Consider the following 144,179-nt stretch of genomic DNA (forward strand, 5'->3'; position numbering starts at 1 on the left):
AAAAGAAAAGAGAAAACATACTGTGGGCGGAGGATGTGCGCGGGAATATGGCTCCTTGCCAAACCGCCACTCTGCGGAGAGCTTGCAGTTCGCAAGGTAATTCACCATGTGGGCCACCTCGTCATGCAGCATGTCCTTGGTGCACATCCGGCTCGGATCGAGCTGGCCGCTCATCTGACAGATCAGGTGAGGGCGGCTCTGAAGCGGAAGCACCCGGCGCACGACGAAGGCGGCCAGCAAGTCGGGCCCAGTCAGGCCCTCCGACTGGATCATCACCCGCAGTCGGGCGACGGCCGCGGCTCCAGCCGGTGTCAGCGATGCGGCCGGTAGGACCAGTGGCGCCGCCTCCTCGCCGGCGGGCCGGCTACGTAAGCCGGCAAATTGACGTAGTCGCCCTGCGGGGCGACGTTCTTCACGTAGAAGTAAGACTTCTGCCAGCGCTTCACCGAATGGATTAACGTAATGACGGGGAAGGGGTTGTCGGCCGCCGGCCTCCGCATCGCGATGAAGGCGCCGCTCTGGGCCGGCACGCCCTGCATGCGGGTGCCCAGCTTAGATTGGAAGAACTCCCCCTAGAGCTCGATGGTGGGGAGAACGCCAAGGAAGCCTTCGCACAAGGTGACGAAGGCGGACAGCAGCACCACCGTGTTCGGAGTGAGGTGGTGCGGCTGGAGTTGATAGAAGTCGAGGAAGGAGCGGAAGAAGGCGCTCGCCGGCAAGCCGATGCCGCGCAGGAAATGCGAGCGGAAGATTACCCGCTCGCCTTCCTCCGGCTCCGGCGTGATCTCCCTCGCAACCGCGAGACGGACCCACACCTGGTCCGCGCCGGGCAGCCGCCGCGTCTTGCGAAGGAACCCGATATGGTCCATGTGGACGTTGGAGCCGTCCCAGTCCCCGCCGTACTGCATGGTGGCGAGAAGCTAGCGAGGAAGAGTGCAGTGGCGGAGAAAGCACGGCCCTGTGGCTGCAAAGCGGCGGGGCGGAGTGAAGAATGGTGGGACAGCGCGGCGGCGAGGCGCTGCTGCAAGGGAAAGCAGGAGGAAGAAGATGGCGGAGAGGAGAGGAGCGTGCGAGCGTCTGCCGCTTCCCCCTCCTCCCCCTACTTATAGCCCCGTGCGGCGAAGCCGAGAAGGCGAGGCATGGGGAGGAATGTAGGATTAACTGCGCCCACTCCCTCCATGTCCCGCGATTATTGCACCCTAACGGCGTGCGAAAACCGCCGCCGGAAGACGTGTGGACGGCTTTGGGCCGCAAAGAATCCGCGCCTGGGCCTAGGTGTAGGAGTGGTGGGCCCTTGGCCTGCGGCAACGTCTTGTCGCGCGCGTGGGTTGGCAGGCTCTCTTCAGCCAGGGGACGTAATGTGGTTCGCAGGCGGCGAGCGGCCGGCCCACAGCCCGGCGCACGCGCCAACAGACTCCTGCCTTCCGACTTTAAAAATTTCGCCAAGCCGGCGCGTCCAACCGAAGCCGGCTCCTAGCTGCTGGCTCGTCAAGATAAGAAGCTGACCGAGCTTCTCGACTTCCACTTAGCCTCGAAGCCCAACCAGCTTCGGGGACTACTGTCGGAGTAAATGGCCACGGGTAGCCTAACCGACTCCCCCTGGCTCTTCGAAAAATTATCAGGCCATTCAAGCCTTCAAGCATACAAAGCATAGGGTTGCCTTCCCCCGACCGGCTATCCCCAGGGCCGACTCCCGGAAGGCAACCCGGCCTCAGAAACCTCCCCCAAGAAAGATGCAAGATAGCCGACTCCAGGGAGCCGGCCCCAAGAGGACCGACTCCCAGAAGCCGGCCATGAAGAAAGCCGACTCCCAGAAGCCGGCCAAGACTGCACCCGCTAAGACTGTACCCACATAACGGCGATAGGATGGGGCGTGGCCGCAGTACAGCCCACTACCTCCGAATCCCGGAACAAGCATGGCCACAGGGCGCCGTACGGGCCAGCCATCCCCCGTCCAGCGCGGCACTGTAGCCATGTTGGCCACGATGTCACCCACGACAGGCGCCAGTACAGCCCGTAAGCGGCGGGCCCCTTTTGCCAGAGAGACACCCAAAGGCGGCCTGGCCTCCACTAGTCGGCCAGGGGTGTGGCCGGCTCCCAATTGTCGGCTACCTCCCTCCCTCGAAGCACGCACCCCATTAAGGAGACAAGACGAGGTAAGGCTATAGTGAGAGCTCGCAAGGCGGCGACACTGTAGCCACGCTTACCTCGACAAAGCCCTCGTCATCAGAGGCCAGGCAACAGTAACCAGCCGCCGACAAAGCCCCCAAGCGGTGGGGCCGGCATACCGGCCAAGAAGCCGGCAGCCGGCGGGCCCCAGTGACCGGCGGAGAAGCCGGCGAGCATAGACACTGACAGCTGGGACCCGCGCCCAGCCAGGTTACCATTGTACCCCTGGGGGTAGGCCTATATAAACCCCCATGGACACCCATGCAAAGGGTTGATCTCAGAGAGTTACACACACCACCTAGAGAGAAAGGGAGAGCTAGCCTTGCCCTTCTTCTTCCTCTAGCCAGACAGCTCGAGGAACACCTGTAGCCACTTGTATTGATCTAGTGATCATGCGGAGACCCCGCAGAGCAGGACTAGGGGTGTTATCTCCACGGAGAGCCCCGAACCTGGGTAAGATTCGCCGGCGTGCATGTCTTCGCCTCATCCCGTTTCCAGGCACCGGCGACGTCTTACTGGCTCCCACAATGATAAGCCACCCGTTGGCATATGTCGCACCTACCACCCGACATTGACATAGAACAAATCAGCTCTTATTACAAGAATAATAATACAAGGGTCTGATGTTACAAAGAAGCACATCAGCAGGCGACACTATGCCTGCGATACTACACTTGCTCTATGCTAGCAGCGGAACAACTAGTAGCAGCGGAATACTTCTAGCAGCGGAACAACGACGAAGATGGTGAACTCCACTCTGCAGGGACTCTGGCTGGGACATGATCTAGCTCGCACGAACGGACACCTCGACAAACAATCAAGCAATCATGGCATCACCTGCAATCTGGCATGACACGCCAGGTCAGTACATTGAATGTACTTGCAAGCTCACAACAACCATAAACATCAAGGCAAGACAATAACATAGCATTAACAGGTTAATTAATTAACAACTACCATGATACGACAGCAACTACTAAGCCTGATATGAAACTACTACAATACTGATAAAGCAACATCTCATATCTCCATAACCATATCTCTCTTGGCTAACCGGCCAAGCAATATACCATCTCGATCACCTCATGATCAAAACCAAACGGTGATCTTTCCGGCGATCACTACCATGACCAACACTTGGTCTCAAACTGTGATCTTTCCGACGATCACAACCCTGACCAACACTTGGTCTCCAACATCATCATCAACATCCTGCCAATCTGCACTGCTCAAAATCTCAACATATACATCACCTATAAGTCATTCCGTCATGTGAGTATTGATCGAACGGTGTGACCTAGTACGAACCCATGCCCATGACAGAGGACGCTGCTATCGACAGATTTAAATACACACTCTACAGAGGTCGCGCACTTTACCCACACCACGGAACACATGGCCTCGCACTCCCATTCAGGTGGACCAACGGCGTTCTGACAAAACCGATCTACTGCCATGACACTCTCCCGGCCACTCCGACTCACTCCCCACTGGGCTAGTCCTGGGTGGCCCCGTGTCTACCAAAGACACAATGACCACCGTCGTGGCCAAAACATAAACTGTCCCACACGGGGATACACGCGCGCAAAATCCAACTACGGGCACACAAGGCTTATGTCCGCCTACCTGATCAGGGTAGCGTGCGCCCATAACCTTTCCTCGTTGGAGGCACCGGCGAGAGGCACAACAATAGCATCGCATTAGGGACTTCCCATAAAGGCAAATGTGGTTGCACTGGAGAAAGCCCGGTTCGGTGGCACCTGACCAACTTAATGACGGAAGTTATCCCCAAAAATATAACTATGAGGACTGATACTCCGATATAAACTATCAAACTATAATCCAAGTCATAGCAATATCCCACAAATAATCCAAGGCTTAATATCATCTTACCAAAATACTCCGAGGACAGCATAACACTACTATCATGATGAATCCAAGAACGATAAGACTACTACTCAAATATCAAGACTAACTATCCAACTATGATCCACATGCAAGCATCATCTCCAACATCACACTCCAAAACATAATATCATCAAGCATCATGATCGAAATAACACTAGCCACTAATAATCCAAAGGCAACATGATATCCAAAGTAACACTCCAAAATAATACCAGATATCATCATGAAATAATCATAATAGCCACTAAGAATCCAAAGGCACATGTCATCCACATAATCATCAAAACATAAGTCCTTGAACTCCAAGCAATATCATGGCAATATCAAGATCAAAACAATACTCCGAGAAATGCCATGAACAAATCATACATAGCTAAGTCAATATTTTAAACAAGTTCAAATAAATAAACCATGTCACTGCATTGCAATCATGCAAATGGAGGGTGTGTCTTGCCTGGGGTGGAAGAAATCACCGGGAGAAAGTGCGAGAAACTCACGGAAAGAATCGCCGGAAAACGTACTCTCTCGGAGGGGGCTGAATAAGGGCAGGGGCAAAATGGTCATTTTCAGAATGTCAAAACATGGTGAAAATGGTTCCATCAGAACGGGCTCGACAAAACGAAGACGTGGTTTTGGAATCACCTGATTTGGAGTTCTGAGTAAAAAGATATGAATGTTTTTCTACCAGGGACCTATCTGTAAAGAAATCATCACAAACCGGCCCTCGGCTGGAAAAACAGAAAGCGCACTTCGGTAAATACGTTTTCACTGGAGTGAAAATGCATTCTGTGCTGACGTAGAAGAAGAATACGCTTTGGACAAGCGAAGACGTAATCCAACGAATTACGCCTCCACTTATCCAGCGTGGCAAAGGCGGGGCCGATGGCTGGCTCACTGACGTGCGGGACCCGCACGGCCCACGGCCAAATGGCAGGGAGGGGACGCCATCTCCTTCTTCTCCTCGTGCCTGCCCAACGGAGCAAAGCAGGAGCTCATCGCCGGTGCTCGTCCGGTGGACTCCGAGCACCGTATGCCGTGCTCCGACCACCGGCACGCTCGGGGGAACGAGGCGCGCCCGCCGGTGCGTAGAACACCCGTGGAGGGGCTCCGGGTTGAGAGGGGACGGGGCCGTGGCGGACGGCATCTTCAGGTGGCGATGGAGCTCGTGGCCAGAGGCCATTGGAGGAGGAGGCGAATGCGTGGGGAGGCTCGCTGTCAGGACCCCGATTCTAAGTCACACTGATCTAGCCTGTAACACCTCATATCACTTTGCCGCCTCACGCACGGTATTCCCACGGGTGTCGCCTTACCATGGCCCGGGACCATTTGCGCCTTTTGGCTCACGTATATGATAATGTCGCTAGCATCCATATGACACAGAACCCGGGCCGACATGACTAGTCGTGAACCCAAAGTGGCACTAACTTACGGGGACAGGCATACGTGAATCAACATCGAGCATGTCGGTCAGCAGCGTGCGAATCCGGGCTGTAGCACTAGGCTAACAGGACTCCGGGAACCCAGGCTGTAGCAGGCTAGGCAGGACTCCGGATGTCACCGCGTGACATTTCCCCGAAGGGACAGACACAGGAACGAAGTGAATCACATGCCGGCCAGTCAAGTGTTCCGGAGCAGTAGTGCTGGGCTAGCAGGACTCCGGTGAACCGGGCTGTAGCGGACTACTATGGCTCATGGAAGCACAAGACTACATTTCCCCATAAGAGAGGCTACCAAGGATAAACAACTAGGTTGTCGGATCCCACACATACCAAGCATTTCAATCATACACACAATATGCTCGATATGTGTAAATACAACATGGCATCACAACATAACTCTACGACTCAAGTATTTATTCATTAGGCTCCGAGGAGCGAGATATTACAAACATAGGTCTCATGACCCAACATTCAGAGCATACAAGTCAAACACATGCGGAAGCTTAACATGTCTGAGTACAGACATCTACAAATGAAAAAGGCTGAGAAGCCTGACTATCTACCAGATCCTGCCGAGGGCACAAGATCGTAGCTGAGGTATCAAGCTAAACGTCGAAGTCCACACGGAACTACTAGCGAGACTGACGTCTCTCTGCAAAACATAAAATAAGCAAACGTGAGTACAAATGTACCCAACAAGACTTACATCAGAACTATCTACATATGCATCGGTATCAACAAAGGGGGTGGTGGAGTTTAACTGTAGCAAGCCAGCTTTGACTCGGTGGCTATCCTAACTACGACTGCAAGTAACTCTTTTGAGGTGGCGCACACGAGTCCACATATTCACCATATCAATACACCACTATGGATTCGCTCCAATCTCCCTACGAGAACGCCATCCATAGCACTCACGCTTATCTTGCGCATTTTAGAGTATCCACTTTCACTTGTCTATGAACTGTTATAGGCAACCCAGAAGTCCTTTACCGCGGACACGGCTATTCGAATAGATGATGTTAACCCTGCAGGGGTGTACTTCGTCACACATGCTCTCACCACTTACCGTTGTTTACACAGCATGTACTCGGCAACCTTCAAGCGGAAGCCCAGCGAGGGTGTCGGCCACAGCCTACCTAAACACTCAAGTCTCTAGTCCAGGTTTATCGCCTATTCAGGTTCCATCCGCAGGGAGTCCGGCCGAGATTTCCACATACGGCCCCGAACGATGTGTACAGGGTTCCCGAGACACCAAACAGGCGACTCGGTACACCGGGCCACGAGCCTACCGTATCACAGCCCACCCCTCGGGTCAGCGCTGCCCACGGCCTCCAGCATACTACAAACACCAGAAACTACTTGCAACTCCTGGACAGAGGACAAGGGTGATTAAGAAGCCGAGAGGGTCCATTGGTTTCGGGCCCAATGCGTGGTAGTAACTGTATCATGGATCACAAACACCAGTTCCTAAGGACGGCTTCAATGAGACAACCCACCATGTACTCCTACATGGCCTCTGACCGCTACCTTTACCAAATCGTGTTCCCAGGTGTCAGTGAGATAGGGGGGTTAACCAGGTGTCATTAGCGCTAAGCGCCGGGATTAGGCCGGCGGCTAATCGCCGGCGAGGCCAGAGGCGAAGCTGGTGCTCGGGATCGCGCTACGAGGCACGGTTCGAGCCATGGTTGGGCGCGTTGGAGAGCCCTTGCCGGTGCGCGTCGAATGGTGGTGGTGGCTGGGCCTGTGGTGACCGGAGTCGACGGCGGCGAGCTCTTTTGCGGCCGCCGGAGTTCGGGTGGGTGTGGGGTTAGCGCTGCGACTTGCAAACGAACTGGCTATCACGCTAGCGTTGCTCTACGGGACGTCGCGAGTGCAACGGACGCACGCGCAGGGCCATTTGGTCGCCGGAGCCACGGCGGCGACGAGCTCATGCGGCGGCGAGCTTCAGGCACGGTGGCTAGTCTAGCTAGAGCGCGAAATCGAGCACGGGAGAAGGGGGAAATGGTTCAGGGGCTCACAGTGATTCCGTAGGGTAGGTCAGTGGCCTCGGGGACGGCTTTGGACGAGCCGGATTGACGCCGGCGACCTCCAGCCAGAGGCAGCGGGGACGAGCTCGATGGCGACGCTTCCGGGCGTCGGGGCTTGCTTCCTTCATCGAGGGGACGTAGGAGACGATGGCGGTGCTGCTGGACAGCACGGGAAGGCGAGGGGAGCACGGTGGTCATGGCTACGGCGAGCGGCGGCGGCGAACGCGCTCGGTGGTGCTGCGGGAGAGAGCAGAGGAGGGGGAGGGGGTCCAGGGAGAGAGCAAGGGGGTCGAGAGGGAGTGCGTGGCGTCTCCGGGGACGTCCAGGGGGAAGCGGCAAGCAGGAGGTGGCCGGGGCGCGTGCCGGCGTGCGGCGAACACACGCCTCGCGTCCTTCTAGCGCGGGGTGGGAGACGACTGGCAGATGGGCCTGGTGGGCTGCTACAGTGCCAGGCCGGCCAGGTAAGCGCCAGGTATTCTCTCTCTCTTTTTTATGTTAATGTTTTTCTATTTTTTCTGTAACTTTGGGGCTTTATTAAAAATACCAAAACGTTTTCAAAAATCCTGAAAATTAATTGTGGGCTCTGTTTGGATTATTCCTAACAGCCCTCACTTAAGTTCAGAATTAATTGAGCACTTAAAATAATATACAGCATTTAAATGCCCAATTACAAATAGCATATGATTTAAATCAGAGCCCAAATATGTCATGGAAAAATGTGCATCACCTCTGGTTACTGTTTCCAGCATTTTCCAAGAATGATGAACATTTTTGAAAGCCATTTGGATTTACTGGAAATATTTTGGTTGAACCTAGTGAATTCCTTTAATGCTAGGGTTTAGGCAATCCCCATTTCAAGTTTCTTTCAAAGTTTAAACATGATGCACACATGAAGTTAGCCTAGTGCAATGTCAGAAGCTAGGGATGTGACAACTCACCCCCCACTAAACAAGAATCTCGTCCCGAGATTCAAGTCGTGAGGTAAGAAGACAGAGGGACACAAGCTAACACAATCTTCACGATCCAGGTTGCACTTCATAAGAACATTGATTCGATCATCATCTTCGTCTCAACGTCTTTCTTTGAGGACTACATCCAACATGACAACGAGTAGAAAGGGAGAATTTTAGAAGAATCGATCTTTCTGAGATTCGAGCAACTTAGGATCATCTTAATGATCACAAGATCAATTCACGGAGTGGGACATAGAAACATCTCTAGAGCTGAGAGGCAAAACATGCATCAGGAGGGACGGAAGAAACAATTTGACGAGGGTTTCAAAGTAGCAAGGAAAATTGCCATTTTTTCGATAACGGGGCACCTTGGGGAAGGTGACTCATAGAATTATTACCTTAAGTGGCAAAAAGAATTACTTTTGATATAGAGATCATTGAACTCTTTATACCAGCTTAAGGCAAATCACAGCAATCGTTTGGCGGAGTTCGAAGGAATGGCATACTCGGACTAGAATGGATGATGTGAACTACCTTGTTGAAGACAATGCAAGGGATGATTTGCTTGCGCGTGCTCTCAAGAACTTGAGCATTTCCATATTCATCAAGGTTTTACCAATATCCGTGTCGAGGATCCTGGCAACACATCATACTACCATGATGAACGGTGATGGAGGATGCAGGTGCAAAGGAGGACAACACTTTCTCAGGTTTTCCTTAGCAATGCCAAAGAAGCAATCTGGATGATCGACCGAGAGACATTTAGCACTCCACTTCTAATGTTCTCCTTGATGTGCTAGCGTAACCCATTTATTAAAATGGTTTGGTACGTAGAACATCAAGTAAAAGGTCGGACTTCGGGAGCACAAGAATCCATAAGGAATATCTACGGAAGTAGAATCTTACGAAATCCTTATGGAGAGGTGGCCAACTTCCTCAATCAAGATACTATAATAATAGATCTTCCGGCTGGGTGTGTTGGCCACGACATCCACCCTACCGGTTACCGAGAGACCAATATTATAGCTCTTGGGAAACGTTCCAACCATCACATCTGCCCGAGATTCAGATCTGGTTGGTGGCAGGATATTCCAGACTCATCGAGTCTAGGAGGAAAAATGAAGGTTTGCAACACAAATCGACGAGATGACGTTGCGAGATTCTCAGGGGATGAACTATGATAGCAAGCCCCAAAACATGAGCTGGTTCTGCTACAACATGTGAACACGATGTCCCAGACAAGCATGACCACATAGTAGTCTTAGAATAAAACACTACCGAGTTCTGATTAGGAACCATCATTGCGGAGAGCGAAGTCATGCGCATGTACCTTTGGGTCCTTAAGGAATAGCACTTAAGAACTTCTTTTCCTTGAACAAATCAATCAGTGGCTTGGTGTGCTAGGGATTCATATAGAATGAAGGTTGCAAGTCTCCAGACCAAAGAATACTTCGCACGTATGCATGACTGACTTGGGATGATTCCAGAGGAAGTGAAACAAACTTTCTCAAGTTCACGGCGGCAACTTGCATCATATGCACGTGAACTAGAGGAAGTCACTTCTTCCATCAAAACATAAACTTCATGAGCTAACACGAGGAAGATGCTTTCAAAAGTTTCCAACGCTAACTTAGATGTTCAACCAAATCATGGAGGAGATAAGGATGTTGTCGATGGGCTCAACAACAAACCATTAGGCTTCCATATAGATGGAATTCCACAATTAAGTGAACACGGTGATAGCATTGGTCAGACCAAAAGATGTAATGGTGTATGCTCGATGAATCAACCACGAGTAAGACAACATTACGAACATCGTTGGTTCTGATTTGATTTGATGATAGCCCATACTCAAATCAAAGTTTGGTTAAGATGATAGGTCCATTAATTGATCACGAGGACCAATCGATGAAGAAATCATCTTTCTACAACACACAACACAAGATATCCCTTTGGAAATGAACTAAGTTAGACAAGTTTTTATCTTCCAACTCTCCAAGTTGTTGTTTAGCTTGACCAACTAGCTCAGCGGTATCCAACACAGATTCTTGGAGAATGGGTGGTTTGGAGGAAAACCAACATGATCACGAACTCAACATAGCGGTCAGGTGACAACCTGGTAATACATCCGAGAAGATATTCGAAACATCACGAACCACCGATATGTTACTAAGCTCGAGAACGATCTTGCTTTTCAGAGCAAGATGATATGACCGAATAAGCAAGGACTGACACTATCCTAACTCATTGATCGAAAAGTGCACCGGGAATAAGGACTGGGTAGCACGATCAACCTTAGGGTGTGATTCAGTAACCAACACGCTAAGGATGAAATTATTGTCCTTTAACTACCAAGCAACGGAGTTGCTAGGAGTATTGATTTCACGCATCACGATTCACTTGTCGGTGTTCCGGTTACAGAACACGGGACCGAGAAATGAATGATGATGGCGAGGAGTATCACTGCGTCAAGAATTCACAAAAGGTGGTGCAATTCCTACGATATTCTCGACATAAAGGGGGTAATACTCGAAGGTAGAACAGAACAAAAACTGGTTTGGCATTTTGATCTGTGGAATACAACTACTTTGACCCAATCCCAGAGATGGACGAGGTACTGGAGTTTGTTTCTCCTAGTCATTCCGGATTAGAATGGCTTGACAGACCACAAGAATAATAGGCATCGATAACACAAATGCACAATTGCTCCTGACTATCAATTGATAGACGAGGGCCAGAAAATAACTAAAGAGGGACAACCCAAAGGAACATATGTTTTTCTGAGTTGTGGATGCATGGATTAGTATGTCGAACAAATTCAACATATTTCTTCCGGATAACCCATGCAGAGGAGGAAGGACTGGCAGAGTCACAATATGAATGGGGTACTCCTCAAGAGCGCCCTGGTTGTGATCTTTTGGTTAAAAGAACTTCTGCCATGATGGTTCATGGTATTGGAAGAATGAAATACCACGGACCTCGAGGACTAATGCAAAGGTTACTAATAACCTAAAGGAACGAGCAAACACTATCAACAGGAGGTGAGTGGAGTGAATCTTGGGCTCAAGAACCCAGAAATAGAATGCCTACTAACTAAATGGCATCACGGGATGCTTTCGAGAATAATGGCCAGAATCATCACACTGGGGATGCAAGCATTGCTAGATTACTAAGTGGTCCTCTAAGACACCTAGGGTCATAATAATAACTCCAACATATATGTCGAGGCAATAGAGTACCTCAACTCAGCAATTAGTGTGATTAACCTGGCCTAAAGGAACATCGAAACCAGAGGTAGATGATTTTGCAAATGCATCAGATAGTTTAGAAACCTGGGATGACTCGGTTAGCATAACGACTGTAAATGCTCAAAAATACTTGAGACATCCTGCAAAATAGTGGCATGACCACTCAACATCACAATATCAAGGTTCTGAGGCCAGCTATGAACATACGGAAGTAGTAGAAACTGAGCTGAGACTTGAAACTATCAATTCTATAAGTCTATGGATTAGTAACACGTCATCCTGATAGATAGATGAGAAGCCTAGTTCTTAATCCCCGTAGAAGAGAAGAGGGTGACTCAGATCAGAAGGGCATAAGGTAAAGGAGTAAAAAGAGCCTTAAGTTCCCTCCCACAATCAATTCCCTTATATAACTAAAGCATTTCTAGACACAACTTCGACCAGTTTGGCTTGGTAAACCTACAGGCAGTCAGGCTCTGATACCAACATTGTCAGGACCCCGATTCTAAGTCACACCGATCTAGCCTGTAACACCTCATATCACTTTGCCGCCTCACGCACGGTATTCCCACGGGTGTCGCCTTACCATGGCCCGGGACCGTTTGCGCCTTTTGGCTCACGTATATGATAATGTCGCTAGCATCCATATGACAGAGAACCTGGGCCGACATGACTAGTCATGAACCCAAAGTGGCACTAACTTACGGGGACAGGCATACGTGAATCAACATCAAGCATGTCCGTTAGCAGCGTGCGAATCCGGGCTGTAGCACTGGGCTAACAGGACTCCGGGAACCCGGGCTGTAGCAGGCTAGGCAGGACTCCGGATGTCACCGCGTGACATTTCCCCGAAGGGACAGACACAAGAACGAAGTGAATCATATGCCGGCCAGTCAAGTGTTCCGGAGCAGTAGTGCTGGGCTAGCAGGACTCCGGTGAACCGGGCTATAGCGGACTACTATGGCTCATGGAAGCACAAGACTACATTTCCCCATAAGAGAGGCTACCAAGGATAAACAACTAGGTTGTCGGATCCCACACATACCAAGCATTTCAATCATACACACAATATGCTCGATATGTGTAAATACAACATGGCATCACAACATAACTCTACGACTCAAGTATTTATTCATTAGGCTCCGAGGAGCGAGATATTACAAACATAGGTCTCATGACCCAACATTCAGAGCATACAAGTCAAACACATGCGGAAGCTTAACATTTCTGAGTACAGACATCTACAAATGAAAAAGGCTGAGAAGCCTGACTATCTACCAGATCCTGCCGAGGGCACAAGATCGTAGCTGAGGTATCAAGCTAAACGTCGAAGTCCACACGGAACTACTAGCGAGACTGACGTCTCTCTGCAAAACATAAAATAAGCAAACGTGAGTACAAATGTACCCAGCAAGACTTACATCAGAACTATCTACATATGCATCGGTATCAACAAAGGGGGTGGTGGAGTTCAACTGTAGCAAGCCAGCTTTGACTCGGTGGCTATCCTAACTACGACTGCAAGTAACTCTTTTGAGGTGGCGCACACGAGTCCACATATTCACCATATCAATACACCACTATGGATTCGCTCCCATCTCCCTACGAGAACGCCATCCATAGCACTCACGCTTATCTTGCGCATTTTAGAGTATCCGCTTTCACTTGTCTATGAACTGTTATAGGCAACCCAGAAGTCCTTTACCGTGGACACGGCTATTCGAATAGATGATGTTAACCCTGCAGGGGTGTACTTTGTCACACACGCTCTCACCACTTACCGCCGTTTACACAGCATGTACTCGGCAACCTTCAAGCGGAAGCCCAACGAGGGTGTCGGCCACAGCCTACCTAGACACTCAAGTCTCTAGTCCAGGTTTATCGCCTATTCAGGTTCCATCCGCAGGGAGTCCGGCCGAGGTTTCCACATACGGCCCCGAACGATGTGTACAGGGTTCCCGAGACACCAAACGGGCGACTCGGTACACCGGGCCACGAGCCTACCGTATCACAGCCCACCCCTCGGGTCAGCGCTGCCCACGGCCTCCAGCATACTACAAACACCAGAAACTACTTGCAACTCCTGGACAGAGGACAAGGGTGATTAAGAAGCCGAGAGGGTCCATTGGTTTCGGGCCCAATGCGTGGTAGTAACTGTATCATGGATCACAAACACAGAACTCAGTTCCTGAGGACGGCTTCAATGAGACAACCCACCATGTACTCCTACATGGCCTCTGACCGCTACCTTTACCAAATCGTGTTCACACACTTAGCTCACACACAGTAGGACATGTTCATCACCATTCCAACTCATCCCCGATGAATCAGACCTGACACAACTCTAAGCAATAGCAGGCATGACAAACAAGCATGAATGAGTAGGCACATCAGGGCTCAAACAACTCCTACTCATGCTAGTGGGTTTCATCTATTTACTGTGGCAATGACAGGTCATGCAGAGGATAAGGGGTTCAACTACCGCAGCAAGTAACAGATGAATCGTTGTTGTCCTAATGCAGTAAAAGAGAGCAGGAGCGAGAGAGTGGGTTTGTATCGGAATGGACAAGGGGGTTTTGCTTGCCTGGCACTTCCGAAGATCATATAGCTCTGCATCAGTGTCATCGAACTCATCGTCGGAACCACGTCTATCGAGAGGGGACAACCACCGGCAAACAAGGAAGAACACAATCAATGCAATGCAACAATTATGATGCATGCTAAGACATGGCAATATGAATGTGTTTTGGGCTAATGCAAGCTAGAACAGATTGAGATGAGTCCATTTGAACCAAAGATTCAAATGCAAACCCATTTTATAGAGTCATATAGGTGCATTATCTTGTTTCATCTAAACAGCAAGGTTAGGTTGCTCTAACATGCATGAAACTAGTACAGATGGATAGATTGGATTTTTCTGATAATTTTTCATATATAAATTATTTCATTCTGAGCTACGGTTGAATTTATATGATTTTTAGAAGTTTATACTATTTTCTGGAATTTCCTGAATTATTTTAAATCCAGAAAACCAATACTGCGTCAGCATGACATCATGCTGATGTCAGCAGGTCAACGGGCCACGGTCCAGGTCAAACCTGACGCATGGGTCCCATATGTCAGTGTGACAAGGCAGGAACAGAGGCTGACCAGTGGGTCCAGGTCAACGCTGACGTGGCCAGGTCAACCTGACCTGTGGGACCCGCGAGGTTAGTTTAAACTAGAGAAAAATAAACCCCGGGTTAACTAGGGCATGGGCCCCAGGTGTCTGTGCGATAGGGGGTTAACCAGGTGTCATTAGCGCTAAGCGCCGGGATTAGGCCGGCGGCTAATCGCCGGCGAGGCCAGAGGCGAAGCTGGTGCTCGGGATCGCGCTACGAGGCACGGTTCAAGCCATGGCTGGGCGCGTTGGAGAGCCCTTGCCGGTGCGCATCGAATGGTGGTGGTGGCTGGGCCTGTGGTGACCGGAGTCGACGGCGGCGAGCTCTTTTGCGGCCGTCGGAGTTCGGGTGGGTGCGGGGTTAGCGCTGCGGCTTGCAAACAAACTGGCTATCGCGCTAGCGTTGCTCTATGGGACGTCGCGAGTGCAACGGACGCACGCGCGGGGCCATTTGGTCGCCGGAGCCACGGCGGCGACGAGCTCATGCGGCGGCGAGCTTCGGGCACGATGGCTAGTCTAGCTAGAGCTCGAAATCGAGCACGGGAGTAGGGGGAAACGGTTCAGGGGCTCATAGTGATTCCGTAGGGTAGGTCAGTGGCCTCGGGGACGGCTTTGGACGAGGCGGATCGACGCCGGCGATCTCCGGCCAGAGGCGGCGGGGACGAGCTCGATGGCGACGCTTCCGGGCGTCGGCGCTTGCTTCCTTCGTCGAGGGGATGTAGGAGACGATGGCGGTGCTGCTGGACAGCACGGGAAGGTGAGGGGAGCACGGTGGTCATGGCTACGGCGAGCGGCGGCGGCGAACGCGCTCGGTGGTGCTGCGGGAGAGAGCAGAGGAGGGGGAGGGGGTCCAGGGAGAGAGCGAGGGGGTCGAGAGGGAGTGCGTGGCGTCTCCGGGGACGTCCAGGGGGAAGCGGCAAGCAGGAGGTGGCCGGGGCGCGTGCCGGCGTGCGGCGAACACACGCCTCGCGTCCTTCTGGCGCAGGGTGGGAGACGACTGGCAGATGGGCCTGGTGGGCTGCTACAGTGCCAGGCCAGCCAGGTAAGCGCCAGGTATTCTCTCTCTTTTTTTTATGTTAATGTTTTTCTATTTTTCTGTAACTTCGGGGCTTTATTAAAAATACCAAAACGTTTTCAAAAATCCTGAAAATTAATTGTGGGCTCTGTTTGGATTATTCCTAACAGCCCTCACTTAAGTTCAGAATTAATTGAGCACTTAAAATAATATACAGCATTTAAATGCCCAATTGCAAATAGCATATGATTTAAATCAGAGCCCAAATATGTCATGGAAAAATGTGCATCACCTCTGGTTACTGTTTCCAGCATTTTCCAAGAATGATGAACATTTTTGAAAGCCATTTGGATTTACTGGAAATATTTTGGTTGAACCTAGTGAATTCCTTTAATGCCAGGGTTTAGGCAATCCCCATTTCAAGTTTCTTTCAAAGTTTAAACATGATGCACACATGAAGTTAGCCTAGTGCAATGTCAGAAGCTAGGGATGTGACACTCGCCAGGGTCTGGTGGTTTGCCTGGGGGTGGAGAAAGAGGGAGAGGAGGCCGGGGCTGCTCGAATTTGAGCCGAGCACCGCGGCGGCTACGGCGGCCCTGGAGGGGCAGGGGAGCAGGTCGAGCTCATTTGAGAGGGTGGGCGGGGCTAGTAGAGGTGCAGGAGACGAGTGGTGGGGTCAAGAGGCCTAGGAGTGGGCTTATATAGCCGCGTGGCAAGGAGGCCGAGCTGTCGTCGCCGCGGACGCATGGCCGGCACCGCGAACGCGTGTGCACGCGCATGATCTCGGAAGCAGGCAACGAGGGAGGCACAGGGGAGAGCTCACGGGGAAGAGGAGGCCAAAGGAACGTAGGGAGGATGATGACGGCGATGAACCGAGCCAAATCGCCACTTTCGTCCGTGGGCACACGGCGGCTTGTGTCGGTGAGGAAGCGGACGGAGGGGGAGAGGGGTCCAGGGGAATGACGACGACGAGATGCAGCTACTGGACATGCTCACGAGCTCTAAGACGACGAGAGGGAGCGGTGCCAAAGCACAAACGGTGCTCTGGACATGACACAGCGCACAGAGCGTGTGCACGGGCACGCCATTGTCGTGGTCACCGCGTGCACTGGCATGTAGCGGGGGAGATGGGCTGGAAATTATTGTCTATGGGTAAGTTCTTCCAGGGTAGGTCTCAACTACGGTGGTAGTTTGGTGAAAACGGCTCTGGTTAAAAGGTAATCACCCTCTGAAGTTTACTGCAGTAAACTTGGGTGAGCACTGGTGATCAACAGGAAGGTGATTGGGAGAAATGGAGTTGTCTGGGAGGTTTAGGGTAAGAAGGACTTTCATCCTGGTAACTTTGAGGATATTTGAATCAAGATTTAATGTAGTTGCTTTGCAACTGACCAAAATGGTCCAGAAACTAGATTAGGATGATGCACTCACATGGTGATTCCACTTGAGCTCAAATTTGGCAAGGCTTGATGATTTGAACATATAGAGATGCTGTAAGAATTTCATACCAATTGGATTCACCAAAATGGTACTTCCTTCACAGCTATTCTCTCTGTCCATAAACTTGCAAGAATTTTGGAGAAATATTGACTAGGTGAAATGGTGCCAAATTTGGTGGAGAGAAGTTATATAGGTAGGAGGATGATCTGGTAATTTATCAGGATTTTTGAAGCAATATAAAATGCACTTGCTTCACAACCTGAAAATTTTGCCAGAATCTAAGATTTGCTCCTGTGCTCACATAGATGATTGGATGAGGCTGAAAATGGGTGGAGGGGGTTATATGAGCACATGAAGGAGTGTGCAAAAGTTTAACTCATTTGGATACTCCTAGCTAGTACTTCCTTCACAAAGCCTTCTGTCTGACAGAAACTTTGAAAATTCACTGAGGAAGATTGGCTAGGCAAATAAAGTTGAACTTGTGCATGAGGCAATGATTTGGACATAAAAGAATGCCCAAGGAGTTTGGGAGCAACTAGGAAAATATAAATGACACTTCCTTCACAAAGTGCCATTTAGGGCAGAATAGAAGAATAATTATTGGGGAATTATTTTTGAGCTAGGATAGGAAAGTTTGGGCATATTTGAGGAACATATGACCCAAAGGAATTTTAAGAATTATATGGGAATTTTTGGATGGACAGAAATATAGGTTGCTTCACAACCTAGGGCAGTTGAGGTTATTCCTTTAATGAAAAAGGAATTTTCCCCAAGAAAAGAATATTGGGATTTGGGCTAGGATGGGAATGGCATGACCTTGGGAAAGATTCGAGGATGACGAGCCACTTGGGAGAAGAATTGAAGATGATTTCCCAAGTGACAAGGCCACAGAACCACTCCAAAAAAGGAAAACAGAGCAAAAACCAAATAAATCAAAAGAAAAAGAAAAGGGCCAAAATCCAAGTTGTTACATACTTGGTTGAAAGGGCTGCCAACCAACTCCATTGGGTCATGGTCCGAGTTAAAAGCCCGGTTTATCCAGAATTTTAAAGATACGTGCAAGCAGCCTATGTCAATTGTGGATTTGGCCTCCTGTGTCCAAGAAGAGGGTGAGTCTACAACCCATTTGGTGCGCCGGGTCTCAGCAATCCTGCACTCGATGGATCGCATCAATGCCGATTCAGCAGTCTTAATGTTGGAGAACAATTATCGTTTCACGCCCCTGAAGTAGAAATTAGGGCGGCTCAAATGCCACTGCAATGATATGGGGACACTCATGGCGGCTCTGGTTAAATATGACGACTCTGATAGTACCAAGGATCCCGAGTCTGATGAGGAAAAGCCGGGTAAGGTAAAGAAGAGTAGCAGTGTGAAAGGGCAATAGGGTGGCAATGGTAAATGCAGAGTTGACGGGAATTTGGACTTCGTGGCTAACACTGGCGCGCGGAATTATAACCCAGCCCAGCGGCGCAAGGGAAGGCCGGCTCAGGCTGAAGGATCAAAAATCAACCTCGAAGCATTGTTGAATCAGCCGTGTCCGAAGCACGGATCACGTGAGAAGTCGTCCTCTCATCTATGGAAGGATTGCAACATCATGAAAGAATTCAAGAATTCCCATTTTTTCCGGGATAATCATGGGCCGGGCGGCGGCTCAGGTTCCGGCTCTCACGGTCCGGGTTATGGTGGTGGCGGTTCTAACTCCGGTTTTCAAGGCCAAGGTAATCAGGGTGGTTACAACCAACAGAGCAATCAGGGGAATCAGCAGCAGCAATCTGGCTATCAGAGTAACCTGAAGCAGTTGAATAGTGGGCAGTACCACATTTTCACCACAAGTTTATGCAAGCGAGATCAGAAGCTCCATAAGAGGGCAGTGAACGCCGTTGAGCCGGCGGTTCCCCGTTACTTGCGATGGTCTGAACAGCCCATTGTGTGGAGTCGTGAGGATCACCCGCCCCGGGTTGAAAATCTGGGTCACTTGGCGCTGGTGGTGGCGCCTCAAGTTGGAGGATACAAATTCACCAAGGTGCTGATGGATGGAGGCAGCAACATTAATATCCTTTACTATGAAACTTTCCGTCGCATGGGATTGACTGACAAAAATCTTAAGCCGTCGAATACTATTTTTCACGGTGTGGTGCCTGGCAAGTCGGCATATCCGGTTGGTAAAATATCTCTGGAGGTTGCTTTTGGAGATGATTATGATTCCAGATATGAGATGTTGATCTTTGAAGTGGTTAAAATCAAGAGCCCGTATCATGCTTTGTTTGGGCGGCCGGCTTATGCTAAGTTCATGGCAAGGCCTTGTTATGTTTATTTGCAGCTAAAGATGCCGGGTCACAAGGGCACTATAACAGTACATGGGAGTCGCAAGGTAGCCTTGGAGTGTGAAGAAGGCGATGCTGCTTATGCTGAGTCTGTTTGTGCGACAGAGGAGTTGAAGTTTTACAAGGATAATGTTGACCCGACGGATATGACATCTTTAAAGAAGCCAACCACAGAGCATGACCCTTTGTTGAAGTTTAAGTCGGCAGATGACACCAAGCTGGTTGACTTTGTTCCTGGCGACTCATCCAAGCAGTTCAGTATCAGAGCTAATCTGGATTCAAAATAGGAAAGCGCGCTCATCGAGTTCATCCATGAGAACCGGGACATCTTTGCATGGAAACCTTCTGACATGCCAGGTATACCGAGGGAACTCGTTGAGCACACTCTTAATATTGATCCAAAGTTTAAACCAGTCAAGCAATTCCTTCGCCGTTTCTATGAAGAGAGGCGTAAGGCTATTGGTGAGGAGGTCGCCCGGCTCTTGGCGGTAGGATTCATCGTTGAAGTTTTTCATCCTGAGTGATTGGCTAACCCGGTGTTAGTACTTAAGAAGAATGGCACTTGGCGTATGTGTGTGGATTACACAGATTTAAACAAGGCTTGTCCGGCTGATCCTTTTGCTCTCCCTCGTATTGATCAGATTACTGATGCTACGGCGGGTTGTGAGCGTTTGAGCTTTTTGGATGCTTATTCTGGTTATCATCAGATCAAGATGGCAGTTAAGGACCAGGAGAAGACAGCTTTCATCACTCCGTTTGGAGCCTTGTGCTATGTGTCTATGCCTTTTCGACTCGAGAGCGCCCAGGCGACTTACCAGCGATATGTGCAGAATTGTCTTCATGATCATATTGGGCGCAATGTTCATGCCTATGTGGATGATATTGTGGTGAAGTCCAAGAAGAAGGAGACCCTGATTGATGACTTGAAGGAAACCTTTGACAATCTCCGGGTTTATAAGATGATGCTTGATACGTCTCCAACGTATCTATAATTTTTGATTGTTCCATGCTATATTATATTCTGTTTTGGACATTATTGGGCTTTATTATACACTTTTATATAATTTTTGGGACTAACCTATTAACCGGAGGCCCAGCCCAGAATTGTTGTTTTTTGCCTATTTCAGAGTTCCGCAGAAAAAGAATATCAAACGGAGTCCAAACGGAATGAAACCTTCGGGAACGTGATTTCCGGAACGAACGTGATCCAGAGGACTTGGACCCTACGTCAAGACATCAACCAGGAGGGCACGAGGTAGGGGGGCGCGCCCTCCACCCTCGTGGGCCCCCTGATGCTCCACCGACGTACTCCTTCCTCCTATATATACCTACGTACCCCCAAACTACCAGATACGGAGCCAAAAACCTAATTCCACCGCCGCAACCTTCTGTACCCTTGAGATCCCATCTTGGGGCCTGTTCCGGAGCTCCGCCGGAGGGGGCATCGATCACGGAGGGCTTCTACATCAACACCATAGCCTCTCCGATGATGTGTGAGTAGTTTACCTCAGACCTTCGGGTCCATAGTTATTAGCTAGATGGCTTCTTCTCTCTTTTTGGATCTCAATACAATGTTCTCCCCCTCTCTCGTGGAGATCTATTCGATGTAATCTTCTTTTGCGGTGTGTTTGTTGAGACCGATGAATTGTGGGTTTATGATCAAGTTTATCTATGAACAATATTTGAATCTTCTCTGAATTCTTTTATGTATGATTGGTTGTCTTTGCAAGTCTCTTCGAATTATCAGTCTGGTTCGGCCTACTAGATTGATCTTTCTTGCAATGGGAGAAGTGCTTAGCTTTGGGTTCAATCTTGCGGTGTCCTTTCCCAGTGACAGTAGGGGCAGCAAGGCACGTATTGTATTGTTGCCATCGAGGATAACAAGATGGGGTTTATATCATATTGCATGAGTTTATCCCTCTACATCATGCCATCTTGCTTAAAGCGTTACTCTATTCTTACGAACTTAATACTCTAGATGCATGCTGGACAGCGGTCGATGTGTGGAGTAATAGTAGTAGATGCAGGCAGGAGTCGGTCTACTTGTTTCGGACGTGATGCCTATATACATGATCATACCTAGATATTCTCATAACTATCCTCAATTCTGTCAATTGCTCAACAGTAATTTGTTCACCCACCATAAATACTTATTCTCTTGAGAGAAGCCACTAGTGAAACCTATGGCCCCCGGGTCTATTTTCCATCATATTAATCTTCCAACACTTAGTTATTTTTATTGCCTTTTATTTTACTTTGCATCTTTATCATAAAAAATACCAAAAATATTATCTTATCATATCTATCAGATCTCACTCTCGTAAGTGACCGTGTAGGGATTGATAACCCCTTATCGCGTTGGTTGCGAGGATTTATTTGTTTGTGTAGGTGCGAGGGACTCGTGCGTGGCCTCCTACTGGATTGATACCTTGGTTCCCAAAAACTAAGGGAAATACTTATGCTACTTTGCTGCATCACCCTTTCCTCTTCAAGGGAAAACCAACGCAGTGCTCAAGAGGTAGCAAGAAGGATTTCTGGCGCCGTTGCCGGGGAGGTCTACGCAAAAGTCAACATACCAAGTACCCATCACAAACCCTTATCTCCCGCATTACATTATTTGCCATTTGCCTCTCTTTTTCCTCTCCCCCACTTCACCCTTACCGTTTTATTCGCCCTCTCTTTTCCGTTCGCCTCTTTTTCGTTTGCTTGTCGTTATGGCTAGTCCCCTATCTGTTCCTTTGTCCCTTGAGTTTGAAGTTCTTCACGTTAAACAAAGACAAGGAGAAAATTCAAAAGATGCTTCGTATAGGATGATGGAATCTTATCGTAATTGCACCTTAGAGGTGAGTTTTAGAATTTTGCTTCGCAGTTTTTACGTTGGACTAAAAATGTCCAATAGACAACTCTTGGATTGTGTTGCCAAAGGAAATTTTTATTGAAATTGATCCCAGTGTTGCGCATGAGATCATAGAGGGGGTAGTGGGAACACTGCCTCAACAAAAGGGGCCACAACATACCCAGGAAGAGACACAAGTTTTTGAAAAAATTTGCGAAGTAACTAAGATTTTACAAAAGTCTCTTGAACCTCTTAAGAGTGTTAGCGGAAATATTCACCGCATGAATATGTTGATTACCCTTTGCAACAAGCGGTTGGATTCTTTAGATCTAAAAATTTCCGAATATGAAGGGAAACGTAAAGAACCACCCAGATTCGAGCTTGATTCCGCTAAAAATTTGAAACCCAAAGATGGCAATACCTAGATCTATCCTTGCTTTTTATGTCTAGCTAGGGGCGTTAAACGATAGCGCTTGTTGGGAGGCAACCCAATTTTATTTTTAGTTTTTTTTGCTTTTTGCTTCTGTTTAGGAATACATCTTTGATGTAGCCTCTGGTTAGATGTCTTTTTATGTTTTAATTAGTGTTTGTGCCAAGTTAAACCTATAGGATCTTCTTGGATGATAGTTATTTGATCTTGCTGAGAATTCCAGAAACTTTCTGTTCACGAAAATAATTGTTAAAAATCACCAGAACGTGATAAAATATTGATTCCAGTTGCTTCTGATCAATAAACAAATTGTCTAGGTCTTCCCATTTTGGCTGAATTTTTGGAGTTCCAGAAGTTTGCGTTAGTTACAGATTACTACAGACTGTTCTGTTTTTGACAGATTCTGTTTTTCGTGTGTTGTTTGCTTATTTTGATGAATCTATGGCTAGCAAAATAGTTTATAAACCATAGAGAAGTTGGAATACAGTAGGTTTAACACCAAAATAAATAAAGAATGAGTTCATTACAGTACTTTGAAGTGGTGTTTTGTTTTGTTTTGCTAACGGAGCTCACGAGATTTTCTGTTAAGCTTTGTGTTGTGAAGTTTTCAAGTTTTGGGTGAAAGATTTGATGGATTATGGAACAAGGAGTGGCAAGAGCCTAAGGCTGGGGATGCCCAAGGCACCCCAATATAATCTAAGGACACCTAAAAGCCAACGTTTGGGGATGCCCCGGAAGGCATCCCCTCTTTCGTCTACTTCCATCGGTAACTTTACTTGGAGCTATATTTTTATTCACCACATGATATGTGTTTTGCTTGGAGTGTCTTGTATTATTTGAGTCTTTGATTTTTAGTTTACCACAATCATCCTTGCTGTACACACCTTTTGAGAGAGACACACATGATTCAGAAATTATTAGAATACTCTATGTGCTTCACTTATATCTTTTGAGTTATATAGTTTTTGCTCTAGTACTTCACTTATATCTTTTAGAGCACGGTGGTGGTTTTGTTTTATAGAAACTATTATTCTCTCATGTTTCACTTAGATTATTTTGAGAGTCTTAAATAGCATGGTAATTTACTTAAATAATCCTAATGTGCTAGGTATTCAATACGAGTAAAAACTTTCTTATGAGTGTGTTGAATACTAAGAGAAGTTTGATGCTTGATGATTGTTTTGAGACATGGAGGTAGTGATATCAAAGTTGTGCTAGTTGAGTAGTTCTGAATTTGAAAAATACTTGTGTTGAAGTTTGCAAGTCTCGTAGCATGCACGTATGGTAAACGTTATGTAACAAATTTGAAACATGAGGTGTTCTTTGATTGTCCTCCTTATGAGTGGCGGTCGGGGACGAGCGATGGTCTTTTCCTACCAATCTATCCCCCATAGGAGCATGCGCGTAGTGCTTGGTTTTTGATGACTTGTAGATTTTTGCAATAAGTATGTGAGTTCTTTATGACTAATGTTGTGTCCATGGATTATACGCACTCTCACCTTTCCATCATTGCTAGCCTCTTCGGTACCGTGCATTGCCCTTTCTCACATTGAGAGTTGGTGCAAACTTCGCCGGTGCATCCAAACCTCGTGATATGATACGCTCTTTCACACATAAACCTCCTTATATCTTCCTCAAAACAGCCACCATACCTACCTATTATGGCATTCCCATAGCCATTCGGAGATATATTGCCATGCAACTTTCCACCGTTCCGTTTATCATGACGCATTCATCATTGTCATATTGCTTTGCATGATCATGTGGTTGACATAGTATTTGTGGCAATGCTTAACCCGGCCAAGTGTTTTTTGGTGTACCAGCTGGTAAGCTTTTGGGTTTTCTGGTTTTGGAACGCGGTATTGAAGCTAACCCAAAGAAGATAAAGGCTATCACCTCTCTGGCTAAACCGGTGTGTATCAATGATTTCCAGCGTCTGGCGGGTCGTATTGCGGCCTTAAGCCGGTTCATAAGCCGATTGGGTGAGAAGGCTATTACTCTTTACCAGACGATGAAGAAGACAGATCACTTTGTTTGGAGTGATGCTGCTAATCAAGCGTTTGAGGACTTGAAGAAACAGTTGGCTGAGCCGCCCGTTCTTGCTACTCCCATTGACAAGGAGCCTTTTGCTGTTATATGTGGCTGCCAATAGCAGAGCTGTTAGTGTAGCCATTGTGGTGGAAAGGAAGGAAGCAAGCAAAGAATACCCGGTTCAACAGCCGGTTTACTACATCAGTCAGGTCCTTATTGAGTCCAAATAGAGGTATCCGCATTGGCAGAAGCTTGTATATGGGGTTTTTATGGCTAGCCGGAAGCTTAAGCAGTATTTTCTGGGCCATCCCATCACTGTGGTTAGTTCTGCCCCTTTAGGGGATATCATTCAAAACAGATAAGCCACTGGTCGGGTAGCCAAATGGGCTATTGAGCTTGGACCTAATGGTTTAAAGTATGTGCCCCGTACAACCATTAAGTCTCAAGCTCTTGTGGATTTTATCAATGATTGGACAGAGTTGCACATGCCTGAGGAGAAGCCGGATAACACATATTGGACTATTCACTTTGATGGGTCCAGGCAGTTGGAAGGCTCGGGGGCTGGAGTTGTATTGACTTCCCCGCGAGGTGATAAATTTTCTTATGTTCTCCGGTTGATGTTCCCTTGTACTAACAATGCAACTGAGTATGAGGCCTTGCTCCATGGTCTTCGGATGGCTAAGGAGATGAACTTAAGCCGGGTGAGGTGCTTCGGCGACTCAGATCTGGTAGCTCAGCAAGTTTCTGGCACTTGGGATTCTAAGGATCCACTCATGGCGGCTTACCGTCGAGAGGTTGATGCTATTGCGGGTCACTTCAAGGGTTATCAAGTTGAACATGTTGATCGTAGAAAAATGAGGCGGCTGATGCTTTAAGCCGGTTAGGGTCTCAGCGTAAGCCGGTGCCACCTAACACTTTCCTGGATATTCTACATAACCCTTCTGTCAAATTGCCTACAGAGGAGGATCTTGCTATTCCTGACCCGGAAGCACAACTGGTGGCGGCTCTTCATGCTATTCCTGATTGGACAGTTCCATATTTGGCTTATATTGCCCGGGGCGAGTTACCTGAGGATGAAACTTTGGCCAGGCAGATAATCCGGCGGTCTAAGTCAATGACTATTGTCAATGGAGAGTTGCATCATCGCAGTGTTACTGGGGCGTTTCAGCGTTGTGTTTCTCCTGAAGAAGGTTGTGAAATTCTGCGAGAGATTCATGAAGGAGATTGTGGTCATCATGCCGGCTCTAAATCTCTGGTAGCCAAGGCTTTCCGTCACGGGTTTTATTGGCTAACGGCTCACGCTGACGCTAAAGATCTAGTCAGTAAATGTGATGGGTGTCAGAAGTTTTCACGCCGGGCCCATGTGTCGGCTCAAGAATTGAGGATAATTCCAATTACTTGGCCGTTTGTAGTCTACGGGCTTGATATGGTTGGACCTTTCAAAAGGTCCAAAGATAAAAAGACACACCTCCTGGTGGCGGTTGACAAGTTCACAAAGTGGGTTGAGGCGGAGCCGGTCAGTAAATGTGACGCGGAAATGACGGTTCAATTAATCAAAAAGGTGATTTTTCGTTTTGGTTTTCCCCACAACATTATAACTAATAATGGCACTAATCTATGCAAGGGTGCTATGGAAGAATTTTGTCAACGTGAGCATATCCGGCTTGATGTATCATCAGTAGCTCACCCCCAGTCTAATGGTCAAGCTAAGAGAGCCAATCAAGAGATCCTGAGAGGCATCAAGCCCCGGCTTATGGTTCCTTTGCATAGGACACCGGGTTGTTGGGCGGAGGAGTTTACCCTCAGTATTATGGAGTATCAATACTACCCCAACAGATCTACGGGTTACACGCCTTTCTTCATGGTTTACGGAGCGGAGGCGGTGATACGTCTCCAACGTATCTATAATTTTTTATTGTTCCATGCTATTATATTATCTGTTTTGGATGTTTAATGGGCTTTATTATACACTTTTATATTATTTTTTGGACTAACCTACTAACCGAAGGCCCAGTGCAAATTGCTGTTTTTTTGCCTATATCAGTGTTTCGTAGAAAAGGAATATCAAACGGAATCCAAACGGAATGAAACCTTCGGGAGAGTTATTTTTGGAACAAACGTGATCCAGGGGACTTGGAGTGGACGTCAAGAAAGAAGCAAGGAGGCCACAAGGCAGGGAGGCGTGCCTGCCCCCTGGGCGCGCCCCCCACCCTCATGGGCCCCTCGCAGCTCCATCGACCTACTTCTTCCTCCTATATATACCCATATACCCCAAAAACATCCAGGAGCACCACGAAACCCTATTTCCACCACCGCAACCTTCTATACCCGTGAGATCCCATCTTGGGGCCTTTTCCGGCGCTCCGCCGGAGGGGGAATCGATCATGGAGGGCTTCTACATCAACACCATAGTCTCTCCGATGATGTGTGAGTAGTTTACCACAGACCTTCGGGTCCATAGTTATTAGCTAGATGGCTTCTTCTCTCTCTTTGGATCTCAATACAAAGTTCTCCTCGATCTTCTTGGAGATCTATTCGATGTAACTCTTTTTGCGGTGTGTTTGTCGAGATCCAATGAATTGTGGGTTTATGGTCAAGATTATCTATGAACAATATTTGAATCTCCACTGAATTCTTTTATGTATGATTTGTTATCTTTGCAAGTCTCTTCGAATTATCAGTTTGGTTTGGCCTACTAGATTGATCTTTCTTGCAATGGGAGAAGTGCTTAGCTTTGGGTTCAATCTTGCGGTGTCCTTTCCCAGTGACAACAGGGGCAGCAAGGCACGTATTGTATTGTTGCCATCGAGGATAAAAAGATGGGGTTTATATCATATTGGTTGAGTTTATCCCTCTACATCATGTCATCTTGCCTAATGCGTTACTCTGTTCTTATGAACTTAATACTCTAGATGCATGCTGGATAGTGGTCGATGTGTGGAGTAATAGTAGTAGATACAGAATCGTTTCGGTCTACTTGTCGCTGACGTGATGCCTATATACATGATCATGCCTAGATATTCTCACAATTATGCACTTTTTTTTCAATTGCTCGACAGTAATTTGTTCACTCACCGTAATACTTATGCTATCTTGAGAGAAGCCACTTGATACGTCTCCAACGTATCTATAATTTTTTATTGTTCCATGCTATTATATTATCTGTTTTGGATGTTTAATGGGCTTTATTATACACTTATTATTTTTGGGACTAACCTACTAACCGAAGGCCCAGTGCAAATTGCTGTTTTTTTGCCTATTTCAGTGTTTCGCAGAAAAGGAATATCAAACGGAATCCAAACGGAGTGAAACCTTCGGGAGAGTTATTTTTTGAACAAACGTGATACAGGGGACTTGAAGTGGACGTCAAGAAAGAGGCGATGAGGCCACGAGGCAGGGGAGCACGCCTGCCCCCTGGGCGCGCCCCCCACCCTCGTGGGCCCCATGCAGCTCCACCGACCTACTTCTTCCTATACATCATGTCATCTTGCCTAATGCGTTACTCTGTTCTTATGAACTTAATACTCTAGATGCATGCTGGATAGCGGTCAATGTGTGGAGTAATAGTAGTAGATGCAGAATCGTTTCGGTCTACTTGTTGCGGACGTGATGCCTATATACATGATCATGCCTAGATATTCTCATAATTTTGCACTTTTCTATCAATTGCTCGATAGTAATTTGTTCACCCACCATAATACTTATGCTATCTTGAGAGAAGCCACTAGTGAAACCTATGGCCCCTGGGTCTATTTTCCATCATATAAGTTTCCAATCTATTTTACTTTGCAATCTTTACTTTCAGTTTATATCATAAAAATACCAAAAATATTTATCTTATTATCTATATCAGATCTCACTTTTGCAAGTGGACGTGAAGGAATTGACAACCCCTTTATCGCGTTGGTTGCAAGGTTCTTATTTGTTTGTGTAGGTACGAGGTGACTTGCGTGTAGTCTCCTATTAGATTGATACATTGGTTCTCAAAAACTGAGGGAAATACTTACGCTACTTTGCTGCATCACCCTTTCCTCTTCAAGGGAAAACCAACGCATGCTCAAGAGGTAGAAATCGCCGCTCGGCTGCGGGGGCTCTCCACTCCTGTACAGTGACGGGTCCTCCGAGGGAGCCCACCCCCGTGCGGACGTCTCCCCCCGCCGGTGTAGCCGCCGGGATCGCCGCCGCCTTCTCACCCACACACTCTCTCTGGCAAGGAAGATCATGATGATGATCTTGACGCAATGTCGAAGAGGTAAACTTCTCAAATCCTCTTTTCCCCTCAAATGCCTGGTGATGTATTGCAAGTGTAGTGTTGGACTCATGTGATGCTCAAACATGTTGATGGTTTTGCCATTGTAGTGTGCAAAACAAGCCGAATGAGTTGTAAATTTTAATGTCTCAACTTGACACAATTAACACCATCGACCTCAAGGACATTGTTTTGTCTATGGCTGATGAAAGCCAAGGAGAGGGGGAGGTAGCCCAAAAGTGGAAGAGATCGATGCACAAACTATGACGAAGAAGCTAACAAGGGCTGTGAACTATAAGGAGCACGGGACATAACTTTGCGTGATGCTTGGATGAATCTCTCTTGATGAGTCAGTTGGAACCGATCAAACCATGGAAACATTTTGGAGTAGGATTGAGGAGTATTATACACTCAATGTTCTGGTTCCCTCCAACTGCACACAAGAATCTCTTTCTCACCTTTGGGGTGTCCATCACGTTGACCAAGTGAACATTGCACCATCAAGTGGAGTGCCAACAATCGAGTATGTGCCTATCACCCAAGAGCTAAGCAAGCAACAGAATAGAAGGGGTGGGAACAAACAAATTACTTCACACCACTTGTTACAAGGTGCTCCAAGTAAATGAGAAGCGGCCTAGAAGAAAGTGTGTGACAACACGGAGGAAGTCAAGATTGAGCATCTCTCTCGGCTGGATGGGAAAATTGATCTCAAAGGATAGGATAAGAATGATAGAGTTGACGCTTACAAAGAAGAGCTCATTGCAATGATCGAGACAAAGAAAGTGTTGGTTTCTGAATGCAAGGAAGAGAAGATGGCGGGGTGGATGGAGCTCAAAACGATGAAGGATGAGAGGTTGAGAGCAAAGACCATGGATGGAAGAAGGAAGTTGCAATCGAGGAACAACACCTTGCAATGGAGGTCATGGAGCAAATGACCAAGAGGAAGGATGACGAGTGCCAAATCATGTTCATGAATGCGAGTACGATGGATGAAACACATGGTGTATGCACTAGGCTTTTGACGAACTATGTTGCGGGCGGTGGTTTTTGGATGAACTACGTTTTATACTTGTCGTTGAATTGTTGGATGTAGTGCATTTAGATTGTCGTTAAAATGCTATATAAATGTTTGAAATGGTTGGGAAAGTGATGGAAGGAACATGCTATTTTTTAAAGTGAGTTTAGTTTGAGAAAGTGGTTTAAGGAGCAGAATGACTAGAGATGATCTTATTTAAGGAATGTAGAGTATATGCTCGCGAGTACATATTTTTTTAGAAAAGGAAGAGGACCCTCGGCCTGCATTTGGGTGATCCATGCAGCCACTTTATTAATTATTCACACAAGACCTTACAAAGTCATACAACAGTAAAATTAAAGCCACCGTCTAGGCAACATCTGTCGCTAATCCTATTCAATTGATGAAGGGATGCTGATGGTCTGGGCCTAATACCAAACAGACCTTGCAGCCAAACCTAACATATAAGACCTGAGGTCCCAACCAGGACGCCTGCCAGGTATGGGGTACCCACCAGTTCGGCGCACCCCTCAACCAGGACGCCTGCCGGGTATGAGGCAGCCACAACCACCTGCCACCAATCCATCCTCAGTGCTGTACTGCCGCATCTACCTTGCCCGGTCCAGCTGCCGTCAACGCCACCACGACGCCAGACAACGCCACCATCCTAGGCTCGTCCATCATCACACGCCCACCGGCGAGACCCCGCTGCTCCATGCCGCTGAGACCCGCCGTTGTTGACGTGCCAGATGCCACACCGCTCCTCCTTCGTGAACACCACCTGCTGCCACTGGCCCCATCCCCTCCGCCTGCAGTTCCTTTAACCGAGCACCCAAACGCCCCAGGCGGCGCCTCCAAGAAGGGTACGATATAGGAAGTGCCGTCGCTGCCCAATCTAAGGAGATTTTGGGTTTTCACCCAGGCATGGGGTCGGGGTGGAGGGCAGGGACCTCGACAGCGCCTGCAAGGAGGAGAACGGCAACCCTGGTCGTCGGCACCGTCAGGATGAACGAGCCATCCAGAGTTTTCTCCGGTCCGATGTCACCTCGACCAGCCCCCGCGAACGCACCGAGGCCGACGACCGCGATCATAAGCCACCAAGTGCAGCGGGAGAGAGCCTGCAACGCAGAGGAGATCCACCAGCAACTCACCGCCCACGCGGTCAAGACGCCGTCCATCCACCCCTCGCGAACGTGGCCAACCGAGGGCGCCGTTGCCATGCCTAACGGGGCCGCCGCCCCAGGTCCAGGTTCCTCCACGATGGCTGGAGTGGCGAGATCTGCCACGAGCGACGAGATTCGGCACCGCGCGGCCGACGCCATCCCAAGCCCGTCGTCGACCGATCCCGCCACCACCGGGAGCCTGCACGCTGCCGGGAATCCCATCTGGGCGCCCGTGCACGGTCGCGAGCCCGCCGCCTCCGGGATCCGCCACACCGTCGGGAGGGCCGCACCCCGCGGATCAGGAAGCCCGCGCCACCGCGGATCCGGGAGAGGGAGGAGAGACCCTCCGCCGCCGTCGTCGCACGCATGGGCTTTGCCCGGCGCCGACTATTGGCAGCGGTGGAGGGAGAGAAGGGCGCAGGAGGGTTACGCGGCGGCGACGGCGGCTGAGCCCTCCCGAGCGGCCCGCGGGGGAGGTGACGCGAGAGGGGCGAGAGATCTTTTTTTTGGGAGGCAGCCCCCGCGAGTACATAGGGACCTGTATGAATAGTAAATTCAAAACAAATGGTAAAAAGTTCAAAGATTTTTGATTTTTTTGGCAAGACTCTTGAATGTCTCGAGTGCTTCAAAAGTTTCATGATGGAATGACATTCGTGGGATATGGACCCAGATGAATAGTAAATTCAAAACAAATGGTAATGAATTAAAAAAATCTATTTTTTTATCATGAAACTTTGCAACCACTCCAAACATTTAACAATGTTTCCCACAAATAAATCAGTGTTTTTTGAATTTTTTATCATTTGTTTTGAATTTAGTGTTCAGGACTAATGCATCTGTGCTCGCGATGTTACTTAAGAGTCAATAGAACTCATGCTATGTTATAAAAAAGAAGAAGAATACAACTAGTAATATCGAAGAAATTACATACCAGGCCACTCGTGAGATCTACTTCATGGGTAAGTCAGCCCCTGCCAGACCAGCCGGTCAATTGTATGCATCGGTTCCGATCGAAACCATTCGGGATCCGGGGAAAAGGTATCAATCGAAGCACAGAGATAAACTGAACATAAACAAACACGCGAAGAACACAGACACCCGCACGCAGCCAAACCCGAGGGCGCAGAGCCACGCGCGACGAGATCCCCAACCCACCGAGCCAGAGCCGCCGCCGCCGACCAGATCCGCCGCCCCCCGTAGGCGGCCAACACGGCGGCCGCCAGGATGCTGCCCGACGGCGGCGGCGACGACGAGGAGCGCTGGCTCGCCGAGGGCATCGCCGGCGTCCAGCAGAACGCCTTCTACATGCACCGCGCCCTCGTAAGCCCCGCCCCCTCCCGCGGAACCCTAGCTCCCCCGGTCGCTAGCTTACCCCCGCCTCGATCGGCGATTTCGTGGGTGGATTGCAGGACTCGAACAACCTCAAGGACGCGCTCAAGTACTCGGCGCAGATGCTCTCGGAGCTGCGCACCTCCAGGCTCTCCCCGCACAAGTACTACGAGCTATGTGAGTGGGGTGTTCTCCGGGCGCCGTTGAATTCCGCGAGTGTGTGTGGGTTCGGCTGGGGTTTGACAGGATTTCACTTTGTTGGGCTGCTGCAGACATGAGGGCGTTCGACGAGATGCGGAAGCTGGAGATGTTCTTCAGGGAGGAGACCCGCCGGGGGAGCTGCTCCGTGGTTGATCTCTACGAGCTTGTTCAGCATGCTGGCAACGTATTGCCGAGACTGTAAGGCTCGTGGCCCCCTTTAAACTCTTACAGAGATTGATGCTAGTTCGATTTTACTTGCTCGGAAGAGATTGGGAGTGGCTATCATTCCAATCGGTGGGATATTCTCAGTAAATGACATGCCATGTCCACATTAACAACCACGAGAATCGTGTTGATTAGACTAGTTTGAATGAAGTGCAAATTCTATGGAGACATATATGAATAAAAGACTTATTGCTCTGCAGTTCCACACATTTGAACAGTAGACAGTGATATGTTATTCCATTCTGCCACCACCAGTTATTCCTCGTTGTATTGTAGATTAGTTCCCAATAGTGCAAAATGGACACAGTTTATTATTTGTTATTTTTCACTAAGACATTTCAGGCCATTCAACATGTGCTATATCATATTGTACTGTCATTCGTGAAGTACCATATTAGTTAGAAGTTACTGTACTGATTTGTATGGTTGTATCAACTCAACTGCACCTGCAACCATGGGAAAATTACAACCAGCATCGTATTCAGAGTTTGCTTGGTAGTGGGACCACTCAATACTTTTAGCTGTTTCTAGCAAGTTCAAACACAATCGAGGAAACTTTATTCTTAGCCACATCTCAGTTGCTTGCAAAGAGTGTGGAATGATATGTCAGGACTAGACTCTCCAATGATACTTCTGTCTAAACTTGTTTGTACATAAATCATGAACTAAGTCTAGGCATTATTTCATCTTTGTGGAACTTAAGTTGTAAATGAAGTCTAAAGGTCATTTAATCAAACTTACTTACTAAGCCTTTTGTCCCAAACAAGTTGGGGTAGGCTAGATATGAAACCCTTTCACGAGGACTTCCTAGGAGGTCACCCATCCTAGTACTACTCTCGCCCAAATGGGTTTCATACCCAAAGGACTGGCTAGTTTTTACGTTGGCTCACCAAGCCTATCACAACCCTTAGATATGAAACCCTTTCACGAGGACTTCCCAGGAGGTCACCCATCCTAGTAAATATTCTCGCTCAAATGGGTTTCATACCCATGGGACTGGCTAGTTTTTATGTTGGCTCGCCAAGCCTATCACAACCCTCCTCCTTCACCCGGGCTTGGGACCGGCTATGCCTAGAAGACATAGGCGGAGTTAAAGGTCATTTAATCAAAACTTCACATAATTGCGATCCACCTTTTAGCCAAACCTGCTGCTTCTTTCAGGTTTTAGACCCAATTAATTTGAGTTCTTGTCCACATAACTCATAATGCGTTTACTATCAGGAATATTGCAGCTGCTTATATTCTGGCATGGACTTGTCTTTGAACCTTGCATGATAGAACTTTGACTCGCATAAAGCAGTTTCTGAACCCCCCTACAAATTTTATGTAACTTTAAACTGTCGTCGTTTGAATTTACTGTCATGTTAAGTTTCAACTTAACTCAACACTTGCCTGTATGTTTGGCCCTGGCGCACAGCCATTAATTTATATGTTACTGCTTATCACTGTGTTTTTAGAACATGATAATTGTTTATTAGCTTGGAACATTGTATAAATAAGATGGTGCGTCCATGATCAAGTCCCGAGTTCAGCTTAGATCCCGACTGCCAGGCCCCATAATTATTCTGTTCTTTTATTATCTATTTTATTGTAACTGAACCGTGTAAAATTAATATATGTAAATACCAAGCTAGCTGTTTACCATGCCATCTGTACAACACTGTAATTTCTTTCAATTTAAAGAACTTATGAATAGTATTATCTGATCTTATGTTGTTCATGTGCTAGTTATCTGCTCTGCACAGTAGGATCTGTGTACATTAAATCGAAAGAGGCTCCCGCTAAAGATGTTCTGAAAGACCTTGTTGAAATGTGTCGAGGCATTCAACATCCTCTTCGTGGACTTTTCCTAAGAAGTTACCTCTCTCAGATAAGCCGAGACAAGCTACCTGATATTGGTTCAGAGTATGAAGGGTACTGTGCATCATTCTAAATTTTTAACTATTTTCAGTTTGTTTTGCTTTCATTAATATGCGTGTACCAATGGCAATTTCGAGCTCACAAATAAAACACTAACTTTAGGAAGAATTAGCTTATTCTCCAATTCTGTTACATAAGTATGTACTACAAATTTTCTTGTAAAAATGTACTACAAATTTCTTGTAAAATGTAGCATGTGCTATAATTAAAAAATAATCACGTTACATTGAGTCATTGACTTTGTATAACAGGATACTTAGTACTGAAACTGAAACAAGCTAATCTTTCATGTAAACATGATGTCTTGGTTAGCAACCTAGACAGTATTTTTACAAATTTACATGATGCGCTAGTAACACTAGTGTTACTAGTTCCCTTTTCTCTTCATTTTGTACAGCTCCGGCAATATTAATAATCACTTGGGTGCCGGGACTTGATATTCATTATTTGCTGGTACTTCGTCATCAACCCTGCTTTGTCATTAACTAATATAGGATTTAATCAATCTTAGTCGCATGCAATTGTATTACTATACGCTCCAGTGACCTCACTTGATTTTGGTTCATGTTGAAATGATCTGTAGTTAGTTTAGCTCACTATAGTTGGTTGCTGGGACATTGGAAGTGAGTTGTCCAGATAGTGTTTTGCCATTTTCTTTGTAATTATTTTTCTTCAACAATTTCCTTATATTCCATCTTTTGTTTTTTCAACTTTCATCACGCAGGGATGCTGATAGCATTAATGATGCAGTTGAATTTGTTCTTCAGAATTTCATAGAAATGAACAAACTCTGGGTCCGGATGCAGCATCAGGTTTGTTTGCTAGCTGTTTAACCTTAAGACACAACTTTATTTATTTACTTTACTTTATTATCATGCATTTACCATGTTAGTCTGCTCTACATTCATACCAAATCACATATGTTGCACAGAAAAAGATCATTTACCACATATACAGTCATCTGGAAACTTAGTTCTGGACATTTACAGAACTTAGTGATTATAAGACATTGACATGTTTAGATGATCCTGAGCTGAAACCTGAAAATGATGACCCTGGTCTGCAGGGGCCTGTTCGGGAGAAGGACAAGCGGGGGAAGGAAAGAAATGAACTGCGTGATCTGGTAAATTAATTACCATCTACAGATTCTCCTTGACTGTTATTTGGAGTCATTTTAATGACACGAGTTCTTTTGAACTTTCCAGGTAGGCAAAAACCTTCACGTTCTAAGCCAAATCGAAGGCGTTGACCTTGAAATGTACAAAGAGAATGTTCTTCCAAGGATATCAGAACAGGTTTGAAGTTAGATATATTGATATAAAATGACAATGTACATCCATGATGTCGTGGAACCTGAAGCTGAAATATATTGGCAGGTAGTTAATTGTAAGGACGATCTTGCACAGTTCTACCTGATGGACTGCATAATCCAAGTCTTTCCAGATGAATACCATCTACAGACATTGGAAACATTGTTGAGCGCATTTCCCCAGCTACAGGTTGGCAACCTCACCTTTTCTAGCTTGCTTCCCTGCTGTAGTTTCCCAGTTTATGCTGTTCCATGCAGATAATTGCATAACAGAGGTTAATTCTGTCAATCATTCAACTTGCAAGTGATCCTCATGCCTTTGATCCACTTGGTTGGTTTACCTGATGTTTATTATCTAGAAAACTAAATAGTGTTATTTTCTCCTGTGCTTCACCACTGAAAGAAAGGATTAACATATAGGTTCAGGCACACTTTTTTTGTCTTCACCTGATTGAAAATTATCATGTTAGCTAAGGGACTTTTGAGGGCAAAGCACACTATTATATAGTTATGGTTTGTTATTTTATCGTGGTGCCATAGTTAGATTATGAACCTACACTTTCGTAAATTCAGGGTATAACATGGTAAAGCTTGACAATGCAAGTACAATGAAGTACAGAGTTCTAGTACTACGAATCTCGATCGATCTTATTAACTGATATGCAGTTTCTGTTTTATTTTACTACAAAGCAAGTCATCACAAAATTCTCTTGCAGCCAAGTGTTGATATCAAAACGGTGCTATCTCAACTCATGGACAGATTGTCAAACTATGCTGCCACAAGTCCTGAAGTGAGCATCCCCTAGACCACTTTATCAGATGTAATCCGTATATGCTTTTACATTAATGAATTGTGCAGGTACTGCCGGAGTTTTTGCAAGTTGAAGCTTTTGCGAAGTTCAGCAATGCTATTGGAAAGGTATCACTTAAATTGCCGCTTATCACTAATTAGAAATATGCAATCACATAGGTCATACATGTCCACTGCGTCCTTATTTTCTAACCATGAATATGCATTTGATCTAAACTACAGTTTCCACGGTTACTATGTACGTAAGTGTGCCAATGTGCATGGAAATTACCATAGAAATACATGCACCTTTTATATTCCTTTACAATAAGATCGATGTGCGTTCATAGCAGTACCAATGTACAATGTACAATATATTAGACATATATTGTGCCAATGTACAATATATGCAGTTTCAGTTACATAGCTGGTTGCTGCTATTGTACAGGTAAAACTGAAACAACTGACACCTGGTTTGTTGACAGGTGATAGAAGCTCAAGTTGACATGCCGGTTGTTGGAGCAGTAACTTTATATGTATCACTCCTCACATTTACTCTCCGTGTGCATCCAGATCGGCTTGATTATGTTGACCAAGTGCTGGTAAGTCTTACTTTGACAAAGAGATATGCTATTACCCTTTTAGTTTGATAGTTGATGTAGATGTGCGTTCTAGCTCACGTTATGTCTAATATTGTACAGGGTGCATGCGTGAAGAAACTTTCTGGCAAGGAAAAACTTGAAGATAGCAGAGCAACAAAGCAAATTGTTGCACTTCTTAGTGCTCCCCTGGAGAAATATAGTAATATTGTTACTGCATTGGAGCTTTCAAATTATCCCCGGGTTATGGATTATCTGGATAATGCTACAACGAAAGTGATGGCTCTGGTAATAATTCAAAGCATAATGAAGAACACAACCTGCATATCTACTTCCGACAAGGTAATATTTCACATTACACTGTTTCTGTATCTATTACTGCTATTTAAATCACACCATGAGATTCTGTCGCTATTTCCTGCAGATCGAGGCTCTTTTTGATTTGATTAAGGGCCTTATAAAAGATATGGATGGGGCTCAAGATGACGAGGTAAGATCATACACTTGATTTTTCAACTCTCTTCAACTTGTTTTTATACTTTTTATGCTGCTGTTTGATCAGTCACGGAATATTCTAGTTCCTCATCAAGCTTACCCACACTGCTAACATGTTAAATTTTGTTGCATTAGCTTGATGAAGAGGATTTTAAGGAGGAGCAGAATTCTGTAGCACGCCTTATTCACATGTTGCACAATGATGATCACGACGAGATGTTGAAGGTACATTTGTTGATACACTGAATTTGCTGAGAGCTTGCGAACTTTTTTTTAGTCTTTGTTACATTTTCCTCCTCCTTTACTTCAGTTCTCGTTACAGCCTCCATTATATGTCTGTGTTATATGTCCATTTTACACTAGCGATGGGCAGGTGGAGTTCTGAGCTAGTGTTTTGCCCTCCTAATAAGGTTACATAATAAGCAACTGAACTTCAGTTTCTAGGAAATTGATGTCGTAAGTTATCACCTATAGACATTATTCTCATACCGACTTGCTTACTCTGAACCATCATTTTGTTAAATCTTATTTGTAGAGCCTACAATAGGTAATGAACCATGCCCTGGTAGTATATGATTATGAATGAAACTAGGGCCATTTATCTTTCTCCATGCTAGATTGACAAACCAAGCACCTGCTCTTGAGTTTTGGTTACTTGGCAGCATTTAATCTGGGTACTTATCTCGCCATTTTCCAATTTTGAAAATGCTGATAGGAAATACTTGTCAATCTTTCAGATCTTATGTACTGTTCAGAAGCATATACTTCAGGGAGGTCCCAAGCGTCTACCTTTCACTGTGCCGTCCTTAGTATTCTCCGCTCTCAAGGTATAGTGAACAGTATCCTGGAATAAGAAGCTTACATATTTCTTGATGTATTCGTACACAATGTTGTCAAAAAACATGAACTGTATGGTTGCACATGCTGCTTTGTAGTAGGCATGATAATACTGGGTAGGTGCTTTGCTTTGTTTTGGCTTACCAATTCTAACAGTTGAGTTACACTGGATGTTTTTTCTTGCCTGCAGTTGGTCAGACGATTACAAGGTCAAGATGGAGATGTCACTGGGGAGGAAGTTCCCGCAACTCCTAAGAAGATATTTCAGATCTTGCATCAGGTTTTTATTCTCATACATTTTAACTTGTCCAGAATTTTCCATTATTAACTCTACAATGTTCTCATCATTTTTCATTTTTCAGACCATTGAAGCACTCCAATGTATTCCTTGCCCAGAATTGTCTCTCAGACTATATCTACAATGCGCAGAGGTATTCTTGGCGCAACTGATTGATTCTTTTTACACTTCTTCCTATTGTGTGACAGCATTTCTTATTCAGGCTGCCAATGATTGTGATTTGGAACCGGTTGCTTATGAGTTCTTTACTCAAGCATTCATCTTATATGAAGAAGAAATAGCGGTATGAACCCCCACCTGACTCCCCGTTCCTCTATGCCTGATCTGGACCATATCATAAATGTCATGTGCCATGCTTTTATTAAGACATTGAAGTGCTTTTGTACTTCTGTTATTATATTTTTGCCTTAACGACTATGTGACACAAGCAGGATTCTAAGGCTCAAATTACTGCACTTCACCTAATAATTGGAACCCTTCAGCGGATGAATATATTTGGGGTGGAAAATAGAGACACCCTCACTCATAAGACAACAGGGGTAATAGTTCCTTGCTTCGTTGTTGCATCCTTGAAATCTCTTATGGCCCAAAGCTGTTGCTTCTAGTACACATTTTAAATGATATCATTTCGGTTTTGTGCAGTACTCAGCAAAACTTCTAAAGAAGCCTGATCAATGCCGGGCAGTCTATGCATGTTCGCACCTTTTCTGGACTGATGACCAAGATGGAATCATGGATGGTGAAAGGTGAACCTATCGAGATACTCATTTTAAATTTTGTTCACTTTGCAAAAAAGTGATAAGACATTGTTTCCTGAGACAATGAAAGAAAATTCTCTTATCACAAATTTGTGGTCGGTCCTAATTGCGTGATATCTCTTGGGCTACTATGTCTAGTCCTTTATAGGCAAGTTTAGGCAGTAACTTTGGGCCTGCTGTCGAATCATATCTGAAGTACCTCTTTTGCTTGACCAAAATTTTGTTACAGGGTCCTCCTTTGCTTAAAGCGTGCCTTGAGAATTGCAAATGCTGCTCAACAAATGGCCAATGTATCAAAGGGAAGCAGCGGATCTGTCATTCTATTCATTGAAATTTTGAACAAGTAAATGCTTTATACCTGATATCTTTTCTGGTGCTTATATGATTAATTGCTGCAATTGTAGTTCTCATACTTGTATTATCTTCAGGTATCTGTACTTCTTTGAGAAAGGAATTCCACAAATCACGAACACTGTCATCCAAGATTTGATCGAACTGATCAGGACAGAGAAGCAAAATGACAGCAGTGCATCTGATCCATCTGCCGAAGCTTTCTTTGCAAGCACTCTACGATACATCGAATTCCAGAAGCAGAAAGGTGGAAGCATAGGAGAAAAGTATGAACAGATAAAAGCTTCGTAACTCGAGACAAGTAGGGCATTGCGACAAGGGGTTTCCATTTTGTCTGAGAGAAAGCAAGCTCATTTTTTTGGTGATGTGTTGAGTAAAAACACAACCTGATGGTTTCAGCTGCCTCCGACCGGGAGATGTTTGCACAGTTGTGGTTTCTGAATCTCATGCTCAAATCGGTGCATGCCCACCCTTTAGCTATAATGTTTGGGTTACTTACTACAGTTGATCAGGTGGTAATAAGCTGTACTCTTTGGGAAGCTCAGGTCTGTACAGGATACTTGTGTACCGGAGTGCCATTGTTGTATATTCCTTTTTCTTCTAGTTATTTCGCAAAGCGTGTGAATTTTAGGTGGACACTCGGAGTACATATTTATATTTATCAGACTTGTGTTTTGATTAATTTATAGTGATGAAGGCATTGAATTTAGAACTACTCCCTGTGTTCCCAAATGTAAGTCTTTTTAGAGATTAGAGATTCTAACAAGGGACTACATACGAAGCAAAATGAGTTAATCTACATTCTAAAATATGTCTATATACATCCGTATGTTGTAGTCCATTTGAAATCTTTAAAAAGACTTATATTTAGGAACGGAGGGAGTATATATTTATCTGTTGTGCTTAAGACCATAGTTGTGTCGAGCTTTATGCTTTTGGTTGCAAGAAACGCTGACCAAAAGTTGCGTAGCATTTTCATTTTGATCTGACCAAAAGATCACATCCTGCTCTGCACACCAGATTATATTTGACCAAAATCAGGAGGACGAAGACAAACAAGCACCAACTCCCGAAAGATTATTATAGTGTAGTTATAATGTTATACATTTGTCTTCCAACATTGCTCACCTCCAATTCCGATTCCTCTCACAACGAGCACTACTACGTGTCAACTGATGTCTGTTCTGATGCATCCTATTTTTTTGCTCCTCCCTACACTCCCTCTCCACCTTTCACCACTTCCACCTGCATGCGCCACCCGTTGAGAAATGAGAAACTAACCAAGATCACACCACCACTCCTCCGTCCACACCCAGAGCCCCCAACCGAAGTCGCCAGAGCTCCGGCCCCTCGCCCATGGACGCGACTATCGGAGATGTGAGCGTGGCGTCGTCGGTGGAGCGGGTCTTCGAGAGCCAGCCGCCGCTGCCGGGGACATGGGGCCAGGTGACGCTGCGGTCGATGGCCATCTCGGTGGTCCTCGGCACCGTATTCAGCTTCGTCGGGCTGCGCATCATGATGAAGGCCGGCATCATACAGGCGCTCAATCTGCCCATCAACGTCCTCAGCTTCTTCTTCCTCAAGTGGCTCATCAACCTCCAGCGGGCCGCGGGGTTCACCACGCTGCCCTTCTCGCGCCAGGAGAACGTCCTGATCCTCACCACCGTCACCACCTGCCTCAACACAGCAATATGTGGTAAGGATCATACACACCTTGGTATTAGCCCTTTATCAAAAAATGTAAACAAAATGCATGCATATTACTCCGCCCCTTCAATGATAAGTGAAATGTGGAGTTAGCAATTTCGGTGCACATATATGAGTGAGCTCATCCATCAGATACATATATATCCGAGGAACAAAAACTTTAGTACTCTGTCCCAAGACACTTCAACCTAGTGATCATGATTGGCAATCACACTGACAAATTTATTTTGACTTTACCTCTGTTCTTCAGGTGGCTTTGCAAATTATGTAGTTGGAATGACTTCTGGTGTAGCCAAATCACTGGGAGAAAATCCAGATCCAAGAGATATTGTTGACAATATACCGACTGGACGATGGATGTTGTTCCTTTTCCTGATTGGTATGGTGGGAGTAACAGCTAGCGTGCCACTGAACCAGGTAATCCACCATTTACATATACTAGCTGAATTCACGTGCGGTGCATTGCCATGAAATAACGATAAACACAATGATTAAATTATTGTACTAAATCATAAATGTGTGCCATCGTCTCTACTACTGAAGGGGAGGCCGCGGTCGTGATGGTACGTCGTGGTTTGGTTTGGTTTCATACATTTGTTGGTTTCATGTTAGTTATGAAGAGTATCATTCTTTGGACTGGAGGATATGGAGAGTATCATTCTTTGAACGGGTAAATCATGTTAATTATGGAAAGTATCATCGAGCGTTAGACGGGGGTGGTCGTGTTAATTATGGAGAGTATCATTCTATGGATGGGAGGATCACATTAGTTATGGAGAGGATCATTCTTTGGACGGATCACATTAATTATGAAAAGTATGATCGAGCGGGAGGATCACATTAATTATGGAGAGTTTCACTCTTTGGGCGGGTGGATCACGTTACTTATGGAGAGTATCATTCTTTGGACGGGAGGATCACGTTAATTATGAAAAGTATCATCGAGCGTTGGACGGGAGGATCACGTTAATTATGAAAAGTATCATCGAGCGTTGGACGGGAAGATCACGTTACTTATGTAGAGGATCATTGTTTGGATGGATCACATTAATTATGAAAAGTATGATTGAGGGTTGGACGGGAGGAACACGTTAATTATGGAGAGTATCACTCTTTGGACGGGTGGATCAAGTTACTTATGTAGAGTATCATTCTTTGAACGGGAGGATCATGCTAATTATGAAAAGTATCATCGAGCGTTGGACGGGAGGATCACTAGAATATTTTTTGAGGGATATGATCACTAGAATATGTATGCCCTCGTTGCAACGCATGGGCAATTAGCAATTAGCTAGTACAGGTAAATTGATTCCCCCCCCCCCCCCCCCCCTACTTTTCTCCTCGACACTCATTGTGAATACTTAACCACCCTCTCCTTGCAAGAAGATAAACCAACGTTTTCCCCTCCAACACTACTTCCTCTCTAGCTTTCTTTTGGACACTTTTCTAAGCATCTTTTAAAAATATTTTGTATATGTACATATTAAAAAACTGCCAATATCGATCCAGTCTCCGATCTTGTTCTAAGGGTTATGTTCTGTAGACATCAAGATGTTTTGACTTGTGACCTATGGATGATTTCAACTGAGATCGTGTGTTGAAGCATATTCCTGAAGAGATAAGCTCTCTGGATTGGCATTGGATTCCACCATTCCCCTCATGAACTTGCGGACTTAGTATGTTGTCTGTTTGGTCGACAAGCAAATCATTGTTTACTGGCCTCGCCTTTAACTGTTCTCGTTGACGAGGATATGCATTTTCTTGATCAAACCCGCACACACGCACACACGCACACCTTGCCACATATTTGTGAACCACCTCCGGGATCAACATACTCGCTCTGACCCACCCCCAAAACAACTGAAGAAGTCTTGGTAATATCCTCAGTATCCTTTATGATGGGTATCTGCAGAGCGACATGCAATTCCCCCAACAACCTTAAATCCTGCCAAATATTACAGTACATGGGTAGCTTGTAAGTGTGCAAAAAATCATGTATTTTCTCTAGCCTGGGTACGACAGTGGAGACGAGGAATAAAATTTGCATTACTTTGGACATTTTCACAAAATCTCTATCCGATGCATATTTGGGGCTACCTACCCATGTTGGAGCGGAACCGTCAGATTGTTTTCAAACCTTTATGAGAGATTGCATTTGACAAATAGGTGATGGTTCAAAGGTTAAATTTTGGGAGAATCCATATGGAATCCCGATGGCCCTTCATGTTGTTTTGACACATGTCAATGATCTCATTAACCCGCAGTCCGAGCGGTGGGATGAAGTTGATCCATGATATTCTTTGGCCAATCGATGCACAAACTATTCTCCATATCATAGTTATGGACACTTTGAGAATTTAATGGCATGGAAGTTTACAAAGATGGGGACCTTTTCTGTACAGTTGGCATATTATGCTGAGTGGGAGCATCACCACAGGAAGAAGTTGTGAAGGAACATGGACACAGAGAACTATGTCATCAACCCGGTCTAGTCAAAGCTTTGGGACATAAAGTTACCAATAATAATAAAAAATAATAATGTGGAAAGCTATGTGTAACACGCTAACGTGTAGGTCAATTCTATTTAACCATCATGTCAAGGTGAGCGCTTAATGCTATTTTTGTCTCGCAGGGGCAGATGATATTAAGCTTGCCTTGCTCACTTTAGTTCATGAATAATCAGCATGGAAAGATTTAGGACTCCAAGATGTTATCATTGAAGCATGCATGGTGGATCGAGCCCTCCCACAGTCGTAACATGTCGGCTTACCTTCAGATTCATGCCTGGAGCGCCTCCTATGTCTGAATGAAATCGTTCCCCAATGATTGGTCATGCTGATCTTAACATCATGATCATGGTTGCTCCTTGGTACGTGTAGTGAGAAAGGCGATAATCTATCACTAGGGAACGCGTTCAAACCCCAAGTCATTCGGCAGGGCCATCATTATTTTGATTTCAACAATGAGAGAGCTTCAACTAGATCTTGTAGCGTCCGACATCATGGCTGGGAAAGACCGCTAAAATGTTATGTCAAACTTATGTGGATGCGTATTTTGACGAGGACATGAATCATGGAACTTCTAGAGCTATCCTTCTTGATGGCCGCGGATTTTTTATTGTCATAACAACCCAATTAATCGGTCAAGTATATGATGGTGGTACGACTGAAGCATATGCTATTCTTCATGGTCTTATCCTTGTGGATCATATGGACTGCAATAGGATCATTGTTAACTTTGATTGTATGGTAGAAATCTCTACACCGCAGTAGGATGCACAAGTATATAACGGGCTTTGGAGGTTGTTTTTCGTCCATGGAGCTGATGCGGTTTTGCATTTTGCCACTAGGCTAGCTAATACTCAAACTATCAGATGTGCTTTTAAAACCACCTCGAATGCCTTAAGGTCCTTGGTGATTCCCTAAATAGAACTACTTTTAATGTTTACATTGTAGGCGCTTCTGTCACTGAATCGCCCAGAATACCTTATCATTTGAAGTGGAACCACCCAGAATACATTATCATTTGAAGCAATTTTTAGTTCAGAACCACTCCCATTTCTTATTCATACATGGTATTTAATTATTTTTAGCTAACCCTACGATTGAAATTCAAAGAGAACATTCCCACATACACATTAGACACAATCATACACATTCTCATTCATTGCATACAAACCAAAGTTATAAAATCCAGAGATTTATATACTCCACACCATCTCGAGTAGTCTACCCATCTCACCTCTTCATGTTGCCTTTTCATCTTGAGTAGTATACACATCCCGCCTTTTCCTTTCACCTTTTGGCTCGATTAGTCTACACATCTCAACTCATCATGTTGACTTTTGGACTGATCACCACAAGATATCTTCTTCATGGGGGTCATAGATTTTTCAGTTCAAATTAATTTTCACTTAAACATATATGAGTACATATGTTGAGTAGAGCTAGTTCCGGTGCAACTAAAATCGATCTACATGTGGGAAATATGGTCAGCTTATTGAAAATCAAATATGGGGAAACTCAAGTAATAGTTAAACATAAACTGAAATTAACACACACTAGCTCAATCTAAACTCCAATCACCAGTGCAACCAGCGCTGCCGTAGCTGTTTATACTAACCCCATTATGATAAGTTTGTAATGCCAGTGTTGGAAATATGCCCTAGAGGCAATAATAAATGGTTATTATTATATTTCTTTGTTCATGATAATCGTCTATTGTTCATGCTATAATTGTATTGTCCGGAAATCGTAATACATGTGTGAATACATAGACCACAACGTGTCCCTAGTAAGCCTCTAGTTGACTAGCTCGTTGATCAACAGATAGTCATGGTTTCCTGACTATGGACATTGGATGTCATTGATAACGGGATCACATCATTAGGAGAATGATGTGATGGACAAGACCCAATCCTAAGCATAGCATAAAAGATCGTGTAGTTTCGTTTGCTAGAGCTTTTCCAATGTCAAGTATCTTTTCCTTAGACCATGAGATCGTGCAACTCCCGGATACCGTAGGAGTGCTTTGGGTGTGCCAAACGTCACAACGTAACTGGGTGACTATAAAGGTGCACTACGGGTATCTCCGAAAGTGTCTGTTGGGTTGGCACGGATCGAGACTGGGATTTGTCACTCCGTGTGACGGAGAGGTATCTCTGGGCCCACTCGGTAATGCATCATCATAATGAGCTCTATGTGACTAAGGCGTTAGTCACGAGATCATGCATTGCGGTACGAGTAAAGAGACTTGCCGGTAACGAGATTGAACAAGGTATTGGGATACCGACGATCGAATCTCGGGCAAGTAACATACCGATTGACAAAGGGAATTGCATACGGGATTGATTGAATCCTCGACACCGTGGTTCATCCGATGAGATCATCGTGGAACATGTGGGAGCCAACATGGGTATCCAGATCCCGCTGTTGGTTATTGACCGGAGAGGCGTCTCGGTCATGTCTGCATGTCTCCCGAACCCGTAGGGTCTACACACTTAAGGTTCGGTGACGCTAGGGTTGTAGAGATATGTGTATGCGGAAACCCGAAAGTTGTTCGGAGTCCCGGATGAAATCCCGGACGTCACGAGAGGTTCCGGAATGGTCCGGAGGTGAAGAATTATATATAGGAAGTCAAGTTTCGGCCACCGGGAAAGTTTCGGGGGTTACCGGTATTGTACCGGGACCACCGGAAGGGTCCCGGGGGTCCACCGGGTGGGGCCACCTATCCCGGAGGGCCCCGTGGGCTGAAGTGGGAAGGGAACCAGCCCCTAGTGGGCTGGGCGCCCCCCCATGGGCCTCCCCTCATGCGCCTAGGATTGCAAACCCTAGGGTGGGGGGGCTTCCCACTTGCCTTGGGGGGCAAGGCACCCCCCTTGGCCGCCGCCCCCACCCTAGATGGGTTTGGCCGGCTCCCCCCCTCCCAAGGGGGCCTATATAAATGGGGGGGGGGAGGGAGGGCAGCAATATGACAGCCTTGGGCGCCTCCCTCCTCCCCTGCTACACCTCTCCGTGTCGCAGAAGCTCGGCGAAGCCCTGCCGAGACCCGCTACATCCACCACCACGCCGTCGTGCTGCTGGATCTCCATCAACCTCTCCTTCCCCCTTGCTGGATCAAGAAGGAGGAGACGTCGCTGCACCGTACGTGTGTTGAACGCGGAGGTGCCGTCCGTTCGGCACTCGGTCATCGGTGATTTGGATCACGGCGAGTACGACTCCGTCATCCACGTTCATTGGAACGCTTCCGCTCGCGATCTACAAGGGTATGTAGATGCACTCCCTTCCCCTCGTTGCTAGTATACTCCATAGATGCATCTTGGTGAGCGTAGGAAAATTTTAAATTATGCTACGATTCCCAACAGTGGCATCATGAGCCAGGCCTATGCGTAGTTACTATGCACGAGTAGAACACAAAGCAGTTGTGGGCGTTGAGTTTGCCAATTCTTCTTGCCGCTACTAGTCTTTTCTTGTTTCGGCGGCATTGTAGGATGAAGCGGCCCGGACCGACCTTACACGTACGCTTATGTGAGACAGGTTCCACCGATTGACATGCACTAGTTGCATAAGGTGGCTAGCGGGTGTCTGTCTCTCCTACTTTAGTCGGAACGGATTCGATGAAAAGGGTCCTTATGAAGGGTAAATAGAAATTGGCAAATCACGTTGTGGTCATACGTAGGTAAGAAACGTTCTTGCTAGAAACCTACAAACCACGTAAAAACTTGCAACAACAATTAGAGGACGTCTAACTTGTTTTTGCAGCAAGTGCTATGTGATGTGATATGGCCAGAAGATGTGATGAATGATATATGTGATGTATGAGATTGATCATATTCTTGTAATAGGAATCACGACTTGCATGTCGATGAGTATGACAACCGGCAGGAGCCATAGGAGTTGTCTTTATTATTTTGTATGACCTGCGTGTCATTGAATAACGCCATGTAATTTACTTTACTTTGTTGCTAAACGCGTTAGCCATAGAAGTAGAAGTAATCGTTGGCGTGACGACTTCATGAAGACACAATGATGGAGATCATGATGATGGAGATCATGGTGTCATGCCGGTGACGAAGATGATCATGGTGCCCCGAAGATGGAGATCAAAGGAGCATAATGATATTGGCCATATCATGTCACTATTTGATTGCATGTGATGTTTATCATGTTTTTCATCTTATTTGCTTAGAACGACGGTAGTAAGTAAGATGATCCCTTATGATAATTTCAAGAAAGTGTTCACCCTAACTGTGCACCGTTGCGAAGGTTCGTTGTTTCGAAGCACCACGTGATGATCGGGTGTGATAGATTCTAACGTTCGAATACAACGGGTGTTGACGAGCCTAGCATGTACAGACATGGCCTCGGAACACACGCAATACACTTAGGTTGACTTGACGAGCCTAGCATGTACAGACATGGCCTCGGAACACGGAGGACCGAATGGTCGAGCATGAGTCGTATAGAAGATACGATCAACATGGAGATGTTCACCGATCTTGACTAGTCCGTCTCACGTGATGATCGGACACGGCCTAGTTAAACTCGGATCATGTTTTCACTTAGATGACTAGAGGGATGTCTATCTGAGTGGGAGTTCATTAAATAATTTGATTAGATGAACTTAATTATCATGAACTTAGTCTAAAATCTTTACACTATGTCTTGTAGATCAAATGGCCAACGTTGTCCTCAATTTCAACGCGTTCCTAGAGAAAACCAAGCTGAAAGATGATGGCAGCAACTATACGGACTGGGTCCGGAACCTGAGGATCATCCTCATAGTAGCCAAGAAAGATTATGTCTTAGAAGCACCACTAGGTGAAGCACCAATCCCACAGAACCAAGACGTTATGAACGCTTGGCAGCAGCGTGCTGATGATTACTCCCTCATTCAGTGCAGCATGCTTTACAGCTTAGAACCGGGTCTCCAAAAGCGTTTTGAGAAACATGGAGCATATGAGATGTTCGAGGAGCTGAAATTGGTTTTCCAAGCTCATGCCCGGGTCGAGAGATATGATGTCTCCGACAAGTTCTTCAGCTGTAAAATGGAGGAGAATAGTTCTGTTAGTGAGCACATACTCAGAATGTCTGGGTTGCACAACCGCTTGACTCAGCTGGGAGTTAATCTCCCGGATGACGCGGTCATTGACAGAATCCTTCAGTCGCTTCCACCAAGCTTCAAGAGCTTTGTGATGAACTACAATATGCAGGGGATGGAAAAGACCATTCCTGAGGTATATTCGATGCTGAAATCAGCGGAGGTGGAAATCAGAAAAGAACATCAAGTGTTGATGGTGAATAAAACCACTAAGTTCAAGAAGGGCAGGGGTAAGAAGAACTTCAAGAAGGACGGCAAGGGAGTTGCCGCGCCCGGTAAACCAGTTACTGGGAAGAAGTCAAAGAATGGACCCAAGCCTGAAACTGAGTGCTTTTATTGCAAGGGAAGTGGTCACTGGAAGCGGAACTGCCCCAAATACTTAGCGGACAAGAAGAAGGCCGGCAACACCAAAGGTATATGTGATATACATGTAATTGATGTGTACCTTACCAGTACTCGTAGTAGCTCCTGGGTATTTGATACCGATGCGGTTGCTCATATTTGTAACTCAAAATAGGAACTACGGAATAAACGGAGACTGGCGAAGGACGAGGTGACGATGCGCGTCGGGAATGGTTCCAAGGTCGATGTGATCGCCGTCGGCACGCTACCTCTGCATCTCCCTACGGGATTAGTTTTAAACCTCAATAATTGTTATTTAGTGCCAGCTTTGAGCATGAACATTGTATCTGGATCTCGTTTAATTCGAGATGGCTACTCATTTAAATCCGAGAATAATGGTTGTTCTATTTATTTGAGAGATATGTTTTATGGTCATGCCCCGCTGGTCAATGGTTTATTTTTGATGAATCTCGAACGTGATGTTACACATGTTCATAGTGTGAATACCAAAAGATGTAAAGTTGATAACGATAGTCCCACATACTTGTGGCACTGCCGCCTTGGTCACATTGGTGTCAAGCGCATGAAGAAGCTCCATGCAGATGGACTTTTGGAGTCTCTTGATTACGAATCATTTGACACGTGCGAACCATGCCTCATGGGTAAGATGACCAAGACTCCGTTCTCCGGAACAATGGAGCGAGCAACCAACTTATTGGAAATCATACATACCGATGTGTGTGGTCCAATGAGTGTTGAGGCTCGCGGAGGATATCGTTATGTTCTCACTCTCACTGATGATTTAAGTAGATATGGGTATGTCCACCTAATGAAACACAAGTCTGAAACCTTTGAAAAGTTCAAGGAATTTCAGAGTGAAGTTGAGAATCAACGTGACAGGAAAATAAAATTCTTACAATCAGATCGTGGTGGAGAATATTTAAGTCACGAATTTGGTACACACTTAAGGAAATGTGGAATAGTTTCACAACTCATGCCGCCTGGAACACCTTAGAGAAATGGTGTGTCCGAACGTCGTAATCGCACTCTATTGGATATGGTGCGATCTATGATGTCTCTTACCGATTTACCGCTCTCATTTTGGGGCTATGCTTTAGAGACTGCCGCATTCACTTTAAATAGGGCTCCGTCGAAATCCGTTGAGACGACACCGTATGAATTATGGTTTGGGAAGAAACCTAAGCTGTCGTTTCTAAAAGTTTGGGGATGCGATGCTTATGTCAAGAAACTTCAACCTGAAAAGCTCGAACCCAAGTCGGAAAAATGCGTCTTCATAGGATACCCTAAGGAAACTATTGGGTATACCTTCTACCTCAGATCCGAAGGCAAGATCTTCGTTGCCAAGAACGGGTCCTTTCTGGAGAAGGAGTTTCTCTCAAAAGAATTGAGTGGGAGGAAAGTGGAACTTGATGAGGTGATAGTCACCCCTTCCGAACCGGAAAGTAGCGCAGCGCGGGAAAATGTTCCTGTGGTGCCTACACTGACTGGGGAGGAAGTTAATGATGATGATCATGAAGCTTCAGATCAAGTTACTGAACTTCGTAGGTCCACAAGGACACGTTCCGCACCAGAGTGGTACGGCAACCCTGTCCTAGAAATCATGTTGGTCAACAACGGTGAACCTTCGAACTATGAAGAAGCGATGGCGGGCCCGGATTCCGACAAATGGCTAGAAGCCATGAAATCCGAAATAGGATCCATGTATGAAAACGAAGTATGGACTTTGACTGACTTGCCCGATGATCGGCGAGCCATAGAAAACAAATGGATCTTTAAGAAGAAGACGGACGCGGATGGTAATGTGACCATCTATAAGGCTCGACTTGTCGCTAAGGGTTATCGACAAGTTCAAGGGGTTGACTACGATGAGACTTTCTCACCCGTAGCGAAGCTGAAGTCCGTCCGAATCATGTTAGCAATTGCCGCATACTATGATTATGAGATATGGCAGATGGACGTCAAAACGGCATTCCTTAACGGCTTCCTTAAGGAAGAGCTGTATATGATGCAGCCGGAAGGTTTTGTCGATCCTAAGAATGCTAACAAAGTATGCAAGCTCCAGCGCTCAATCTATGGGCTGGTGCAAGCATCTCGGAGTTGGAACATTCGCTTTGATGAGATGATCAAAGCGTTTGGGTTTACACAGACTTATGGAGAAGCATGTGTTTACAAGAAAGTGAGTGGGAGCTCTGTAGCATTTCTCATATTATATGTGGATGACATACTATTGATGGGAAATGGTATAGGATTCTTGGAAAGTATAAAGGCCTATTTGAATAAGTGTTTTTCAATGAAGGACCTTGGAGAAGCTGCTTATATATTAGGCATCAAGATCTATAGAGATAGATCAAGACGCCTCATTGGTCTTTCACAGAGTACATACCTTGACAAGATATTGAAGAAGTTCAATATGGATCAGTCCAAGAAGGGGTTCTTGCCTGTATTGCAAGGTGTGCAGTTGAGCACGGCTCAATGCCCGACCACGGCAGAAGATATAGAAAAGATGAGTGTCATCCCCTATGCCTCGGCCATAGGGTCTATTATGTATGCCATGCTGTGTACCAGACCTGATGTAAACCTTGCCATAAGTTTGGTAGGAAGATACCAAAGTAATCCCGGCATGGAACACTGGACAGCGGTCAAGAATATCCTGAAGTACCTGAAGAGGACTAAGGATATGTTTCTCGTTTATGGAGGTGACGAAGAGCTCGTCGTAAAGGGTTACGTCGACGCTAGCTTCGACACAGATCTAGATGACTCGAAGTCACAAACCGGATACGTGTATATTTTGAATGGAGGAGCAGTAAGCTGGTGCAGTTGCAAGCAAAGCGTCGTGGCGGGATCTACATGTGAAGCGGAGTACATGGCAGCCTCGGAGGCAGCACAGGAAGCAGTCTGGATGAAGGAGTTCATTACTGACCTAGGGGTGATTCCCAATGCGTCGGGCCCAATGACTCTCTTCTGTGACAACACGGGAGCTATTGCCCTTGCGAAGGAGCCCAGGTTTCACAGGAAGACCAGGCATATCAAGCGTCGCTTCAACTCCATTCGTGAAAGTGTTCAAAATGGAGACATAGATATTTGTAAAGTACATACGGACCTGAATGTAGCAGATCCATTGACTAAACCTCTCCCTAGAGCAAAACATGATCAACACCAGGACGCAATGGGTGTTCGATTCATCACAATGTAACTAGATTATTGACTCTAGTGCAAGTGGGAGACTGTTGGAAATATTCCCTAGAGGCAATAATAAATGGTTATTATTATATTTCTTTGTTTATGATAATCGTCTATTGTTCATGCTATAATTGTATTGTCCGGAAATCGTAATACATGTGTGAATACATAGACCACAACGTGTCCCTAGTAAGCCTCTAGTTGACTAGCTCGTTGATCAACAGATAGTCATGGTTTCCTGACTATGGACATTGGATGTCATTGATAACGGGGTCACATCATTAGGAGAATGATGTGATGGACAAGACCCAATCCTAAGCATAGCATAAAAGATCGTGTAGTTTCGTTTGCTAGAGCTTTTCCAATGTCAAGTATCTTTTCCTTAGACCATGAGATCGTGCAACTCCCGGATACCGTAGGAGTGCTTTGGGTGTGCCAAACGTCACAACGTAACTGGGTGACTATAAAGGTGCACTACGGGTATCTCCGAAAGTGTCTGTTGGGTTGGCACGGATCGAGACTGGGATTTGTCACTCCGTGTGACGGAGAGGTATCTCTGGGCCCACTCGGTAATGCATCATCATAATGAGCTCTATGTGACTAAGGCGTTAGTCACGGGATCATGCATTGCGGTACGAGTAAAGAGACTTGCCGGTAACGAGATTGAACAAGGTATTGGGATACCGACGATCGAATCTCGGGCAAGTAACATACCGATTGACAAAGGGAATTGCATACGGGATTGATTGAATCCTCGACACCGTGGTTCATCCGATGAGATCATCGTGGAACATGTGGGAGCCAACATGGGTATCCAGATCCCGCTGTTGGTTATTGACCGGAGAGGCGTCTCGGTCATGTCTGCATGTCTCCCGAACCCGTAGGGTCTACACACTTAAGGTTCGGTGACGCTAGGGTTGTAGAGATATGTGTATGCGGAAACCCAAAAGTTGTTCGGAGTCCCGGATGAGATCCCGGACGTCACGAGAGGTTCCGGAATGGTCCGGAGGTGAAGAATTATATATAGGAAGTCAAGTTTCGGCCACCGGGAAAGTTTCGGGGGTTACCGGTATTGTATCGGGACCACCGGGAGGGTCCCGGGGGTCCACCGGGTGGGGCCACCTATCCCGGAGGGCCCCGTGGGCTGAAGTGGGAAGGGAACCAGCCCCTAGTGGGCTGGGCGCCCCCCCATGGGCCTCCCCCCATGCGCCTAGGGTTGCAAACCCTAGGGTGGGGGGCTTCCCACTTGCCTTGGGGGGCAAGGCACCCCCCTTGGCCGCCGCCCCCACCCTAGATGGGTTTGGCCGGCTCCCCCCCTCCCAAGGGGGCCTATATAAATGGGGGGGGGAGGGAGGGCAGCAATATGACAGCCTTGGGCGCCTCCCTCCTCCCCTGCTACACCTCTCCGTGTCGCAGAAGCTCGGCGAAGCCCTGCCGAGACCCGCTACATCCACCACCACGCCGTCGTGCTGCTGGATCTCCATCAACCTCTCCTTCCCCCTTGCTGGATCAAGAAGGAGGAGACGTCGCTGCACCGTACGTGTGTTGAACGCGGAGGTGCCGTCCGTTCGGCACTCGGTCATCGGTGATTTGGATCACGGCGAGTACGACTCCGTCATCCACGTTCATTGGAACGCTTCCGCTCGCGATCTACAAGGGTATGTAGATGCACTCCCTTCCCCTCGTTGCTAGTATACTCCATAGATGCATCTTGGTGAGCGTAGGAAAATTTTAAATTATGCTACGATTCCCAACAGCCAGTGGTGTCTTCTTTTTTGCTGTGCAACTAAAACATAAGACAACCTTGTGATATACATATCGATTTATATGATAAATTTCACATGTACTTGAAAAACTCATACCCAACTTGGTGGTCGTATCTTCAGGACAAACATCACTCCGAGTTTGTCCAGATCATGTTCACCATTTGTCAAGTAGAGATCTGGTACACACTAGAAACGTTGCCATCCCATCTTTGAATGCACTCCCAACTTCTCCAAGAAAAGAAACAAAGTATGGTGACTTTCCTGGCATCTCCAAGAAGCGGGAGGTGGCGACAAACCGTATAGACTATGTTGGTTTCATTGATGCTTGTTATGATAAAAGCTCTATCACGATACATAAAATCTGTAACCTCATTTTTTGGCGTGCCAGTAAAACAGGGTAAATATCTCTTTAAACACACATTTTATCAAGTTCTAATCAATGATGGGAAATAAATTAATTAATTTAGAGATGAGAGGGAAAAAGGCATGTGAAACTTTGATGAGGGAGATATAGAAGAATTTCTAGCTCCTCCATTAGTTCTGGTTGCCAAGCCGACATACAAAACCCTTACTCATCATAGTAACATAACAAGGGCAGGTCCAACTATCCACCTATATGTTCTATAAATTGTCTTGTAATTATTCCTTCAAAACAATTATCACGAGAAGAAAACTTTGTAAGTGTTGTATTTTCTCGACATACATTAAGTTACCTACTATCTCTAAGTTACGTTACTCATTTGTCACATACACCAATGCATAATTATAAACAAATTTTGGTGCCCAAAAAATCTCATACAACTTAATTAAACTAGATCATGAGCTTAATTAAGAAACCTAATCCTCGACATCATCAAAGGAGATGTCGACGATGTCCTTGACAATGTCGGATCTCGAGGCCCTCGACAACAGAATCATCGCTGGATGAATTCATTGCACTGGCTTCTGGCCATGCGTGCAACTCCCCCATCACTTTCTGTTGGGTAACGTAGTAATAATTCAAAATTTTCCTACGTGTCACCAAGATCAATCTAGGAGATGCTAGCAATGAGAGCGAGGGTGTGCATCTTCATACCCTTGAAGATGGCTAAGCGGAAGCGTTACAAGAACGCTATTGATGGAGTCGTACTCGCGGCGATTCAAATCGCGGAAGATCCGATCCAAGCGCCGAACGGACGGCGCCTCCGCGTTCAACACACGTACAACCCGGGGACGTCTCCTCCTTCTAGATCCAGCAAGGGGAGAGGAGAAGTTGAGGGAGAACTCCGGCAGCACGACGACGTGGTGGTGGAGCTCGTGGTTCTCCAGCAGAGCTTCGCTAAGCACTACGGAGGAGGAGGAGTTGGAAGGGAAAAGGGTTGCGCCAGGGGAAGGGTCGTTGCATCCCTCTCTCTCCCTCACTATATATAGGGGAAGGGGGGAGGAGGAGGCGCCCTAGGGTTTCCCTAGGGGAGGGCCTGAGGGAGTCCTAGACTAAGGGGTCCTCGGGCGTCCGGCCTGTTAGCCATGGGCCGGACTGATGGGCTGTGAAGATACGAAGACCGAAGACTGCACTCGTGTCCGGATGGGACTCTCCTTGGCGTGGAAGGCAAGCTTGGCGACCGAATATGTAGATTCCTTTCTTTGTAACCGACCTTGTGTAACCCTAGATCTCCCCCGTGTCTATATAAACCGGAGGACTTAGTCCGGAAAGGAGATACTCATTACCATAGTCACACAGGCTAGGCTTTTAGGGTTTAGCCATCTCGATCTCGTGGTAGATCAACTCTTGTAATACTCATATTCATCAATATCAATCAAGCAGGAAGTAGGGTATTACCTCCATAGAGAGGGCCCGAACCTGGGTAAACATCATGTCCCTTGTATCCTGTTACCATTGACCTTAGACGCACAGTTCGGGACCCCCTACCCGAGATCCGCTGGTTTTGACACCGACATTGGTGCTTTCATTGAGAGTTCCACTGTGTCATCCCCAAAAGGTTTCGATGGCCCCTTCAATCATCTACAATGACGCTGTCCAAGGAGAAACCTTTCTCCCCGGATAGATCTTCGTGTTCGGCGGCTTCACACCGCGGGCCAACTCGTTTGGCCATCTGGAACAGATCGATAGCTACGCCCCTGGCCATCAGGTCAGATTTGGAAGCTTGAACTACGTTGCGGACATCCGTGGAGACTTGATCTTCGCCGGATTCGAAACCGCAGCAGCCGCTCCCTGTCACACCGATGCACATGATCTAAATCTGTCGTCGGACCACACTCAGGAGATCTCTCCCGTAACTGCTCTGGCCTTAGATCCGGAGCAGATCGTGCCGTCTGAGGACGGGAAGCTCAACCCCACCATGGAGGCCACAGATTCCATGGCGTTGGAGCCAAACGTAGACCTAAAGCCACACGGCGCCTTTGTCACCGAAACTCCGGACTCATTTCTAGTCATGAATTCTGAGCCACGTGCATCCGCGAACGCCGAACTTGACCGCTTATCGATCTTTGAGTTTAGCGCCGCAGACATCTTCCAACATTCGCCCTTTGGCGATGTGCTAAACTCATTAAAGAATCTGTCCTTGGCGGGGGACTCACAACCGAACTATGTACGATTCGAACTAGAGGCTGAATTCGGCCCCTATAGCTGTTTCATAGACATACCTCGGCATAACCTGCCAGGGGCTCGGTATGGGAACAAATGAGTTGCCAACAAAGTCCGAACAACTTTATAGCGTACTTCGGCGTCGCGAGTTTGGCCTTATATGCATCAGCTCCGAATCATGTCTTGGGTTAATGGTTGGGTTGCCCGGCTCCTGTGCTTGCTACCTTACGTTCCGCTCTATCGGCTAAGGTAGTAAAGGGAGAACTACTGCAATTGTGCTTCCGGTTCATCTGGTCAAGCACCTCAGTAGAGAAAGCCGAAAACCGACTATCATGATGCTGCGAGAGCTGGTCAACCACTCGATGACTTATCGGAATCTGTCGCGATTCCCTCCGTATCACACGAAGGACCTTTTTTCTTTAGGTCATATGTAACGCACCATATTGGAATAAGCCGTACACATACCAGGGGCTATATCATAGTCCCCCCTATAAAACTCCTATGGCTAAGTGAAAGTGTTAACGCCCTATAGTCTGATTGCCTGGTTCGCCGCATTATCACCTCCTTCATGGACCAAGACGCTGGGTCAAGAGTGATCAAATGCTTTTCCGAACACCCCCGTACTTCCTGCGAGGGGGCTGAAGCCGACGACTGGAAAACTTTCAGATTATATAAAACGGCCGCACAGGAGGAACACAAGCTTTCGAGCAAAACATAAAAATAGAGTAACTATAAATTTGTCCTTTACAATTCCCATACACCTCACTCGAATATTATGTCTTTCAAGCATTGACCCTCTATCAAGCGGGCGGCCTCTAAGACGTCTTCAAAATAATGCTCCGGTGCGTGACGGTCCTTGCCCTTGGGTGGACTCTTCGCCACAACATCGATGGCCTTCATCTTCCCCCAGAATGTCTTGATACGGGCAAAGGCCATCCGTGCACCCTCAATGCACGCCGACCGCTTCACAGCGTCGATACGTGGCACCGCATCAACAAGCCGCTGCACCAAGCCGAAGTAGCTATTCGGAAAGGCTCAGCGCCGGATTATGACGTTCTTCATGGCAACGCCGGATATCCTATGAAGCTCGGCCCATTAGGACATCTATTCATTCAGCAACAGAGGGCGCTTTGATGCGCCAAATTGTGACCAGAAAAGCTTCTCCGTTGCATACCCCTCTCGCGCTTGGTAAAACTGCGCCGCATCGGAAGAACTCTTCGGCAAGTCTAAAAACTCGTCCGGAGAACTCCACACTTGGTTAAGCTGAGCATAGTTCGGATCGCCGAACTTAGCCTGTAGCAAAAAGGGCTTACTGGCCGCAATCTCCCCAGCTTGCCGGATCTCCTCACGGGCTGCTCTGGATTCAGACCGCGCTTCTCTCGCCTCTCGTAAGGCCTTGTCAAGTTCAACCGTTTTGGCTTCATTCTCCTTCTCAAGAAATTCACAGCGGCCAGTAGCATTTTTTAGTTCGAGCGCCATCGTTGATATCTTCTCCTCGTCTTGGCGCCGAGCAGCTTGTTCGGCCTTTAACTCAGCCGATGCCTTTTCGGCAGCCGCATTACTAAACCGGGCCTGCTCCTTGGCCCGGGCCAGCTCCGCCCGAAGAATCTCAACGGCGGCAGCACCATCTGCAGCCATACATATCCCAGTATATAACTTTCAACGTCATGCTTATATTACAAAAATGTATGTGTAAGGACTGCTTCGAATACATACCTTGAGACTCGTCAAGACGCATATTGATTAACGCAATGTCATCCCCTGCCACATCAAGCTTCCGCTGCAGCTCGGCAAAATCCGTAGTCCGGGAAGTAGCCAGGGGGGAAGCAGCCTGTGTTCCAGTTAATCAGATTAGTCCTTGAGTATTTCTTCTTGATCCTCCGTTCGCCTCCTATGGGAAGCCAACCCGAGTCTCAGGGGCTACTACCTATACACAGGTGCATCTTTGCAAATAAAATATAGTTGAAAACATTACATCACAAACCTCGAAGCCTCTTAGCAGGCTCATGAAGGCTTCATTCAATCCGCTCTTCGCGGACAGAATCTTCTCAACCATCGTACCCATCAAGGTACGCTGTTCCCCCGAGACAGATGCTTTTCGCAGCATATCCCTCAATATATCCGGCGCCGCCGGTTCTCCGGAAGCCGCTGTAGGAGCACGACCATCCTTTGAAGGAACCCATTCACCCGTCTCCAGAATCATCGTTGGCTGAAATCCGGATAGTCCGGGGCCTTCATTATTGGCCCCCGAATCCCGAACGATCGGAGGTCCACCTTCGGGTACTGCCTCTTTCATCCCCTGCACCGCTTGTTGATCAAGAAAAACCCTCTGAGATGATACTTCGGAGTCGTCCGCCTTATTGGGCGAGGAGGTCGAGGGAGGCGTCTCGCTTTCCATCATCTATGGGAGGAGATCTCCCGAAGAAGAGGATTGCCCAGAAAAACTCTGTGCCGAACTGTAAAAATACACAGGCACGTTACATGTCTCTTCGGTAACAGGGGAGGAGCGGGATGCTATCAAAGCACCCCGGATTCACTTATGATTTGGTTGAGGGCTTGTCCTCATGACGGATCTGTTCAACGGCGTCGCCTTCCAATCCCGAGCCGCTCGACGGTGGCATCTTGCCCCTCTTAGGAGACCGCCCCTCCCAACCTTCGGAGGCGGCCCTTTTCTTCCTGAATAGAGAAGGGATACTTGCTTCTCTTTCGCCTTTGTCTTCGGGCGAGGAAATGTCGATTTCTCCGGACTCAGTATCTAAGTTACCTCCGGAACGAAGGTCACCCCGGGTCTTCTCACTCTCCACCTTGCCCTCCCCTACCGGCGCCTGGTACGGTGCCGGTGCCAGCATCCTTGTTAACACGGGGTCCGCTGAGTCTTCGGGAAGAGGGGCCGGACACCTAATCCGTTCCTCGTTCTTTATCCAGCCCTGGAAAAAGATGGTTTGATCAGTGTCTTACCACAAGATATCTGATTATGAAGTGTTCGGCGGACGAGTACTTACCATGGTGTCTGGATGGTTACAGTCTAGGCCAATATCTTCGATGGTGTCCGGCCATTGTTTTCGTTTCCCGAAAAATAATTTCCACATTCCTTCGTGTGTAGTGCCGAAGAAGTGCTGAAGAGTCCGTGGCCCTTCTGGGTTAAACTCCCACAGGCAGAGAGGCCGTCGCTGGCACGGCAGGGTCCGGCGGACTAGCATTACCTGAATAACATTGACAATATCGATATCCTTCTCAATGAGGCTTCGGATGCGACTTTGCAGAGTCCGCACCTCGTCAACTGATCCCCAGTCCAACCCCTTATTAATCCACAATGCAAGCTGAATTGGGGGGCTGGATCGAAATGCAGGCGCAGCTACCCACTTGGAACTGTGGGGCTCGGTGATATAGAACCACTCCTGCTGCCATAAGTCGGAAGATTCTTTGAAAGATCCTTTTAGCCAAATAGCGCTGCTAAGCTTGCTCACTGAGGCACCACCACACTCCGCCTGCTCCCCCTCTATCATTTGCGTTTTCACATTGAAGGCCTTGAGCCACAACCGAAGTGTGGAGGAGTTCGGAGGAAGGCTTCGCACGTGACGATAAACGCCGAGATGAGAAGAACAGAGTTCGGGGCGAGATCATGAAAATCTAGTCCATAATAGAACATGAGCCCCCGGACGAAGGGATTGAGGGCGAACCCTAATCCTCGGAGGAAGTGGGAAACGAACATGACCCTCTCGCCGGATCTAGGGGTAGGGATAATCTGCCCCTCCGCGGGAAGCCGATGGAGGATTTCTGCGGTCAGATATCTTGCCGCCCGAAGCTTCGCGATATCCTCCTCTGTGACAGAAGAAGCCACCCACCGGCCTTGACAGCTGGATCCGTACATGACTGAGGCTTACGGAGGGTGCAACCTGGGTGTTGGAACTCGAGGTAGTAAGAGTCGAGGAAGAAGCAAGCGTGGAGAGGAAAGGCGGGTATGTGCCCCTTTATAAAGGCCGAGAATATCGAACGCCTCCTCCCGGGCCTTAAAATTTGCCTATTCCCAAGGAGTTGTACCCTAAGGACGGTTGGGTTACCCACGTCTGTGTCGCTAAAAGAATCCCTTAATAAGGGGACACGATCTCTGCTTGGATAAGACGTGCCAATGATAACCGCGTCTTGGAACGTGGGGCCGCAGGCGAAACAACGGTTCGAAATAATGACCGGACTGACATGATGTAATGTTGTAAAAAGTTGCCAGAGGATTGGACTTATAAATTATTATACCCTCTGTGGAAGTATATGCTGCTCGTGCTGCCGAGCCGAACTCAATCGTCCGAAGACCATTGTGAAGTATCCGGAAAGAAGGGAACCCGCCTTGCAATGCCGAAGTCAAATCAGCGCGCCGGACTCCTCGTCATTGAAGCCAGGTTCAGGGGCTACTGAGGGAGTCCTAGACTAAGGGGTCCTCGGGCGTCCGGCCTGTTAGCCATGGGCCGGACTGATGGGCTGTGAAGATACGAAGACTGAAGACTGCACCCGTGTCCGGATGGGACTCTCCTTGGCATGGAAGGCAAGCTTGGCGACCGAATATGTAGATTCCTTTCTTTGTAACCGACCTTGTGTAACCCTAGATCTCCCCGGTGTCTATATAAACCGGAGGACTTAGTCCGGAAAGGAGATACTCATTACCATAGTCATACAGGCTAGGCTTTTAGGGTTTAGCCATCTCGATCTCGTGGTAGATCATTTCTTGTAATACTCATATTCATCAAGATCAATCAAGCAGGAAGTAGGGTATTACCTCCATAGAGAGGGCCCGAACCTGGGTAAACATCGTGTCCCTTGTCTCCTGTTACCATCGATCTTAGACGCACAGTTCAGGACCCCCTACCCGAGATCCACCGGTTTTGACACCGACAAGGGCGGTGGCCACAGGGGAAACCCTAGATGGGTTTGAGCGCCCCCACCCCTAGGAAACTTGGCCCCCAAGCCGGGAGGGGCGGCTGCCCTAGGGGACGCGCCCCACCTCTCCAGGTTACGTGAGATGGGGTGGGAGGGGTGCACAGCCCCTTAGTGGGCTGGTGTGCCCTCTCCCCTTGGCCCATAAGCCCCCCAAACGCTTGCCAGGGCCTCCGAAACTCCTTCCGATCACGCTGGTCGTCACCCGGTACTCCTGGAACAATTCCGGACTCCAATACCATGCGTCCAATATATCGATCTTCACCTCCGGACCATTCTGGAGTTCCTCGTCATGTCCGGGATCTCACCCGGGACTCCGAACAACCTTCGTTAACCACATACTATTCCCATTACAACTCTAGCATCACCGAATCTTAAGTGTGTAGACCCTACGGGTTCGGGAACCATGCAGACATGACCGAGATACCTCTCCGGCCAATAACCAATAGCAGGATCTGGATACCCATATTGGATCCCACATGTTCCACGATGATATCATCGGATGAACGACAATGTCGCGGATTCAATCAATCCCGTATACAATTCCCTTTGTCCATCAGTATGTTACTTGCCCGAGATTCGATCGTCAGTATCCCTATACCTTGTTCAATCTCGTTACCGGCAAGCCTCTTTACTCGTTCCGTAACACATGATACCATGACTAACTCCTTAGTCACATTGAGCTCATTATGATGATGCATTACCGAGTGGGCCCAGAGATACCTCTCCGTCATACGGAGTGACAAATCCCAGTCTAGATTCGTGCCAACCCAACAGACACTTTGGGAGATACCTGTAGTGCACCTTTATGGTCACCCAGTTATGTTGTGACGTTTGATACACCCAAAGCATTCCTGCAGTATCCGGGAGTTGCAAAATCTCATGGTCTAAGGAAATGATACTTGACATTAGAAAAGCTCTAGCAAACAAACTACATGATCTTGTGCTACGCTTAGGATTGGGTCTTGTCCATCACATCATTCTCCTAATGATGTGATCCCGTTATCAACGACATCCAATGTCCATGATCAGGAAACCATAACCATCTATTGATCAACGAGCTAGTCAACTAGAGGCTCACTAGGGACATGTTGTGGTCTATGTATTCACACATGTATTATGGTTTCCGGTTAATATAATTATAGCATGAACAATAGACAATTATCATGAACAAGGAAATATAATAATAATCATTTTATTATTGCCTCTAGGGCATATTTCCAGCAGTCTCCCACTTGCACTAGAGTCAATAATCTAGTTACATTGTGATGAATCGAACACCCATAGAGTTCTGGTGCTGATCATGTTTTGCTCGTGGACGAGGTTTAGTCAATGGATCTGCGACATTGTAACAGCCCCAAAATTGGGTTATCAATTTTTGTGCTGTTATTCTCTCCTGGCACTCATTTTCAAAATCTTTCTCTTGAGTTTGTTGGATGACTCTGAGGATTCTTGTCATTTCCAACCTTTCAAAACCTTGCTCATGTCTTTGTCAGTGGGCAAGACCTCTTTTGAATCATCTCAAATCCTCTCAAACCTTAATTCTAAATTTTTGGAATTTGAATGTGGCCTTTGTGATTACAAAGGAGTCATCATTTTCCTTGATCTGTTGATCATCCCATCTGTTCCCAGAGACCCTCCTATCCTCCTAACCCTTGGAAATGCAAAAATATTGCCAAGTACCATGCAATATTTTGAATTATGATTTATTCCTTTTCTTGCCTTTTTGAGGAATAAAAATCCAAAGGCATAGCTAGCCATCTCCTAAATTCATGAGAATTGGTGGAGTTGATATTTATGCCTAATCCAAGCTTTGGCAAATATATTGGCCATAACTAAATAAGGAAAATTGCCTTTTCTTATTTAATGCCAATATTTCATTTCTGCCACTTCCTAAAGGAACTACTATTTTTATAGCAGAGAAAATTCCCACATAAATTGTGGAGCTTGTCCTTGCTATATAATCACTAGTTCCATCCTTATCTCATGATTCTACAGTTCAAAATTGGGCACATGATCCAATGCAAGTTTCTACCTTCTCTGAAATTTTGCAAAGGAAGTGCTTTATTCCTAATTCAAATTGAGCTGCAATTTGGCAGGGTGATTGACATGGATAAATAACCCATGGATACCAAAGATGAGCTCAATCCCTTCCCCCTAGCTCCCTGTGCAATTTTTCAAAGTTTCTGACCAGATTGCAACTTGGTGAAGGAAGTACCTTCATAGAGTTTCCAAATGGGATGAAACTTTTCCATCTTCTCAAGTATCTCAAATCATTAGCCTCCACCTAAATTCATTTCATTTCATTGAACTATGTAAGCACATGAGCAATTCTTTTTTTTGTCCAAATTTTCAGTTTGTGATGCAAGTATATTTTATCTTGCTCCATTATGGTTGAAAATATTTCCAAGCCTTCTCCTATCCATATAACCCACCTAAACAAGAGTTTGGCTCATTTCATTTAGCCAATATTTTCCTAGAAGTTTTCCAAGTTTCTGGTTAGATGTGATGCTTGTGAAACAAGTGCCAATTTGGAAAGTCCATTTGGCATGATCTTTTTGCAGCATCTACATATGACTAAATCATCAAGATTTTCCAAGTGGAATCCCTATCCAACACTCCTAGTGAGTGCTCCTTCCTCATTTGTTTTCTGGACCAATTTTAGCAGTTGCAAAGCAACTATGCTAAATCCTTGCCCAAATCCCTTCCAACTTTCCAGGACTATAGTCTTTGCTTCCCTAAGCATCCCAGACATCAAGTTTAGTCCTTAAGCTCACTATGTTGATCACCAAGATGTGGCCAAGTTTGCAACAACAAACTTGTCGAGCTTGTTTCCATCTACTCCCTACATTTCTGCCCGTGCCATCACCTCATCTTTAATGAGCTTTGGAAGGACTTCTCCGCTGACATGGTTTGGCACGGCGTAGCAGGCCAGAGCGCGCCTTGTCCGTGGTGACCACGGGTGTAGCCGTCCCAAAATGGTGGTCTAGTTCCTGTTCTCGTCGGCAGCCCTGCTCCGGCCGGACTTGGTTCGTCCGAGAGTGCCCAACTGCCTCCCCGCGTCGTCGCCTTCCCCCTGGAGCTCATTTCCCCTTCGTTTTCTTCCTCGTTGAGCCATCGCCGTCGCCGAGCACAGTGCGCTCCGGTGTGCACCGTCGTTTCCTCTCTCCTATCCTCTTCTCCCTCTCGTCCCCGTGTGCAGCTCGACTCCGTGACCCCCTGGCGCTCGTTCGCGTCCCCCTCGTCGCCTTGCCGCCCCTCCCCATGACCCTTGGCCGCGCGTGCACGTTGCTGGAGCGCGGTCACGTAGCCGCGCGCATGCCACCTCGCCCCCTTCGCGAGCTCTCCTCGCTTGGCTATAAATAGCCCGTCCGCGACCCAACCGAGCTCACCAGCAACTCTCCCGCCCTCCTCTACGCCTCCCCGAGCAGCTCATTCATCCCCGGAGCTCCTCTACGACCCCGCCATCGCCATGGCCGCCGCCTCGGTTCCCTTTGAGGTCGGAGCCACCGAGAGCTCCCCCCTCCTTGATTCCACCACCAGCGAACCCCCAGACCTCCGGCTATCCTCCCGGACCCGACGCCCATCCATTTCCCCCACCGGAGCTAGCTAATCTCTCGACGCCGCCGCAGAGCTCTCTGCTTCCCTGCCCATCACAGCTGCAGATCTCCCCGGCGCTCGTTTCTCCTCGGGATGGACGTGGTGTCCCTCCCTGAGCCCACCGCCGTCTTCGCCCTAGTTGGAGGTGGCCGGAGCCGGCCGGCCCATCGCCGGCGACGCGCCCGGCCTCGCCTCCTCTGTGCGCGTCGCGAGAAAGGAAGGAGGAGGAGTGAAGGAGAGAGAAGAAGTACGCGGGCCCCACCTGGCAGCGACCCAGGCGCATTGACCTGGTCCTGCCAGCACGGATAAGTGATGGGCCCCACCCCACGCAGGGCCCACACGTCAGTAGCCCCACCTGTCATAGACCGAAGCCGCCACGTCCGCGTAAGTGGAAGCGCCCCCAGCTAGTTTACATTTTCTGCTAAGTGAAAACGTATTTTCTGAAATACATTTCCTCTGCTCTGGAAACGTATTCTGAAGTTTACGCTTTCTCTTTTTCATCCGCCCGCCGAAAAGGTTAAATTGTGAACGTTCACTGTTTAAGCCACTTTTCTGCCTAAAAAGTGAACGGCCACAACTTTGCAACTGTAACTCCGATTGAGGTGATTCCAATGCTCACGTTCTCTATTCGGTGAGCTCTTTTCGCTGGGATTATTTTCTTGATGGTTGCACATTATAAAAATGCCCATTTTGCCCTTGCCCTAATTCAGCCCCTTTGAGAGAGAACCGTTCTCTGGCAAATTTTTCCGAGAGTTGACCACACTCATTCCCGGAGTAATCCTCGACCCCAGGCAAGCCAACCTCTTATCATGAGCCCCGAACTTGCATGTTGACTTTGCTGGTACCTCGTGTGTGTGCTTAGTTGCAGTAGTTTTTGTCTGTTTCGTCTGCCGTTATTTCAGTTGTCCTATATGTTAGTACTGATTGTCGCATCAAGCTTGCCTTTCATGATAGCTTTTGCCATTCTAGTTATATTGTTGTCGATAATATCATACTCGTGCTTTGGTTAGTTTCATGCCAGTAGTTTTGATGTTATGATGATTTTGTTGCACCGTCAATAAGCTAGTATCCGGTATTGTCATGTTTATTATGCTATAATGGTTCCCTGGAAAAGCCTGATATTTGTTAATGCATTTGTTTGCTGCATGTTCATTGTTGCATCCTTGTTAAATATGCTCATAATATTGATGATAACATGACTTAATAATAAACCTCCTCCGTCATCGATGGGATCGAGTCATAGTGCCACCAATTTGAGCTTTCTCCAGTGCAACCACATTTACCTTTATGGGAGGTCCTAGCTGGGTCTATTGTCATGCCTCTCGCCGGTGCCTCCAACGAGGGAAGGTTATGGGCGTGCGCTACCCTGATCAGGTAGGCGGACATAAGCCTTGTGTGCCCAGGTTTGTTTTTGAGCTCATGTCCCCGTTTGGGATCATTTTTGTTTTGCCACGACGGTGGCCGTTGGTGCCTTTGGTAGGCACGGGGCCACCCAGGATTGAACCCAAAAGGGGTGTTGGTCGGAGTGGCCGGGAGAGTGTCATGGCAGTAGGTCGGTTTTGTCGGAACGTCGTGGTCCACACGTATGGGAGTGCGAGGCCATGGGTTCCGTGGTGTGGGTAAAGTGCGCTACCTCTGCAGAGTGTGGGTTTAATCTATCGATAGCCGCGTACTCGATCATGGGCACAAGTTCGTAGTAGGTCACACTATCGGGTCTTGGTCGAAATGGAGGATAAATCTGCTAATAACTTGTGTGATAACTAAGATGTGTTAAATCATGTGGTGACTTGGACTATGGGAAAATCGTGAGAAGTCACGATGATGTGTTGATATGACCCCGAGACGAGGTCTCGGTAAGTCATGCGTGTGCCCCGAGGAGCCGTGGCAGAGTAAGTGATTGTTGCATAAGGTTATTATAATATGTCTTCACGGGAGGTAACTGGTAGTTTATTTCCAGCATAGTTTGATGCCATGCCATGTTTCGATATGCTATGCTTTGCCGTTGCTTACTAGAAGTAAGTTTGATATGCCATGCTAGTAGATGCTATGATGTTGTTCATGCTTAGTTTGATTTATGATACTAGTTAATATCATGTCATGCTTAGAAGTTGTGTTGAAGTAGACTGTTGCATATGCTTGGTTCTTGCATTGTCATCTGTTTGTTTGGATGCTATGTATTTGGTTGTCTTGTCAGTACATTCAATGTACTGACCTGGCATGTCATGCCAATTTTGTAGGTTGTGCCCAGATTGTTCATTTGTTCCGTCGTGCTAGGTCGTAATCTTGCCAGTCCTGTGAGTTGTGGAGCCTAGCCAGAGTCGTCGAGCTGCCAAACCAAGACTTCCACCGCCATTTAGATAGCCTTAGAGCTATGCCACACATTGTATTCATCCATGATGTACTGTTCTATGTCATGTAATTGATGAATATCCTCGTACCTGGAATGCTGTATCATGGACCTGTCGTGCGTCAGGTGTTATCCTGGGCTGACGTGCGAAGGCCCTTGCTCCATGCGGATCGGGGTGCCACAGACATTCAGATCCGTATGCACTTCACAACTGCACCAGCTGACTGCCCCACCATTCAAAATATACACATATCCGGTTTGTGACTTGGAGTCACCCGGATCTGTGTCGAAGCTAGCATCGATGTAACCCTTTACGACAAGCTCTTCGGCACCTCCATAAACGAGAAACATATCCTTAGTCCTTCTCAGGTACTTCAGGATATTCTTGACCGCTGTCTAGTGTTCCATTTCGGGATCACTTTGGTACCTCCCTACCAAACTTATGGCAAGGTTCACATCAGGTCTGGTACACAACATGGCATACATAATAGAGCCTATGGCTGAGGCATAGGGGATGACACTCATCTTTTATCTTTCTTCTGCCGAGGTCGAGCGTTGAGCTGCGCTCAATCTCACACCTTGCAATACAGGCAAGAACCCCTTCTTGGACTGATCCATATTTAACTTCTTCAATATCTTGTCAAGGTATGTGCTTTGTGAAATACCAATGAGGCGTCTCGATCTATCTCTATATATCTTGATGCCTAATATGTAAGCAGCTTCTCCAAGGTCCTTCATTAAAGAACACTTATTCAAGTAGGCCTTTATGCTTTACAAAAGTTCAATATCATTTCCCATCAATAGTATGTCATCCACATATAATATGAGAAATGCTATAGAGCTCCCACTCACTTTCTTGTAAATACAAGCTTCTCCATAAGTCTGTATAAACCCAAACGCTTTGATCATTTCATCAAAGCGAATGTTCCAACTCCGAGATGCTTGCACCAGCCCATAGATGGAGCACTGGAGCTTGCATACCTTGTCAGCATTCTTAGGATCAACAAAACCTTCCGGCTGCATCATCTACAATTCTTCCTTAAGGAAACCGTTAAGGAATGCCGTTTTGACGTCCATTTGCCAGATCTCATAATCATAGTATGCGGCAATTGCTAACATGATTCAGACGGACTTCAGTTTGCTACGGGTGAGAAGGTCTCATCGTAGTAAACTCCTTGAACTTGTCGATAACCCTTAGATGGTCACAATACCATCCGCATCAGTCTTCTTCTTAAAGATCCACTTATTCTCTATGGCTTGCCGATCATCGGGCAAGTCCACCAAAGTCCATACTTCCTTGTCATACATGGATCCTATCTCGGATTTCATGGCTTCAAGCCATTTGTTGGAACCCGGGCCCATCATCGCTTCTTCATAGTTCAAAGGTTCACTGTTGTCTAACAACATGATTTCTAGGACAGGGTTGTCGTACCACTCTTGTGCGGAACATGTCCTCGTGGACCTACCAAGTTCAGTAGCAACTTGATCCGAAGTTTCATGATCATCATCATTAACTTCCTCTCTAGTCGGTGCAGGCACCACAGAAACATTTTCCTGTGTTGCGCTACTCTTCGGTTCAACAGGGGGTACCTCATCAAGTTCTACTTTCCTCCCACTTACTTATTTTGAGAGAAACTCTTTGTCTAGAAAGGATCCATTCTTGGCAACAAAGATCTTGCCTTCGGATCTGAGGTAGAAGGTATACCCATACCTAATTTTTTTTGTATTTCATGTTCCATATCCATAACTAAAGATAGAGAACTACTTAGAATAGAAAATAAAAACTACTTAGTGATAAAGCAAACAAGCACACACGAGAATATTCACCCCACACTATTGCTCCCCGGCAACGGCGCCAAAAAAAGGTCTTGATAACCCACAAGTATAGGGGATCAATTGTAAACTCTTTCGATAAGTAAGAGTGTTGAACCCAACGAGGAGCTAAAGGTAGAACAAATATTCCCTCCAGTTCTATCAACCATCGATACAACTCTACGCACGCTTAACGTTCGCTTTACCTAGAACAAGTATGAAACTAGAAGTAATTTGTAGGTGTTGTTGGATAGGTTTGAAAGATAATAAAGAGCGCGTAAATAAAAACTAGGGTCTGTTTAGATAAAGAAATAACTAAGTTAGTCCTAGTAGAGAGCTTTTTGCCACAAGAAAGTTATTTGTCCCTAGGCAATCGATAACTAGACTGGTAATCATTATTGCAATTTTATTTGAGGGAGAGGCATAAGCTAACATACTTTCTCTCCTTGGATCATATGCACTTATGATTGGAACTCTAGCAAGCATCCGCAACCACTAAAGATCATTAAGGTAAAACCCAACCATAGCATTATAAGGCATCAAGTCCTCTTTACTCCCATACACAAACAACCTACTTACTCGGGTATGTGCTTCTGTCACTCACGCCACCCACCTTAAGCAAATCATGAACATATTGTAAACCCTACAACGGGGATCCCTCACGCTTGCGCGACACGGAGAGCACCATAGGACAACACCAATAATAAAACATGGAACTCAAACTAATCACGATCATCAATTAACCCATAGGACAAAACAGATCTCCTCAAACATCATAGGATAGCCATACATCATTGGGAAATAATATATAGCGTTGATCACCATGTTTAAGTAGAGATTATAGCGGGTAAAAGAGGGGTTACACCGTTGCATAGAGGGGGAAGAGTTGGTGATGACGGCGGTGAAGTTGTTGGCGTAGATCGTTGTCGCGATGATGGCCCCAGCGGCATTCTGGCGCCACTGGGAGAGAGGGGGAGAGAGCCCCCCCTTCTTCTTCTTCTTCCTGGACCTCCCCCCTAGATGGCAAAAGGGTTTCCCCTCTGGTCCATGGCCTCCATGGCGGCGGAGGGGCGAGAGCCCCTCCGAGATTGGATCTCTCTCTCTCTCTCTCTCTCTCTCTCTCTCTCTCTCTCTCTCTCTCTCTCTCTCTCGCTCTATTTCCTTCTGTTTCTGTGCTCACCGATTCTGCCCTTTCACCGTTTCTTAAATTCCCGGAGATCCGTAAGTCCGATTAGGCTCAAATTTGGACACGATTTTTATCCGGACATTGGCTTTCTTGCGGCGATAGAAGGGCACCAACCGCCTTACGGAGTGGCCACGAGGGACCAGGGCGCGCCCCCTGCCTCGTGGACTCCTCAAGCATCGTCTCGCGTTGATTCTTTTTCCCAAAAATCACATATATTCCAAAAAAAATCTCCAGAAGTTTTTATCGCGTTTGGACTCTGTTTGATATGGATTTTCTGCGAAACAAAAAACATGCAACAAACAGGAACTGACACTGGGCACTGGATCAATATGTTAGTCCCAAAAATAGTATAAAAAGTTGCCAAAAGTATGTAAAACTTGTAGAATATTGGCATGGAACAATAAAAAATTATAGATACGACGGAGACGTATCAACATCCCCAAGCTTAATTCCTGCTCGTCCTCGAGTAGGTAAATGATAAAAAAAGAGATAATTTTTTATGTTTAATGCTACCTAGCATAATCTTGATCATGTAATCAAATCATGGCATGAATATTAAGACACAAGTGATTCAATGCAATAGTCTATCATTTGACATTAAGACAATAATACTTCAAGCATACCAATAAAGCGATCATGTCTTTTCAAAATAACATGGCCAAAGAAAGTTATCCCTACAAAATCATGTAGTCTGGCTATGCTCCATCTTCACCACACAAAATACTTAAATCATGCACAACCCCGATGACAAGCCAAACAATTGTTTCATACTTTTGATGTTCTCAAACCTTTTCAACTTTCATGCAATACATGAGCGTGAGCCATGGATATAGCACTATAGGTGGAATAGAATATGATGGTGGAGGTTGTGTGGAGAAGACCAAAAGGGAGAAAGTCTCACATCAACTAGGCAAATTAATGGGCTATGGAGATGCCCATCAATCGATATCGATGCAAGTGAGTAGGGATTGCCATGCAACAGATGCACTAGAGCTATAAGTATATGAAAGCTCAAACTGAAAACTAAGTGGGTGTGCATCCAACTTGCTTGCTCATGAAGACCTCGGGCATTTGAGGAAGCCCATCATCGGAATATACAAGCCAAGTTCTATAATGAAAATTCCCACTAGTATATGAAAGTGATAACTCAAGAGACTCTCTATATGAAGAACATGGTGTTACTCTGAAGCACAAGTGTGGTAAAAGGATAGTAACATTTCCCCTTCTCTATTTTCTCTCATTTTTTTTCTTTTTTTTTTCTTTTTTTCTTTTTTGTAGGCTTCTTTGGCCTCTCTCTTTTTGTTTGGGCTTCTTTGGCCACTTTTATTTTGATAACCTCACATGGGACAATGTTCTAATAATGATGATCATCACACTTTTATTTACTTACAACTCAATATTACAACTCGATATCTAGAACAAAGTATGACTCTATATGAATGCCTCTGGCGGTGTACCGGGATGTGCGATGATCTACCATAGCAAAGATATCAAAAAACGGACAAGCCATGAAAATATCATGCTAGCTATCTTACGATAATGCAAAGCAATATGAGAATGAATGCTCAAGTCATGTATATGAAGATGATGGAAGTTGCATGGCAATATATCTCCGAATGGCTATGGAAATGCCATGGTAGGTAGGTATGGTGGCTGTTTTGAGGAAGATATAAGGAGGCTTATGTGTGATAGAGCGTATCGTATCACGGGGTTTGGATGCACCGACGAAGTTTGCACCAACTCTCGAGGTGAGAAAGGGCAATGCACGGTACCGAAGAGGCTAGCAATGGTGGAAGGGTGAGAGTGCGTATAATCCATGGACTCAACATTAGTCATATAGAACTCACATACTTATTGCAAAAGTCTAGAAGCTATCGAAACAAAGCATAGACACATGCTCCTAGGGGGATATATTGGTAGGAAAAGACCATCGCTCGTCCCCGACCGCCACTCCTAAGGAAGACAATCAATAAATAAATCATGCTCCGACTTTGTTACATAACGGTTCACCATACGTGCATGCTACGGGAATCACAAACTTCAACACAAGTATTTCTACAATCCATAATTACCCACTAGCATGACTCTAATATCACCATCTTTATATTGCAAAAGTATTGCAAGGAATCAAACATATCATATTCAGTGATCTACAAGTTTTATGTAGGATTTTATGACTAACCATGTGAATGACCAATTCCTGTCAACTCTCTAAATAGATATAAGTGAAGCAAGAGAGTTTAATTCTTTCTACAAAAGATATGCCCACACTCTAAAAAATATAAGTGAAGCAAAAGAGCATTCTACAAATGGCGGTTTTCTATGTGTAGGGAAACATGCAATCCAAACTTCAAATGATATAAGTGAAGCTCATGAAGCATTCTATAAAGCCATACTCAAAATATATAAGTGAAGTGCAATGAGCATTCTATAAATCAACCATGGACTATCTCATACCAGCATGGTGCATAAACGAAAAAGGGAAACTAAATGCAAAATACGCTCCAAGATTTACACATATCACATGAACGAAACAAAACCGAAAACATACCGATACTTGTTGAAGAAAGAGGGGATGCCTTCCGGGGCATCCCCAAGCTTAGACGCTTGAGTCTCCTTGAATATTTACTTGGGGTGCCTTGGGCATCCCCAAGGTTGAGCTCTTGCCTCTCCTCCTTCTCCTCACATCGAGACCTCCTGATCTTTGATCACTTCATTCACACAAAACTCAACAGAAAGTTCGGTAAGATCCGTTAGTATAATAAAGCAAATAACTACTCTAAGTACTATTGCAAACCAATTCATATTTTGTTTTTGCATTGTAGCTACTGTAATATAACTTTTTCATGGCTTAATCCACTGATAGAAATCGATAGTTTCATCAAAACAAGCAAAACAATGCATCAAAAACAGAATCTGTCTTAAACAGGACAGCCTGTAGTAATCTGAACATTCACCATACCTCTGTTACTCCAAAAATTCTGAAAAAATTAGGAAAAATAAATAATTTGTATAGAAAGACAGTGCAAAATGTTTTAGAACCGTTTGATGTTAAATCGCGCACTACAGCCAAAGTTTCTGTTTTGCACCGCACAAACCAACAAGCAAAAAACATCCTAAAGGAAAATCTTGGCACATTATTTTTTTATAGTACAATGGAATTGTACAAGGGGATAATTATTTTTGTTGAAAATTTTCTGTAATTAAGATTCACAAAGTTTCCGTGAGCATGAACAAAGTTCAAGGACGTCCCCCACTTTGACAATGATCGTCTATCTCACTTTCACTTTTCTTTTTGTGAAGTTTTAAGTTCCCCTCTATATTTTTTCATTTTTAAACTTTATAAAAGCACTCAACAGAAATAAATGACTCTCTAAAACTTCCGGGTTGTCTCCCTCGCAGCACTTTCTTTAAAGCCATTAAGCTAGGCATAAAGTGCTCAAGTAACGAATCCACCCGGATCCCAAGGTATATCAAAGCCAATTTTAATTAACAATGATTTGGCATTTAGTAGTGAGCACAAAGCAACATATATCAAGCAATGACAAAGTCTAACTCTCTTCCTATGCATCGGCATGTCATACAAGAACAATTCATGCACATCAAGTAAAGGCCAATACATAGCATAAGCAGTTTCTTGCAATTCTATCGTGTTGGAAACATAAAGAGGCGGAGATGTAGTTCCTCTCTCATAATAATTGCAAGTAGGAGCAGCGAGCACATGCATATTATATTCATCAAAATCATCGTGTGCAACAGTAAAAGGCAACCCATCAATATAATCCTTAACAAGAGCAAACTTTCCGATATAGTGTAGTTTGGAGAATTCAAAAAGATAATAGGACTATCATGTGTGGGTGCAATAGCAACAATTTCATGTTTAACATAAGGAACAATAGCAAGTTCATCTCCATAAGAAGAATTCATATTGGCATCATGGCCACAAGCATAACAAGCATCAAGTTCATCAAAAAGGGATATTTCAAATGAATCAACGGGATCATAACAATTATCATGGCATTCATCCTTCGGTAAGAACGAAGGGGCATTAAATAATGTATGAGTTGAAGAGTTACTCTCATTAGAAGGTGGGCACGGGTAGCTAATCCGATCTTCCTCGTTTTGTTCTTCGCTCTCCTCATCATCTTTTTCATCCAATGAGCTCACAGTTTCATCAATTTCTTCTTCCATAGACTCCTGCAAAATATTAGTCTCTTCTCGGACAGCGGAGACTTTCTCAATAAATTCGTCAATATCATAATTGTATTTATAATTCTCATAGCAATATTTAAGGATAGCTAAATTTTCAGGTCTATAAACTGAATCATCAAAATCTTCAAACTCTTTAAACAAAGATTCAATTTCACATGCACCATTAAAAGCAACAAATTCTTCTATTCGTTCCACATCATAGTAATCATATATACCTCTAGCATAAGAAGCCAAGGTTTTATTATCATTAAATCTGCATGAAAAGGGAAGGCGTGGAGCCTTCATCCTAGAGCAACAAGTATAATCATATCTCAAGCATAGTTGCCGAGCATACCAATGCAACATATGATTTTTATCCCATAATAGTTTCCCTTTTTGAGTCAAGCGATAATCCCTAAATTATTCACGTTGATCCAACGTATCTCCCATTATATAATTGAATGGGGTTTTCTCAGGATTATTAAAGTAGTGCATAATATCTTTCACATAATGAGCATCAAGGGTTTTAGAAGGTTCCCCATCTCCATGAGTAGCAAGTACACCTAATTTTTTTTGTATTTCATGTTCCATATCCATAACTAAAGATAGAGAACTACTTAGAATAGAAAATAAAAACTACTTAGTGATAAAGCAAACAAGCACACACGAGAATATTCACCCCACACTATTGCTCCCCGGCAACGGCGCCAAAAAAAGGTCTTGATAACCCACAAGTATAGGGGATCAATTGTAAACTCTTTCGATAAGTAAGAGTGTCGAACCCAACGAGGAGCTAAAGGTAGAACAAATATTCCCTCTAGTTCTATCGACCACCGATACTACTCTACGCACGCTTAACGTTCGCTTTACCTAGAACAAGTATGAAACTAGAAGTACTTTGTAGGTGTTGTTGGATAGGTTTGCAAGATAATAAAGAGCGTGTAAATAAAAACTAGGTGCTGTTTAGATAAAGAAATAAATAAGTTAGTCTTAGTAGAGAGCTTTTTGTCACAAGAAAGTTATTTGTCCCTAGGCAATCGATAACTAGACCGGTAATCATTACTGCAATTTTATTTGAGGGAGAGGCATAAGCTAACATACTTTCTCTTCTTGGATCATATGCACTTATGATTGGAACTCTAGCAAGCATCCGCAACTACTAAAGATCATTAAGGTAAAACCCAACCATAGCATTATAAGGCATCAAGTCCTCTTTACTCCCATACACAAACAACCTACTTACTCGGGTTTGTGCTTCTGTCACTCACGCCACCCACCATAAGCAAATCATGAACATATTGTAAACCCTACAACGGGGATCCCTCACTCTTGCACGACACAGAGAGCACCACAGGACAACACCAATAATAAAACATGCAACTCAAACCAATCACGATCATCAATTAACCCATAGGACAAAACGGTTCTACTCAAACATCATAGGATAGCCATACATCATTGGGAAATAATATATAGCGTTGAGCACCATGTTTAAGTAGAGATTACAGCGGGTAATAGAGGGGTTACACCACTGCATAGAGGGGGGAAGAGTTGGTGATGACGGTGGTGAAGTTGTTGGTGTAGATCGTTGTCGCGATGATGGCCCCGGCGGCGTTCCGGCGCCACCGGGAGAGAGGGGGAGAGAGCCCCCCTTCTTCTTCTTCTTCTTCCTTAACCTTCCCCCTAGATGGGAGAAGGGTTTCCCGTCTGGTCCATGGCCTCCATGGAGGCGGAGGGGCGAGAGCCCCTCCGAGATCGGATCTCTCTCTCTGTTTCCTTCTGTTTCTGCGCTCCCTGATTCTGCCCTTTCACCGTTTCTTAAATTCCCGGAGATCCGTAACTCCAATTGGGCTGAAATATGGACACGATTTTTATCCGGATATTGGCTTTCTTGCGGCGAAAGAAGGGCACCAACCGCCTTACGGAGTGCCCACGAGGGCCCAGGGCGCGCCCTACCCCCTGGGGCGCGCCGCCTGCCTCGTGGACTCCTCAAGCACCGTCTCGCGTTGATTCTTTTTCCCAAAAATAACATATATTCCAAAAAAATCTCCGGAAGTTTTTATCGCGTTTGGACTCCGTTTGATATGGATTTTCTGCGAAACAAAAAACATGCAACAAACAGGAACTGGCACTGGGCACTGGATCAATATGTTAGTCCCAAAAATAGTATAAAAAGTTTCCAAAAGTATGTAAAACTTGTAGAATATTGGCATGGAACAATAAAAAATTATAGATAGGATGGAGGTGTATCATAACCCCAAAATGATAGCGGTAGATCGGTAAGAGACATCATAGATTGCACCATATCCAATAGAGTGCGATTACGACGTTCAGACACACCATTACGCTGAGGTGTTCCAGGCAGCGTGAGTTGTGAAACAATTCCACATTTCTTAAGTGAATGCCAAACTCGTGACTCAACTATTCTCCTCCATGATCTGATTGTAAGAACTTTATTTTCCTGTCACGTTGATTCTCTACCTCTCTCTGAAATTCCTTGAACTTTTCAAAGGTCTCAGACTTGTGTTTCATTAAGTAGACATACCCATATCTACTTAATTCATCAGTGAGGGTGAGAACATAATGATAGCCATCGCGAGCCTCAACGCTCATTAGACCGCATACATCAGTATGTATTATTTCCAACAAGTTGGTTGCTCGCTCCATTGTTCCGGAGAACAAAGTCTTCTTCATTTTGCCCATGAGGCATGGTTCGCACGTGTCAAATGATTCATAATCAAGAGACTCCAAAAGTCGGTCTGCATGGAGTTTCTTCATGCGTTTGACACCAATGTGACCAAGGCGGCTGTGCCACAAGTATGTGGGACTATCATTATCAACCTTACATCTTTTGGCATTCACACTATGAATATGTGTAACATCACATTCGAGATTCAATAAAAATAAACCATTGACTAGCGGGGCATGACCATAAAACATATCTCTCATATAAATAGAACAACCATTATTCTCGGATTTAAATGAGTAGCCATCTCGCATTAAACGAGATCCAGATACAATGTTCATGCTCAAGGCTGGCACTAAATAACAATTATTGAGGTTTAAAACTAACCCCGAAGGTAGATGTAGAGGTAGCATGCCGACAGCGATCACATCGACCTTGGAACCATTCCCGACGCGCATCGTCACCTTGTCCTTCGTCAGTCTCCGCTTATTCCGTCTCCTGTTTTGAGTTACAAATGTGAGAAACCGCGCCGGTATCAAATACCCAGGAGCTACTACGAGCGCTGGTAAGGTACACATCAATAACATGTATATCATATATACCTTTGGCGTTGCCGGCCTTCTTATCCGCTAAGTACTTGGGGCAGTTCCACTTACAGTGACCATTTCCCTTGCAATAAAAGCACTCAGTCTCAGGTTTGGGTCCATTCTTTGGCTTCCTCCCGGCAACTGACTTACCGGGCGCGGCAACTCCCTTGTCGTCCTTCTTGAAGTTCTTCTTACCCTTGCCTTTCTTGAAACTAGTGGTCTTATTCACCATCAACACTTGATGTTCCTTTTTGATCTCCACCTCCGCTGATTTCAGCATTGAATATAACTCAGGAATGGACTTCTCCATCCCTTGCATATTTTAGTTCATCACAAAGCTCTTGTAGCTAGGTGGAAGCGACCGGAGGATTCTGCCAATGACTGAGTCATCTGGAAGATTAACTCCCAGCTGAGACAAGCGGTTGTGCAACCCAGACATTTTGAGTATATGCTCGCTGACAGAACTGTTTTCCTCCATCTTACAACTGTAGAACTTGTCGGAGACTTCATATCTCTCGACCCGGGCATGAGCTTGTAAAACCATTTTTAGCTCTTGGAACATCTCATATGCTCCATGTTGCTCAAAACGCTTTTGGAGCCCCGGTTCTAAGCTGTAAAGCATGCCACACTAATCTAGGGAGTAATCATCACTACGCGACTGCCAGGTGTTCATAACGTCTTGAGTTGCTCGGAAAATGGGTGCGTCACCTAGCGGTGCTTCAAGGACATAAGCTTTCTTGGCAGCTATGAGGATGATCCTCAAGTTACAGGGCCAGTCCGTATAGTTCCTACCATCGTCTTTCAGCTTGCTTTTCTCTAGGAACGCGTTGAAGTTGAGGGCAACATTAGCGTGGGCCATTGGATCTACATGATAGATTGTAAAGACAATTTTAGACTAAGTTCATGATAATTAAGTTCATCTAATCAAATTATTTAATGAACTCCCACTCAGATAGACATCCCTCTAGTCACTAAGTGATACATGATCCGAATCGACTAGGCCGTGTCCGATCATCACGTGAGACGGACTAGTCATCAACGGTGAACATCTCCATGTTGATCGCATCTACTATACCACTCATGTTCGACCTTTCTGTCTCTCGTGTTCCGAGGCCATGTCTGTACATGCTAGGCTCGTCAAGTCAACCTAAGTGTTTTGCATGTGTAAATCTGGCTTACACCCATTGTATGCGAACGTTAGAATCTATCACACCCGATCATCACGTGGTGCTTCGAAACAACGAACCTTCGCAACGGTGCACACTTTAGGGGAACACATTTCTTGAAATTTTTAGTGAGAGATCATCTTATTTATGCTACCGTCATTCTAAGAAAATAAGATGTAAACATGATAAACATCACATGCAAATCACAAAGTGACATGATCTCCATCTTCGAGGTGCGGCATGATCACCATCGACACTGGCATGACACCATGATCTCCATCATCGTGTCTTCATGAAGTTGTCTCACCAACTATTACTTCTACTACTATGGCTAACGGATAGCAATAAAGTAAAGTAATTACATGGCGTTTACATTGACTCGCAGGTCATACAATAAATTAAGACAACTCCTATGGCTCCTGCCGGTTGTCATACTCATCTACATGCAAGTCGTGATTCCTATTACAAGAACATGATCAATCTCATACATCACATATATAATTCATCACATCCTTTTGGCCATATCACATCACATAGGATACCCTGCAAAAACAAGTTAGACATCCTCTAATTATTGTTGCATGTTTTACATGGCTGCTATGGGTTTCTAGCAAGAACGTTTCTTACCTACACAAAAGCCACAACGGTGATATGCCAATTGCTATTTACCCTTCAGAAGGACCCTCTTCATCGAATCCGATCCGACTAAAGTGGTAGAGACAGCCACCCGCTAGCCACCTTATGCAACAAGTGCATGTCAGTCGGTGGAATCTGTCTCACGTAAGCGCACGTGTAAGGTCGGTCCAGGCCGCTTCATCCCACAATGCTGCCGAATCAAGATAGGACTAGTAACGGTAAGCAAATTGAACAAATCATCGCCCACAACTACTTGTGTCCTACTCGTGCATAGAATCTACGCATAGACCTAGCTCATGATGCCACTGTTGGGTAACGTAGTAACAATTCAAAATGTTCCTATGTGTCACCAAGATCGATCTAGGAGATGCTAGCAACGAGAGAGAGGGAGTGCATCTTCATACCCTTGAAGATGGCTAAGCGGAAGCGTTACAAGAACGCGGTTGATGGAGTCGTACTCACGGCGATTCAAATCGCGGAAGATCCGGTCCAAGCGCCGAACGGACGGGGCCTCCATGTTCAACACACGTACAACCCAGGGACGTCTCCTCCTTGTTGATCCAGCAAGGGGAGAGGAGAAGTTGAGGGAGAACTCCGACAGCACAATGGCGTGGTGGTGGAGCTCGTGGTTCTCCGGCAGAGCTTCGCTAAGCACTACAAAGGAGGAGGATGAGTTGGAAGGGGAAAGGGCTGCGCCAGGGGAAGGGTCGTTGCAGCCCTCTCTCTCCCTCACTATATATAGGGGGAAGGGGGGAGGAGGAGGCGCCCTAGGGTTTCCCTAGGGGAGGGGCGGCGACCACAGGGGAAACCCTAGATGGGTTTGGGCGCCCCCAAGCCGGGAGGGGCGGCTGCCCTAGGGGACGCACCCCCACCTCTCCAAGTTACGTGAGATGGGGTGGTAGGGGCGCACAACCCCTTAGTGGGCTGGTGTGCCCCCTCCCCTTGGCCCATAAGGCCCCCAAACACTTGCCGGGGCCTCCGAAACTCCTTTCAGTCATGCTGGTCGTCACCCGGTACTCCCGGAACAATTCCGGACTCCAATACCCTTCGTCCAATATATCGATCTTCACCTCCGGACCATTTCGGAGTTCCTCGTCATGCCCGGGATCTCATCCGGGACTCCGAACAACCTTCGGTAACCACATACTATTCCCATTACAACTCTAGCGTCACCGAACCTTAAGTGTGTAGACCCTACGGGTTCGGGAACCATGCAGACATGACCGAGATACCTCTCCGGCCAATAACCAATAGCGGGATCTGGATACCCATATTGGATCCCACATGTTCCACGATGATCTCATCGGATGAACCACGATGTCGGGGATTCCATCAATCCGTATACAATTCCCTTTGTCCATCAGTATGTTACTTGCCCGAGATTCGATCGTCGGTATCCCTATACCTTGTTCAATCTCGTTATCCGCAAGCCTATTTACTCGTTGCGTAACACATGATCCCGTGACTAACTCCTTAGTCACATTGAGCTCATTATGATGATGCATTACCGAGTGGGCCCAGAGATACCTCTCCGTCATACGGAGTGACAAATCCCAGTCTCGATTCATGCCAACCCAATAGACACTTTTGGAGATACCTGTAGTGCACCTTTATGGTCACCCAGTTACGTTGTGACGTTTGATACACCCAAAGCATTCCTACAGTATCCGGGAGTTGCACAATCTCATGGTCTAAGGAAATGATATTTGACATTAGAAAAGCTCTAGCAAACGAACTACATGATCTTGTGCTACGCTTAGGATTGGGTCTTGTCCATCACATCATTCTCCTAATGATGTGATCCCGTTATCAACGACATCCAATGTCCATGGTCAGGAAACCATAACCATCTATTGATCAACGAGCTAGTCAACTAGAGGATCACTAGGGACATGTTGTGGTCTATGTATTCACACATGTATTATGGTTTCCGGTTAATACAATTATAGCATGAACAATAGACAATTATCATGAACAAAGAAATATAATAATAACCATTTTATTATTGCCTCTAGGGCATCTTTCCAACACTTTCTTCACCATGCAAGCAACACTCGCCTCATTGCCAGCTTGTGCATAGAGGATGGAGTCTAGGAGCATGCGTTGGTCCACCTCGTCCTCACTCTCTTCCTCCTCCGATGTCGCATCGTCTGGGTCGTCACCCATGTCCAACTCCGGTGCCTCGGAGTTCTAGGCGGAGGAGGAGCTATCCGTCGGCGGGGGTAGGACAACGAGGGGACGAGGTGTATGGCCGCTCATCGGTGGAGGCCGACCAGAGCCTCCAGCACGAAAGGCATGCCAAAAATGTTTGGAGGGGTGCACCATAGGGGCGACGAAATATGGTGCGGAGACAAGAAGGGGATGCGGGCAGTACGGTGACATGATTGGGGGATGGGCAGAACGCATCGAGAGTGTAAGATAGCAGAGGAGGGAAACGAAGTGGGCAAATGCGCCAAAATTGACAAGAGAGGAGAGCGGAACAGGTCATGCTACAGTTTTGTTTGGAGCAGCGGCTAGGGTTTAGGGGCTAAAAGGGTATTAGCCACGAGTATTTGAGGCAGTCCTTTGGAGAACTGCATATGGACTTGAATTATTAGAGGCGGTCAAGAGTTCTAGACCGCCTCTACTAATTATTAGAGGTGGTTTTGCTTCTTTAACTACTATCGTGCATTCACTAACATAAATAAACCACCTCCCTTAGGCTATTAGTGGCAGCTCTGCTAAAATCTTTTTGGTGGAAACGGCTTCCAAGAGACCAATTCATGGTATTGTATCGGTTTTCTTACTAGTTAGTAGTGACGATATCTCCTATGGGCCTGTTACGACAATCTTTGAAGAGTGTAGGAGACTAGCTCATGATCTTGTATCAGTTTTATTACTAGTAATGATATCTCCTATAGGCCAGCAATGACTATCTTTGATGAGTGTAGGAGACTATAGCTCATGATCTTGTATCGCGCTCTGCCATAGAGAAGCCAATTGTGTGGCTCATGAATTAGCTAAAAGGGCCAGATTTGCTCAAACAGCCTGCTGGCTGAATGAGCATCGGGTACGGCCTCTATGGCTCTATTGACGAATAATGCATTGGTGTTTGATGAATAAAGTGCAATTGTTCCTATCCCAATAAAATAGAAAAGTTTTTCAAAGATAACATAAGGTGCATCGCACGAACTAGCAAAGCTTTCCGAGAGACAACACACACACACACACACAAACACCTTTTATTATTATTATTATTATTATTATTTTATTATTTCTGTCGGGTTTTAACCAGAGTGTCTACAAGGAGATAGGGACATTGTATTTAATTATTTATAGGGAAATAACTCATTGTGATGTTCTTTTTATCGCTATTCACTTTGTTATATCATACATAAACAATACATATGAATATGGTATATTTAAATTCTTGATGGTGTCATCCATGAGTCTTTTCTTATGCCTCTTACACTTCTACATTCCTAGACATGTGGACTCATCTGAGTTTCTCTGCCGGCTCCTGCCCTCTATTTTGGAAGAAAACAATCTTCATAGATTTTTGTTAAAAAAATCATGTTATGGCGACTTTAATGTTTTACTTACATTTCCATGTAAATAATTACAGAAAACATGTGCAAAGGGCACTTTGTCAATGTATTGTTAATACCTTGTAGATGTATATCTCTGAAAGATCACATGTGGTCTTGTGTTCTTGGACCCTGGTAGCAAATTATATGTTTCTTTAGTTTCTTAAGAAATATGAAACGCAAAATATAGACCTACAATAATAAGTACAAATAATAAAAATTGCTATTCCTCTAAAGCAAAATACGTCTCCACTAATATGTTTCCTCTTGCTATAGGTCATGATCGTTGACTACAAGTTACTATTTCCAACAGGAACTGTTCAAGCTCACCTTGTTAATAGCTTCCACACCCCTCAAGGAGCTCATGTAGCAAAGTAAAAGAAATCCCATCTCTCCTCCATGCAAAATTCGTACATACAAAACATGACCACTCATTTTTGTTCTTCTTTAAACTAATATTCTTCATTTATTTAGGTTGCAGGTTGCAACTATATTCAAATTTTTCCGGGGTAGCTTTTCTTGGACTATATTCTCATGGCTCTATACAGCAGGCAACGACTGTGGATTTTCTAACTTTCCATTGTTTGGACTAGAACTATACAAGCATAGGTAGGAATCTGATCCACTTATTTGTTCCTGTCATTATAATGATTATGTACTCCACCGAGTATGTACTTACGCTCCCCATATACTACATACCTCAGAGTGAGTTCTATATATGAAATATTCCATTTGAGACAATGCATTTCAAATTATTTGCACATATAGTACTTTTTGTACGGAAATATAGTATATCACATAAACTCAACGATGTTGTGATATTTTTTCATGTCACTTGTATTGAGGTACATTAGAATAGTCTATTATATAATTAAGTAAGACAAGAGGCAAACAAGCCATTATATTCATCCACATAGATTAAGCTATGCCCTTACTATAATATATATAAGAGGTATATTGAATATGGGAGTCCACACTCATAGAAGTACATAAAATTATTTTAAGCTACGCCCTTAGTAAAAGTGAAAAAAAGTAATAGTGTACATAGTATAGTAATCTTACAATGCTGTAGTAAAGCAACAACTTTGATACAAAAATATATTTAAAAATGACTAATTTTTGTACATATTTCTACTAGCTTTTGTATGTAGTTTTACTACTATTCTACACTCGTGCTTAGAATAGTGTTGTGGTATATACATATGTGTGTGACTAGTTTGACTCACCGAAATAGTATATGTAAGCCAAAAAGTTGATCTAGGTGGCAAGCGTCTAGCATATATGTCGTTTTATGAAGTTAAGGAAGATCATAGGCCTAGTCGTGTACCTTGTGTTATATGATTGCATGTACTAAACAATTCACTCAAATTTTCGAACTGGAGAAGGATGGGTAATGCGTCTATACTTCAACACTTGGCCTCATGCGAGTCTTGGGTGTAAACATGGACCGAAACCGGGCTCCGGTTCTATTTACATTGCATCTACATGTGTTTGAAACTCTGAGTCATATGCTGATCGCGCGAGTACAAAAAATTACAACAATGACACCATAATTGTTGATGAGATTCGACAAACATTCACTTGTCGATGATAAGTGGAATTACCTATGGGATGGCAACTCAACGACATATCAATGGGCCCCACTAAAACCATAGTCAGGCTGTCACATTAAGGAGAAGTGCCACCAACCACAGAAAAGACTTTCCATTAAAGTATTTAACATCTAAGGAAAACACTATGACATGTAGGAAAGGCCAAATGAATTGTAAACCAATACTGGTCCGACAGCTACCCCTATAAGACTAACATAACAACATGGACTATTCCATTTTAGAGATATATAAGGGGCAATTGGGGCACCATAGAAGGGGATTCCCTCCTTTATGCCTAGTTTCAGCCTATACACCATGTTGAAGATTACTGGCGCTTCCCGTCAAAACCACCACCATGATAATCCCCAAGTGCAGGGAGACATTGTAGAACTTTCAATTATGGATGTGCAAGTATAAGTGTCAATCCCCGTAGGAGCTAAAGGTAGGCTTACTATTCTCTCCAGTTATGTATGTCACTTACACAACTTCCATGCACTTAATGTTTACTATGCCTGAATCTATACAACTAGGATATAATGCAGGGAGATGACTAAACTTAACAAGGTAAAAATAAATGCTAGGGCCTGCAAATAAATATTACAGCATCTCCACTCACGCCCCCAACAGCCCCCCAGGGCGAGTTTTTTTCCGGCAGGCGCCGAAAAAAAACCCAAGTCGCCCCCAGGACGCCAAATTCCGCCGGTTCGGCCAATTTTTGGCCCGGCGATCCCAGGCCGAACCCAGCGCACTGGGGGCTCTTGGGGGCTCCGGCGGAAGGAAAAGTGGCACATGGGCCACCACTGTCAGATGAAAAACGTTTTTTGCACGTCCAGATTCGCCCCCCGCGCGCACTACCCATTCCGCCGCCGTGCCGATCCGGCGCCGCCTACCTGCCCACCGCCATTAGAAAGGCCATTTCCCCACCGGAAAGATAGGGTTCACCGCGGCATCCTCCAACCCCGCTCATGGGCGAGCTTTTCAGTGCTCCGGCCACGCAGGCGGGGATACCGGCGGCTGCGTGCCTACCACGCCCGCCTGGTGTTCGGCATTTTGTCTGCTCAACGATGGACTCGGACGACAAGGAGGTGTTAGCGGCACTACTGGAGGAGGAAGCCGAGGCTGACGCCCAGGACGAAGAGTACCTCATGGTCCTCGCCGCTCTGGCCAACCTGTTCGCGAGCAATGCAAAGTTGCGGCGAGGTGGCTCGGCGCCGGGCCGGCAGAAGGCAAAGCAGAGACATTGACTGGAGGGCTACTACTTGCTCTATGCCGACTACTTCGCCAATGCTCCATTGCATGGTGAGGAAGTATTTCGGCGCTGTTATCGGATGAGTCGAAAGCTCTTCCTCATGATTGTGAATTCCATCTGGGAGTTCGACAGCTACTTTAAGTGCAATAAGGATTGCACCATCACACTTGGATTCACCTCACTTCAGAAGTGCACGAAGGCTATGAGGATGCTTGCATACGGGGCTCTCGGTGATATACTGGAAGACTATGGATGCATGGATGAGTCCACCACCATTGAGTGTTTGTACAAGTTCTGCAGGGCAGTGGTGGCAGTGTTTGGACCACAATACTTGAGATAACCCAATGCTGAAGATATTTCTCGGATCGTAGCACATAATGTAGCAAGAGGATTCCCTGGGATGCTTGGAAGCATCGACTGCATGCATTGGGCATGAAAAAACTATCCATTTGCTTGGCAGGGGATGTACAAAGGCGCCAAAGGAGCTTGCAGTGTGGTACTTGAGTCAGTGGCCACATAGGGCCTCTGGATTTGGCACTCCTTCTTTGGTATGCCAGGAACTCACAATGACATCAACGTACTGCAGTGCTTGAATGTCTTTGCCAAGCTTGTTGAAGGTCATGCTCCTCTGGTGAACTTCGAGGTCAATGGGCGCCACTACAACGAGGGATACTACCTAGCAGATGACATCTATCTGAGATGGTCAACATTTATGAAGACTATCTGAAACCCTGTGCCAGGAGGCAAGAACTCCTACTTTGCCAAGTGTCAGGAGGCTTGCAGGAAGGATGTCGAGCGGGCATTTGGTGTGCTCCAATCTCGATTTGCTGTTGTCCGGTACCCCGCTCTGACCCGGTCGAAAGATCAAATGTGGGAACTCATGACTTGCTATGTCATCTTGCACAACATGATCATTGAGAGCGAGCGGGAAGAGCCAGTGTTTGACATTGAACCATATTACAGGCAGGGTCCTCTTGCCCAAGTTGATCACTAGTTACCGGCAACCTGGGCTGCCTTCCTGAATATGCTTCAGGAGATCCGAGAACCACAGGTGCATCAAGAACATCAGCACGATCTGGTGGAGCACCTATGGAGGCTCAAGGGCAACGCCTAGCTCGACGTGTGATGAAATATGAGTTTTTATTTGTGTTCAAATTATGAGTTTGATTTGTTGAACTATTTGATTTGTATTGATTTCTGTGATGAACTATGTGATAAAAATTAGTTAGTGTTTAATTTGTGTCGAAGCACGCCGAATATGGGCCAAAATTGGGCCAATTTGTGCCGAAAGTGGGTCGAAATTGGCGGCTGGGGGCGACCTTGGGGGTCGGCTGGGAACCCGAGCCCCCGACGCCGATTTTTTCGTCGGTTGGCCCCCAGGCGGCACTATTTCAAGCCCCTGGGGGCCGAATGGCTGGAGATGCTCTTAGGTATGAGTTACATGTTTTCGAATCAAACACCTAACCCCAACAACTCATACACATATTCTACAGAACCCCAACAACTAGCTAGTTAACCGAAAAGTTTGAACTAGTGGAGAAGGGCGGGCAATGCATTTATACTTTGGCATGTGTCGATGATCAATATACACTCATGTAGGCTTCCCTTCCTATCTCCTTACTTCATAGATCAAGCCGTCTCCAAGGAGGACCTCCACGATTATGCATTTGCCTCGGGTTCAGTGAGGAACTAACCCAAAAATCTCAAGTGCCATGATTGCAAGGTTAAACTATGTTTAACCATCGATCCCTCCAAAACATGATGTTTTTCCATTGATAGTATGCACATGTGCCACTTCCTTGAAGATGGATAACATGATGTAAATAGATGAAAATTTAAGGCCAGGAAAAGGAAGGGTATATCGTGTCTTGTTGTAGGCATAACCACCAGCTTTTGAGGGGCAATTTGTCAAATTTAAATCAGACCGTCGAGACCTCCTTTGTCCTTTGGCCTGCATGAGGTTGTCGAATTAACTAGACAACTTATGTTCCCATCCATAAGAAAGCACACATAATAACTGCCACACCGGTGGCTTTAGATTCATTAGTTGGGGGATGGGAGTGGTAAATAAAACATAAGAGAGTGAGCTGACTCACATGGTTGAGTAGCTCTACTTCCATCCCGCCATACAAGCCCTCAATTTGTATAACACCTAATTGAAGTCCTCCTTCATAGGTATCGTGATATAAAGGGGAATGCCTAGATACTAGACTAGGAGGGGTTTCTCACTACAAAATATATGTTGGCGAGCGATTTGTCATCCTCATCGAAGTGTGAAGGTGAGAAGGTGCTACTGAAAATATAATAATAAAAAAAATCACATGTCACGATAAAATTGAGTGCTACCTCTTTAGCACGCATTGGTTTTTCCTTGAAGAGGAAAGGGTGATGCGGCAAAGTAGCGTAAGTATTTCCCTCAGTTTTCGAGAACCAAGGTATCAATCCAGAAGGAGACTACACGCAAATCCCTAGTACCTGCACAAACAATCAAGAACCTTGCAACCAACACGATAAAGGGGTTGTCAATCCCTTCACAGCCACTTGCAAAAGTGAGATCTGATAGAGATAATAAGATAAATATTTTTGGTATTTTTGTTGTATAGATTGAAAAGTAAAGATTGCAAAATAAACAGCGACAGAAATAGCTAGTTGACGGGAGATTAATATGATGGAAAATAGACCCGGGGGCCATAGGTTTCACTAGTAGCTTCTCTCAAGATAGCAAATTCTACGGTGGGTGAACAAATTACTGTCGAGCAATTGATAGAAAAGCGCATAGTTATGAGAATATCTAGGCATGATCATGTATATAGGCATCACGTCTGTGACAAGTAGACCGAAACGATTCTGCATCTACTACTATTACTCCATACATCGACCGCTATCCAGCATGCATCTAGAGTATTAAGTTCATAAGAATAGAGTAATGCATTAGGTAAGATGACATGATGTAGAGGGATAAACTCAAGCAATATGATATAAACCCCATCTTTTTATCCTCGATGGCAACAAGACAATACATGTCGTTTCCCTTTCTGTCACTGGGATCGAGCACCGCAAGATTGAACCCAAAGCTAAGCACTTCTCCCATTGCAAGAAAGATCAATCTAGTAGGCCAAACCAAACTGATAATTCGAAGAGACTTGCAAAGATATTAAATCATGCATATAAGAATTCAGAGAAGAATAGAATATTGTTCATAGATAATCTTGATCATAAACCCACAATTCATCGGATCTCGACAAACACACCGCAAAAAGTATTACATCGAATAGATCTCTAAGAGAATCGATTGTATTGATATCCAAAGAGAGAGAAGAAGCCATCTAGCTAATAACTATGGACCCGAAGGTCTGTGGTAAACTACTCACACATCATCGGAGAGGCTATGGTGTTGATGTAGAAGCCCTCCGTGATCGATTCCCCCTCTGGTGGAGCGCCGGAAAAGGCCCCAAGATGGGATCTTATGGGTACAGAAGGTTGCGGCGGTGGAAAATAGGTTTCGTGGCTCCCCTTGATGTTTTCAGGGTCTAAGAGTATATATAGGCGAAAGAAGTAGGTCGGTGGAGCTACGAGGGGCCCATGATGGTGGGGGGCGCGCCTCCCTGCCTCGTGGACGCCTCGTTGCTTCCTTGACGTCCACTCCAAGTCTCCTAGATTGTGTTTGTTCCAAAAACGATCCTCGCGAAGGTTTCATTCCGTTTGATATTCCTTTTCTGCGAAACACTGAAATAGGCCAAAAAACAGCAATTTGCACTGGGCCTTCGGTTAGTAGGTTAGTCCCAAAAATAATATAAAAGTGCATAATAAAGCCCATTAAACATCCAAAACAGATAATATAATAGCATGGAACAATCAAAAATTATAGATACGTTGGAGACGTATCATTGAGCAAGATGGATTTGATCATATGGAGATTGGTTTGAGGAACATAAAAACTTTGTTAGCAGAAGTGGTCATCCTTTAGAAGTTTTTCAAACTAGAGATACAGAAAGAACATCTCGTGGTTTTCTCTAGTATGGTGCTTCCAACGTAAAATATAGAAGAATCATCCATGCATACACTATCAATTGTAGGAAAGCTTATTTCTACACCATTAAAGAAGGGATGTTTAATTTATCCCTGTTGTTTTCCTCGTAGTCCACTCATGTCCCTATTGATCAACTTACTCGGGCCTGCCTTTTCAACCATGAACCCCATATTGGCTCAAATCCTTTTATTTTAGATCGACTGAACTCACCTGAAAGGGGTTGGATATAATTTGGTGCCCCGTCGGTTGTCTTACCTTTCTCAAGTCCAAGGCCAAGATAAACAAAAAATAATGCCCTAAAACTTACTCTATGCACCATGAAGTATAGAATGTCCATTGAAATGGTGAAAATAGAAGGAGGATAGTGTGTTGTTTAATGACGAGGAGGGTTTTTGTACCCTGATGCTCTATTTGTCTCATTAAGATGGAATATTCTTTCATTGGGAGTACAAGTCCATGTCAATAGTGAGTCACTTCTGGTGATTTTTTTCAATAGGTGTTGTGTGAGTGCCTATGTTTTGGTGGTGGTGGTGGTGATGGTGTTTGTGTTCGTGTGTGTGCGCGCGTGCATGAGCCTATGTTGTACTTGATGGTTCTAAAAACATGAAAAAAAATATAAACACAGATGTCCTGGATGCCATATGGTGGAACGAGCATTTGGAATGCCTTGAGGAGGAGGCGGTCGACGAGGTAGAAGCGACCCAGTTCGATCATCAAGGGCCAAAATCCCTATATCTAAGAACCTCAAAGAGAAAAGGATATTTACCAAATGAAAAGCCCTAACCATGTCATTACTAAGAGTCAAATTTGCTTCTGTTGATGAATTGAAGATGAAGATTGTGCCACCAACATAAAGTTGCCATGGATAAATCACTATTATAGAACAAAATAAGTAACAGTACTACACATGTGAAGCTTTTGTACCGCTTGTTGCATTTCCGCTTCGGTCTAGATATTTTATTTCTGTAAAGTGAATAAGCTTTGTAAACATGGAAATCCAACTCAGTGCCCAGGCTCATCTGCTCCTGCTCAGAAAAAAAAATCAAAACATATACTTGATTTTTTTTTAAAAATCCAATTTTTTGTGTGGTAGATAATTTGATGCGTAAGGTCCGCTTAAACATTTCTTTCCTTTGTTTAGAATAAGCTCATTTTGACCATTATAATCTGATCCATCAAGATAAACATTACAATTCTATTATTTTTCTTAATCTAATATATAAGGTTATAAATAAACTGAGCCCGAGAATATAAGCAACACATATTTTTTATTTTCTCTATATTTAGCATGAAATTTCTAGCCTCCGAAACGAACATAAACACCTTGAAGCTTGCAAAGTATGTATAGGCACCAAATCGAACAAAATAAATTTGTTACCAAGATTATTCTAGCATTGATTTGACTCAGTCCTTTAATCAATGTTCTTTACATAGCGTGGAATCTCCTGCACCTGCAGTAGATTGTTTTCTCTTTGCTTTTCTCCTTCTCTTATAGTGTACATACTCAATTCTTCTAGAACAACATGGTGTTTAAATGTGTAAAAATATATCATCACAATGACTTAGAGTACTCTGTCTATCAGATCATGAATATTGTGTCGCCAATGCATATGTCTTCTTCCTTTGATTACTCAATGCGTATAAGAGGCCTTCATGTGCATCATGGTATTGCTTTCACAGACACACTTTTCAAGTTTAAGCAATCACTTGGTATATTAAGATGTCATTGGTGCCTTAACACATATTAACGTGACCATGCGTGCAATAAGTTTACGATATTATGAAATTGCATTTGGGTCACATCGATGCATGTGCATGCACATGTACATGCAACATAATGACTTTCCTTTTGGATTACATACACTGGTGGGTTCTTAATTAAATGTGTATTTTGATAAATAATTTCTTAAAAGATGTATATGAATCATTGGTTGAACGAATAATATTTTTATATGAATCATTACTTCAACAACTCAGATATGATGTTGTGCATGCAGATTCAAATTTGATTTTTCCCCCACATTTGTTGGTGTTGGAATGATTTGTCCACATGTGGTAAATTTTGCGTTACTCTTTGGAGGAATCATATCTTGGGGATTGCTATACCCTTTTCTTGAATCAAAACACGGGCAATGGTATCACACTGATAGTGCTTCAAGTCTTACGGGGATGAATGGATACAAGGTATGTACAAAAAATTAAGTAGGTATTTCTTGACTAGAATTTCACATATTTTCGATTCTTCATTACTGACATTTTGAACATGGTATTTCTTAACGGGAATTTCATATGTTTTGGTTGCTTCATTACTAACGATTTAAAACTAACATAGTGCTTGGTTTTGAGCTAATATATTAAAAGATCATTATACGTTTATTCAAAATTGTTGGATAATATGCGTGAGTCATTGTTGAACCTGTAATGAACCACTGGATGCAAGCACACACATGAGATCGATAACATAAAGTAGATACAAACTATAAAGGCAATGTAGATACAATCCTTGTTGCATCATTTTCAGTTCATTCAATATTTGGAGATGCGTACAAATCGCTTGACTTTTTCCCTACTCCCTCCATTCCAATGAATAAGGCATGCACGCTTCCCAAAATTCAACTTTGACCATAAATTAGACCAGCCAAATATGGACTATATGTGATAAAAATTACACAGCTGAATTCATGGTATAATTTTGAAGTCACAAATATATATGTTATTGATCGCATTTATGGTCAAAGTTGGATTTTGGGAAGCATGTGCGCCTTATTCGTTAGAATGGAGGGAGTATGTAATGTTACAGGGGAACCATAGAGATGTATATAATTAGACTTTAGTGTCTTAATTGAGTAGGACCACATGTGTTTTCTAGGAGAAACTAACCATGATGGTGCACGTTGCTACGCGTACCCATTTCTCCAATAAATGATTGAATATCTCATAAACTTAAAATACATATATTAAATTGGCATGAACTAACCCATATATTAGATAATGATATAAAAATAATACGACAACAAATAATTCTTGCCACGGGGATTAGAACTAGCTAGGTGATAGGGGACTGCTTAGATTAGCAGCTTATTGAAAAATACCAACGGGGTATGAAAGAAAAACATGAATAAGTAAAAGGGGTTCCAAAAATATACCTCGAGAGTCAATAATGACAAGATAAATTTCTTTGATGGAACAAAACTCCAGATAAGTTGTTGTACAATTTCACCCAGCAACAATAGAAGAAGAAATAATGATAGTTGTTGTATAATCAAGAAGGCTCATTGATCAAGAACTAGTGAAAGAAATCTTAAATCTGGTTGAGGTTGAGGCTCATGAGATCACCATCTAATTAAACTTGGGATGCTCTCACTATGATGACTCCCTGACATGCCAAGCACATATATCATCCCTAGCCTACATAACTTACTACTAATAGGGCAAGCGATTTTTCAATTCTGTAATAGTAAGCACTTACAATCTTTTAGTTGTTCAATTTCAAGAGATCATAATTTTGCCAATACTTCATAAAAAAGGGATCAATGAGCTTACTATAGATTGTAACCTAGTTTTGCATAGAATAAGCAAGGTTGTTCGATTCTTGTGTAACGAAGGATGAAGCCATGTTGCAATGAGTCACCACCTCGAGAGTTCCTGATCGTATCTATCATCCTGCCATGACCGATTCAATCATTTAGCCCCTCTTGATTACCATGCTGGCAGGACCTCATCATCACTCCCACACAAGTGAATTGCAAAAAACCACCACATTTGAAGTTCACTTCCGGAATCGTCACCACATTTCTTGGGCGCTACAAAAATCTACCAGTTTCCTTACATATTTTCTCAATAAACACTAATGACCGATTTGAGCGATCTAATCCAATTCCTGACCAGTTGGACCCACTTGTAAGCGCTGACGTGGACTAAATTGCTCGATACCGTTTGTTGAACATTAACTTAGACATGGGGCCCACCAGTCATCAGCTAAACTTACAAAAGGGTCCCTGAAAAATTGCACAAAGCACCCTAGAGAAAAATCGATTACAATTGGACCCCTGGGAGGCTGCTCCCGTGAGCACGTCACCGCAGGAGGGGAGACGGGTGACGGCGGAGGGGCTTGGAAAGACAACTCTGGCGACCATGTCCACCACCTTGGGCGAGGAGAGCGGCGGCAGGACACGCAATTCTCCGGACGTCAGCGCACCAGGGCAGGCTCCTACTCGCGGCAGCCTGGGGTGTGGTGGCCATAGCACGCGCGGTAGCTCCTCGGCGGGCACTCGTGCCTCGATCTGAAACCGTACGCCGCCGCATGTGGGAGATCTCTATGCACATCCCCACCGCACGCAAGCTTAAACCCGCCCCCCGCCCACATGGTCGGCCTCTCCACTAGCACTAGACCCGTGCGCGCCAAGCCGGAGAGCGGCGGCGGCGAGCTCGTGGGTGTGACCTGGAGACCGACAGCGAGCTCATGGGTGTGATCTAGAGACCGGCTCGTTGCACGATATAGAGGAAGTGGACGGAGCTCGTCGGGGCAGGGGGAGGGGCCGCATTGCGGGATCCGGTGTGGGTCTGTGCGGAGCGGTGGATCTCGTCGGTGCTAGGTAGGAGAAGATGTGGCGGATGGTGGAAGGGGGCGGAGCACGGCAAGAGAGATGGCTGGGCGGCACCGACCATCAGGTAAAGTATGCAGGGACCAGTCCAGAGACATGGGGATCGTGGGGATGGAGGGGATCCTGAGGAGTAACTGTCAACATTGTTTTCTTTGACTTTTTGTGCCACGTCAGCGCTTGTGGGTCCAATTGGTTAGAAATTGGATTAAATCGCTCAAATCGGTCATTAGTGTTTATTGAGAAAATCTGTAAGGAAACTAATAGATTTTTGGGGCGCCCAAGAAATGTGGTGGCGATTCCGAAAGTGAACTTCAAATGTGGTGTTTTTTTTGCAATTCACTCCTCCCACGCGCACGTGGGACCTGCCGAGGCAGCATGGATGAAAGCACATCATGATGGGAACGCATACATCTACCTGGTGGCATAGGCAAGATCCATACATGCCCTGGGCCAACCTATAGCCACAGTAACAAATAGCGATGAACAATATCTAAATCGGCTACAGTCAACAAAGGAATTTGTGTTCACGCCCCAAGCCATGGCCAGTGTTGCCTGGGGCCCGTCTACGCCACTGCATCTACGTACTTTCTCAGCGTATTTATTTTGGACTTTATCCGGTGAAGCCAGTCCAAGGATCCAATAAATAGTCCCGGGCTAATCAACCATAGAAGGCCTAGATATTTCCACGGAGAAGTGACCCAAGACATATGAAGACATCCTCGCGGCATGTGATCGAGGCAATCATTCTACTAGCAACATAAAAGCATTATGGGAGGCTCGTAGGTCTCCCAGTTTTACTTTTTGTTAACGACCCATTGTTTAAATTTACTCCAGAAACATCGGGTCTTGAGTACTTTCTAATGCCACATATTAGAAAAATAAATCAGTACACTGGTTCATTCAAATTCATAAACTACCACATAAATTACTATTACAATTGTTTCATACTTAAAGAACACTTCCCAAGAAAACCTGTTGGTACAAAATTTAGAGGGGGGGGGGGGGGGGGGGGTACAATATACCTTAATACAGAGTAGGGTGCGTAAACATTCTATTTGTGTTCACTCAAAGTTACACCTATTATTCACATGTGCAACATAATTCACATGCACACTAGAGGATCTTGGATATGATGATTAGTCTCCTAAGTCATACAAACTAATGAGTTCTATGTAGCATGTGATTGTTCAAGGTTGATTACTTGACATATGAAATAATAGATCTCCATGGTAGAGTTCTTCAGACAAACCTACTTATTTTGTGATATGGCATTGTTGGGTTCCAAACCATTACTACCAAGCAACTAGATAAGTTTATCTATCAGCTTTCAATGGGAAAGGTCCCATGACAAATCAAACACTAAGATAACTGAGAATTCCTAAAGTCGCTATAGTACAATGATTGTATCAGTCCAAACCAAGATGCTATTGTTGGGGAACGTAGTAATTTCAACAAAATTCTACGCACACACAGGATCATGGTGATGCATAACAACGAGAGGGGAGAGTGTGTCCACGTACCCTCGTAGACCGAAAGCGGAAGCGTTAGCACAACGCGGTTGATGCAGTCGTACGTCTTCACGATCCGGCCAATCAAGTACCGAACGTATGGCACCTCCGAGTTCAGCACACGTTCACCTCGATGACGTCCCTCGAACTCCGATCCGGCCGAGTGTTGAGGGAGAGTTTCGTCAGCATGACGGCGTGGTGACGATGATGATGTTCTACCGACGCAGGGCTTCGCCTAAGCACCGCTACGATATTATCGAGGTGGACTATGGTGGAGGGGGCACCGCACACAGCTAAAAGATCAATGATCAATTGTTGTGTCTATGGGGTGCCCCCTGCCCCCGTATATAAAGGAGCAAGGGGGGAGAGGCCACCGGCCAGGAGGAGGCGCGCCAGGAGGAGTCCTACTCCCACCGGGAGTAGGACTCCCTCCCTTCCTTGTTGGATTAGAAGAAGGGGGGAAGGAGGAGGGAGAGAGGAAGGAAAGGGGGGCGCCGCCCCCCCTCCTTGTCCAATTCAGACTAGAGGGGGAGGGTCGCGCGGCCTGCCCTGGCCGCCCCTCCTCTTCTCCACTAAGGCCCATGTAGGCCCATTAAACCCCCGGGGGGTTCCGGTAACCCCCGGTACTCCGGTATATATCCGATAACCCCCGGAACCATTCCGGTGTCTGAATATAGTCGTCCAATATATCAATCTTCATGTCTCAACCATTTAGAGACTCCTCGTCATGTCCGTGATCACATCCGGGACTCTGAACTAACTTTGGTACATCAAAACATATAAACTCCTAATATAATTGTCATCGAAACTTTAAGCGTGCGGACCCTACGGGTTCGAGAACTATTTAGACATGACCGAGACACGTCTCCGGTCAATAACCAATAGCGGAACCTGGATGCTCATATTGGCTCCCACATATTCTACGAAGATCTTTATCGGTCAAACCGCATAACAACATACGTTGTTCCCTTTGTCATCAGTATGTTACTTGACCGAGATTCGATCGTCGGTATCTCAATACCTAGTTCAATCTCGTTACTGGCAAGTCTCTTTACTCATTCCGTAATGCATCATCCCACAACTAACTCATTAGTTGCAATGCTTGCAAGGCTTAAGTGATGTGCATTACCGAGTGGGCCCTGAGATACCTCTCCGACAATCGGAGTGACAAATCCTAATCTCGAAATACGCCAACCCAACAAGTACCTTTGGAGACACCTGTAGAGCACCTTTATAATCACCCAGTTACGTTGTGACGTTTGGTAGCACACAAAGTGTTCCTCCGGTAAACGGGAGTTGCATAATCTCATAGTCATAGGAACATGTATAAGTCATCAAGAAAGCAATAGCAACATACTAAACGATCGAGTGCTAAGCTAACGGAATGGGTCAAGTCAATTACATCATTCTCCTAATGATGTGATCCCGTTAATCAAATGACAACTCATGTCAATGGCTAGGAAACATAACCATCTTTGATCAATGAGCTAGTCAAGTAGAGGCATACTAGTGACACTCTGTTTGTCTATGTATTCACACAAGTATTATGTTTCCGGTTAATAAAATTCTAGCATGAATAATAAACATTTATCATGATATAAGGAAATAAATAATAACTTTATTATTGCCTCTAGGGCTTATTTCCTTCAGTCTCCCACTTGCACTAGAGTCACTAATCTAGATTACACAGTAATGATTCTAACACCCATGGAGCCTTGGTGCTGATCATGTTTTGCTCGTGGAAGAGGCTTAGTCAACGGGTCTGCAACATTCAGATCTGTATGTATCTTGCAAATTTCTATGTCTCCCAGCTGGACTAGATCCCGGATGGAATTGAAGCGTCTCTTGACGTGCTTGGTTCTCTTGTGAAATCTGGATTCCTTTGCCAAGGCAATTGCACCAGTGTTGTCACAAAAGATTTTCATTTGACCCGATGCACTAGGTATGACACCTAGATCGGATATGAACTCCTTCATCCAGACTCCTTTATTTGCTGCTTCCGAAGCAGCTATGTACTCCGCTTCACACGTAGATCCCGCCACAACGCTTTGTTTAGAACTGCACCAACTAACAGCTCCACCGTTTAATGTAAACACGTATCCGGTTTGCGATTTAGAATCGTCCGGATCAGTGTCAAAGCTTGCATCGACGTAACCATTTACGACTAGCTCTTTGTCACCTCCATAAACGAGAAACATATCCTTAGTCCTTTTCAGGTATTTCAGGATGTTCTTGACCGCTGCCCAGTGATCCACTCCTGGATTACTTTGGTACCTCCCTGCTAAACTTATAGCAAGGCACACATCAGGTCTGGTACACAGCATTGCATACATGATAGAGCCTATGGCTGAAGCATAGGGAACATCTTTCATTTTCTCTCTATCTTCTGCAGTGGTCGGGCATTGAGTCTTACTCAACTTCACACCTTGTAACACAGGCAAGAACCCTTTCTTTGCTTGATCCATTTTGAACTTCTTCAAAACTTTGTCAATGTATGTGCTTTGTGAAAGTCCAATTAAGCATCTCGATCTATCTCTATAGATCTTGATGCCCAATATATAAGCAGCTTCACCGAGGTGCTTCATTGAAAAACTCTTATTCAAGTATCCCTTTATGCTATCCAGAAATTCTATATCATTTCCAATCCGCAATATGTCATCCACATATAATATCAGAAATGCTACAGAGCTCCCACTCACTTTCTTGTAAATACAGGCTTCTCCAAAAGTCTGTATAAAACCAAATGCTTTGATCACACTATCAAAGCATTTATTCCAACTCCGAGAGGCTTGCACCAGTCCATAAATGGATCGCTGGAGCTTGCACACTTTGTTAGCTCCTTTTGGATCGACAAAACCTTCCGATTGCATCATATACAACTCTTCTTCCAGAAATCCATTCAGGAATGCAGTTTTGACATCCATTTACCAAATTTCATAATCATAAAATGCGGCAATTGCTAACATGATTCGGACAGACTTAAGCATCGCTACGGGTGAGAAAGTCTCATCGTAGTCAATCCCTTGAGATTGTCGAAAACCTTTCGCAACAAGTTGAGCTTTATAGACAGTAACATTACCGTCAGTGTCAGTCTTCTTCTTGAAGATACATTTATTCTCAATGGCTTGCCGATCATCGGGCAACTCAACCAAAGTCCACACTTTGTTCTCATACATGGATCCCATCTCAGATTTCAAGGCCTCAAGCCATTTTGCGGAATCTTGGCTCACCATAGCTTCTTCATAGTTCGTAGGTTCGTCATGGTCTAGTAACATAACCTCCAGAACAGGATTACCGTACCACTATGGTGCGGATCTTACCCTGGTTGACCTACGAGGTTTAGTAACAACTTGATCTGAAGTTTCATGATCATCATCATTAGCTTCCTCACTAATTGGTGTAGGTGTCACAGGAACCGGTTTCTATGATGAACTACTCTCCAATAAGGGAGCAGGTACAGTTACCTCATCAAGTTCTACTTTCCTCCCACTCACTTCTTTCGAGAGAAACTCCCTCTTTAGAAAGGATCCATTCTTAGCAACAAATATCTTGCCTTCAGATCTTTGATAGAAGGTATACCCAATAGTCTCCTTTGGGTATCCTGTGAAGACACATTTCTCCGATTTGGGTTCTAGCTTATCAGGTTGAAGCTTGTTCACATAAGCATCGCAACCCCAAACTTTAAGAAACGACAACTTTGGTTTCTTGCCAAACCATAGTTCATAAGGCGTCGTCTCAATGGATTTAGATGGTGCCCTATTTAACATGAATGCAGCTGTCTCTAAAGCATAACCCCAAAATGATAGCGGTAAATCGGTAAGAGACATCATAGATCGCACCATATCCAGTAAAGTACGATTACGACATTCGGACACACCATTACGCTATGGTGTTCCGGGTGGCGTGAGTTGCGAAACTATTTCGCATTGTTTCAAATGAAGACCAAACTCGTAACTCAAATATTCTCCTCCATGATCAGATCCTAGAAACTTTATTTTCTTGTTACAATGATTTTCCACTTCACTCTGAAATTCTTTGAACTTTTCAAATGTTTCAGACTTATGTTTCATTAAGTAGATATACCCATATCTGCTTAAATCATCTGTGAATGTGAGAAAATAACGATACCCGCCGTGAGCCTCAATATTCATCGGACCACATACATCTGTATGTATGATTTCCAACAAATCTGTTGCTCGCTCCATAGTTCCAGAGAACGGCGTTTTAGTCATCTTGACCATGAGGCACGGTTCGCAAGTACCAAGTGATTCATAATCAAGTGGTTCCAAAAGTCCATCAGTATGAAGTTTGTTCATGCGCTTTACATCGATATGACCTAAACGGCAGTGCCACAAATAAGTTGCACTATCATTATCAACTCTGCATCTTTTGGCTTCAATATTATGAATATGTGTATCACTACTATCGAGATTCAACAAAAATAGACCACTCTTCAAGGGTGCATGACCATAAAAGATATTACTCATATAAATAGAACAACCATTATTCTCTGATTTAAATGAATAACCGTCTCGCATCAAACAAGATCCAGATATAATGTTCATGCTCAACGCTGGCACCAAATAACAATTATTCAGGTCTAAAACTAGTCCCGAAGGTAGATGTAGAGGTAGCGTGCCGACCGCGATCACATCGACTTTGGAACCATTTCCCACGCGCATCGTCACCTTGTCCTTAGCCAATCTTCGCTTAATCCGTAGTCCCTGTTTCGAGTTGCAAATATTAGCAACAGAACTAGTATCAAATACCCAGGTGCTACTGCGAGCATTAGTAAGGTACACATCAATAACATGTATATCACATATACCTTTCACCTTGCCATCCTTCTTATCCGCCAAATACTTGGGGCAGTTCCGCTTCCAGTGACCAGTCTGTTTGCAGTAGAAGCACTCAGTCTCAGGCTTAGGTCCAGACTTGGGTTTCTTCTCCTGAGCAGCAACTTGTTTGTTGTTCTTCTTGAAGTTCCCCTTCTTCTTCCCTTTGCCCTTTTTCTTGAAACTGGTGGTCTTGTTGACCATCAACACTTGATGCTCCTTCTTGATTTCTACCTCCGCAGCCTTTAGCATTGCGAAGAGCTCGGGAATTGTCTTATCCATCCCTTGCATTTTATAGTTCATCACGAAGCTCTTGTAGCTTGGTGGCAGTGATTGAAGAATTCTGTCAATGACGCTATCATCCGGAAGATTAACTCCTAGTTGAATCAAGTGATTGTTATACCCAGGCATTTTGAGTATATGCTCACTGACAGAACTATTCTTCTCCATCTTACAGCTGTAGAACTTATTGGAGACTTCATATCTCTCAATCCGGGCATTTGCTTGAAATATTAACTTCAACTCCTGGAACATCTCATATGCTCCATGACGTTCAAAACATCGTTGAAGTCCCGGTTCTAAGCCGTAAAGCATGGCACACTGAACTATCGAGTAGTCATCAGCTTTGCTCTGCCAGACGTTCATAACATCTGGTGTTGCTCCTGCAGCAGATCTGGCACCTAGCGGTGCTTCCAGGACGTAATTCTTCTATGCAGCAATGAGGATAATCCTCAAGTTACGGACCCAGTCCGTGTAATTGCTACCATCATCTTTCAACTTTGCTTTCTCAAGGAACGCATTAAAATTCAACGGAGCAACATCACGGGCCATCTATCTACAATCAACATAGACAATCAAAATACTATCAGGTACTAAGTTCATGATAAATTCAAGTTCAATTAATCATATTACTTAAGAACTCCCACTTAGATAGACATCCCTCTAATCCTCTAAGTGATCACGTGATCCAAATCAACTAAACCATGTCCGATCATCACGTGAGATGGAGTAGTTTCAATGGTGAACATCACTATGTTGATCATATCTACTATATGATTCACGCTCGACCTTTCGGTCTCAGTGTTCCGAGGCCATATCTGTTATATGCTAGGCTCGTCAAGTTTAACCTGAGTATTCCGCGTGTGCAACTGTTTTGCACCCGTTGTATTGGAATGTAGAGCCTATCACACCCGATCATCACGTGGTGTCTGAGCACGAAAAACTTTCGCAATGGTGCATACTCAGGGAGAACACTTATACCTTGATAATTTAGTGAGAGATCATCTTATAATGCTACCGTCAATCAAAGCAAGATAAGATGCATAAAAGATAAACATCACATGCAATCAATATAAGTGATATGATATGGCCATCATCATCTTGTGCTTGTGATCTCCATCTCCGAAGCACCGTCATGATCACCATCGTCACCGGCGCGACACCTTGATCTCCATCGTAGCATCATTGTCATCTCGCCATCTTATGCTTCTATGACTATCGCTACCGCTTAGTGATAAAGTAAAGCATTACAGGGTGTTTGCATTGCATACAATAAAGCGACAACCATATGGCTCCTGCTAGTTGCCGATAACTCGGTTACAAAACATGATCATCTCATACAATAAAATTTAGCATCATGCCTTGACCATATCACATCACAACATACCCTGCAAAAACAAGCTAGACGTCCTCTACTTTGTTGTTGCAAGTTTTACGTGGCTGCTACGGGCTGAGCAAGAACTGTTCTTACCTACGCATCAAAACCACAACGATAGTTCGTCAAGTTAGTGCTGTTTTAACCTTCTCAAGGACCGGGCGTAGCCACACTCGGTTCAACTAAAGTTGGATAAACAGACACCCGCCAGCCACCTGTGTGCAAAGCACGTCGGTAGAACCAGTCTCGCGTAAGCGTACGCGTAATGTTGGTCCGGGCCGCTTCATCCAACAATACCACCGAACCAAAGTATGACATGCTGGTAAGCAGTATGACTTGTATCGCCCACAACTCACTTGTGTTCTACTCGTGCATATAACATCTACGCATAAAACCTGCCTCAGATACCACTATTGGGGAACGTAGTAATTTCAAAATTTTCCTACGCACACACAGGATCATGGTGATGCCTAGCAACGAGAGGGGAGAGTGTGTCCACGTACCCTCATAGACCGAAAGCGGAAGCGTTAGCACAACGCGGTTGATGTAGTCGTACGTCTTCACGATCCGACCGATCAAGTACCGAACATACGACACCTCCGAGTTCAGCACACGTTCAGCTCGATGACGTCCCTCGAACTCCGATCTAGCCGAGTGTTGAGGGAGAGTTTCGTCAGCACGACGGCGTGGTGACGATGATGATGTTCTACCGATGCAGGGCTTCGCCTAAGAACCACTATGATATTATCGAGGTGGACTATGGTGGAGGGGGGGGCACCGCACACGGCTAAAAGATCAATGATCAATTGTTGTGTCTATGCGGTGCCCCCCTGCCCCCGTATATAAAGGAGCAAGGGGTAGAGGCGGCCGGCCAGGAGGAGGTGCGCCAGGAGGAGTCCTACTCCCACCGGGAGTAGGACTCCCTCCCTTCCTTGTTGGATTAGAAGAAGGGGGGAAGGAGGAGGGAGAGAGGAAGGAAAGGGGGGCGCCGCCCCCCCTCCTTGTCCAATTCAGACTAGAGGGGGAGGGGGCGCGCGGCCTGCCCTGGCCGCCCCTCCTCTTCTACACTAAGGCCCATGTAGGCCCATTAAATCCCCGGGGGGTTCCGGTAACCCCCGATACTCCGGTATATATCCGATAACCCCCGGAACCATTCCGGTGTCTGAATATAGTCATCCAATATATCAATCTTCATGTCTCAACCATTTAGAGACTCCTCGTCATGTCCGTGATCACATCCGGGACTCCGAACTACCTTTGGTACATCAAAACATATAAACTCATAATATAGCTTTCATCGAAACTTTAAGCGTGCGGACCCTATGGGCCCTGAGATACCGAGTGGGCCCTTTGGTACATCATCCCGCAACTAACTCAATAGTTACAATGCTTGCAAGGCTTATAGTGATGTGCATTACCGAGTGGGCCCTGAGATACCTCTCCGACAATCGGAGTGACAAATCCTAATCTCGAAATACGCCAACCCAACAAGTACCTTTGGAGACACCTGTAGAGCACCTTTATAATCACCCAGTTACGTTGTGATATTTGGTAGCACACAAAGTGTTCCTCCGGTAAACGGGAGTTGCGTAATCTCATAGTCATAGGAACATGTATAAGTCATGAAGAAAGCAATAGCAACATACTAAACGATCGAGTGCTAAGCTAACGGAATGGGTCAAGTCAATCACATCATTCTCCTAATGATGTGATCCCATTAATCAAATGACAACCCATGTTAATGACTAGGAAACATAACCATCTTTGATCAACGAGCTAGTCAAGTAGAGGCATACTAGTGACACTCTGTTTGTCTATGTATTCACACAAGTATTATGTTTCCGGTTAATACAATTCTGGCATGAATAATAAACATTTATCATGATATAAGGAAATAAATAATGACTTTATTATTGCCTCTAGGGCATATTTCCTTCAGCTATGCCACACCATTATGTTGTCTCAGGCCCCCAACACATCAAGTTTCTCTCCTAGTGTCTATGCAAATTGGTATAAGATCATATTTGCTAATGTCATTGGACCTTTCGGAATGAGTTGTGTCTCAATAAAATCGTAGATTATTTTGCCTCTAGTAGGTGTTTTAGTGTACAAATATGCCAATAGATATATGTGCCATATGAAAATTAATTATCTTAACACTTAGCATGACATAAATAATTTCGAAATAACTAGAACTATGCCTTTGAGTATAGACCACATACATAATTTCTCTAGTTCCATTGGTGTTGATTTCAGCAACACGTACTAGCATGGCAAAAACTATAATGCATTTCTTTATGGACATTAATCCTTATTCTTCCATCTTCTCTTAGCTGATTATACCATGTGTGATTGACTATCTTAATTCATACTGTCAATATTACATTTAACATTGCACATCACTTATCCCTACATTTAGTCCCTTGAGAATTCATACATAAGTGTTACTCAAGAGGATGATGAAAATACAAAGTAAAATCACACCAAATCCCATATCAAATTTTTGTACACGTACTACTAAAGGTATTAGGTAAAAGAATGTGAAAATTGCGGTATCTTGCACCTACCGGCTAAAATACTGCAATTTTTCAATACTTCGGTCAATACCTTGCTATCAAACAGAGCCTTATATTTTGAAAAAGTTGTGTTCCGTCAAAATATATGATCAAAACTTAATATGAACATTCTAATAATCTCTATATTTGTCTCGCAACTTTATTTCCCCCATTCTTCATAAACATGGTTGGCAACTTTGACTAAAAGAAACAATTTACAAGATTCCTTGATGGTTTGCCTAGAAATTGTCCTTCGATTAAATTTAGTTCATCATTAATGTTATTTAAAATTAATAACTAATATTGTCAGGTTTCCTAGAAAATAAGCCTTTTGGTTATGTATCCATATCAGCAATACCTTTGAGGTGATAAACATGACTATTATATACTTCTCTAAATTCTTCATTCGCGTATGTAGAATATGTTCCTAGATCAGTCGAGTTTAAAGTCTCTAAATATATATCATACTTCCTGAGCATTTTGTTGTCACATTCGTAGTTGGACCATGCATAGTAAAAGACCGACTATGTCAGTTAGGAGTGTGAGATAAAATAAAATGGTGTATTGTTAAAAAATCAACACCTTCCTTTTCTTGCTTGAAAAATATTTTTTAGCAAAGTATAGAATGAAGTAGTTTGATAACATGATTCATCCTTCTTTGTCAAGAGACTCTCTAGTCCATCCTCTAGAACTGACACTGGGCACTTGATCAATATGTTAGTCCCAAAAATAATATAAAGTGTTGCCAAAAGTATATGAAAGTTGTAGAATTTTGGCACAAAACAATAAAAAATTATAGATACGGAGACGTATCAACTATCAAGGTGATAAAGTGGAGTGGGAGGCGAGGCTTGAGATGATTATATTATCGTTTTATCAAATAGGTGTAGTTGAAACATAGTTACCATGTTGGAGTTTTCAAACTAAAATAGTTAAACCACGGGATCTTCAAGTAACATGTACCTTCTTTACACTCACTTCCACTAATTCCTCAAACCCCTACCCCTATCTTATTCTCTACAACAGGCTTCATCCTCATGCTCTCTAACATCACCACCCATCGCCATGCTTATCCAACAACTCTTTTTCTCCTCCTTGTTATCTTCCAGCAACTGTGTAATCACTTTGTTAATTTTGTGAATCCTAATCTTCCATAGCTTTGTATCCTCTATGACCACTACTCATAGTCCTTGGGAAGTCCTCACATGCTTGTTCACACACTCTTCTAGGCATGGCGTGACCTAGTCAATGTAACACCATAAGTAGGCTTGAGAAGGGGGTCAATAAAGAGGATATAAGTAGGCTTGCTCAGGAAGTGATGAAAATTAACCGAAGTTCAACAAATTATTGCTCATTTTGTTAAGTATCTCAAGTATAACCTTTTAAAACCATGTTATAGATTACATTTCATGTAAATTTTTAGTGTTGGGATCATTATGTTCCACTTTAATCATAAGATCCATTTGAGAATACTAACACTCCTCTGTGAGAGAAAAATAATACTAACCACTTCTTCAAAGTTTTATCTGTTATTGTAAAGATGATACGACTAAGAAAATTATGGGACTAATTATTCTGAATTGCACTACAGGTCTTCATTTGCATAACAATTATCATCACAGATGGAATATTCAACTTCCTTACAGTCATTATTGCATCTTGTATTGACATTAAGCACAAGCAACAAGATATTGATTCAGGGTTGAGTAATTACATAAAAAAACACCCTAGCCTTAACTACGATGATCGTAAGAGGATTGAGGTATTTCTTCAAAATAAAATCCCTTTAACCATATCAGTGGGAGGATACATTGCAAGTGCTACAATCTCAGTAGTTGTTATCCCATGGTTGTTCGATCAAATTAAATTCTATCATGTTGCCACATTATATATTGTCACGCCGGTCATTGCGTTTGCAAACACTTATGCAAATGGACTTACAGATTGGTCAGTTGGATATACTTATGGCAAGTTTACAATATTTGTTGTTGCGGCATGGATTGTGAAACCGGGTGCAATTGTTGTTGGCCTTGTAGCTTGTGGGATAATGATAGCAGCTCTGCACATTTCTTCACAAGCTACACAAGACATCAAGACGGGTTTCATGACACTAACCTCAGAAAGAGCTATGGTAATTGGGCAAATTGTTGGTGTAGTTATTGGCTCTATTGTGAGCCCATGTATATTTCTTGCCTTTCAAAAAAGTGAAAAGCCTGGAGTTACTATCGGATCTGCTCAATCACATTACCCATGTCCTTTTGCTGGACTCTTTCGTGCCATCGGTGTGATTGGCATTGGAGGAGTGAAGGAGCTCCCTAAGTATTGCCTTACAATGTGCTTTGCTGCATTTTGCATAACAATTGTCACAGATGTACTTTCATTGGTATCTTAGGGAAAAGGCTGGAAAATGCACAAGTATCTTCCTAATATGACAGTGGTAGCACTACCATTCTTTGCAGGGCCCGATTTCCCCATAGATATGTGCCTAGGTACTGCGATAATGTATCTATGGACTAAAATTAATAAAAGAAGTGCAACTTTGCTGTCATCGGCAGTTGCAGCAGGCCTTATATGTGGAGAGGGACTATTTGCATTGCCATCAGTAGTACTCACTACGTTCAGTATACAACCACCAATGTGCATGAAGTTCTTTCATAGTGGAAACGAAGTTGATGTAGTTGATTCATTCTTAAATAAGTTGGAAACACCCACAAAGACATGAGAAATGTAATTGTAGGATAAAGTTTTTTTTCTTAGATTGTAAGAGAGATGTAAATGGTTACTCATAGAACATGCCAACGGCTAATTTAATTCCATATGCTAAATGATTTCAAATATGGAAACAAACATTATGTGGCTATCTATACAAGAAAGTACCATGGTTCAAAGACTCACATTACAAACTCAATATTTGGTCGAAAGTTGCATATTTTGGACAAAAAAATCATTTCCAAATTTTTGAGTTGCTAGTTTGTTGTTACTAACAACAAAGTTCTGACATTTTTCTTGGAAGATAAAAGGTGATCTCAAGTTTGCTACTTTCCGCTTATAGGAAACTAGCGGGGTGACCTGCACATTTGCGCGGCTAGATTTTACTAAAGTTGTATAACTCCTAATATAAATATTTTCTTGGACCATTGTTTCTTATATGAATACATTTTCTTCTTCTAGAAAATAATACTATGAAGAAAACATTAATTGAATATTCCTTGACATAACCAAGCTAAAGTTATAACATATTGATAGTCATTGTTAGAGATTTAAATGTACACATTTTCTTGATGGTTTTTATGATTCATTCTCTATAGGTAAATAGAAACCAAAGGAGTAACATTTAGAAATACTTTCACATAATTTAAAGAATTAAAGTCCAAACATTATTATCTCATGTTGAATGTCCATACATATGCCACATGGTTTATCCATCACCATAGTCTGCATGCTATAGAAAATTAATGAAATCGGTAATTCTATTTGAAAATGGATCCGTGTTTCAGCTTTACTTTATTTCAAAATGTTGCTTAAATTTTTTAAGTTCAAACTAATCTAGTATAGTATTAGGTTAAGTCTTAAAAATCTAAGTATCTTTATCAACGTACGTTTGCTGCGAAATTCAAGCATGGAAAAGTATGTTAAAGTTCTATTAATTTTAACATCAAACTTTTGTCGCAATTTAGCAGATTTTTTGGTATGCACCTGATCACTCCATGCGATTCATTTGCAGTTTGTGGATCAAATTATCATTGAAATATTATATTTAAACGTTGCTTACATAAGGTGTCTAGATCATTTTCTTTCTCATAAATACCAATGTTTCTTCTCTAGTATATACCCGTAAAAAAATCTGTTCTTAGAATAATGTGTGCCCTTCTACCTAGGATTTTGTTCTGCTCATAATTTGGCTATAGAAACAAAATAAGTGACGACAATTTTTTTCAGTCATCTTAGATAAATGTGTGAAGTTCTACCTTCAAAATCCGCAGATTTTCTATTTTCACAATAAACAATCAGCAGTATTGTATTTTTAGATGGAATGATTGGGTGGCCTGGCTATACAGTGGTGCCTTTTCTGTTTGCAGCTAGATAGTGGTCCGGTGAACTTGGCATGATATGTGATTCAATAGCACCGTTCAGATTCAAACAAAATTTAGATGGCATCTGCGAGGTGAATTCAAGAAAAGGACTTCATTTGTCTATTATTACCTCGACTGGAGCAGCGGAGCTCGCCGGATGTGGCCAAGTCGTCGTTGCTCATTGCTGCTGGTAGATGCGTGTGGTGCTGTGGGGTGGTGACCTGGTGGGTCGGCCGACTCGATGTGTTGTTCGTATGCTTGTGGCGGTGGCTGATGTGTGTGCCGATGACTGAAGGGCGAAGCCACGACTGTTGTCTCTGTAATCCTGCGCCTAGTTTTCAGTCAAGTTCAGTTAGGAATAAAACGGCTAGTGCATGAGCCTGTTTGTGCACTGACCGATTCTTAGTTTGTTTCAGCCAAGTTAGTTAGGCTGCTGTGCGCGCATCGTGGGATGGCACGAGCTCATGCGAGCATGGCGGCATCATGGGAGGTGGCGAGTGGACGTGGGATGGCACGGCCGTTAAGCTCGGATCACTCTCCCTATCTTTATGTAATCGCAGTATAAATAACAGTGAAGAAAAACGAGAAAAGTTGCAGAGTTGAACGCAACACAAAAACCTAGTCTCCTCTCTGAATCCAAACGATTTTGCTGCCGCTGCCTGACAATTGGTATCAGAGCAGCGTTCGCGTAGGTCCTGGATCGCCATGGCCGGCAGCGACAAGGATGCAGAGTCGAGGGAGAAGGGCGGCGCAAGTCGCCAACGAGGTCGCCGACACGGACGCCGTCGACGCGGCCGCGCGGGAGGAGCGTGACTCGGAGGAGCGGCAACGAGGTCGTCGTCCACGAGCGCGTGATCCGCGACGCCGCGCGAGCTCCCACATCGTCTACCCCACGCTGACGTCGATGAACTACATCGAATGGGCGCAGGTGATGAAAATCAACCTGCGCGCGCAGGGTCTCTGGGAGGCCACGTCCGGCATGGGAGAGCCGGGCGATCGCGAGGACATGGCGGCGCTCTCGGCACTGATCCGTGCGGTGCCACCAGAGCTGGTGCCCATCCTCGCCACCAAGGACACCTCCGCCGAGGCGTGGGAGGCGATCAAGCTGATGAAGATGGGGGTGCAGCGCGCGCGCAACGCGACGGCACAGCGCCTCCGCCGGGAGTTCGAGGCGCTCGCGTTCAAGGACGGCGAGACGCTCGACAGCTTCGCCGTCCGCGCCACGAACGTCGCCAACAATTTGCGAGCCTTGGGTGACAAAGTGGCGGAGGTAAAGATTGTAGAAAAGATCCTCAATTCTGTTCCCTCGAGATACTCGCAGATAGCGTGTTCGATCGAGACTCTGCTCGATCTCGAAGAGCTGTCCGTCGAGGAGCTGATCGGCCGCCTCACGTCTGCTGAGAGGCGGTATGGGGGCAGCTCCTCGGAGGGAGCAGGGTCCCAACTTCTCCTCATGGAGGAGGAATGGATCGCGCGCGGCAAGAAGATCAAGGAGCAAGGCTCTAGCTCCGGCGGCGGCAGCGGCAAGAAAGGCCGCGGCAGACCGCAGAACGGCAAGGGCAACGGTGACCGCGACATGTCGCATGTCAAGTGCTATAACTGCAACAAGTTTGCAGGGCACTTCTCGCGTGATTGCAAGGAGCCACGGCGAGAACGGAAGGGGCAACAGCAGCAACCCCGTGCGCAGGCACACCTCGCTCAGGCCGGCGAGGAGGAGAAGGCCGCCCTTCTCATCCGCACCTGAACCATCAGCGACGACGACGGCCCGTCGCTGTTGATGGCACGAGTGGACGTGCCAACGACGCTGCAGAACGACGACGGCACGCACATCGATCTGGTGGAGGAACGCGTCTTCCTCGCCAATGAGCCGCGCCGCGACGACACCTGGTTCCTCGACACAGGGGCGAGCAACCATATGACAGGGCATCTCTCTGTCTTCTCGGAGCTGGACACCTCCGTCACGGGCACGGTGAAGTTCGGGGATGGATCGCTGGTGGAGATCAAGGGGCGCGGCACCGTGCTCTTCGCGTGCGCGAACGGCGATCACCTCGCCCTCGTCGACGTCTACCACATTCCTCGACTTCGCAGCAACATCATCAGCCTCGGACAGCTCGAGGAAAACGGCTGCCAGATCACGATCCGTGATGGGTACCTCAAGCTCCATGATCGCCACGAACGTCTCCTCGCCGTGGTGCCCAGGGCGCGGAACCGCCTGTACATCGTCACACTCGCCATCGCCAAACCAGTGTGCCTTGCCGCGGTGCGCGGTGACGAATCCTGGAGGTGGCACAAACGCTACGGCCACCTCAACTTCGACGCACTGCAGAAGCTCGCGCGCCGCGACATGGTACGCGGCCTGCCCACGATTGACCATGCAGGGAAGCTGTGCGACAGTTGCCTGGCGGGCAAGCAGCGCCGCACCTCGTTCCCGCAGCAGGCCAAGAAACGCGCCACAGGCCTGCTCGACCTGGTGCACGGCGACCTGTGCGGTCCGATCACGCCGGCGACGCCAGGAGGGCGTCGTTACTTCCTCCTGCTGGTCGACGATCTGAGCCGCCACATGTGGCTCACGCTCCTGACGACGAAGGACCAGGCCGCAACAGCCATCAAGCAGTTCAAGGCTGGAGCAGAAGTGGAAACAGGGCGCAAACTGCGTCTGCTCCACACGGACCGCGGCGGAGAGTTCACGGTGGCCACGTTCTCTGCGTTCTGCGCAGACGAGGGTGTGGGACGGCAGCTCACGGCGCCGTATTCACCGCAGCAAAACGGCGTTGTGGAGCGCCGTAACCAGACGATCATCGCCACTGCACGGAGCATGATGAAAGCTATGGCGGTGCCGGCCAGGTTCTGGGGGGAGGCGGTGTCAACAGCCGTATACCTATTGAACCGCTCGCCCACGAAAAGTGTCGATGGTAGGACTCCGTTTGAGGTATGGCATGGATACAAACCTGATGTGAGTTACCTGCGCGTGTTTGGCTGTGTGGTGCACGCCAAGGTCACGAAGCCGCACCTGTCAAAGCTAGAAGACAGGAGCAAGCCGATGGTGTTTTTCGGCTACGAGCCCGGAACGGCGGCATACCGTGTCTTCGATCCTGTCGGCAATCGCGTGCACGTCACACGCGACGTCGTCTTCGACGAGGGTACTCGCTGGGACTGGGAGAATACGACGGAGGCATAGGAGGCCGCCCCATTCCACGTCGAGCTCTTCTCCTACCCAGCCACAAACACCTTGCCTGCAAGAACATCCACGACGGTTGAAGCTACTGTCTCCGAACCAGCGACGCCTGCACCAACACCAAACGCCTTCGCGAGCGGCGGTGCGTCAGCGAGCTGCCCCTCACCACCACCAAGTACCAGCTCCACCGCTTCAGCGACAGCTCCCACTGCACCACGCCCACTGCATCCGATGATTACGCGAGCACGCGACGGCATTGTGCAGCCCAACAAGCTGTACGATGATTTTCTGTTGGCAGCAGAAGTGGATGCATTCGAGCTGAACGAGCAGTGCCTCGCTGCTGCGGAGGAGCCAGCCAGCGTGGACGCAGCGCTGTCCGAGGCGTGCTGGAGAAGGGCCATGGACGACGAGCTGGGGTCGATTCGCGGCAACGATACGTGGGAGTTCGCCACACTCCCGCGCGGTCACCGTGCAATTGGCCTCAAATGGGTCTTCAAGGTCAAGAAGGATCCAGAGGGCAATGTGATCAAGCACAAGGCGCGCCTCGTCGCCAAGGGCTACGTCCAACAACAAGGGGTGGATTTCGACGAGGTCTTCGCGCCGGTAGCAAGGATGGAGACCGTGCGGTTGTTGCTCGCAGTGGCCGCCCACTGTGAGTGGCAGGTGCATCACATGGACGTGAAGTCCGCGTTCCTCAACGGCGATCTCTCGGAGGAGGTCTACGTGCACCAGCCACCGGGGTACATCAGCGTCGGCAATGAGAACAAGGTGTTGCGGCTGCGGAAGGCGCTCTATGGGCTTCGTCAGGCGCCACGGGCATGGAATGCCAAGCTGGACGAATCTCTCGTCTCGCTTGGATTTGAGCGGAGCCCGCTCGAGCACGCTGTGTACAAGAGGAGCAGCGGCAAGGCGACTCTCATCGTCGGCGTCTACGTCGACGACCTGATCATCACGGGCACCTGCGAGGAGGAGATCGCAGCGTTCAAGGAACAGATGCATCATCTGTTTGACATGAGCGATCTCGGCCTGCTGAGCTACTACCTCGGGCTGGAAGTGAAGCAGGAGGCAGGAGAGATCACCATCTGCCAAAGCTCCTATGCCCTGAAGATTTTGGAGGCGGCCGGCATGGCTGGCTGCAAAGCCTGCCACACGCCGATGGAAGCACGACTGAAGCTGTGCAAAGGAAGCCCTGGTGACGCCGTCGACGCCACGCGTTTTCGAAGCATCGTCGGGAGCCTTCGATATCTCTGCAACACCAGGCCTGACATCACGCACGCCGTTGGCATGGTGAGCAGGTACATGGAGGCTCCTACGACGGCGCACTGGGCTGCGGTGAAACAAGTGCTGCGCTACATCAGCGGAACGACGGGATATGGATGCTGCTATCTGAAGGGGAAGACACCGGATCCTGTTCTGACAGGGTTCAGTGATGGCGATCACGCGGGTGACCTCGACGATCGCAAGAGCACGACTGGATACGTCTTCTTCCTCAACTCAGGCATCATCACGTGGACGTCGCAGAAGCAGAAGGTTGTCGCCCTTTCGTCCTGTGAGGCGGAGTACATTGCGGCGGCGACGGTGGCGTGTCAAGGTGTGTGGTTGAGTCGACTTCTTGGGGAGCTGATCGGCAAACCTCCGGCAACGGTGAAGCTGCGGATAGACAATATGTCCGCGATCGAGCTTTGCAAAAACCCAGTCCATCACGAGCGTAGCAAGCACATCGACACTCGTTATCACTACATTCGTGAGAAGGTCGGGGAAGGCAAGGTGGACGTTGAGCACATCGGAACCAACGGGCAGCTCGCCGACGTTCTTACCAAGGCATTGGGCCGTTCAAGATTCATGGAGATGAGGCTCAAACTTGGAGTCATGGAGATTTCGCCAGGGCGTCAGGATTAAGGGGGGATTTGTTGTCTCTGTAATCCTGCGCCTAGTTTTCAGTCAAGTTCAGTTAGGAATAAAACGGCTAGTGCATGAGCCTGTTTGTGCACTGACCGATTCTTAGTTTGTTTCAGCCAAGTTAGTTAGGCTGCTGTGCGCGCATCGTGGGATGGCACGAGCTCATGCGAGCATGGCGGCGTCATGGGAGGTGGCGAGTGGACGTGGGATGGCACGGCCGTTAAGCTCGGATCACTCTCCTTATCTTTATGTAATCGCAGTATAAATAACAGTGAAGAAAAACAAGAAAAGTTGCAGAGTTGAACGCAACACAAAAACCTAGTCTCCTATCTAAATCCAAACGGTTTTGCTGCCGCTGCCTGACAACGACGTCGGCGGCTGCTGCGTGAGGATCAGCTGTAGAGCGGCGGCTGCTGCACCGTGAGAACTCTTAGGTGCTACAATGGACGTTTCAAATAATTGGATGGCTGCTCCCGGAGAACTCCTAGGTGCTACAGCGGCTGGTCCAATTTTTTCTTACAATCAGGTGTTCTGCGCGTCATTGCTTTTTTCCTCTCCTGATAGGACCCGTGTAGATATGTGATGCCCATAAGTTTCCTTGTTTGCCTACAATTTGATCTTGCCAGCACTCCTTTTTTATTTCCTTCTTTTCTTGTCTATTAGGACATGCAGGGATTCTGTCTTTTTTAACACAGTACAAACGCAAGCGCTCATATATACGCGCATAGACTCACCCCTATAAACTCACACACGCACACCCTATCCTATGAGCACTTCCGACAGACTAAGTCGGCATATCATCTTGTGATTTTACGAAGTCACCGAAGGCGCCTCGTAGTCGACGGGAACGTCTTCTCCCATTAAATGCATGTCCGGGTGTGCCGATCCAAACTCCTCTCTTTTTTCAACTTTTTTTAAGTTGGTTCTTTTCAACTTTTTATTCATGCACCTTGTACGTGTATGTTCAATATATATAACTTTAGACATGTATATTGATCAAAGATGTATATTAGTTTAGCTTATGTGAAGAACATGGTGTCTTATTTGTCTTATGTTTTAATTATATAATATATTTGGGACAATTGCATTTTTACCCCTAGATGGTTCCTACCCACGGGTTTTGCCCTTACTTTTCGAGCTTGCTCCGTTTTGCCCTTACTTTTTCCGTCGAGGTCCCTCGAATGCCCTTAGACCGTTTGACCAAAACTTTGAAAATTCATAACTAATTCATATGAACTCAGAAGAATGCAAATAAGATATCAAAATGTTCAGATAAACATTACCTTTATGTGCATATCATTTGCATTCAGGACAAAAGCACCCTTTAAACTACCCGAGGCAATTAATGTTATTAACATTATTAAAAATAAAAAGGTATAAACAATATATTTTTCATGAATAAAAATTACATGCAAATGTAGGTAATGTTTTCTGAACATCCATATATCTTATTTGCATTTTTCTGAGTTCGTATCAACTTGTTATGAAGTTTCCAAATAATGGTCAAAGTCGTTAGAACATTCTTAACAAGATGATACGAACTCAGAAAAATGCAAATAAGATATCTGGACGTTCAGAAAACATCACCTACATTTGCATGTAATTTTTATTCATGAAAAAAATATTGCTTATACCTTTTTACTTTTAATAATGTTAATAACATTAATTACCTCGGGTAGTTTAAAGGGTGCTTTTGTCCTGAATGCAAATGATATGCACGTAAAGGTAATGTTTATCTGAACATTTTTATATCTTATTTTCATTTTTCTGAGTTCATATGAATTAGTTATGAATTTTCAAAGTTTTGGTCAAATGGTCAAAGGGCATTCGAGGGATCATGACGGAAAAAGTAAGGGCAAAACTGAGCAAGCTCGAAAAGTAAGGGCAAAATCCGTGGGTAGGAACCAACTAGGGGTAAAAATGCAATTGTCCCAATATATTTCTAAGATTAATCATACAAAGAGTAAAATTTAACCACTTATTTGGCTTTTATGTTGGATAATTGGCGTATAGGGTCTAGAATTTTGAAAATTACCTCCCATAATCTTATTCGATACGTATATATCCATTTCCATATTCATATTTGTGTCAAAATCTCATACCATATTTACATTTTTATTTTTAAATAAATCTAGATACGAATAATTTACATTTCCATTTTAGTTCGGATGCGGATGTTTCTGATACGAATAGGCATTTTCTCGAATACGAACATCAGATATTTCGGATTATCCACTACCAGCTTCCACCCCTAGATGGAGATGATGATGAGGAAGCCCTCTCGATGCGGAGTTGTGGCTGCGAAATCCTTGGATAAGTTCCCCTCCGGATGTCTTCTAGAGGCTAGGATTTTGTGTTTTGGACGAGTTTCTAGAGTGCGTATGTGTCTAATCCCCGATCCGATTCCACAGGTGGAAGTAGTTGACGCGAGGAGGCAGTGGCAGCTAGCACGAGCACGTGTGCTCGTACCAGATGTCATCCTTCGCTCTAGAGGCGCCGTGCGGCCTCCCGCATCCCCAGGTACTTCATTATTTTATGGTAATTCGTTATCACATTTATTGATGTGACTTTATCACCATTTTAGAAGTTCTTTCCTTAGTGCTTCAACTACTTCCAAAAAATGCATCCTAGGGAAAATTGGGAAAAAGACATGCGCGAATGCGGTAAAATCCCACAAAACCTACCATGTAGGCACATTAAAATCATCACATATTTGGACTCATCTGAAGGAAATATGCCCTAGAGGCAATAATAAAGTTGTTATTTTATATTTTCTTATTCATGATAAAGGTTTATTATTCATGCTAGAATTGTATTGATCGGAAACTTAAATACATGTGTGAATACATAAACAAATAGTGTCCCTAGAAAGCCTCTACTAGACTAGCTCGTTGATCAAACATGGTTAAGGTTTCCTAACCATGGACATGTGTTGTCATTTGATAACGGGATCACATCATTGGGAGAATGATGTGATGCACAAGACCCATCCGTTTGCTTAGCATATGATCGTTCAGTTTATTGCTACTGCTTTTTTGAATGTCAAATACATGTTCCTTCGACTATGAGATTATGCAACTTCCGGATACCGGAGGAATACCTTGTGTGCTATCAAACGTCACAACGTAACTGGGCAATCATAAAGATGCTCTGTAGGTATCTTCGAAGGTGTTTATTGAGTTGGCATAGATCGAGATTAGGATTTGTCACTCAGTGTATCAGAGAGGTATCTTTGGGCCCTCTCGGTAATACACATCATAATAAGCTTGCAAGCAAATGACTAAGGAGTTAGTTATGAGATGATGTATTACGGAACGAGTAAATAGACTTGTCGGTAACGAGATTGAACTAGGTATGAAGATACCGACGATCGAATCTCGGACAAGTAACATACCGACAGACAAAGGGAATTACGTATGTTGTCATAAAGGTTCGACTGATAAAGATCTTCGTAGAATATGTAGGAGCCAATATGGGCATCCTGGTTCCGCTATTGGTTATTGACCGGAGAGGTGTCTTGGTCATGTCTACATAGTTCTCGAACCCATAGGGTCCGCACGCTTAACGTTCGTTAACGATATAGTGTTATATGAGTTATATGATTTGGTGACCGAATGTTGTTCGGAGTCCCAGATGAGACCACAGACATGACGAGGGTCTTCAGAATGGTCCGGAGGTAAAGATTGATATATAGGACGATGATATTCGGACACTGGAAGAGTTTCGGAGTGCACCAGGTAGTCATCGGATCACCTGAAGGGGTTCCGGACACCCCCAAGGAGGTCTATGGGCCTAATGGGTCAAGGGAAGAGACACACCAGCCCACAAGGGGGCTGGTGCGCCCCTCTCCCTGGCCGCTGGCCCTAGGGAAGGAAAGGGGGGAGGGCTAGCCCCTCCTGCCTCCCCCTCCTCATGGGAGAAAGGAAAGGGGGGGCTCCCTCCCCTGCCTTTCCCCGCGCGCCTAAAAAGGCAAGGGGGAGGGCACGGCTAGGGGCAGGAGCCCAAGTGGGATTCGGCCCCACTTGGGGTGCCTCCTGGCTGCCTCCTCCCTCCCCCACCTATATATATATATGTGTGTGGGGGGGGGAGGGGGCGCCACACAAGGCCACGACAATCTCTTAGCCATGTGCGGTGCCCCTCTCCACAGTTTCGTCCCTCGGTCATTTTTTTCGTAGTGCTTAGGCGAAGCCCCGTGGAGATAGCTTCACCATCACCGTCACCACGTCGTTGTGCTGCCGGAACTCATCCACTACTTCGTTGTCTTGCTAGATCAAGAAGGCGAGGACGTCACTGAGCTGAACGTGTGCTGAACGCGGAGGTGCGTACATTCGGTACTCGATCGGTTGGATCGCGAAGAACTTCGACTACATCAACCGCGTTACTAAACGCTTCCGCTTACGGTCTACGAGGGTACGTAGACACACTCTCCCCTCTCGTTGCTATGCATCTCCATGGATAGATCTTGCGTGTGCATAGAATTTTTTTTGTTTTCCATGCAATGTTTCCCAACATCATCATGATGCATGGAAGAGGTGGAGTGATGGTGGTGAGTCAATGACGAGCCATAGGTGGATCGAAGCACCGAGCCATAGCCAACAAGGGTGGGAGGCGAGGACGAAACTTGAGTGGCTTGGGCGCGGGTGCGGGTCACCGACATCGGATAGGGGGATTAAAGGGAAGGTCGAGGCGATGGTGGACCTACGGAAACGACATGGAAGGGAAGCAAGGCGGCACGGTAGTGTTGCCAGCAGTGAGTGGCAGGAGCCAGCGGTTTGTTCAGGGCATGTTGGCATGTCAGGGGGAGGAATAAGGAGAGGATGTTAGTGACACTTAAAGAAGAAGGGGAGGAAGAAGAAGCTGTCCGAAGATAGGCCAGCCAACACACTTGTGAACTCGTCCGAGCGAATCGTCCTACATAGACCAACCTTGCCAAATCGTGTTTGACACTTCACGTGCCAAAGAGAGGCCAATGCGTACGCGGCGCACACCCCCTGGCCGAATGGGCCGGCCCACTCAGTACTACACCGGGCAATGCAATTTTACTAGTGTTTTTCTCATAGTTGTTTATGTCTGTTTTTTGTTCTTTTTTCTTTTAATTTTAATTATCATGCACTTTCTTCAAATCCGTGAACATTTTTCAAATTCATGATTTTTTAAAATTCATGAACTTTTCTCGAACCCGTGAACTTTCTTTTCGAATGTTTTGTGATGATCTTTTTTTTTCAAATCCAGGTACTTTTTAAAATTCATGAACTTTTCTCAAACTCGTGAGCTCTCTTTTTGAATGTTTGTGATGATCTTTTTTTCAAATTCATGTATTTTTTTTTAAAATTCATGAACTTTGCTCAAATTCATGAATTTTTTTAATTTTGAAATTTTTTCAAACCGGCGAACATTTTCTTTCAATTTTGTGATGAACTTTTTTCAAATCCATGAACGTTTTTGAAATTTATTAACATTTTCCAAAAACGTGAACATTTTCTTCAAATGTTGTGATGAACTTTTTAAAATTCATGAATATTTTTTTCAAATATACGGTTTTTATTTCATCATTTTATTTTTGAAAAATTCAGTGGTCAATGGTATCGGCCAATTTTCGACAGTGAGTTACTACCTTCGTCCTGATTTATTTGTCCTCATTGTATTTTGGGTGAAAGCTTTTTTTTGCGGGAAAACAACTTGTATTACTCAATAATAGTGGTCATACAATCTTTGTTTGCAACTTCTACCACCTCAGCAGGACCTGATCCCAGCCATGTCATGGTCCTATTCTCGGTTCTAGCAAATCTAGCCAAACTATCACTAGCCTTATTCTGACAGCGAGGAACATGAGTACTACAAGATAAACGAAGACCTTTAAGGTACTTAATTTCTCTAACAATATAGACACATAAATTGATCTATCCTCCCCTTTGCACTGTATGCGAGACTGCAATGGAAGAATCCAACTCGATATTGATAGGCAAATCACTCATCTGTAGAGCCAGCGAGAGTCCTTCCATACATGCGCAAAGTTCTGCTTCAAGCGCGTCCCGACAAGAGTACAACTTCCTACAAGCTGAGAAGATGATAGTTCCCACCTCATCTCTCAAGATCATCCTTGCACCAGCCTCCCCCTCCGAGACAAAAGCTTCGTCAGAATTTAGTTTTACCCAGCCACTTGCAGGAGTACACCACCCCGTCGTTGCTTCGTCCACAGACTCGCTGTTTGAGTTGCCGGGAGCATAATATGTGATTACTGCTTTCCCTTTGTGCGGGTCAGTGTTGGAGTTCAACTTAATCCCAATCAAGGAGTCAAGATAGAGTAAATTGCAAATAACCACCACATTTGGGGATGCTAAATCAAAAAACCACCACCTTTCGTTTTTTTTCAAAAAACCACCACTATTGTGCTAACAGTTTGCAAAAAACGTTGATTGCTCGATCAGTCCCGTGTGAGGGCAAACCTGACGCCCGGGGCCTGCTGTCAGGTGCCACGTGGCATGTGCGCACACGGCGCCCGTCAAGCGTCGTTAGACAGCAAGAGACAAAACATAATCACGCCGCCTCCTCCCCCTACTCTCCCCAATTCCGACCGTGCCGCCTCCTCCTTCCCACTCGCCCTCGTCCTCTTTCACCCATGGCCGCCGACGGCGGCGGCGGCGGCTCTGCCAAAGATGGCATGGACGACCGCGGGAACTCCTCTTCCCCCGTTCCTGGTGCGGCCGCGTGCGAGAGTGGAGATGAGAGCCCCCAGGACCTCGGCAGATCCAGTAGCTACGACATCGAGAAATCAGCGGCGGCAAGGTTGGCGCAGGAGTGGAAGGCGAATCCGCAGTGTAGCCAGCACTACACTTCCGGTCTCGGCGGCGTAGAGTGAGTTCAGTGCCCCCTCTGCACATTTATTTGCATTATGTGTTAGGAATTAGGGTTTCAACAATGATTGTGCTGTTTAGATAGTATTGTAGATTAAATTGTGGAGTTTAGGAACCTTGTTTCTGCAGTTTAGAAACTAGGGTTTACAAATATTGGTTCTGCCATGTTGAGAAGTGAATTAGTTTCCGTATAGAGAAGTAAACAATTTATTGTTCTGTCATTTTTAACTGAACTGAAGTGAATTAGGCTCATTACATTACTCTGGCATTGTGTGAATTGATATTAACATATTAACATATTACTCTGCCATGTTTATTTTATTTATTCTGCCATTGAAGTGAATTGATATAAACATATAAACATATTAACTGAACTGAATTCAGTGTGCTGTTAACAGTTGATTCAGTGTACTGTTAACTGAATATGTTGTGCTCTGTGTTGTGTTTGTTTGCAGTCTGGATGATGACATATGGAATGTTAGGTTTCATTTCCATGGCTGTGACAATTTGGAAAGGAGCTTATGTCAGTCAGATATTACCTACATCAATCTTTTAGCTCTTATTGGGACAGAGGGGTATGATGAGAAGAACTCCATGTACTACGTGAAGGAAGATGGTGTAGGAATGCAAGGAATGCAGCTGATTAAGTGTGATGAAGACGTAGAAGAAATACTAGAATTATATGAGGAGAAAATGTGTATCACTATCACTGTTTTGAAAGGGAGAACATCAGTGAGGCCAGAGTTGCACATCAACAATGGAGAAGAAAGTGAGAAGCAACTGCCTATTTCAGAGATTGGTTCACCTAAAATATATGATATAGATGATGCAAGTGTGCTCTATCCAAGTTAGTGCAGTGATAGAGCAGAGTGCTCTGCTCCTATTGTAAGTGTTCACACACAAGATTCTGTTGGAGATTACATGTTCACTCAAGAGAGATCCAATGTGAGAAATGTGAGGGAGCTAAATCATTTTCTCAATGAGTTTGCTGATGAAATGCCAGTAGTTCAAGAAGCCTAGGAGGAGGAGGAAATGTTTGTGGAGAAATAAGTTACAAATGCTGACAGCTCTGAAGATGATGATGAGAGTTCAGAATCTGATTATGGCATGGGGAAGGATGTACCTGGAGAGGAAGTAGATGATGATGCTAATCTCCACCTGAAAATAAAAGATTTGAAGAGGAAAATAGAATTTGAAGGGGATTCAGAGCCAGAGGACTTGTTCTGTGAGTCTGAGGAGGAAGAGGAATTTGTTCCACCAGAACCTTTGCATAAACTGCCAGTGAGGAGGGGCCCAACAAGTAGATCTCATTGCAGCTCTCAATCTGCACTTGAGGCTGACTATATCCCCTCACGTGATGAAGATATAGATCAGCCACATCTAGATGATTCTGATGCAGAAGTGGAGGCTTATTTGCCCTCAAATGGTAGAAAATCCAGGGCAAAGAAGAGGAAGGTCAGGCAATGGTATGATGGGAGCAGGTTAAACCCACAGGAGCAAATTTGCTGGCAATTGTGTTTTCTAGATGTGTACCAGTTCAGAAGAGCTTTGGTTAACTTTCATGTCACTCAACGGAGGAATTTTCATTACCACAGAAATAATAAAGACAGGATTATAGTTGACTGTGTTGAGAAAGGATGCCCCTTTCACATGGTTGCTTCTGTAATTGGTAATGAAAACACTTTTTGTATTAGGAAATTGCAACTAGAGCACACCTGTGCTCCATCTGGTGAGAACTGCAAGGTACCAACAAGGTTTGTAGCAAAAGCAATTAAGGATAGCATGAGGATAGATCCTAGAGCAGGAGTTGAAACTGTAATAGTGAAGACAAAGGAGAAATTTGGTGTGGAGGTTGGAAAGAACAAGGTCTATAGGGCAAGGCAGAAAGCTCTTTCAGTTGTCCAAGGTGATCAAGAAGCACAATACACAAGGATCAGATACTATCTACAAACTGTGTTGGACACCAACCCTGGGAGCAGATGCATTGTCACCACAAGAGTTGTGAGAGAGCACCCTAGTCCCAATCCAAGATTTCATAGACTTTTCATGTGTCTTGGAGCACAAATAGAAGGATTTTTTAAAGGGTGTAGACCTTCCATTGGTATGTTCTTGTCACATTTATTCCACTTCATTTATTCTCTTTCATTGCATTTTTTATTTGTTCTGCTGCATTCTATTAAATCATGTTGATTTCAGGTATGGATGGATGTTTTGTGAAGCTGAATACAGGACAACAAATATTGGCTGCTACAGGCAGAGATGGAAACAATAACATCTTTCCATTGGCCTTTGGAGTGGTTGAAAAGGAAGACACCCCAAGTTGTTCATGGTTTTTAACTCAACTAGAGATTGCTATTGGTGGAGAATGTGGACAGTTTGGGTACTACACTATAATCTCAGACAGGCAGAAGGTGAGTTGCTCCATTTGCAAATTTACTTAACTTAGAATATTCTTTGCAACCTTAGTTTGACAACCTAGTTAGCATTTTAACTTAGGTATTAATTGTTTCACCAGGGCCTTCTTAATGCCATAACCCACATTTTTTCCAACTGCCCACAAAGATATTGTCTAAGGCACATTTATGCAAATTTCCAAAATGCTGGGTTTAGAGGAGATGAACTTAAGAAATATATGGATGCAGCTGCAGATTCATACACTGAGGATGGTTTTAATGTTGCAATGGAAGAAATGAGGAAAGAAAGTGAGGATGCTTGGGCTTGGTTAAAGGGAATTCCTGGTGAAACATGGGCTAGGCATGCTATGGACAAGAATTGTAAAACTGACCTAGTAGTTAATAACATTAGTGAGGTATTCAACAGGATGATTTTAGATATTAGAGGAAAACCCATTAAACAATGCTTGAAGGAGTAAGGTCTAAGTTGATGGTCAAGTTTAATGAAAAGAGAATTGGGGGAGAGAGTGCTAGATGGACAATTACCCCTACATATTCAGAAAAACTGGAAGAGTCCAAGGAATGGGCTAGGAACTGCAAAGCTTTGATGTCAGGCCCAGATTTGTATCAAGTATAGTGGGAAGAAATCCTATGCAATAAATTTAAAGGATTGGACTTGTGGCTGTGGAAAATGGGACATGACAGCCATACCTTGCAATCATGCAGTCTCTGCAATTTATAAATCCAAATAGCATCCAGAAGATTTTGTGCATCAGTTCTTTAAGAAGGAAATGTATTTGGAAGCCTACAAGCCAATGATATACCCTGTTCCTGGACCTGATCTATGGACAAAAACTGCTACAAGAGACATTGACCCCCCTGTTTTCCACAAGAAGAAGGGTAGGAAACAAACAACGAGGAGGAAGGGCAAGTTTGAAGTGCCTAAACCTAAGGACACATCAAGGATGGGGACAATTACATGCAGTAACTGCAGCAAGCAGGGCCACAGGTACACAAATTGTGGGGATGCTTTGAAGCCAGCACTTGCTGCTAGGAAGAACAAACACAAGGTACCTTGCATTACATGTGACCCTAGATAGATTTCCAAATTGTACCATTAATGCTCTGATCTGCCATTTTATTCTTGTTGCAGGAAAACCGGGGTGCACCATCTTCTGCACCAAGGGCTGCACCATCTTCTGCACCAAGGTCTGCACCATCTACTGCTGCAGCTCCATCTGTTGCATCACTAGCTGGGAGGGCACCACCAAGGGCAGCTACCTCAGCAGCTCCAGCAAGCAGGGCAAGCAACTCAAGAGCTCCAGCAAGCAGGGCAAGCCTCTCAAGAGCTCCAGCAGCAAGGGCAAGCACATCTGGTACAGCAACAAGGAGAGCTTCAACAGCTACAGCTACCCCAGCAACGCCCTTCTTGCCACCAAGACAGAGGAAAAAACCATCGAAGCTCAGAGATTACTTATATGCTTCAGGGAACTAATGTAGCTTCCTTGTTGATCATTATTCCTGTTGGTCTGATGTTGGTCTGCCTAAACTTGTTATTTTGGAACAACTTATGTTGGTCTGATGTTATGGAGCAAGAAACTCATGTAACGATCTTGCTGTTATGATACTTTATGCATTGTTATTATGATCCATATGATATGGTGTTGCTGAATTTTTTGCTCATATGACCATGCTGAAATGACCATGCTGATTTTTTTGCTCAAATGACCATGCTGAAATTTTTTGATCCATATGATGTTATGGTGTTATGCTGTTATGATACTTTATGCACTGTTATTATGATCCATATGATGTTATGGTGTTGCTGGATTTTGGCATGAGGTGATGGCATCCTCGACGGTTGTCGAGGGGTAGGGTTAACCCTACATGAGTTGAAGGCATACTCGACGGTTCTCAAGGGGTAGGGTTAACCCTACATGAGTTGATGGCATCCTCGACGGTTGTCGAGGGGTAGGGTTAACCCTACATGAATTGATGGCATCCTCGACGGTTGTCGAGATGTAGGGTTAACCCTACATGAGTTGATGGCATCCTCGACGGTTGTCGAGGGGTAGGGTTAACCCTACATGAGTTGATGGCAACCTCGACGGTGCCATCAAAATTCATATTAAACTTTAACAAGTACCATCATAATTCATATTAAACTTTATCAAGTGCCATCAATTACCAAATCTTGGATTACAACAAGTAGCATCACATGGCAGATTAAAATTTAACCAGTGCCATCAAATACCAAATCTTGGATTACAACACAGTACCATAAATAAGCACCATACATAATTTTCCAACCATTCCTTCTATTATAAATAAGCACCATACATAATAAATAATTATTGCAATCACTCATCACATATAGCCTTGATTCTCTTCAGCTTAGACTTGTTGGCCTCTCCATCCTTGAAAAGGTCAGATATGGCAAACTCAAGCCTTTTCTTCTGCTGATTGACTTCATCAACATGTGCATCTTTCCTCCATTTGCTAATGAGTTCAGCCTGACTGGCCTGGATCTTCTTCAGCAGCTCTACCTCTCCCTTCAGTGACATATTCTCCTTCTCAAGATCAGTCTTGATTTCATTAGCATCAGGTGCAACCTGATCAGCGGCACTTTCCTGAACACTCTTCTGTTTTGCCTGCATCAGACGCTTCTCTTCTTCTAGCAGGGCAATCACATCTTCTTTAACCTTGATCTGCTCTTGGGTCTGCTCATACATATTCCAAAGCTTGCGCAGAGCATTCTTAAGTGGCTCTGGCCATTCTGGGTCAACCCACTCAACAAGACCACAGCTGTAACCTCCCTGATTAACCAAATAAATATTACAACAAGAATTATAATCAATTATTCGGGATTTAAGCAGTTCACATAGTTAACAAACATAATTATGCATGTACTACTTGCTACAAGCAGCTAGAAACCATGCCAATTAAACATAATTACTCAGGATTTGACCATTCATTTTTTTTAAATAAACCACCTGTAACATCTATTACTTCAGTTAACAATCCTAATTCTTCAGTTAACATCTATTGCTAACAGTAACGAGTAGAAGGCAAAACAGAGCTATATACATAATCACTACTGTACTCCATGAACACTGACCCCTTAACACTACTAACCATTCACAAGGATCACAATTACTAACCTGCTCCGAACACCCAAAAAACCTACGGCCAGTGTGGGTGCTTTGAAATGCAACTCCCCTCTCCACCGGCGTCTTATGACTGCAGATCAGGCCTCCAGAAACAATGCCGCACCATTCGGGATCCACAGTGATCCGTGGTATCTACATTATTTGAACCAGAGAAGAAAGTGACAGTCAAATACAAAATCAAATCAGTGAAATCCAACTTGAATTCGGGAAGAACCCTAACCCTAACTGACAGACAGGAAAACTCACGTAGGGCTCCGATTCGTATGAGGGGAGAGAAATAGACGAGTCACTAGTCTCGCCGTCGTTCCAGGAAACCATGGCTGCTGCGATCGCCACCGGCGGCGGCGGGGGGAGGGGTGACGGCAGGGCGGGAGCGGCGGGGTCCGACAGGCGAGGAGTGGGGAATGGCCGGACCGGTTGGGTTCGACCAATTTGTCTCTCGCCGTCTAACGGCGCTTGATGGGCGCCGTGTGCGCACAGGCCACGTGGCACCTGACAACGGGCCCCGGGCGTCAGGTTTGCCCTCACACGGGACTGATCGAGCAATCAGCGTTTTTTGCAAACTGTTAGCACAATAGTGGTGGTTTTTTGCAAAAAAAGAAAGGTGACGGTTTTTTGATTTAGCGTCCCCAAATGTGGTGGTTATTTGCAATTTACTCGTCAAGATAACTCTGAAGAAATCTGCAGGACACCACCACCGGAGGTGCAGGTTTGTTATGTACTAATTCATTCCTCACATACTAGCTCCTCCAAAATGTCATCAAAAGCATACATCTCTGAATATCATCAAGAGGCTCAAGGATCTGAAGAAGCCACTCTCGCCCAGTGTTTGAAATACCATTCAGACTAGGGAGATTCCAAACTGAAGATAAGGCATGGTATAACTCTTGAGCCAGTGGGCATCGTACAAACAGGTGGAAATTGTCCTCCACGTCCATCGCGCACACAGGGCATAAGTTAGATACTTCCAGACCAATTCAGTGTTTCCGTTGCCAGGTTGGAAGAGCGTCTGTATCTAGAGGCCACACAAATTTCCTGACCGCCAGAGGTACACCACACGCCCATATATACTTCCAGCAGGAACATTCACCCGAAGGTCGCGAGCTAGTTGATACTGATGTGTTCCTGTAAGTGCATCTAGTGCCCCTTAGTGATTTTGGTGTATTGAAGACTTATAGGTTAAGGGACTAATGTGTTTATGAGTGTACACAGGTCTATAATTCTATGAGGAGTTTGTTATTTACAGAGAAAGTCGACCCCTAAAAATGAAGTTCTTCGACTGAAGACTTTGGATTTCTGAAGACTTTCTGAAGACTTTGAAAGTGAAGAAATTGGTGTGACCTTGAAGACTTGGTATTCATTTGAGGAACATGAAGCGTGAATACTTTTGTTTTCATAGTTTCATTTTCTCTTTCTTGAGTCATAGGAAACACCGTACTGTTAAAGGGGGTCGAGGAAATACTAAGGAAAAATTTCCATGTGATGCTCAACTCAAAATCCTACACCTACCAATCCCTTCGAGTGAAGCCATTGGAAATCTCATACAGTTCAGTCATATTCTTCAGTGACAGAGATGAAGTTCTTCTGGTCTCTGAGGAATTTGTTCTGACTGAGGAGTTAGGAATTCGCCAGTGCGGATTGCCTACACAGTGAGGAACATGATAGCCCTGAGGAATTTGATACTCAAATTTCCGACCGTTGTTGTGCTACGCGCCAGCTGTCCCAAAATATCTACCCACCTAACGGTCATATTATTGAAGGGCATTTATGTCTTATCATGTTGGGCTGCTCCCTAGGCTATAAATAGCCGCCCCTACAACCACTAGCTGGTTGGCTGCTCTGAGAGAAACTGACACTTGTCATTTGAAAGCATCCCATCCTCCGAGGACTTTGAGCGAAAATCATCGAGTGAGGAAAACCCAAACCCAAACACCTACAAACCCAAAGTGATTGAGCATCACTGAAGAGATTGATCCTGCATGGATCTGACGCTTGTTACCTTTGAAGACTGTGCTTCTTCCAGACGGTTAGGCGTCATGGTCTAGAGCATCCAAGAGGAATTGTGGATTGCCGAGTGACCGAGTTTGTGAAGGTTCGGAAGTCACCTGAAGACTTACCACGAGTGATTGGGCGAGGTCTGTGTGACCTTAGCTCAAGGAGAATACGGTGAGGACTGTGTGTCCGGGACTGGGTGTCCTCAGGTTTAAATTCCTAGCCGCTCCAACCAGACGTACAACTGAGATAGCAGTTGGAACTGGTCTACCAAATCATTGTCTTCACCAAGATTACTGGTTCTATTTCCTCAACTCTTTCATTTCCTCATAACTGTGTTGTGTGCTTGTTCATATCTGTTTGAAGACTTTGACTGAAGACTTTCTCAATTTCCTCGGTTCAATTTCTTCAGTCTGTTTGTCTTCATCATGTGTTATCCTGTGTTTACGCTTTCTGTACTTTGTGCTGGTCTTCATTTCATCATGATGACCATGCTTGTTTTCTGCTATGTTTACTTTTGAGTACTTATTTCGTTGCAAGTAGTTCTTCGCTAAGGAATTTCCTCACCCACAAATTCCTCAGTGAAGAATTCATAAAAATCACCTATTCACCCCCCCTCTAGTCGATATAACGCACTTTCAATTGGTATCAGAGCAAGGTGTCGGTGTCAATACCGGCGGATCTCGGGTAGGGGGTCCCGAACTGTGCGTCTAAGGCGGATGGTAACAGGAGGCGGGGGACACAATGTTTACCCAGGTTTAGGCCCTCTCGATGGAGGTAATACCTTACTTCCTGCTTGATTGATCTTGATGATATGAGTGTTACAAGAGTTGATCTACCACGAGATCGTAGAGGCTAAACCCTAGAAGCTAGCCTATGATTATGATTGTTGTTGTCCTATGGACTAAACCCTCCGATTTATATGGACACCGGAGGGGGCTAGGGTTACACAGAGTCGGTTACAAGGGAGGAGATCTACATATCCGAATTGCCAAGCTTGCCTTCCACGCAAAGGAGAGTCCCACCCGGACACAGGACGAAGTCTTCAATCTTGTATCTTTATAGTCCAACAGTCCGGCCAAAGTATATAGTCCCGCTGTCCGAGGACCCCCTAATCCAGGACTCCCTTAGTAGCCCCTGAACCAGGCTTCAATGACGATGAGTCCGGTGCGCAGATTGTCTTCGGCATTGCAAGGTGGGTTCTTCTCCAAATCCCGAGTACCTGTCGAGTAGTGTCCGGCTTCCCATGAATGTTGCACTCCTCGGCTTCTGCGCTTAATAATGGCTATCTTCCACGTGTCGAGCAAATGCGAGAAGTCGGGGCATTTTTACATTTGCCACCCTAACCATGTGAGTAAATCGTCTATTTAAAGAGCCGGGGATACTCAAATCCAGATCACACCATCCTCCCACAGCGAGTATCCATCAGAGCGCGCCCGGAAAAGCCCATCCCATCATGGCCGGCCATCGCAGCTCCTCCTCTCGCTCCCGTAGCACTAAGCCAGGCAATTGGGAGAAGTGTTCCGTCCCCCACAGCTAATTAGTAGAGTTACAGACCCAGGGGTTTCTCCCTCTTGCGTATATGGTCCCCGTCCGAGCTGGACTAGCCACTTGCAATGGCGGGGAGCAAGCGGAGAGCTTTCCCAACCCATCCATGGGGGAGCGGGTATGCCTTGTCCCTTACTTATTAAGGGGACTCGGATTCCCAATCCATCCGTTCCTCCACGGGCTCCTGGAGTTCTACGATCTCCAGCTGCATAACTTTACTCCCGCCTCCATATTACACATCGCTGGCTACGTCGCCTTTTGCAAGCTGTTTCTGGGCTGCGAAGCTCATTTCGAGCTATGGAAGAGGCTATTCTGCCTCGTACCCCGTACACAGGAGGGGTCAATATATCAAGTGGGCAGAGCCGAAATATGGCGCATCGCCAGGACCGGATACCTGACCCGTACTCCGAAGAAGACATCCAAAGACTGGCCTTCGGAGTGGTTTTATATGGAGGACGTCCCCCTTTCGGACCCTATTCGGATGGGCCTTCCTGAGTTTAATAACGCCCCTTTGAAGAAACCCCGCAGCCGGCACCCTCGGAGCCCCCAGGAGGAAGATAACAGAGAGGTCCTTTACCTGATGGGCTGGATAAAAACGCTGGCCAAATCAGGACTAGCAATAATCGAGGTTATGTCAATATGTATAATACAGGGGGTGCAGCCACTTCAATATCGGGGACAACCCATGTGGCACTTCAATGGAGAAGACGACACCACCCGCTGCGGCCGTAAAGGTCCGGACTCCGCCGCTGCTCTAGCAAAAATACTGTCCGATTTATATAAAGGAGAGGAAGAGGAGTTCATCCGCATTAAGCCAAGGGATGGATTCTCCATGTACAAGCCCCCAAACTGGGTGAGCTGCTACTTTTTACTCCAGACCTTCCTGCATTCTTCGTCATAAATATTTACCTTGCTATTTCATAGCAGGAACTGCGAAAAGCTGTGAGGGAGGTCCACAACCCGTCTCCACAGCTAGAGGACCCTGACCGGGCCCTCGACCCCGGACTCGAAGAAGATCCGGACATATTTGTGGAGCTTATCGACAGGACGTTCTATCAGTTAAGCTGGGACGGTGCCTTGGTGGCCATCATAGCCGATTATCCTGGACTACTCCCTGCATCGCATGTAAGTAAAACCGGAGTCCCAACTTCCGAGAAGGATCCCTTTTTTGCACTTCACCCACCGCAACATATGGTGTCTTACAGGGAAGGCCCTCGGGATGCCATGCCGAACCCGCGGTGACTCACCAACAAGGGGCACCGAAGCCGAGTAGGCTTAAAAGGAAGGAGATCAGGACTGAGACGCCATCGCAGAGGTATGAAAAAGAACCCTGCTCCGTGGTTGTCGTCTTTAAAATATAATAACGTCCATGGTTCCTGGCAGGAAAAATGCTCGCCGGACCATATCCGGAGAGCCTGCCGGCCACGCCTCCACCAGCCAGGCTCCAGAGCCGGACTTAGAGGCAGATGCTAACGTGGGGACAACACCGGATGTTCCTCCTATAGAGGATGCGGATAGGCTTTCCGCTACGAATTCCGAAGTGGAGAGTGCCATGAATCACAGGCGTCGCCGGGCCGTACTCTGCGACCCTGGTTTCAAGAGGCGTTCGATGCCTTCAACTCAAGAGACGCGTACATCCGAGCTGCTCAAAATGGTCTTGCCAGAGCCACGGACCAGTATTAAGAAAATCTGATAATTATGTATATCAGTAGCCCCTGAGACTTGAAACAGTTGGCACAACTGATTTAAGGATCATTATTTGCGTAGGTTCTTACGGAGAAGAATACCCAGTTGTTTCAAGAGCTGGAGGAGTGCAAAGCCCAGCTACGGGCCGCAGTTGCCGCAATGAAGGAGTCCAAGAAGGCCCCATCTGGTAACACTTGTTCCTATCGAAAAGAATGACATATACCAGTTAGTATTCGGCATGCATGCAAATCTAACTATAGATTCTGCAGATGATCCTGGAGTGAATCCGGAGGTCGTGCGAGGGGATGAGCAACATGCTCAACGACAGCTATATGCTGGCGAGCGCGTGCTTACGCGGGTTAGGCGGGAGAAAAACGATCTCCAAGATGCCAATACCCGGCTGGGTGTTGAACTAAAAGATGTTCGGGCCCAGCTAGCTGACTCCGTGAAAGAGAATAAGGAGCTTCGACGCGGCATTTTTAGTAAGTGCTTGAACGAACTTTTATAGAGTTCGGTGAAGAAACCGGCTAATAGAGTTATATCTGTAGGTATGCTGACGGGTCGTCCCGGAGAGGAGATGCCTGGGTCTCCGAGTGATCTTCTGCCAGAGCTCTCACAACTGCACGAACAAGTTCGGCAGGTGATGCAGGGCATTGGCCAGGCCTTGTGGCCGTCCGCCTCCCTGCCAGGAGGCATGGGGGAGCTCGTAGAGATGCTCAAGGGAGAGCGGCGGCGCTTCCGATTATGGAAGATATCTGCCTGCCGACAAGGTGCAAGGGAAGCCTGGGTCATGGTGAAGACTCGATATACCAACGCTGACCTGAACCACATGGCCGAGGTGAAGGAAATATGCCCTAGAGGCAATAATAAAGTTATTATTTATTTCCTTATATCATGATAAATGTTTATTATTCATGCTAGAATTGTATTAACCGGAAACATAATACATGTGTGAATACATAGACAAACAGAGTGTCACTAGTATGCCTCTACTTGACTAGCTCGTTAATCAAAGATGGTTATGTTTCCTAGCCATAGACATAAGTTGTCATTTGATTAACGAGATCACCTCATTAGGAGAATGACGTGATTGACTTGACCCATTCCGTTAGCTTAGCACCCGATCGTTTAGTATGTTGCTATTGCTTTTTTCATGACTTATACATGTTCCTATGACTATGAGATTATGCAACTCCCGTTTACCGGAGGAACACTTTGTGTGCTACCAAACGTCACAACGTAAATGGGTGATTATAAAGGTGCTCTACAGGTGTCTCCAAAGGTACTTGTTGGGTTGGCGTATTTCGAGATTAGGATTTGTCACTCCGATTGTCGGAGAGGTATCTCTAGGCCCACTCGGTAATGCACATCACTATAAGCCTTGCAAGCATTGTGACTAATAAGTTAGTTGCGGGATGATGTGTTACGGAACGAGTAAAGAGACTTGCGGGTAACGAGATTGAACTAGGTATCGAGATACCGACGATCGAATCTCGGGCAAGTAACATACTGATGACAAAGGGAACAACGTATGTTGTTATGCGGTCTGACCGATAAAGATCTTCGTAGAATATGTGAGAGCCAATATGGGCATCCAGGTCCCGCTATTGGTTATTGACTGGAGACGTGTCTCGGTCATGTCTACATAGTTCTCGAACCCGTAGGGTCCGCACGCTTAACGTTACGATGACAGTTTTATTGAGTTTTGATGTACCGAAGGAGTTCGAAGTCCCGGATGAGATCGGGGACATGACGAGGAGTCTCGAAATGGCAGAGACGTAAAGATCGATATATTGGACGACTATATTCGGACTTCGGAAAGGTTCCGAGTGATTCGGATATTTTTCGGAGTACCGGGGAGTTACGGGAATACGTATTGGGCCATATTGGGCCATACGGGAAAGAAGGAAAAGGGCCTCAAGGGTGGCCGCACCCCTCCCCTTGGTCTGGTCCGAATTGGACTAGGGAAGGGGGGCGCCCCCTTCCTTCCTTCTCTTTTTCCCTTCCTCTTTTCCTATTCCATATGGGAGGTGGAATCCTACTAGGACTAGGGAGTCCTAGTAGGACTCCACACTTGGTGTGCCCCCTCCTAGGGCCGGCCTCCTCCTCCCTTGCTCCTTTATATACGGGGGCAGGGGGCACCCCAGAGACACAACAATTGATCCTTGAGATCTCTTAGCCGTGTGCGGTGCCCCCCTCCACCAAATTACACCTCGATAATACCGTTGCGGAGCTTAGGCGAAGCCCTGCGTCGGTGGAACATCATCATCGTCACCACGCCGTCGTGCTGACGAAACTCTCCCTCAACACTCGGCTGGATCGGAGTTCGAGGGACATCATCGAGCTGAACGTGTGTAGAACTCGGAGGTGCCGTGCGTTCGGTACTTGATCGGTCGGATCATGAAGACGTACGACTACATCAACCGCGTTGTGATAACGCTTCCGCTGTCGGTCTACGAGGGTACATGGACAACACTCTCCCCTCTCGTTGCTATGCATCACCATGATCTTGCGTGTGCGTAGGAATTTTTTTGAAATTACTACGTTCCCCAACAGTGGCATCCGAGCCAGGTTTTATGCGTTGATGCTATGCACGAGTAGAACACAAGTGAGTTGTGGGCGATATAAGTCATACTGCTTACCAGCATGTCATACTTTGGTTCAGCGGTATTGTGAGATGAAGCGGCCCGGACCGACATTACGCGTACGCTTACGCAAGACTGGTTTCACCGTTCGGAGCACTCGTTGCTTAAAGGTGACTGGCGGGTGTCTGTCTCTCTCACTTTAGTTGAACCGAGTGTGGCTACGCCCGGTCCTTGCGAAGGTTAAAACAGCACCAACTTGAGAAACTATCATTGTGGTTTTGATGCGTAGGTAAGAACGGTTCTTGCTAAGCTCGTAGCAGCCACGTAAAACTTGCAACAACAAAGTAGAGGACGTCTAACTTGTTTTTGCAGGGCATGTTGTGATGTGATATGGTCAAGACATGATGTGATATAATGTGTTGTATGAGATGATCATGTTTTGTAACCGAGTTATCGGCAACTGGCAGGAGCCATATGGTTGTCGCTTTATTGTATGAGATGCAATCGCCATGTAATAGTTTTACTTTATCACTAAGCGGTAGCGATAGTCGTAAAAGCAATAAGTTGGCGAGACGACAACGATACTACGATGGAGATCAAGGTGTCGAGCCGGTGACGATGGTGATCATGACGGTGCTTCGGAGATGGAGATCACGAGCACGGTGCTTCGGAGATGGAGATCACAAGCACAAGATGATGATGGCCATATCATATCACTTATATTGATTGCATGTGATGTTAATCCTTTATGCATCTTATCTTGCTTTGATTGACGGTAGCATTATAAGATGATCTCTCACTAAAATTTCAATATAAAAGTGTTCTCCCTGAGTATGCACCGTTGCAAAAGTTCTTCGTGCTGAGACACCACATGTTAATCAGGTGTGATAGGCTCTACGTTCAAATACAACGGGTGCAAAACAGTTGCACACGCGGAATACTCAGGTTAAACTTGACGAGCCTAGCATATACAGATATGGCCTCGGAACACAGAGACCGAAAGGTCGAGCGTGAATCATATAGTAGATATGATCAACATAGTGATGTTCACCATTGAAACTACTCCATCTCACGTGTTAATCGGACATGGTTTAGTTGCTTTGGATCACGTAATCACTTAGATGATTAGAGGGATGTCTATCTAAGTGGGAGTTCTTAAGTAATATGATTAATTGAACTTAAATTTATCATGAACTTAGTCCTGATAGTATTTTGCAAATTATGTTGTAGATCAATAGCTCGCGTTGTTGCTTCCCTGTGTTTATTTTTGATATGTTCCTAGAGAAAAATTATGTTGAAAGATGTTAGTAGCAAAGATGCGGATTGGATCCGTGATCTGAGGATTATACTCATTGCTGCACAGAAAAAATTATGTCCTTGATGCACCGCTAGGTGACAGACCTATTGCAGGAGCAGATGCAGACGTTATGAACGTTTAGCTAGCTCAATATGATGACTACTTGATAGTTTAGTGCACCATGCTTAACGGCTTAGAATCGGGACTTCAAAGACGTTTTGAACGTCATGGACCATATGAGATGTTCCAGGAGTTGAAGTTAATATTTCAAGCAAATACCCGGGTTGAGAGATATGAAGTCTCCAACAAGTTCTATAGCTAAAAGATGGAGGAGAATCGCTCAACTAGTGAGCATGTGCTCAGATTGTCTGGGTACTACAATCGCTTGAATCAAGTGGGAGTTTATCTTCCAGATAAAATAGTGATTGACAGAATTCTCTAGTCACCATCACCAAGTTAGTTGAACTTCGTGATGAACTATGGTATGCAAGGGATGACGAAAGTAATTCCCGAGCTCTTCGTGATGCTGAAATCGACGAAGGTAGAAATCAAGAAAAACATCAAGTGTTGATGGTTGACGAGACCACTTCAAGTGTTGATGGTTGACGAGACCGCTAGTTTCAAGAAAAGGGCAAAGGGAAAAAGGGGAACTTCAAAAGAACGGCAAGCAAGTTGCTGCTCAAGTGAAGAAGCCTAAGTCTGGTCCTAAGCCTGAGACTAAGTGTTTCTACTGCAAAGGGATTGGTCACTGGAAGCGGAACTACCCCAACTATTTGGTGGATAAGAAGGATGGCAAAGTGAACAAAGGTATATTTGATATACAGATTATTGATGTGTACTTTACTAGTGATTATAGCAATCCCTCGGTAATTGATACTGGTTCAGTTGCTAAGAGTAGTAACTCGAAACGGGAGTTGCAGAATAAACAGAGACTAGTAAAAGTGAACAAAGGTATATTTGATATACAGATTATTGATGTGTACTTTACTAGTGTTTATAGCAACCCCTCGATAATTGATACTGGTTCAGTTGCTAAAGAGTAGTAACTCGAAAACGGGAGTTGCAGAATAAACAGAGACTAGTAAAAGGCGAGGTGACGATGTGTGTTGGAAGTAGTTCCAAGATTGATATGATCATCATCGCACACTCCCTATACTTTCAGGATTAGTGTTGAAACTAAATAAGTGTTATTTGGTGTTTGCGTTGAGCATGAATATGATCTGATCATGTTTATTGCAATACGGTTATTCATTTAAGTTAGAGAACAAATGTTGTTCTGTTTACATGAATAAAAAAAACCTTCTATGGTCATACACACCAACGAAAATGGTTTGTTGGATCTCGATCGTAGTGATACACATATTCATAATATTGAAGCCAAAAGATGCAAAGTTAATAATGATAGTGCAACTTATTTGTGGCACTGCCGTTTAGGTCATATTGGTGTAAAGCGCATGAAGAAACTCCATACTGATGGGATTTTGGAATCACTTGATTATGAATCACTTGATGCTTGCGAACCGTGCCTCATGGGCAAGATGACTGAAACGCCGTTCTCCGGAACTATGGAGAGAGCAACAGATTTGTTGGAAATCATACATACAGATGTATGTGGTCCGATGAATATTGAGGCTCGTAGCAGGTATCATTATTTTCTGACCTTCACAGATGATTTGAGCAGATATGGGTATATCTACTTGATGAAACACAAAGTCTGAAACATTTGAAAAGTTCAAAGAATTTCAGAGTGAAGTGGAGAATCATCGTAACAAGAAAATAAAAGTTTCTACGATATGATCGCGGAGGTAAAATATTTGAGTTACGAGTTTGGCCTTCAGTTAAAACAATGTGAAATAGTTTCACTACTCACGCCACCTGGAACACCACAGTGTAATGGTGTGTCCGAACGTCATAACTGTACTTTATTGGATATAGTGCAATCTATGATGTCTCTTACCAATTTACCACTATCGTTTTGGGTTATGCATTAGAGACAGTTACATTCACGTTAAATAGGGCACCATCAAAATCCGTTGAGACGACGCCTTATGAACTGTGGTTTGGCAAGAAACCAAAGTTGTCGTTTCTTAAAATTTTGGGGTTGCGATGCTTATGTGAAAAAGTTTCATCCTGATAAGCTCAAACCTAAATCGGAGAAATGTGTCTTCATAGGATACCCAAAGGAGACAGTTGGGTACACCTTCTATCACAGATCCGAAGGCAAGACATTCGTTGCTAAGTATGGATCCTTTCTAGAGAAGGAATTTCTCTCGAAAGATGTGAGTGGGAGGAAAGTAGAACTTGATGAGGTAACTGTACCTGCTCCCTTATTGGATCACAGAAATCTGTTCCTGTGACTTCTACACCAATTAGTGAGGAAGTTAATGATGATGATCATGTAACTTAGGATCAAGTTACTACCAAACTCGTAGGTAAACCAAAGTAAGATCCGCACCAGAGTGGTACGGTAATCCTGTTCTGGAGGTTATGTTACTAGACCATGACGAACCTACGAACTATGAAGAAGCGATGGTGAGCCCAGATTCCGCAAAATGGCTTGAGGCCATGAAATCTGAGATGAGATCCATGTATGAGAACAAAGTGTGGACTTTGGTTGACTTGCCCGATGATCGGCAAGCAATTGAGAATAAATGGATTGTCAAGAGGAAGACGGACGTTGATAGTAGTATCACTATCTACAAAGCTAGAATTGTCGCAAAAAGGTTTTCGACAAGTTCAAGATGTTGACTACGATGAGAGTTTCTCACTCGTATCTATGCTTAAGTCTGTCTGAATCATGTTAGCAATTGCCGCATTTTATGAAATCTGGCAAAGGGATAAACAAAACTGCATTCCTTGATGGATTTATTAAAGAAGAGTTGTATATGATACAACCAGAAGGTTTTGTCAATCCTAAAGGTGCTAACAAAATATGCAAGCTCCAGCGATCCATCAATGGACTGGTGCAAGCATCTCGGAGTCGGAATATACGCTTTGATAAGTTGATCAAAGCATATAGTTGTATACAGACTTGTGGTGAAGCCTGTATTTACAAGAAAGTGAGTGGGAGCACTACAGCATTTCTGATAAGTATATGTGAATGACATATTGTTGATCGAAAATAATGTAGAATTATTCTGCAAACCATAAAGGAGTTTTTCAAAGATAGATCTCGGTGAAGCTGCTTACATATTGAGCATCAAGATCTATAGAGATAGATGAAGACGCTTGATAAGTTTTTCAATGAGTACATACCTTAACAAGATTTTGAAGTAGTTCAAAATAGAACAGTCAAAGAAAAGAGTTCTTGCCTGTGTTACAAGGTGTGAAATTGAGTAAAGACTCAAAGCCCGACCACGGCAAAAGATAGAAAGAGAATGAAAGTCATTCCCTATGCCTTGGCCATAGGTTCTATAAAGTATGCCATGCTGTGTACCAGATCTATTGTATACCCTACACTGATTTTGGCAAGGGAGTACAATAGTGATCTAGGAGTAGATCACTGGACAGCGGTCAAAATTATCCTTACTGGAATAAGGATATGTTTCTCGATTATGGAAGTGACAAAAGGCTCGTCGTAAAAGGTTACGTCGATGCAAGTTTTGACACTAATCTAGATGACTCTAAGTCTCGGTCTAGATACATATTGAAAGTGGGAGCAATTAGCTAGAGTAGCTCCATGCAGAGCATTGTAGACATAGAAATTTGCAAAATACTTACGGATCTGAATGTGACAGACCCGTTGACTAAAATTATCTCACAAGCAAAACATGATCACACCTTAGTACTCTTTGGGTGTTAATCACATAGCGATGTGAACTAGATTACTGACTCTAGTAAACCCTTTGGGTGATGGTCACATGACGATGTGAACCATGGGTGTTAATCACATGGTGATGTGAACTATTCATGTTAAATCACATGGCGATGTGAACTAGATTATTGACTCTAGTGCAAGTGGGAGACTGAAGGAAATATGCCCTAGAGGCAATAATAAAGTTATTATTTATTTCCTTATATCATGATAAATGTTTATTATTCATGCTAGAATTGTATTAACCGGAAACATAATACATGTGTGAATACATAGACAAACAGAGTGTCACTAGTATGCCTCTACTTGACTAGCTCGTTAATCAAAGATGGTTATGTTTCCTAGCCATAGACATAAGTTGTCATTTGATTAACGAGATCACCTCATTAGGAGAATGACGTGATTGACTTGACCCATTCCGTTAGCTTAGCACCCGATCGTTTAGTATGTTGCTATTGCTTTTTTCATGACTTATACATGTTCCTCTGACTATGAGATTATGCAACTCCCGTTTACCGGAGGAACACTTTGTGTGCTACCAAACATCACAACGTAAATGGGTGATTATAAAGGTGCTCTACAGGTGTCTCCAAAGGTACTTGTTGGGTTGGCGTATTTCGAGATTAGGATTTGTCACTCCGATTGTCGGAGAGGTATCTCTGGGCCCACTCGGTAATGCACATCACTATAAGCCTTGCAAGCATTGTGACTAATAAGTTAGTTGCGGGATGATGTGTTACGGAACGAGTAAAGAGACTTGCCGGTAACGAGATTGAACTAGGTATCGAGATACCGACGATCGAATCTCGGGCAAGTAACATACTGATGACAAAGGGAACAACGTATGTTGTTATGCGGTCTGACCGATAAAGATCTTCGTAGAATATGTGGGAGCCAATATGGGCATCCAGGTCCCGCTATTGGTTATTGACCGGAGACGTGTCTCGGTCATGTCTACATAGTTCTCGAACCCGTAGGGTCCGCACGCTTAACGTTACGATGACAGTTTTATTGAGTTTTGATGTACCGAAGGAGTTCAGAGTCCCGGATGAGATCGGGGACATGACGAGGAGTCTCGAAATGGCCGAGACGTAAAGATCGATATATTGGACGACTATATTCGGACTTCGGAAAGGTTCCGAGTGATTCGGGTATTTTTCGGAGTACCGGAGAGTTATGGGAATACGTATTGGGCCTTATTGGGCCATACGGGAAAGAAGGAAAAGGGCCTCAAGGGTGGCCGCACCCCTCCCCTTGGTCTGGTCCGAATTGGACTAGGGAAGGGGGGCGCCCCCTTCCTTCCTTCTCTTTTTCCCTTCCTCTTTTCCTATTCCATATGGGAGGTGGAATCCTACTAGGACTAGGGAGTCCTAGTAGGACTCCACACTTGGTGCGCCCCCTCCTAGGGCCGGCCTCCTCCTCCCTTGCTCCTTTATATACGGGGGCAGGGGGCACCCCAGAGACACAACAATTGATCCTTGAGATCTCTTAGCCGTGTGCGGTGCCCCCCTCCACCAAATTACACCTCGATAATACCGTTGCGGAGCTTAGGCGAAGCCCTGCGTCGGTGGAACATCATCATCGTCACCACGCCGTCGTGCTGACGAAACTCTCCCTCAACACTCGGCTGGATCGGAGTTCGAGGGACATCATCGAGCTGAACGTGTGTAGAACTCGGAGGTGCCGTGCGTTCGGTACTTGATCGGTCGGATCGTGAAGACGTACGACTACATCAACCGCGTTGTGATAACGCTTCCGCTGTCGGTCTACGAGGGTACGTGGACAACACTCTCTCCTCTCGTTGCTATGCATCACCATGATCTTGCGTGTGCGTAGGAAATTTTTTGAAATTACTATGTTCCCCAACACGAGGTCGGACCTGTGGGGTCTGATGGGAAAGAGATCCCCGTCAGTTTGGTGTATGACCAGGTGAAATTAGCCGCAAAGTGTTCCCAACAGGATTGTAAGCTAGACAGCCTGTTGGATGGTATATAAGAAGAATTTAGTCAGTCTAAGTGACTGTGTACTTCAAGTGACATATATTGTCCCTAGCCGGATTGTAAATCATTTGTCATGGCGGGCCTTTTCGCTTCAACCTCCGGACTCGACAGTCCGGAGTGTATCCGAATACCCGCTCAGTTATGTAAAAACCGGGGTACGCGTGGAAACCAGGCGTAGGGGTCATAAGTGCTTGAACAGACAAGTACCCAACTAGCTATGTTATATTACATGGATAGTAAGAAACATCTTCCAGGGAGAATAGTTCCGTTAAGGGTTCCTTTCCCTGGGTACGCATGCATTAATGTGCATGTCCGAACTGCGAAAAGAGACGCAGGATATAAACATCTGGGGGCATGTATTGTAATAAGTAAAAGTCATCTTTTGTTCACCGACCGAATATTCCCTTAAGAACGCTAGCTTTCGGCTTCACCCAGTCTGAGGTACACGTCCGGCTGACCCGGCAGTAACAATCGCAGAGGTGCTCCCCTTATGCCCTAGCCGAATTAACGGGAACGTAGGGCATAAACACAAGAGCCAGGCAACCCAGCTTGGCCAAAACTTAAGTCATATCGATGCATATAATGGCGAAGAAAAGTTACATGTGGAAAAGTAACACATGTGTAGGGGGCATAGAGCCCGGAACATAATTATATTAAGCTTCTGAATAAGAAGCCCCCAGGTGCAATGAGCACGCCTGGCGCATCAAGATTGTGTAGTCAAGACACATTTTAACCTTTTAAGGCCGTGAAGAAAAAGGGAAGAAAGAAAGATAGATAGATAGATAGATAGCGGATATATATATATAAATAAAAAGGGACGGAGGTAAGGAGACGAACACAGAGTCCGTCACTAGGCGTAGAACCTTCGGAGTCTGGTCGCGTTCCATGGGTTTGGCTCGAGTTGATTATCCGATGCATCCCGCTGACGGTACGCTCCACCGGTTAGAACTTTGTCAATAACGAAGGGACCTTCCCATTTGGGCTTGAGCTTGTCCTTTTTCTTCTCTGGTAGGCGTAGAACGAGTTCGCCAACGTTATAAGTTTTGGCCCGTACTTCTCTGCTTTGATACCGTCGAGCCTGTTGCTGATAGAATGCGGAGCGGGCTTTTGCCACGTCACGCTCCTCCTCCAAGGCGTCTAAATTGTCCTGCCGATCAAGCTCGGCTTCTTTCTCTTCGTATATGCGCACTCGAGGTGAGTCATGAATGATGTCGTAGGGCAGTACCGCCTCTGCGCCGTACACCATAAAAA

General features: G+C 45.3%; 2 protein-coding genes and 1 pseudogene across 3 annotated transcripts; 2 read left to right on the forward strand and 1 right to left on the reverse strand.

Moving 5' to 3' along the window:
• Window positions 1-32,387: 32,387 nt before the first annotated feature.
• LOC109763441 (vacuolar protein sorting-associated protein 35B) lies at window positions 32,388-41,195 on the forward strand. Of its 2 annotated transcripts, XM_020322289.4 has the most exons (22): window positions 32,388-32,721; window positions 32,811-32,907; window positions 33,003-33,129; window positions 34,885-35,070; window positions 35,801-35,888; window positions 36,143-36,199; window positions 36,282-36,371; window positions 36,453-36,575; window positions 37,102-37,176; window positions 37,245-37,304; window positions 37,661-37,777; window positions 37,877-38,116; window positions 38,199-38,264; window positions 38,405-38,494; window positions 39,007-39,096; window positions 39,297-39,386; window positions 39,469-39,537; window positions 39,607-39,687; window positions 39,836-39,943; window positions 40,047-40,150; window positions 40,392-40,505; window positions 40,591-41,195. In XM_020322289.4, the coding sequence occupies exons 1-22, from the start codon at window positions 32,626-32,628 to the stop codon at window positions 40,802-40,804; spliced, it is 2,382 nt and encodes a 793-aa protein (XP_020177878.1). In that variant the 5' UTR covers window positions 32,388-32,625; the 3' UTR covers window positions 40,805-41,195. The 2 variants fall into 2 exon arrangements, with proteins under 2 accessions (XP_020177878.1, XP_020177877.1); XM_020322288.4 differs by having other exon boundaries at window positions 39,469-39,687.
• A 127-nt stretch (window positions 41,196-41,322) lies between these two features.
• On the forward strand, window positions 41,323-109,164 carry LOC109763483 (probable metal-nicotianamine transporter YSL3; annotated as a pseudogene).
• Window positions 109,165-127,196: 18,032 nt separating this feature from the next.
• LOC141023099 (uncharacterized) lies at window positions 127,197-128,324 on the reverse strand. The gene is made up of 3 exons (XM_073499411.1): window positions 128,253-128,324; window positions 127,998-128,138; window positions 127,197-127,652 (listed from the first exon to the last, which is right to left on the reverse strand). Exons 1-3 carry the CDS (start codon window positions 128,322-128,324, stop codon window positions 127,197-127,199), a joined length of 669 nt encoding a protein of 222 aa, XP_073355512.1.
• Between the last annotated feature and the right edge of the window lie 15,855 nt (window positions 128,325-144,179).

This window comes from Aegilops tauschii, chromosome 5 (genome assembly GCF_002575655.3).
Source record: "Aegilops tauschii subsp. strangulata cultivar AL8/78 chromosome 5, Aet v6.0, whole genome shotgun sequence".
NCBI lineage: Eukaryota > Viridiplantae > Streptophyta > Magnoliopsida > Poales > Poaceae > Aegilops > Aegilops tauschii.

What these genes read in the sequence shown, in the direction of transcription:
- LOC109763441 (XM_020322288.4), top strand. Translation starts at nt 32,626, where the DNA reads ATGCTGCCCGACGGCGGCGGCGACGACGAGGAGCGCTGGCTCGCCGAG. An exon ending in GCACAAGTACTACGAGCTAT is followed by an intron (nt 32,908 to 33,002) that starts GTGAGTGGGGTG and finishes GGGCTGCTGCAG; the next exon opens with ACATGAGGGCGTTCGACGAG. An exon ending in TTCATTGAAATTTTGAACAA is followed by an intron (nt 40,506 to 40,590) that starts GTAAATGCTTTA and finishes TATTATCTTCAG; the next exon opens with GTATCTGTACTTCTTTGAGA.
- LOC141023099 (XM_073499411.1), bottom strand. Translation starts at nt 128,324, where the DNA reads ATGGTTTCCTGGAACGACGGCGAGACTAGTGACTCGTCTATTTCTCTC. An exon ending in CATACGAATCGGAGCCCTAC is followed by an intron (nt 128,139 to 128,252) that starts GTGAGTTTTCCT and finishes CAAATAATGTAG; the next exon opens with ATACCACGGATCACTGTGGA. An exon ending in TTTTTGGGTGTTCGGAGCAG is followed by an intron (nt 127,653 to 127,997) that starts GTTAGTAATTGT and finishes TTGGTTAATCAG; the next exon opens with GGAGGTTACAGCTGTGGTCT.